Raw genomic sequence first — 144,179 nt, 5'->3', positions numbered from 1 at the left:
TATATATCTATTGCTAACACCACGCTATTCTGTGGAGTGTCTTTACTAGACCGCCACTTCACAGAACACATCTCCAATGTTAAAAACTGTCAAGTAAAAGAACATGCTGTTTACAAGAAAACACGGAAGTCAACCAGAAGCCCAGCACACTAAAAACTAACGTGGAACAAGTAAATTGGCTCTTAGTTCTAGTTACTCAAATCTGCACAAATTGGATATGTTTATCTTTGTAAAAAGTTGTCATTCCTGATGCTTGCCCCTCTGTAAATTACCAGTGTAGCTCTCTTTGCTACTGTGTGAATATTTTACAAGAAAAGCATCTTATGACTTGGTATTATGGTCATCTTTTTGCCCTTGAAAGAAATCTAAATTGAGGGATTAGCAGTGAAATTGGACTTCTTTGGAGTTCAGCTGTAAAGGCCTTTTTAGGGCTGGACCATTGTGAGGCTTACCATGACGACTTCCTACACAGCAATGGATGGTAACACCACATCAAACCACAGGAAAACCACAGGGATTCAGTCAGAAGCTACAAAAATACAAAGAGATGAACACAGGTTGACGCACAAAAAGTAATCCTGTGTGTTCTCCAGCATGTTTTATTTTCTTTTGAGTATTGGTCAGTTTGGGTCAGAAAGTGCAAGGGAATAACTATGTGACATTTTTAGCATTCTGTTGCCGATAGACTGTAAAGGTCGCATAATCTCTGCTCGTCGAAACAGTAGGCCATAGAATTAAATAAAATTATTTAAATCCACACTGCAAATGTCTCACTAGGCCAATTGTGTAAGCAATCATTCTTTAGTAAAATTTAAGGGCCATATTGCTGGAGCCTGTAAATAAACTAAAACAGTCTGCACAGTTCCTGTGATGTGAGGAAAATGATCATTAAAAAAAAGGCAAGTAGAGTAAATGCCCGTTATTGGCGGGGCATAGGGACCAAGCACTGTTGCGAAAAAAAATAAATAAATTAATGCCCCCCACCGTTTTATAATTGCCTTTATTCATATTTTAAGCTGTAAATAAATTACTTATTTGATATCATTTCAAACGTATCTCATACTACCTTTAAAAATTAAGTTGCTTACTGATGATTGGATTTTTTTAAAAATGCAGCACAAAAATGTACGTGACAAAGACTCGGTAACTTCTGCTAACCCAAGCTAAAACTCAGCTCCACCTCACATAAAAAGATCTTAGAACTTGTATTCTTTCAGCAAACTTCCTTGACGCCAATATTTTTCTTATTAGCCAGGGCTTTGGCTCCATCTTGTGTCATTATAGGAGATTACAGAAAGAACCCAGAAATATGCAGAGATTCTGTGAATAGGTTGAGTTTTTCCTCAAATAACTGAGGATAGGTTTCATAGAAAAAAACGTGAATTTGTGAATAGTGAACCGCGACTAGGTGAGGAGATTTGCTGTACTAAGGAAAATGTGTAAAATTTGAAAAATCTGCCTAAAAATGCGTCAAACGGCACCCATGTTTGAATTGAGGCGTCAATATGTCTTGACCTCGAGGGACCTAAAAAACAAGAACCCAGAGAATGTGAGAATTAACACCAGGATTAATGTGACATAAGCTTACTCACATTAAATGCAGTCAGACTCCAGGGTCATTATACATGTCAATCCATCACTTTTAATACTGCTTATCCTGCTTAGGGTCATACATTTATTTTAGATCCCCCAACCACCTTGCTATTGTGATTTTGTCACAGTGAGTATTTCATTGTGAGGAATGCATTGTACACTGCTGTAATAGTGTTTTCACATACAGGACTGGAAGCTATAAGTACCGTTGTATTCTTATATGAGATATAGACAGGTGTGGAAAAATTATCACGTGAGACAAATATGGATTTCAGCTGTTTTTGAGAGGTATTGCTTTCAGAAGTTGATCTTTAATTTTGGATTTTCTTGGAATCAATTATGGCTTTTCAAGTTAGTGTTGCTCAATTTAAGCTTTGAGGTGACTTTACCCCAGTTTATGCAGTCGCTGTATGACGATTCATAAAATACATTTAAAAAGTACTGCTATCCTGTTCAGGTACGTGGAGCCGGAGCCTCTCCCTGCTGACTTTTTGACAAAAGGTGGAAAACACCAAAACACCACAGCACCACGTCGTCACGTTGTTTGGTGAACAGTGCCACCACTTCAAGTAAAACGTTTTTATGGTTGCTTGGGTGTAAGCTTTTTTGTCTGATTAAAATTCAGATTTGGTGCTCAATACAGCTCTAGCCCTGGGCCCTCATTTATCATCAGAGAGAGGGTAAAACAGGTTCAAGGTTCATTCGCAGGACTGAAATTTAGAATTCTATGATTTTAATTGTCATACCATTACACATTTACACATTGTTTGGAACAAGTAACTAAAGGCAACATTTTTTAGCTGTCTTCCAGAAAAATAGGAAAGTAGTGGGCCATTCCTTTATTTTTAGAAACTGTTTTCTGAGTCAACTTGCCGAACTTTGGAGCAAGCCATGCTGCGTCTTCAATCCCGCAAATCTTTTCCGCTAAATAAACTTTTTTACATGAAAAAAAATCTCATCAAATTTGTGATTTGCTGTACATTTGGGCTCTGGCATTTTATATACAAAGTGTTTTGTAATGGTCGTATTATGCCCTCAACAACAGTTATTCTGTTTTGCCAGGCAGAAAAACAACTAGAATAAGCAGGATAACCAAGTTCTAATGTTTATTTGGGATTTTGTGATTTACTTAACCCTTCAAAGCAGTAGTAGCCTCTGAGCTATGTACATATTTTCTCTGTGATTAAAAAGTGAACATTTATTTTTCACCAGGGCACAGGCGAGTAGCTGGCATCATTAGAAAGGTCAGGTCTTGTTTTTTGAATTGCTATGCAAACTAATGGGCTGTAATGAATACTTCATGAGCCAGACAGATAGGAATTTGGACGCCATTCGCATCTGTATGGCACTCAGGGCTAAGAAGTGAGAGTTTTTGGATTATTGCGATGCAGAGGAATTGGAATGGAGATGCTTTACTGGCATACTCGTTATAGAGGGGGCATATAAAGAATATTGTTTTCAAACAAAAGTGCATTAAAAACTGTTCTTTTTCCTTGTAAAAGTTTTTGAAAGCGACATTTATTGTTAACAATGAAAGCCTTTGACTGTAAGAGGATTGCTTCTAATATCGGGGGACCGAGGCACAGTTGTAGCAGTTGTGCTGCTCAAGATAATGACTTGCGCTTCTCCAGCAAAGTGTACATTTGCTACGATTGTCACCAGTGGAGATGCATCACGAACACTTTTTTAAACATGTTTTTATACTAAACAATTGTTTAACACTCAAGGTGAAATTCTACTTCAAATTGTAAATCTCTATCTGGTCTAAAAAAAACTGTATTGGGGGAAATCTGCATTTGAAATAAAACTACCGAAATAACAGGTCATACATACATAACATGTCACGTGTTGAACATAGTGACGTTTGGCGAGTGTGAGTAAAGAATAATTCACTATTACCAAGCAATGCCCTATAGAGCACTGCTAAATATCGAGTTGATTTGACAGGGAGGTCAGTTTGTTACACATACACACACCCTACACTAACGGTTTGAAAATGACAGTGCCATCAATCAACCATAAATGTGAACTAAGCATGAATGTTAAAGAACACATGCATTGACGAAACCAATGGTGACACAAACGCACATTAATAACAACAATGAAAGTATTTTTTACTGTAATAATTCAAATTTTCATGTCGTGATGAATTATGGGAACCACATGCCTTTTCCTTCATCATGCTAGCGGCTACTAGCCCAAAGGGAGCGTCCTTGTTGTTGCCCAACTTCACTGCTTTCCGCTGTTCATGGGTGGAACGCTTATTGTGTGCTATTTTGCTCGTAGGTACCTGCCCCAGGCAGTACCTGGGGCAGGTACCTACGAGCTACAGCTAATGAGGCTAAATACAATGTCGAGCCGCATAGGCGAACGTGCGCTTCACGTCCATTGTCAGTGCAGCATACGTCACTAGTCATTGCCTCCATGACAGTGAATAAACTACCCTTATAGAAAAGTATCATAACAACGAAGGACTGAGTCTAAGACGAGACAGACGGGAACACCATGCTAACCGCTAAGCTACACGATGTCACAAAACACCAAAATAAGTGATTGGGTGATACGGGACACTTAACACATTGGTCTGGTTGGAACCGCGCTATAGTGGATATTAGCCAACATTGAAGAGCAAAATAACAGGCAAATCAGAACGGTACTTTCTATTGTTGTTTATTATCAGTACTGTAAAGTCGAGAAGCAGCAAAACCATACTGAGTGAGTTTTCCCAGTCGTTTTGTGTGTGTTTCGTGTGCATGACATTAAAAAGGACCAAAAACCTGGTTGTTGTTGTCTAAACGTATTCTTGAGACTTGAGGTGTGTGAATAATATACTAAAGAGGCAGAAGGGAGAGGATGTCATCAAGATAAAGGGTAACCACTCTGAAGTCGTCCGTCCGATAACAGCAATGGTAACAAAAGGCAAGCGTTCACCTTTGCGGACCAGATTCAGTGAATTCCTGCATCCTCTATAAGCCAAAGTGTACATCCTTCTTCACCTAATCAGTGACATGCTCATTGATTACCATTGTGACTACTATTTGATTAGTCTCTTGTCATGAATGAGTTGGACCTTGTTTTCCGCTCAGACTCTCTCAGGCGCCCACACCTCAGGATCAATACATTTTTCTGATTTGTTGCTTTCTAATATAAGACAAGATGAAATTCCTGGGAAGAGAAGCTACATATTTATTTATATACACTGTGTGTAGATGTGATGCACTTCTGAGGTTGGTCCCCGTTTTAGCACATTTCCTACAGCTGAAATTGCCTAGTTTTCCACATGGATGCTCGGCTCCACAACACCGTGCGATTTAGTGAAGGCATGCGGCCACTCTGCAGTAGGCAGACAGAATTTGATTAATGAACTAAATCAAAATGGGAGGAAAAAGCACAGACTACTTTTGTGCACATCAAAATGGAAAAATGAAAGCAAATTTAATTACCATTTAAAATCAAACGCAGGCTTAAAATTAGTGCGCAAATGATTATTGGCTAAATCTGCTATTATGTCACTGTATTGTGTATGTTGAAGACATTTTCAGATGACAAGGCTAATTTTTTTTGACTGTAGTGGCACAGCCGCTCTAAATCATATCAAGCATATACCAAGTAAATCCAGTATTGCTCCTTTCATAGGTTTAGGAGAGACTGTCAAGTGTCATTTGGTTTTCCAGACTAGACCTGGCCGAACAAGCTAACTGTGGTCTGTTTGGGTCACCTGTGTGTTTTGTTTGCCTGACACTTCTGTGCATGCTTCACTCAGGACAGCAATATTATGTCCTTATTTTTGCCGTGCTTGTTTATCCACAGTTAACATTTTCTATTTTGTACTGCAGTGTGCAATCTCTTTCCTGTACTGGATGAAGTCCAAGCTGATGATCTTTTGTTCAATGATATCATCACAGATTAATACCTATTTATGGACCCAAAAACTTTGCTGGAGGACGCACTGCTTTAGACATAAGAGGAAGAATCTCAGGGAAGGAAAAGTTTCAAATCAGTCTTCCACACAAGGAGCCCCCCAGCATGGCATTCTACTTCTACAGTGGGTATGGAAAGTATTTAGACCCACTTAAATGCTTCAGTCTTTGTTATATTGCAGCCATTTGCTAAAATCTTTTTTCATTTTTTTCCTCATTAATGTACACACAGCACCCCATATTGACAGAAACAAACTGAATTGTTGAAAATTTTGCAGATTTATTAAAAAAAAAACTGAAATATCACACAGCCATAAGTATTCAGACCCTTTGCTGTGATACTCATATATTTAACTCGGGTGCTGTCCATTTCTTCTGATCATCCTTGAGATGGTTCTACACCTTTATTGGAGTCCAGCTGTGTTTGAGTCTACTGATTGGACTTGATTAGGAAAGCCACACACATGTTTATATGAGACTTTACAGCTCACAGTGCATGTCAGAGCAATTGAGAATCATACAAAGACATTTATGCTGCACTTAAGGTTCCTAAGACCACAGTGGCCTCCATAATCCTGAAATGGAAGACGTTTGGGACGACCAGAACCCTTCCTAGACCTGGCCGTCCGGCCAAACTGAGCAATCAGGGGAGAAGAGCCTTGGTGAGAGAGGTAAAGAAGAACTCAAAGATCGCTGTGGCTCCAGAGATGCAGTCGGGAAATGGGAGAAAGTTCTAGAAAGTCAACCTGTGCCTGTCCCTGGCAGTGGCCGCAGCGTACCATGATGTAGGAGGTCAGGATGAACTCCATGATGGCCATGTAGAACTGCACCAGCATCTTGGTTGGCAGCTTGAATTTTCATGGTTTGCGTAAAGCAGTTTATTTCAAATAAAATGAAGTAATTACCTCCTTATAGTTGAATTGTGTGTAATCTCATAAACCGGTTAAAGAAACGGGAAAGGCCTGTGTGTCCAACCACCAGGTTGTGCTCAGGTGCCTTATAGAGATTGGCTTCCACACCATGTCATCGAATTTAGTTTCTTGATCTCTCGCTGTTCATTTCCTTTTTGTATTGCCAGTTTTCAATTTCTTCTCTTGCTTTCCCTTTCTCCCTGTCATACTGTTCCGCCCTTGCCTGGCTAACACCAATTATACTGTGTCAAATCCATGCATGTCAGCTTCCAGATCCCTAATCATCTCTTCTCTCTTTCATCTGCAAACCCTTTGTTCCCTTCTCACCTCCCCCTTCTCTGTAACCTCGCGCTTCTGCTTTCCACCCGACCTCACCAGTCCGTCAGCTAGGTAGAGCTCTTGCTCCTCATTCTCCTCAGATGTGCTTTCTTTTGATATTTTTTCTTTTATTAATTCACTTTTTCAGTTATGTACTTTGTTCTGCAAATGTGCCGTAAAGTTTCAGTTGTTTCTATGAAGCAGCGTTTTGGAAAGGTCACTAAAATTGAGGTCCAGTCTACAATAGTAGTAGTAGTATCGATAAGTGATCATAAAAGTACAATAGGAATGTAATACAAATACTGGATATCAGTTCATTTTATATTTTGACATCTGTATTTCCAACTGTGGATTGAAGGAGTCTGACTTGGACATAGGATTACCAATTTGGACATAGGTGCCCCTAATACTTAGAAATGAGGAAAAAATAACACTTTTCTTTTTTCTCTCAAGTGTGATTTCAAGAGGTATTTTTTTAATTGTAATTTTTTGGTTTGTTATTTAACTGGATTAGGCAAAACCTTCACAGCCATTGAGATTTTCTGTAAAACGTAAATAAATTTAATTTGAGAGTGGTTTTCTTTTTGCCATTTGAGCCATATTGGAACCAGTTCACCAACCCCAGAATCTAACATGGTACATATGTCTTGTAAAGCATGCTCTATGAATCAAGAAGTGGCCTCTTATAGTCTGAATGGAAAAATACAAATGCGTTGCGCCACGATCACCCTTTTAACATTTCATTGATGTGTGTGCTCATTTTAGTGTGGACGCATAGGTAGGTAAGAAACACTTTTGGGGGGTTTAAAGCACTGTGTGCCATAATTTCCCTTTTTTCTCTGTGCTAAATTTGTATTGATTTGTGAAAGTCTTTCACACTTGACTATTAGTCAACCTGTATGATGTATGTTATAGTGCCCTTTCCATATATGACTTTCTTTTGGCTTCCAATTGGCTGAAGCCTCCCAAGTAGATATTTTATGCTGAGTCAAAACAGACAGAGACGTATTAGAAATCTTCGAGATACATTTTGATGCTCTACCACACCCAAGGCTAATAGTATCAATTCCTTTCTAATTGCTGACAATGCATATTACAATAGTCAACCACAACGGGAGAGCCGTTTGGTTCACACACAGATTAAGCAAGTGATGCTGCAGATTCCCTTGCACAAAGCACATATGGGATGTCGATTATGTTATGACTGTCAGAAGGGAGGCTGGGGGGGAGTGCATGGCTGTGAGGGAGCGCGAGCTGGAGAGACGGTAAGGGAGGTAGGGGGAGGGGTTTGTTTATCTCTGTTGTGTTTCCTGACGGTAACAGCGCCTCCGGAGCCCACGAGGGGGTTGAGACAAAAAGCAGGGAGACGGCGCGTGCGAGGGGGATGATGGGGAGCGATGGAGGACGGTTAGCGATACCAATGACCAAGAGGGACGCGAGGGATGGATGGAGACACAGACGGATAGAGGCAGAGCGTGTGTCAGTCGGCTGCTCCTCGCCTAAACAATGAATGCGCTGTGGTCGCTGCCGGCAACACATCGGCACGGCAACCGGAGCCAGAGGGGTGCGCACTAAGCGGGAATGTGGAAGTAGCAGAGAGCAAGGGGGGATTGAGAGAGCACCTTCTCTCAAGAGATAGATGCTTCCTGTTTGTGTGTGGGTGTGTGTGTGTCTTTGTGTGCGTGTTCTTAGCATGATCACACGCAATTGTGTGTTTGGAACCAGTTCACTGACACCATGATCTTCTGTAACCATCTAGGTGAATACAAGAAGGATGAACTGCTGGAGGCAGCGAGGTGAGTACCAAAGATCTTTTGTTTTTATTTTTACTCCTCCTCCACCTCTTCTTCCCCTCCGCCTCCTCCTGCTTCCTCCAACTTTATGGCATCCATCATGCATCTCCTCTCCTCTCTTTGAGTCTTTGCCGCCCACCCTCAGATCCCTTCATCCGACTCATACTTTCTTCCCCACTGTTCGGTTGTTTGTCCCCCATCTTGTGTCCTCCCTTTTCTCCTTGTTCATCATTAGCTTCTTTTTATGGCTTCCTCTTTTCTCTTATTGCCTTTCTCCACCTTTTCCCCTGTATCCCTTCCTTTGCTACACTGTTCTATTCTCTTCATTCATTACCTTACTCTTATGTGAACGCTTGTTGTTTTAACATTGTCAGAGCGGCATGCTTTCTCTCATACAAAGGATATTTAGAGCCACACTGAAAAGTACAATTGTGTGAAAAGACTAAATTTGGAATGTAACAAAAAATTGTCTTTTAACAAGTTGAGAAAATTTCCACAGTAACGTGAATGCAACAGTCTAGACCAATAGCCTTTGTTCACCCTGGAGACATGCCATATATTTAGCGGTAATATCATTTAATATTTTTTAAAGGTGGTTGATTGGTTAATGATGGAATAAAGCCACCAAAAATGGTGGTTACTGTACATGTAGATCTTTCTCAGCAACAGACACAAACATGTACAATCACATAAAACCTCATATTCATGATAGTGTTGATGTGACAAAACCTGTACTAAAATATAGCATTGCATTTTCAACACAAATATTATTTTCTTTTTATTCTTGTAATATTTCACCTTTTTCTTTTTTTTAGCGTGAACCTAACATTTCTTTATAAGCTATAGTTTCAGATGCTTACATCACATTTAGTCAGAAACAATCAAGTAAATATGAGGAAGAACAATCAATCTTGTTAAATTGATGAGATGAGGGTTTATAATTTTATAATGTTTGATTTACATATTGCGTGCAGCTGACAATGGTCGTCTCACACCGTTGAAGTAAAGGGAGTCGCCCCTTGGCAGGATTCCAGTTGTCACCCATTTGGAAGCAAATGTTGTTTTAGCAAAGAAAAAGGGAGTCCTGCATCAATTTCTAAAAGTAAATAAAAGAAAATCTTCAACAACAAATTTATATTCTGTGGCATGTTGTTGTTACAAACACAGACAAAATTGTTGGTACCCTTCCATTAACAAAGAAAACCCACCATGGACACAGAAAAAAACTTAAAACCATTGAAACTGGAATTTGCCAAAATGCATATTGGCTAGCCGCATAGCTTCTGAGAAAATGAATAATGCAAAGAAAAGACCGCACCTACTGTGAAACATGGAGGAAGCTTTTGTTGTTGTAGGGGTGCTTTGCTACATCCAGCACAGGATGTCTTGAATCTGTGTAGGGTATAAGGCATTCTGGAATGAAATTTCCTGCCCAGTGTCAGAAACCTTGGCCTCAGTGGCAGGTCACTGGTCTTCCAACAGGATAATGACCCAAAACACACAAGAATGGCTCATCAAAACATTCGACTATTCTGAAGGGTAGTTCAGTGAACCCTAATCTAAATGCTATTGATCTTTGGAAGGATCTAAAACATGCAGTCTTGAGAAGGCATACTTGAAACCCAAGGCAGTTCAAGGTGTTATATTGCAGTGATTACATCAAAAGGTTGTTGTACAAAATATTAAGTAAAGGGTATTTCATGTTTGTCAAGGCCAATTTCCTTTTTTTTTCCAGTAATTCTGTTGGGCTACAAAAAGCAATCCCTTTTCACCATTATATCCAGAAGAAGCAAAATGTCAAAATATTTGGATCTTGACAACGCAATGCAGAATTCCTGATTTATTCATTTTTTAACCCTTCTATAGAAAATCCATTTATATTTAGTTACGGCTACCATTTTCATGTTGCTATTGTTGCGGTTAATGCGTGTGGGCTTTAAGTTTATGTGTACGTATGTACATGCTTACATGTTTGTTCAATTTGTACATCTCTATCCCAGTGTGTGTGACTGAGCACTGTATTATGGGGTCCACAGGTTGTTTCAGTGTGTCATTCCAACAGCTGAGCCACTAATTGGCCTCCCTAAATATTTGTGTTTTTCAGAGGAACTCTTTTTTTGGGGGCCCATGTATCATCACTGCACAGAATCTTGGAAGTATAAGTGGCAACCTATAAAATGGTTCGGCTTAATTAACTGACACAGTCAAGTCAGGCTGATTTGTTTCACTTCCTCTGTAATTTATTAGCATACAAGAATGCATAATGGCTCAAACACTTAAAACTTGACCTGAAAAATGTACGTCATATATTTACTTTATAGGAACATTGATAAACGTAACTTTACAATGCGGTATCATTTTAATGCAATAACAGTATAGTGTATTTACTGTATGTACATGAAATATCTCTTCAGGGGTACAATCTGCTATTAAAATCCATACCAAATAGCTGCATTCATTTTCACATTGATGATGTGATCATGTAATATTTGGTTCAATAAAACAAGATGACCAGTATGATAAATTTAGAATAAATGTTGAATCGGATATTCCAGATAAATATAACAGCTCATGTTGTGGGGGCGATAGGATGTTGTAATTTGGCAAAAGAAGGAAGAAGCTAGAATAATAGCTTTCGTCTGGCGAGGATAAGAGGAGAGAGATTGAAAATTACAGCAGATAATGCTGCGTGGAAAGGTGGAGGTAAGCAGGAGGAGGAGTGAGAGTTGGTTTTGAGATTATAAAAACAAAGCCAAGGCAGTAGGGTAAGGGAAAAAAATGATAAGGTTAATAGAGTGAGCCAACAGTTATTTTCTTTCCTTCTGACAGCGTCTTCTTTCATAGCTGTCTCAGTAATCCTAGTTCAGTTGGTCGCTGCCATGGCAACTCTTCTCTCTGGTTATCTAATGCCATGGCAGTAAACCCTCAAACCAGGAAACCCATCAGAAACATGAAGATAATCTTCAATTCTTCTAGGCTTGTCTTCTGGAGCAGGCATTTTTTGCTGTCAGTTTCACACTAAAACACACACGCACACAAATCATGTCAGTCTGCAAATGAAAATTCTTCCCTTCATTCCTTCAGGCTTCTTATCTCATTGTTCCCCCCCACACCCGTCCGTGCTCTCCCGCTAGGGTACAGCACTAATCCGCTATGGTGGCGGATGCTCCCTAATGTGTGCTCATGTACATTCGCAGGAGTGGGAACGAGGAGAAGCTAATGGCTCTGCTTACACCGCTTAACGTCAACTGCCATGCAAGTGATGGCCGCAAGGTAAGAACAAATCTTTGCCACACACAACGAAAACACAGTGAAGCAGCAGAAGGAAAGTCATGACTCGGACAGCCGCTTTATGTACTGTGCTTATTGGTGATTGCTGCAAATGCTCACATTGGCAGCTGCAGGCCTTGGTTGTATCAAATCCTCCAATCACCAATAAACTTTGGCAGCCTTTTTGGTTGCCAGGTATCATCAGAAATGTAGTGACTCATTTTCTACCACTTATCCTGTTGAATGAAGGCGAGCTGGAGCCTATCTCAAATGATTTTGGGCAAAAGGCATGGGACATCCTGGACTGGTCGCCAGCATAACATTTACACCTATGGACAATTTTGAGTCTACAGTAGAGGCTGACAGGAGTTGATCTTGATTTACGTCCCCTCCTACTCCCACAGAGATTGATCCCAATCCTGAGTGAGTCTTTAACCCCTCAGCCCCTTTCCCACAGCGATTGATCCCACTGCCTCACAATTTCGAGTGTTTAAAAAAATAAAATAAAATTCCACTCCCTCTCACTCCCGCAGAGATTGATCCCTCTCCCTCCCAATCTCCAGTGTTAAAAAAAATCTTGCTCCCTCCCACAGCGATGAATCCCATTCTCTCCCCAACATTTTAAAGAATCCCACTCCCCGCCCCCCCCCCCCTTTTTTTTTTTTTTTTTTTTTTATAAAACTTATAAAATATGTAGTACATGAGTCGACCCTTGTGAGGATAAGCGGCTCAGAAAATGGATGGATGGATGGATGGGTCATCTCATGTCTGCCTTTGTCACTCCAGTAAATACATTAAATGACTGGAATGAGCGAGAAACAAAACATAGCCTTATTAAAATTGATTCATCAGCACATTTGAACATGAACACTGTCCAGAACTTTAGTTCAAACAAAAAGAACAACGTAACATTGTGTTACAGAACATGAGTCCAAGAAGCCTGTATGTTGCTATGCAAGAACAACAAATCATGTGGGATGTCCCATTAGGTAGTTTTAATTACAATTTTATACCTGAATCATTTGAATTCTATCTTGATTAATGAATCATATCTGAGAAAGTTAATATATATAGCTGAACTGAAATGAAACAGGTGGCGATGATTGAGGCTAGGCGGGTCACTTTAGGGCAGGGTCAGACAATCACAACTGTGGAACACACACAAACCTAGTCATCATCGGTTTGCTTTCTTTTCAGGCGATAAAACGAACTGTGTGCGTACAACAAACCATATGAAAATGCACAAGGTAGATAGCTAGATAGACAGATAGATAGACAGACAGATAAAGGGACAGTCAGATAGATGGACAGATAGATTTCTCTGTATATGCTGAACTCCTGTTTCGATCCCAGTGTTGTATTGCGCAGAATGATGCCATAGGGAAGTTCTGAGTTGATAAAGTTCAACTTCTCATAGGTGATGTTGTGTTTTTCAGCAGACCACAAGTTAGTTCAGAGTGAATAGGTAGCGCCTTTTCTGGTTGCACTAAAGTTAGTGCCCTTCATTTACCCTTAATTGCTTCAAGGCACGATTAATCAGGAATGAATTCCTCACCATCCATCCATCAATTTTCCATACTGCTTATCCTCCCTAGGGTCGCGGGTGTGCTGGAGCCTATCCCAGCTATCTTCGGGCGAGAGGCGGGTTACACCCTGAACTGGTTGCCAGCCAATCGGCGGGCACATAGAAACAGACCACCATTCGCACTCACATTCACACCGACGGGCAATTTAGAGTCTTCAGTTGACAGAATTCTTAACAATCAATGAATCAGTAAATTTTTGTCAATCCTTAGGTATTTCTTTTTGCACTGCCTGTTACAGTGAGTTCAGTTTTCAAGTTGTTCTGTGGTTATAACATGCATCTTTTTTCCAGTTAGACTGGATATAAGGTGGAGCTTTCTCACCAGAGCTGACCACACTAGAGTTTGTATTTAACAGGGCTGAGACATCCTGGGAATTTGGTCTGCACTTGCGTTTCATTAGTGTGTTCACAACTTCACATCCGACCAGACAAACCACACCAAGTGGGAAAACGAACAAGACTTGGATTAAAACGGACTAAGGACTGCTAATGTGAAAACACCCTTAGTCTGATCTGATTGGTTGCCTTTGCAAAGCCTTCTTGATTTCTTTGCATTGAACCTTGTTGGAAAAACGAAAAGAAACCCCAAGCAGTCAGAGGGGTCGTTTTCTCTTGGTGAATGTCATATTGATGCCATAACAGCCCCAAGGAGCTGTCTCCTATAATTACAGGTACTTTAGAGCTCTTCATAATCCTCGTCTGCAGCCCACTTGCATGATATCACTGTCGTACCCTTAATTGTCATCATCCTTTGGGAAGTGCAGTTATTAGGGCCATAAAATTTCCTCAGAAATTCAAAACACAAACAAAAGGGATCACTAGGTAAGATGAAACTTAATGGTGCTGAAATAGACTACTGCAAACATATCCAGCATGATATCTATCCAGTCCAAGCTTGTTCTAAAATGACCTCGTGCGTCATTTCCATTGCTCTTTAAATTGCTCCGACTAAAAGCAGCCATGCATGCTAGATGGAATATATTTTCCGCCAGTGCAATTTTATCCTTATTATGGTTTTAGGGATAAAATTGTCTTGATGGGGATGACTTTCTACTGCTAACATGGATTAATGGAGAAAATCTTCCTTAATGTCTATAGATACATTGTTGAAAAAAAGATGACACTTGTCATTCTCAGCCCCCCACACATTAGTTGTAGCTAGTACTCTACTGTAGATACACACACATGCTCATGTTTTATTACATATAAATTTGATTTCGGAGAATTAAAAAGTTTGACATAAATTTGGGCAGTGCGTCTTCATCTTCGGTCCAGTGGTGGAATTTTGTCCACTGTTTTTTGAGGTCTTTGTGCTTATATCGAGTGGTGTGTCATTTGGGGCATTTGAGGCTTAAATATCTGTCAGCTGAAAAACAGAAAAAGGAATGACTATGATTTAGATCTTGATAAAAGCCTCCACTGCGGGAGAAATAAAGAGCTAACTTGTATTAAAACTATGTGAAGTTTAATTAAAATTGCACATTTATACTGTAGGTAACAAAATACAATAAGATTATACACAAGCATAACAATTTACAACCTGATCTCACGTTGAACTTTTTAGCCATTATAATTGATAATTGAATTTGTTATGAGGCTTCAAGTCCTGGCTCCAAGTCTCGTCACACTCCTTCAAACACAATCATCTCCATCATGTCGACAAACACACAAATAAGCAGCATTAATGAACCAGAGATATGCCCTGGAAGCTCTTATAGAAAAACTCTTTATGTCCTATTTATGCAATATTATTTATCTCATTCCTGGAAAGGTTAGAGCTGCATTGAGCTATTGTACCATCAATATCATGTACGTGTGTGAATATGTGAGTGTGTGCACACGTGATTGAGGGCCTATAAGTGAGGATATTATTAACACAGCTGAGTAGAGAGCATTATTGAAGTTGCCTCTTGAATTCACAGATACACATGCACTCATTGCTTCTTCTGGAAATATGCTTTTTGACTGAATAGTCACTGGTGTGAACACACACACATTGTCATTAATATTTGTATTTTACAATATTTGTTTTCCTTTTAAAAAACATAACACTGGTAGACTCTTTTCAGATTATATTTTTTTTCAGCAAACACATCCCATGTTTAAAATTAAATATCTCTTGGCAATTCTTGATCTTGTTTTAGCGAAGTGTCTTTGTGCCAGATGATTGACAGCCAGGTAGACAAAGTGAAAAACATGGTGATTGAAGACATGTTTAAATGTTTATTATGAGAGCTTACATTATCTTCCAGAAAGCACCATGCCTACTGACTGTTCTTTTTTTCCTAATCAAAAAGCTCTTTGTCTGTCAATCATTCTATGGAAAAGGGTTTGAAAAATAGATATCGTCCAAACTAGAAGGCTGGAAGTAAGAAAAAAGGGATGCCACAACAACCCAGATATGATTCATTTCTGACATTTTGGTTGAATTGAACCTGAAATTTGGTCTAAGCTAATGTTGTCACAATACCAAAATGTTGACTTCGATACCATACCTGCATAAGTACCTAAATACTGACACTGAAACAATGGCAAAATTCTAAAATATCAGTAAAGGCTGTGGAATCGTAGCTGAACATGAAGCTTCAAATTCTTAATATTTTTAGTCATTTATAATATTGGGCAGTGAAGGATCCTAATTCAAAATCTTATAAATTGATGTATACAGTATAGTTTATTTTCATGCCCCTGTTATACTGTCATATAGCTTATATGCTGTTTAGACACAGGATTTGCACATTCTTAACATTATCATGTGTTTTTTTAATAATTAGATCAAGCTCTGTTATTATACATACATGTATATACATATACATATTAATAAATGGAAAATAAGTCAATGCAGCTCCATTTGTGTAAAAGTAGCAGTTGTTTAAAGGCTTATAATTAAAATCGATGCTAATTTCCATCAGCCCATCAATGTATGGCCTTTTGCATTTTATGTTATCATTAAGTTAGTGTTTTTTCATTCAATGAAATTTTGTGGTTTGGGTAAACATGTTTTTTAAATGTACTCTGCAATATCTAACAGTTCAGGTGGCTGAATATGAGTAATAAACTGTCAGTGACAAATGGAACCTCTCAAGTACAAAACCATTTGGCATGTTGTAATTGAAGGAGAAATTGATGTAACACTGAGGTTTGTCACAAGATGACAAACCTCAGTGTTGTCATGTTTTCGTCCAGCTGTTGGCTGCATTGAGTGTGCAGTGCCATTCACAAAGAGTAGGGGTGGGCCTTAGACTAGTTACTTGATCACTGTGTGTAAACCTTGTTCTAACCAGTGTTGTAGTTTTCGGTTTCTTTTAAAGGGATATCACAGATTATACAATATAAAGTAACAACGTTGGGGTTTATCATACAGTGTGTGTGGAAATATCCAGGTAGTGAAACTCTCTATGACAGTTAGTTTGTTTTCAATAATACATTTATTTTATTTTTATTTTTTTAAATCACTTGCATACATTCCTTTCATGGCAGAAATTTAAATTTGATCGTCTTTATTTACTGGGCAATTTTAGTTTTTCATTCAAGACTATATGTAGTCTAATGGTTTTGTTTCTTTTACTTTGGATAGGTTGCTGTCATCACACGTGATCTATTATACACACACTTAAACGCAAAAAAAATTGTCCCAGTGATTTTTCACCCTCCAATTAACATCATGTTGCATTGTTCTGACAGCTAGCAGTCATTGTTGTCATGGGAACATCTTGACAGGTACATTTAACAGAGCGAATGGCGAGGGAGTGGAAGAACAATGCAGTGGCACAACAAAGCAGGAAGTAACACTGTAATTGTTTGTCATTTATATTTTCGGTAACTGCCATTTTCAGTTGCTCTCTTGGAATTGTTGTACTTCTTTGCTTGTGTGAGTCATCACTATGGCTACATGCACGTTTCTGTAGAGGGACAGCAAATGGATAGTTTTGCGCAGAAAGGCAGAATGAAAAATTAGTCTTTTCAATTTGGCTGAAGCTTATCGTTCCCATCGTTTCCCTGCCGCCTTTATTTCCCCTCACTATATGTGCTTGCCTTCCTTCACCGCTGACTGCTTGCGCGAAAGCTTTTAGATGATTAAGAACAACAAAGTAGCAGGGTTCTTTGTATTGCCTTTGTTCACTTGCAGTCTCATGATGTGTGTATTTGAAATGTAGCCACCAGGTCATTGCAGAGGTGCAGTATGCCATTTAGGGTAGTTGAAGCTTAGCATTTTACTGTACCTCAGACATTTCATTCACCATAGACAATGTAGCATTCCTCCCCGCCACACAACATGCACATAATGCAAGCGCCAGTAGAAAATGTCGTCTGTAAATCTTCAAATATCTATTCAAAAGTAATTTACATTCAGGCTTGTTCTCCCGTATCATCTGCTGTCCACTTGTTCCATAAATCCCTCCCAGGATGTTGTTACATGTTATTGAAGGGTGAGAGCACATTATGTGGTCTCATCATGCAAAGGAATTGTGTTAACAGCTTGAGCTGACCTTAACTTTTCCATCTGCATTGTTGTGGTGGCAGAGATATTGTGCTTATATAAACTAAACACGGCGGAACGGTGGGCGACTGGTTAGAGCGTCTGCCTCACAGTTCTGAGGTCCGGGGTTCAATCCCCGGCCCCGCCTGTGTGGAGTTTGCATGTTCTCCCCGTGCATTTGTGGGTTTTCTCCAGGCACTCCAGTTTCCTCCCACATCCCAAAAACATGCATAGTTGGTTAATTGACAACTCTAAATTGCCCGTAGGTGTGAATGCGAGTGTGAATGGTTGTTTGTTTGTATGTGCCCTGCGATTGGCTGGCAACCAGTTCAGGGTGTACCCCGCCTCCTGCCTGATGATGGCTGGGATAGGCTCCAGCACGCCCGCGACCCTAGTGAGGAGAAGCGGCTCAGGACATGGATGGATGGATGGATAAACTAAACACACACACGGTCACAATGTTGCCTTTCAATTTTCCTTTTTCCTTTATTAAATAACCACTATGAGCACAAGTATGATGAGCTTAAACTAGTCATTCTGACATGGCCATGATCCAACAGTACATGCGTGTTGCTGGTAGCTAATGCGGAAAGATGTACCGGTACTCACTCAGAATCTGATTCAATCTTTACACGCATTTGTACATGGTTAGTGTACCAACAAGGACATGGGCATGAAGGCGTGCGCACAAGCACACGCAATAACACTGCATTTACAGTGAGGATGATGACTAACATGCCCTGCTTCTTCCAAATGCTGCTGTCACATCTCGTACAAAAAGGCCTTTGCCCAGCTCTGCCTTACAGTGTGCAGTCACTAAACATGATGCATGTTTCAAGATTTTGTCTAAATATTGGTCAATATTAAGTCAGCAAAATGTAAAATGTCCGCCTGGACCATGTTCTGACAAAAATGGCCAAGTTCCCATCCAGTGTTGTTGTACATCTTTTTGTGAGTACTTAGATTTGAGTACTTTCCAATACCAAGTTCATAATGCTGGAACTCGCGGGATGGCCACCTCTGTCGCTGCCTGAGCAGAGTTCATCATCCATTTTGCAGAGCATAATTTGCATTTGGCTTTATTGTCGTAATCCGGGTTTACATTTATAAATATCATACATAAATATTAGACAAATATAACTCAAGTAAACTTAAAATGCTGTTTTTAAATGATTATTTCATTTTTTAAGGAAAAAAGCTATTCAAAGTAACCTGGCCCTGTGTGAAAACGTAATGGCCCCCTAAACCTAATAACTGGTTGGGACATCCTTAGCAGCAGCAACTGAAATCAAGCGTTTTCTATAACTGGCAATGAGTCTTTCACATCTCGCCGACTCTTGCTCGCAGAATTGTTTGACTCCAGCAAAAACGAGGGTTTTCGCGCATGAACAGCCTTTTTAAGGTTATGCCAGTGCATTTCAATTGGATTCAATTCTGGAGTTTGACTAGGCCTCTCCAAAAACTTCAGAAGTTGACTTACCGGTGTGAACTCTGCAATGGATGTAATTTTTTGTCCAGTCTCTTCCTTATACACTGACCTTAACTGAGGTAAGGGATGCCTGTAATTCTTTAGAAGTTGAATAGTTTTTTTTCCTTAATAAATGAAATCACCATTTAAAGACAACATTTTAAGTTCACTTGGGTTATATTTGTCTGATTAGTTTGAGCATCTTAAACATTAAAGTGGGGAAACTATGCAGAAATATAAGACTTTGAGAAGGGGGCCAGTACTTTTTCACGGCACGGTAAAGTTTCGGTGACAATACCAATACTCTTATCAGTATTGGTGTATCCCTAATTTTTTATCTTTTTAATTTGAAAGAACACAGGATGGATAGTTACCACAATTTCCATAACTGACATCATGTTCTGCTTTGTCTCGCCAATTAGTGTACTCCATTCTGGTCTCTGTGGTGGCATCATCTATGTGGCTGCGCTGTGGCACCTCTCATACAAACATATTATTTTGTATTTCTATAGCAGAAAATAATCAAACAATAATTACTCTACGTCTACTGAAGAATCCATCTTTTCCCCCCTCCTGCTGTCCTTCAAAACAGAATCATGTTGTAGAATCACACAGCGGGGAGGCAAAAGGCACTAGGCATTCTCTATGTCATGTTAAAGTGACACCTCTGTTGTTATAATGCAGAATTCCAGCCTATGGTGCGACAGAAGCTTCGCACTGCAGCTTTAAAAGTATAACATAAAAACAAAAAGTTGCAATGATGAAGGCATCAAACAAAAATTAGTCACCATTTCAAAAAAATTGAAAATATATTCTCACTGTCACACTAGTATAAAAAAATTAAATAAGAATGTGAAAATGTGAAAACAATGAAACAGTCAACCTCAACTTTACCGTGTTTATTCTTCTCCTTTCACATTTTATATAATACTTGTTGTCGCTGATCCCCAAAAGGCAAAGAACAAGTAAAACAGATATTTCTTGGATGTTTGCTGAACTGAGGTCTCAATGAGGTATGCTGACATTGTGCGTTGGACAGTAGCGACAGGCATGTTGATCAGTTGATTCTGAATTGTACAACTTTAGGGGCGTTTGATTTAAGGTTCCACTGTGTTCCACTATAGAACAATAATCTCAGCTACCTGGAACATTGTGTGTAGGATATTACGGATTAATAGGATTATCAATTTAATAATCGAAGCGAGGTATAATCAATGGTGTAGTGCTTTTAATGTCACCCAGAATTTTAGTCTCAGGGTAGCTGTAAAATTTGTTTTATGTGATTATTTTCATCACTGCCTACTTTGAATGAATCCTGGGATTTTTTTATTTTTTATTTCAGTGTTTCCGGTAGTTGTCCTGCTTTAGGGAAGAATTACTTTTAGTCAAACAATGCACAGCGAGTTGAAGCGTCTCATTTCCATGGCCTCTTCAAGCATTTATTACTGCAGCTTTACTTTTCACTTTTATGACGGAAGTCTATTCTTTCTCGCTGCAGTCTGGTTCAGGTATGGAATAATAACTTCCTGACTGCAGAATTTTGACATGAGAAACACCTGACTGAGTGATACTCCCAAATTCAGGATTCTTAGCCTTCGTGCGGCAATGCACAGATGTCAGTGAACATGAGCAACTTATTTACAAAATATCCTTGTATGTTTCTAACTCCCTCCTCCTGCTCACCTTGCCCTCTCTTTGTGCCTCTCCAGTCCACTCCACTCCACCTGGCAGCAGGATACAACAGGGTGAGGATAGTTCAGCTGTTACTACAGCACGGAGCAGACGTTCACGCCAAGGACAAGGGGTATGTCCAGTACTGTGTATACAAGTCCAAAAAAGCAGCGGAATGAGCTACATTCAAATTGAAGAAACTCAAAAAATATAAAACTTGTTTTTCCTCTGTGCAATTGGTCATACTGAAAGGACAGTATCTACTCCATACATCCATCCATCCATCCATTTTCTGAGCCGCTTCTCCTCACTAGGGTCGCGGGCGTGCTGGAGCCTATCCCAGCTATCATCGGGCAGGAGGCGGGGTACACCCTGAACTGGTTGCCAGCCAATCGCAGGCACATACAAACAAGCAGCCATTCGCACTCACATTCACACCTACGGACAATTTAGAGTTGTCAATTAACTTACCATGCATGTTTTTGGGATGTGGGAGGAAACCGGAGTGCCCGGAGAAAACCCACGCAGGCACGGGGAGAAAATGCAAACTCCACACAGGCGGGGCCGGGGATTGAACCCCAGTCCTCAGAACTGCTACTCCATACAGTCCCCACCAAAAGTACTGGAACGGCAAGGTCAAGTCCTGGGTTTAAACAAAAGGTGCCCTGTCCTGAGTTGTTTAACACATCTAGATGTAAATACCATGGCATAAAAGCTGCAATTCTGAACTTTTGTTTCATATTCATCTTTTGATCTGAAACCCAAATGTCTTCACTATACAACAAAAACAAAGGAATTGACCTTGCTGTTCCAATACTTTTGGAGGGGACTGTATAGGAATAATTCATCACCATCCTCCAAGTTTCTATTTTGAGCGACTGTGGAACAAAAATATTTTAAACAACAATATCTGAGAATGTTACCTTTAGAATATCAGTGTCACAGCCATGCAGATGATAGACAAGCTTAGAATAAAGTGAATGACTTCTCTGTCATTTTAAGAGCAACCTCAAGTTTCCTGTTCTGTAATATTGGTTGACCAGCCATGACACATCTTATGTTGTGTTACCGCTAGTATCGGTCTCAGTGTGACTTCAGCGTTTGCACAAACTTTGCAGCTTTTTAATGATAATGGTCAGATGTTAATTTTAAGACCTGATGTTAGTACACAGACACATTTGGTTAGCTATGCTAAAAGTCATAGAGCCTAAAAGCCCTTAATTCCTTCCTGTTACTCTAATTATTCAACTAATTTTCAATAAATGTTTTGCCCATTGCTATATATAACCGACATTGTCCCAGATGATCGCACTACTCGTCACTTTAAACCGCATTCACTCCTTGAAGTCTCAGCGCCCTTTGCACAATGGTCATTGCACCGGACTATTGCAATATTAGTCGTTCGAACTGCTCTAAGTGCTAGAGGACTCTGCATCTTTTTGCACAATTGTTTTTTGTCAATGTCTTTATGTCCCCAAAGTGTTCTGTAAATTGACTGTTTGTTGTACTAGAGCGGCTCCAACTACCGGAGACAAATTCCTTGTGTGTTTTGGACATACTTGGCAAATAAAGATGATTCTGATTCTGATTTACTTTCCTGAATGATTGATTGTATTACAAATATTAAAAGTACATGCATCATTCACACATTATGCCTTCATGGTGTTTTTCACTTAAATTAATATTGTTATATCTGTAAATTTCAATGTACAGTATGTGTGGCAGAATTGCTGTGTTATGGAACAACATGTTGTCAAACTTCATCATCATCATGGTACAAATACATATAAACAATAAAAGGATGCCTTTTGGAATGCATTAGTGTCCTCGTGTACAACCATTCATTTGTACTTTGTTGAAGCAGTCGTTTTGTGTGTTTCAGTGGTCTGGTGCCACTACATAATGCCTGCTCCTATGGACACTATGAAGTTACAGAGCTGCTGCTAAAGGTGACATGAACACACATTCAAGTAACCATCCTGCAGATGGACACAAAAACCCCCAGATGTACTGTATATTTACAAAATCTCACATTCACACAAGGTCACATTCCTCCACCTGTCTTGCAGCACGGGGCCAGTGTAAACGCCATGGACTTGTGGCAGTTCACCCCGCTGCACGAGGCGGCGTCCAAAAACCGCATTGAGGTTTGCTCCCTGCTGCTGAGCCATGGTGCTGACCCCACCCTGCTCAACTGCCACAGCAAGAGCTCCGTGGACATGGCGCCAACTCCTGAGCTCAAGGAGAGGCTCTCATGTGAGTGTCGAGCTTCATTTACATTTCATGTGCAACTATGTTGTTCTTACAAATATGTACTCAGCACTTTTGCAAAGGATTTACTTATACTAACCATTTTAGGTGAGCACACATGAGCACAGAGACACCTAAAAAAAAAAAGTAATATCTGGTCCTCAATGAATTTAAAAGGTCATGGTCAAGGTGCTTTTACTGTCAATTCTTCAATATGTGTAACGCATACAGAGGATTGAAATTACAGTACTCGAGGGCCCGCGGTGCTACAAAGACAAATAATAACGTCAATATAAAAAGTTAAATAAAACTATGATATATATACAGTATAAAAAGTATTAATTGAACGTGCAATAACAGACTCCAGCTAAATCATTTGAGTTCTTATTTTATTTTTTAAGCCAATCAAATTTTAATCAGTTTAGAGACTAAATGCGAATTTATGTGACATATTTTGTCTTAGTGGGTCAGTTACATTGGTCGGGGGACTAATTGACTAACGTTTTTACATTTCACCATCCCTGTGTATGTATTTGTGACTTGTAGTTTAAGTTAATTTCTGTGCTACATCCTTTTTCTGTTTTTTTTTTTTTTAATTTTAACATGCAGTACTAGTTGCAACAGTCAGACTGAATCTCTAGTCATTTGGACTTAATTTCCTTGTACGACTTGAAATTAATGAATCAGTTATACTTTTACATTTTCTATTAATTTTAGATGGAAGAACATTCAGAAATGTTTTTCAACAGATTATTTATTCTGAAGAATATTTACATTTTTTTCTTTCTTTTTACAAAAATGTAATCAGCCACGTCTCTGCTGATTGCAGCCAAGTGTTGCTCTTGTGATGATGCAATCCATTGACAAGCAATTTTAAACGAAAGAAATCTTTACAATCAAGTAATTGACTCATTGATTCTTATTCTCATCAACCTTATGTTAATATTGTGTTATTAATGTTTCCTTGGCAACAAGCAGCTGTAGCTAATGATTATTTTGATGCATTAACCTGTCAATCATCGCTTCACTTTACTGATCGGTTGTGTGGTTTAACCTTAGCTTAACTCCATTTTATGTCTGTTGGAGTGCTTATGCTCAATAATATATTTGGAATGTTTTAGGCCCGTGGGGATGACGACTCGTTTCTGCTCTTGTTGTTTGCTCTCGCACAAAACTTTGAAGTTATGTTTGTGAAATATTGGTACCCTGCAGGATCATTGCAATCCAAAAATATAGTGTTATGGTTTTGTTTGAACTCATATTTTTTTCTGATGTTCTGTTATGTTGTGGTACACTATTTTGCAGCCCTCTGCAGTCCGCATTGCAAGAAACAATTCAGATGAACTCAAAAGTTGCTCGGAGTTACAAGAAGAAAACCTTCACAATTTTTTTTTCTGCTGACATGTTGACATTTACTTGTGTGTGCGTGCGTGTGTAGATGAGTTTAAGGGCCATTCACTGCTTCAAGCCGCTCGGGAAGCTGACATGGCCAAGGCGAAGAGGAGCCTGGCGCTGGAGATCATCAACTTCAAACACCCTCACACACATGAGACGGCGCTAGTAAGACACGCAACGATTGCACTGCACGAGATGATCTTTACACCACTGCAGGGATGTTAGCGTGTGTGAGTGCTGGTGTGTGTTTTCAGCATTGTGCCGTAGCATCGCCACACCCCAAGAGGAAACAGGTGACAGAATTGTTACTGAGAAAGGGAGCCAATGTCAATGAGAAGAATAAAGAGTGAGTTCTGTACAATTACAAACAAATAATTAATTTGTTGATGTTGCTGTGGATAAAATATAAATATATAGTCAAATGTTATAAGGCTTTATCTACCAGGTCTCTGGTGTTCACTAGATACCTGAACAGTGCCATTCCAACTGTTATGCGTTTATGTGTGTAAAGGAAGTAGAACGAGGAAAATAGCAACCTGCAACACTGGCAAAAACTTGCAATAATACCTTTGGCTCAAAAAACCTCAAGCACCTTAGGTGTGGTACAATTCTTGATCCTTGGGCAGGTCACAGACATTTTATTAAGGCAACTGGGAACTGTTCTAATTTGTGAAAAGAAATGCACGATATATAACTCATTATGTTATTTTGAATATGGGTGTTGCTCCGACAACAGTAAGAAACATTCTTCTTACTTTTCCCCTCTCGTAGTTTCATGACACCTCTCCATGTGGCTGCAGAGCGAGCTCATAATGACATTATGGAGGTGCTACAGAAACATGGCGCCAAGGTACATTTTTATTAATGGATCAGTTTGTTTTATTTCTCTTTTATTCACTTCCCCCTTTTTATTGAGTCGGTAAGACTGACTTCTGCCAATCTGAAGACATTTAAAATGAGTATTAGAATTATTTTTATTTTGTTGTTTAGTTACATTTCTGCAGCATGTGAATTGTTTGGTCGTGGCCGTCAGCTTTGTCATTCACCAACACTGCAGAATGACCTTTATTCAGGGGAGGCCATTAGAAAATGATGGCTGGGGATTGAATGATTCTCAGTGGATAGTGAATCTATACTGCTGTACTAGTTGTACACAGACTCATCTCAAACAAATGCAAGTTTGAGATTGACGACAATATAAGTATAATAACGTAAGATGATAAAATGGTTGCTTACGTGTGTGCTCACTTTTGTGAGATATAGAACATTAAGTCCCCTATGATAATCCTAATGCTTAAATGTACCAGTTTCTAATATCATATTTCTCTTTTTCTCATACAGTTCTACTTATTTAAACACTTATTTTTCTCTATTTAACCCAATTCAGAAGTTTTGTGTGTGTACATTAATGTAATTAAATTCATAGATTCAAATAGGAGCATTCTAATGCTGGTAAATGTAGCACAAAATATCCAACAAATGTTAATTTTGCTTCATTAGTGCTGACTCTTTTGCTAAGATGTCTAAGGATGTTCATAAAGGTTTTACACAAATCATAACACGGAGGTTTTTGCAGGTGAACGCTCTGGACACACTGGGTCAGACGGCATTGCACCGTGCTGCGCTGGCAGGCCATCTGCAGACCTGCCGGCTGTTGCTAGGATACGGGGCAGACGCCTCACTGGTGTCGCTGCAGGGCTTCACCGCTGCTCAGATGGGAAATGAGGCTGTTCAGCAGATACTCAATGGTATGCTGGTGAGGTTGTGCTTTTGTTGACATGCCATACCCAAGTCCAATAGAAGATAAACTGGAAGGTCATTATTGTCACCAGACAAACAAAAACCTCAGGAGATAATAAGTTCTACCTACTAGTCTCCTGCAGATTTTGTGTGTTGGTACAAAAACATGCTGGGTTCATTGTTTTAAATATGAAAATCTGGGCAGCTACATCTCCTAGGCCAACAATTAATTAAGTAGGATTCATGGTAAAAAATAAGTATACAAATACCATCAACATATTCAAACCAATATAGATTTTATAATTGGTTTCAAAACGCTGTACAATCCAATGTTCAATATGCATATGCCGCCTGTGACACGACACCGGGATGCTGGGGGTGGGTTGAGTAAAACATTAAACTAGCATGTAACTTACTTTTGGCTATGTCGTTGAAATTTTAGATCATTTGAAGGACAGTTGTCTGTTCTAACACTAGGAAATTTTGTATTTTTTGGGGAAATATCTTATATATATAGAGGGAAGTTATGCATTTTTGCCATAGATTAATTGTCGGTCAAAAGACAGTTACGTTTTTGTCATGATCGAAACATAATTCTTTTTGTACATCATATACATTTATTCTAAATAATTGGAGGATTCCTCGTGGGATACATTTTGGTTTTGAGAATCTAGTTGTGACCTTTGGTTTCTTTTCAGAATCAGTGTCAACAGACTCAAGAAAAATAGATGCACTCTCCATACCTACATTCTTTATAAGAAAATATGGTGTAGATTTAGTGACATTTTACAAGTGTATGCAAATAATTGTTTTCCGTTCATCTTTGTAGAAAATGTCCCGGTCAGAAACTCAGATGTGGACTACAGACTTCTGGAAGCTGCTAAAGCGGGGGACCTGGACACTGTCAAGGTTACTCAGTTTGTGTTTAGTTGCAGATAGTGTATTTGCAAATTCAATTGAATTAGTTGGCATACATTTTGGTCTGTAAAAGCCCAGGGTTATGATTTTGGCTGAAATCCCAAAATCAATTCAATTCTAACAAAATATCAGTAACATCTTATCACCTTATTTTCAATTTGTGTCTTTCTACTTTACTTTCTTATCATCTGTAAAACCGCTGCCAGCTAGGGTTAGCAATGTCTGATTAATGAATAGGAATATGTGTAAGATGTTTTATTTTCAGATAGAATCGAATGTAATGGTTACAAAAAGGGAATTGTCACAACCACTTACCAAGTTGATATTTAAATCAATCGAAAATATATAAGAAGAAAAAGTGTTATTTTCCATAAACAGCAGGGCGCCGTGCTTTTGATGCCGTCCTTTAATTTACACTTAAAAGCTGAGTATAAAACCTTCTGCCCTCTCACAATGTTTAATTTCATGGACTTAATTTTCCATCTTGATGGTTTGGCTGTGGAACAAAGTAACTCTCTTTTGTGTGCTTGACTTAATTTCCATTTGTACTGTTTGTCTACTTTGATGTTAAATTAGGCACTTCTTTTTTTAGGGAATGAGACAAAAAGTCTAATTTGTAATTGTGTGGCTGGCAACTGGGGTCACAGTGATTAAACCATCAACGTTTCTTGTCTTGGAGACAAGTACTAACTATTCTGGGCAGAAAATAACGACTTGATTTCTCTCCCTCCCACTCCCCATTTTCTATCACATAGATTTGAGCTTGTCACTAGTATTTGCTGTACAGTTGAACTGCAGCATATTTTTTTGTCAATAAATGAGATAAAAAATTATTCCACAACGAAACTCTTAAGTTTAGTATTAAAAAGATTAAATGAGTCTTGTTTTCCTGCTCTCCCTGCAGTCACTGTGCACGGCTCAGAACGTGAACTGCAGAGATCTGGAGGGACGACACTCCACCCCTCTTCACTTTGCTGCTGGCTACAACAGAGTGCAGGTGGTGGAGTACCTGCTGCACCACGGGGCCGACGTGCATGCCAAGGACAAAGGGTCTGACGCTAAGTCATAAAAATAAACGTTACTTTAACAATTGCTACGAATGAGCTCTTAGCTGTAAATTAAGGTAAGCTCAATAATGTCTCTCTTTTTGCCAGCGGTCTAGTTCCCCTCCATAACGCCTGCTCGTACGGTCACTATGAGGTGGCCGAACTGCTGGTCAGGCACGGCGCCTCAGTCAACGTGGCAGACCTGTGGAAGTTCTCACCGCTGCATGAAGCTGCTGCCAAGGGCAAATATGAAATCTGCAAACTGCTGCTTAAGGTAGATACAAACTTCACACACTAAACTCACCTTCAGTTACATGATGATTAGGATTTAAGCCATTTTTCCTACATTTACATTAGATGGCTAGGGTGACCCAATTTCTTTCTCTCATGTGGCCCAGCTTGGATATGAGTTATGGCAGTGTTGGCAGCAAAACACATGGATTTGTCCCATCCCTTCATTTTCATTGCACTTGCTGTCATTAGGGTCGCGGATGAGCTGGAGCTTATCCCAGCTGACTGGGCAAGAGGTAGGGTACACCTTGGACTGGTCACCAGCCAATCACAGAGAATCTATTGACTAAAGAGTAAATGTAAGCACAGAGATGTTGAGTTTGCAGGACTAGATTAAACAGACACAACAAAATTGGATCTAGGCCATCCATCTATCCATCCAATTTCAACCGTTTTTCATGTTTCTGGTCACGGTTGAGCTGTTATCTAAGCTGACTTTGAATGAGAGGTGGGGTTACACTGTCAGTCAAACAAACTGTATTTATAACGTGCTTTCCATACAAATAAAAAACATTGCTTTGAGTCTTGAATTAACCCAACTTCCATTTTTATTATTGTGGGAGGAAAGCGGAGCACCTGGACAAAACCCATATAACTATGGGGAGAACGTCATCAGTTAAATGCATCACAGTTTATTTTGCATTCTGGGGATATATTGTGTGATTTTAAAGATTAATTTGTAGAATGTGTTTGTTTTTCTTTCAAATGGCACACTTTTTGGCTTCTGCTCTCTGATTAAGTTAGGGCCAGCGGTTGTGTAATCCTGGCAGCCATATCAGTCTGAATGAGTAATGCAAACAAGTGTGCAGTTTCTCATCCAAATGTGTTTTTTGTTGTTGCTTTCATAATCACCTCCAGACAAGCTTAAATCACCACTGCAATGTTGCCATATGGAGCTGCATAAATTATTATTAGAGCAAGTGAATTCAAGCAGGGTACACATGGGCAAATAGACTGTGAGCAAATGTTGTGCCTCAAGAGTTGTTGTTTTGGAATTGCTTCATTGTCCTTGAACTTGATGTTCTTGGTGAAATGTAACCACACAAATATAAACCATCCACAACATTAGTTAAAATGACATTCCTATAAAAAAGATTTCCAAATATACAAAGAAAATAAATAATAAATATATTTTTACAAAGGTAATTAATAAAATAAAATACACCTTTGTATGGTATCGCAGGGCACATGTCCTCAGGAATGCGTATAACCTCATGTTAGCTTTGTGGTCCAGTGTGTTGGCACTTTACCACATTAATTCTACTTTCTAAATGACATTCTTACAGACACATCAGCTGCCTCGTTTCCCCGGAGCACCAGGGTACGCACATACTCACGCTACCAGTGCTTGTGTGTTAATCCGTTCTGACTCTGGATGTTCTTTCCTTCTGAGTTCAGCAGTGGGTTTTCCTTTGTCTCTTCTGTTTGTTGTAATTTTCGCATGTTCTTTTTTGTGTAGAGGTTTTTGTCAGAATAAAGCTGCTGCTTCCACTTGCATTACCACAAGTCCACTCTTGGAAAATGCCCAACACATTCGGTGATGTCACAGCTATGAAAAACCTGGAAAAGTCCCAGAATCCTGAAATCTTGTGTTCCATGTCTCGAAATCAAATCACGGAAGCCACCATAACGGACAAGCAGTCAGTAGAGTACAGACCTCCAAGGACAATTTGTGAAAAAAGTGGCGATTAATTGATTGACCGTCAGTCAGCAGTCTCCCTGGTCCACTGAGTCTGATTTGGGGTGTTTTAAACGAATGGATAATCCCAGTTTAATTCTGGGGTCAACAGTATAATTATCATAAATCCTAAACATATCTAGCTATCTATCTAATTCTACATTTGTTGCCATAGTGTCACACAGAAACTGTCCATTAAGAATTATATTGGTTCATGCAGTTCTTTTTTTTTTTTTTTTTTTTTTTTTTCTTCCCTCTCTAAAATGAACCCTGAATGTTTTTCTTCTCAGACACCCTCAATTGTTAAATCCATAGTGGCGTCCCTGACTGCTTTTTAAATGTGCCTCTTCATAGGTTCCCTGGACAGGGAATCAATATTAGTGAGTGTTAAATTAGCATAAAAGAGACCATAGAAAAGTGGGACAAAAACATTGTAACAAATACGAAAATAAAAACGTATTCATCTACTAGCATTTTGCAGCTAGACATGGATCCCAGAAGAAGTAGTCCCATAACATCAGATTTAATGATCAGATTTCAAAGAGTACATATAAATGATACATTAAAAGTGTCACATAGGGGACATTTGAGTGAAAGAAATATCTGCTCACACCATCTACGGATGATGTGGTGCCTTCTGTCCTCTCTATTGTGGATGATCTTCATCCTTATGTTATTGGTTGCCTAATTTAGGCATACATTTTCTCATTTTGCTTTTGTGTTCTGTCCACAGCACGGCGCAGACCCAAGCAAAAAGAATAGAGATGGAAACACTCCCCTGGACCTGGTGAAGGACGGTGACACGGACATCCAGGACCTCCTGAGAGGAGATGCGGCCTTGCTGGATGCAGCCAAGAAGGGCTGCCTGGCCAGAGTGCAGAAGTTATGCAGCCCAGACAACATCAACTGTCGGGACACGCAGGGACGAAACTCCACCCCTCTGCACCTCGCAGGTAACAGACACTTTCGTCAGCCTCCAATGAAGCGTCTTTTAACCTTGATGTTTTGCTCGGTGTTGAGTTGAGCGTAGTTAAGCATGCTCAAAATATTTTGATCTGTGAATATTTGCTTATTGCCATGGTTAAAATCTCTTAAATACTGTATACGCACTGGCCACAACAAAAATTAACCATAATATTAGAAACACCTTACGATTAAGTGCAAACGACAATAAGAAACATATTGTTAAATGAATAGCGCTCTGGCAGTGTCAACATTTAGTGTCTTTGTAATGGCAGATTTTTTTGATACAGCTCTTGTATTGGATCACATTATACATGCGTACATTATACATGTGTACCTAATGTGTGGCTGGTGATTGTGTGCTCTAAGGTAGTGATAGCGATGGTAGTGATAGCGATAAGGTAGTGATAGCGATAGCGATGTCCTTAGGGCTTGCATAAACCTTTTAGCAGAAATATTGCACACTCTGAGAGACACACATAGACAATCAGTGTATAATTTCGAAGTCGTCTTGAGAGGCACCACTTTGCTACAATGCCTGAGAGGCACAAACACTTGTAAATCCATATTTCATGCATGCTGGGCTAATAAAATCAGCAGTGTTCACTAAAACATGCTGCGCTAGAAGCATATGAGGCAACATGGGCGCTGCATTTTCTTGCTCTGTAGTTTCCTAGAAGTTTACGTTGAAATCGGATAGCTGGATTTACTTTTTATCTCTTTGCTTGCTATGTTCTTATCATTTCAAATCTGAAGGTGTTGGCCCGATTAGGTTTTAGCTTATTCGCAATTTCATGTGTGACAAGATCCGTTTTAATTTGGGCGAGTACAGCTGAGCTCAGTCTCCTTCAGCGATGTTTCTCACTATAACCCTTGTAAACCTGTTCTAATTTCACAAATAGCGGTCTAGTATCCATGTTATGCAGAGCTTACATGTGCATTGTTAATTATAGAGGTAGAAAGAACTCCATTGTGTGTAATATTAAATATTAATCTAATGGGATAGGAGAATCTTTTTCTGAATGTTCTAAACACCTATTTCCATCCAGTGTCGTATGGAGCAGAGTAAAAAAGCCTTGAGAAGTGACCATAGTGGAGGTCTGCATGGATGTAGGTCAACTTCCCATAGTTGTTGTCATTATTATTATTACAGTATTATTATCACTGCCTTAATATGACTGAGTAGTCAGAGGTAACACATTTAAATCCGTAAAATATCAGACCGTTGTCCAAATAATCTGTCGGGATCATTCTGTGTTTTGCCTGCCCAGGCAAAACACAGAATTAACTCCTAACAAGGCAAGTTTCAATAAAACAAAGTGAACTCAGCGATTAGGTGTTGGCCATTAAAATTTTAAATAATCCCACATGAGAGGTTGTGGGGAAAGAAGCCTTCAGACAAGCCCCAAGGCTGTAATGCGTTTCTGCTAGAAAAATATGTTTCTACATTTTTTAATGTCTATTAGCACTATACCAGGCAGACAATTTAATTGAACACGTTACGGTACAAATCTTGGCGTAGTAGCATATTATTTTCTGTCTGTTTGTCGTAGTGTTCGTGCCGCAGCAGACAATGTGTTTCTATTGTTTCCACCTTGCTTATGACCTAACTTCATGTTGCTACTTCATGATTCTACTAGAGGTCAAACTCACTGTTTAAATCCTATTCGCAATTGGCATTAACATTGACAAATGAATAATAAATTAGAAAACAGATTCTTACTCCTTGAACTATTCTGAAATAATTGTCCAACAAATGAAACAATTTATTTGATTATTTGAAAACTATCTATAGCCCCCGGTTTAAGCCCTGGTTCCAGATTTTTGGGGTCCCAGATTTAGTCACAACAACGTAAAAGACCGTATTTTTCCTCTGGAAAAAGAAGTTGCCAAAAGCCATGATCCCTCGCCGCTTCGTCTTGGCTTGTTTTGCGCTGGTCTCAGCTCAGTAAAATTAGTAAATCCATGCTGGCTGGCTAGGAACATCTGCTGGCTTCAGCTAGTTAGCTAAACTGCTCGTTAGTAGAAGCTGTTGTCATCTGCCACGGTATGGTTAATGAATCTTGCATAACTTTATCCAATTCATTATGCCGTGGTCGCAGTCTTCCATCAACATTCGTACAGCACCTGCTCATCAGACGTGTTGTTCCGCTGAGATTCTCATCTCGGGGGACAGCTACGTGCCTCCATATGACCGGCCGGCTACAGTGGCTGCTGTACAACTGCGTGTGCACAGTCAGTCAAAATGGCGGTGAAAGTAAGAAGGACATGGCCAGACAACTTCACTTCATTGCAGCCCCTGTCAGAATAAAATACAAAATTTGATCCGTTTCCATTGAAATGTGAAAATTCTGATTCAGGATTCGTTGTTTCATTGGAATTGGAGAATTACTTCAATTAGCGAATACGTTTTTCTTAGCCCGAGTTTCTACTATTTACCAAACTTTCTTTCTCTTACTCCCGCTGTGCCGTCTAGCTGGCTACAACAACCTGGAGGTGGCAGAATATCTATTGGAGCACGGAGCCGACGTGAATGCGCAGGACAAAGGAGGTCTGATACCTTTGCACAATGCTGCTTCATACGGGGTAAGACGCACGACAACACATCTTTAAAACTATTCAAATTCATTACAGCACAGAGCCAAGGAAAGGGAAAAATTTCAATTTCTTCCTGGGGACCTCAACAGTGTTGACCTGATAAAAGAGTCATGAAACACATGTTGGATGAACAGATGGAAATCTCTGTGTTCTGGAAGAGTCACACAAACACTCAATTTAGCATCTCTTGCTGCTTCTTAGAGGCAGGCTACATTGTGTAATTGGCACCAAGACGTCACCGCAGAATTGGGAAAAACAAGATAGAAGAACAATAAAAGGAAAAAATGAGAGGCATGAAAAGAATGATTATGATGAGGTTAATAATTCACAAGATACCTGCTCTGGAGAAAAGGACATTATGTTGCTTTGATTTTATAGCGCCACACGTGCTCTTCTTCACTGACTATATTACAGTGGCACTAGACTTATGAGTGCCTCAATTTACGAGTTTTTGGAACATGGCCAAACTCACTTGGCCAACTTTTTTTTCTTGAGTTATGAGCAAAAATTGGAGTTGGCAAATTCATTTTTTCTAACTATGGGTCCTAAGAAAATGAGTGAGAAGAAGCCAGTGATGGTCATTGAAGTTAAAGCATGAAGTCACAGAGCAATGTGAGCGAGGTGTGCGTGCAGTGGACTTTGCTAACCAGTACGTGTAGCACTTTTACAGTAGGTATTGTACTGAAACAGAAATCAATAAAAACTATCGCTCCAGCCAAGCATGTTAAAATAATTTCTAAGCTGCAGACAGAGGTCCATGAAAAGATGGAGAAGCTGCTGTTTGTGTGGTTGACGGAGAAGCAGCCTCACGGGAGGTACTGTGACGGAGAGTCTAATCTGCGTAAATGGGCCACAAGCCATTTCGCTGATTTGCTAGATCAGACCGCGGGCACTTGAGGTACTGACAATTTGTTTAAAAGCAGTCGTGGCTGGTTTGAGAATAAAAAGGAGGACCAGCATTCACTCAGTCATCTGGCATGGTGAGGCAGCAAGCGCAGATGTGTACCTCAAAACTTTTGCCGAAATGATAGCAGCTAAAGGATACATCCCATAGCAAGTCTTCAACTGTGACGACGAGACAGGGCTCCTCTGCAAGGACGACTTACCTAACGATCGAGGGTCAAAGATGCCTGGCCACAAAATGTTAATATCTAATGTTAATAAAATGTTAAACTTTTAAGTGAAAAACAGTTTTAATTCTTTACATTTAAAGTTATGTTATTCACATTCTCTTGTATTAGAATATTTGTATTTTTTTTTTTAATTCAGTACAATAGTGTTAAGTGACTTGTTTGAAACAGCAATGCATTTCTATTCATTTCAATGGAGAAAGATGATTTGAGATGTCAGTGTTTTTAGATACTTTATTTCCTTCTTTACTCCCCACCCATTGGTTTTATTTCCTGTGCTTCTAATCTTGTCTGTCTTCTCCATCTTTGTCCTTCATCACATGAAGCATGTGGACATAGCTGCCCTTCTCATCAAGTACAACACATGCGTAAATGCCACCGACAAATGGGCATTTACGCCGCTCCACGAGGCGGCGCAGAAAGGCCGGACGCAGCTTTGCGCTCTGCTTTTGGCTCATGGAGCTGATCCCACCATGAAGAACCAGGAGGGACAGACACCGCTGGACTTGGCAACAGTACAAAAAGCTTGCTTAAGCCCTTTTTCCACCCAGCAATACAGTTTTGCTATCTGTACTGTACCACATTTAGCCACTCCTTTGTTGGGTTACTGACTTCAATGATAGGATACATACATACATGTGTCAGAAAAAGAACAGGACTGGTGTCACAAAACATATATTTAAAATCCAAACTTCATCAAAACGAATATTGATGACCCCCTTGAGCCTGCGTAAGAGGAAAAAAATCCCACAGAGCCAAGTCAGGTGAGTAGTGAGGTTGCTCAACAACGGCAATGGCCTTCTCGGCGAGGAACTGTCAGATACTCAGGGCATTGGTAGAAAGTTATCCTGCCACAATTCTCGCCTCTTCTAGCGCACTGAATGAAGGATCTCTTTGTTGCGGTGCTGGTTGATCCTCTGGCCCCACATTGAAGGGAAAATGTGTAGTTTGGGTATGAAGTCCAGTATATCTTTTGTGACACGAGTCCTTTTCTGACGCACCTTGTACATCGCAAACATGGAGACACAGCAATCTTTTCTTAGTTTACAGAAAATTATGCAACAATTTGAATGGAATACAAAGAACGCATGCCCCACGTTTGGTAGATAACCAGCCCAGGATTTAACCTGCCTCTTGCCCAAAGTCAGCTGGCATAAGCTACAGTTTACCCATGTCCCTAGTGAGGACAAGCGAAATAAAAAACTGGCGGATGAACAAAAGGAACACAAATCTCTCTCAGACCTTGTCTTCCTCTTGTAATAAAGAGGCACATGCCAAGAAGAAGGAACACAAAATGCTGGGTATTTTCCATTATTGTCCTTTACTGCATTGGTGGGGTATTTAGATAGCTGAGGAAGCAATCACCATCCCACCTTAACAGGACAATAGGAAAACACAAACCAGATTATGTGTATAATGTGCCAAACTATACCAAAGCGAACTGAACTGTGTCACTTGGTGGAAAAGTGCTATTTTTTTTATGCCTACTGAGATCGTTTACCTTATTTCTGTAAAATTGTGACAAAAAGTACTGGATACCTCCCAAGGAAGGGAAAAAAATATGAGATATAGAAGGATGGATGGGTGGTTGGGTAGGTAGGTAGGTAGGTAGTTAGTGTTCATAGTAAAGATGCCATTTGAATTAAATGAATGTCTGTTACAGGCCGATGACATCAGAGCATTGCTGATAGATGCCATGCCACCAGACGCCCTGCCCAGCTGTCTGAAACCACAGGCCACTGTGGTTAGTGTTATCTTTGATCAGGGGTGAACACTTTCAAATACCAAAGCAAGAACCATATTGATTTTACATTATATTTGACTTGTCATGGCAATCCGGTGGTGCGTGTTCCTTGTCAGCAATCTGCCAGGGTCTTCAAACTGTACTTTAACAAAACACGATTTCTGTTGATTTGATATGATATCTGATCCAGGTTTCATGAGATAGATATGATTTTCTCTTGTTAGCCCGCTAAACCTGAAAAAGTCAACTGATTATCTCCTCTACTGATGAGTGGCTTACACACAGTGTAGGGTTTTGTTCAAGTTCAAAAGAGGTGAAAACGACACACATATTTTCGTCTTTTCTGTCTAACTAATGTTGAATGCACAATGTTGAATACAAAACCTATTGCAGTTACTGTTGATGGAAACTTGTTTATACAAATCAAAAACTATGAAATTTGCTGTCTAGAATTGCATTAAAATAAGTGAAATGTAAATGAATAGCGGAAGCAGCTGAGCAAAGCTGTTTTAGTCTGTATGGAAGTAGGTATGGAAAAATATTATTATTAATTAATATTAATATTATTCTTTTGTCATTTCCTCAACCCAAATCCTGCAATTCCCACTTCCAGGTGAGTGCCAGTGTGGTTACGGCAGGCGCCACAGGGGGCGTGGTCATCTCTCCATCACCGTCGCCGTCGTCTTGCCTGTCAGCCGCCAGCAGCATCGACAACTTGAACACGCCCCTCGGGGACATCACGGTGGGCGGCGCCACTGGGACGGCAGACGGAGCATCTGGCTCGGACAAGAAAGAAGGAGAGAGTATGTATGCAAAAACACACAGGTTCAGTTTGGGGGCTTTTGAATGCATACTCTGTATCGTGTTAAGTCTTGTACACACACACAGATTTTTCCGCTTTTAAAAGATTTTTGCTTCTGCTACAGGCCCCACACATAAAGATAAAAAATCGGCCATTCAAACAGTTTTGTACGTCGTGTGTAGCGTACTCCAAGAATCTCAACACAGCACATCACACACAAAGAGTCTGTTCCGCCGCCTTATAAATCTCGCGTGATCACACGTGATCTCACAAAACCGAAGAAAAAGAAACACTTCCGGATACGCACTTATGTTTCTCCCATGTTCCCAAAGATTGCTGGAGCCGAGAGCCTTGTAAAATGGCCATGTTCTCAAAAAATGTATTACTTTGGAATACTGTCTGCGGAACCCACTTTTTTACATAAAGGGTAAGATATTTTTTTTTTTTTTTTAAAGGGTAAGAAAAAGGGTAAGATAATTTTTTTTTTTTTTAAAGGGTAAGATAATTTTTTCCATTACGTGTTTTTCCGTGTTCTTCAGCCTTGGGTGCTTCTTTGATTGGCTACATCCTGTTCCATTCGTCACCAGAAGTCTGCGTTCCCCACACACATGAAAAGTTTTGTTCGTAAATATTGAAAACTTTCATTATTTAAAATTGTCGGCCCCGACCTGTTTCGGACCTTAAAATCGGGACGAATCCACTCAACATACATCACATCTAAGGACAATCTGATAGGATAATCTTATAAGACATACAGTGCTGTGAAAAAGTATTAGCCCCCTTCTCAAATAATTTTTTTTTGTCCAGTTTCCCCACTTTAATGTTTAAGACCATCAAACAAATGTAAATATCAGCCAAATATAACCCAAGTGAACTTAAAGTGCTGTTTTTAAATTTATTTCATTTATTAAGGAAAGAAAAACCGTGTGTGGAAAAACTATGCAAAAATATTTTTAAAATTCACAGCCCTGAAATGTTTGAGATGCTTAGTTTGGAAGGCGCAGAATCGGCACAAAAATAGGCCGATTGTTTTTGTGTGTACTGACCTTTACTGACACTTCCCCACCTTTTCCAGCTCTACTGGACATGACCATCAACCAGTTCTTAAAGAGTCTGGGACTTGAACACCTCCGAGAGATCTTCCAGAGAGAACAGGTACACACCACTTTTACTTCTCAGAGAAGATCAAGGTGAAAGGAATACGTGAAGAATTGGTCGAGGAAGGGAGTGGCAAAGAGAAGAAAAAAAGTGTGGCATAGTCAACATCCGAAGACAGCAGGGAGATGGCAAGAGAGAGAGAGGAGGAAGCAAACAGACAGAGAGAGGCAGAAAGACAAATTGAAAGTGACAGCTGGCTGAAGTCCAAGCACTGAAGTCAGGAGTGGATGCAATATGCAGCCTGTGTGTTTCTCCTAATTCCCCTAAAGGGAAGCAAGTCTGCATTGATATTCCAAGTGGTGAGCTGGAGGAAAGTGTTGTCTGTGTGTGGAGAGAGAAGAATATTTTGCAACATAAACAACCACTCCATTCGGGAAACAATTTTATAATTTAATTTCATATGCTTTTAAACCACTTGTTGTGGTTGGTTGAAATGGGAAATAAGGAGCTTGTTTACGCTATACAGAAGCAAAGCCTAGGGTTGCATGGCTCTGATTTAATCCAGTGGTTCTCAAGCTTTGTACACTGAGTACCACCTAAAAAAATACTTCTCTCCAAGTACCACCCTCATGACCTACATTAAAATTCAGTTGCATAGTAGTCTTAAGTGTTCATCAAAAACAAGGTAATTGTAATGTTATTGTAAGCCACTGCAACATTAAGCTAAGTTTGTACATTAACATAAATGTATTAAAATAATAAAACTGTACTTCAGTAATGTTTCATTAAAACACAAGTTAGATCAAAATTGTACCTAATTAAATGTTTGAAAACAAACAGTTCTTCAAGATTGAATGCAAATGTGTTATACTTAAATGTTACTGGTAAATACAAGTGAACTATATTTAGCAAATAAACTACTGGATTTAAAAAATGTTTAGGTCACTGGTAACAGTGACCTAAACATTTTAGGTAACATTATGTACATACAGTTTGATCACTTAATTCAGTGATCCTTTCTTATACCATGAGAGAAAGCCCACATACCACACTTTGAGAATCCCTGATTGAATCAATAGAATTCAGGTAAAATCTTGATGCATTTCACGAGGATCCATCCATCCATTTTTACAGCACTCACCCTTTTCAGGGTCGCAGGGAGCTGGAACCCTAACCCCCTATGCCGACAGCCCGCACGGGTCACCAACCAATCACTGGGCACATATACAGTTAGAGACAGACAACCATTCTCATACTTTGTAAGATGCCCTTGGGTGACATGAAAGGCGTCTCTCAATAAAACGTATTATTATTATATTTATTATTCACAGCATAACTGAGTGGGAAGTGAACCCACACTGCCTGCACAGAAATCAAGTGGCCTAACAACTACACCATGAAAGTGAATATCTTACCAAGATACTGTATTTTTTTGGGGATGGTTTTATGGTTCCATCGCCATCAACTATTTCAGCAAACTCTTCTTTTTGCATTGACCATCAAGGCATTCTTGGAAGAGTTTGGTATGGAAGAACTTGAGTGAAGGTCTCAAACCATCACAAAAATCTTCTGAATGAATGGCCCAAAATTCCCACAGACATACTCATGACACAAATCTTGTAAATTGCCTTCCCAGAAGAGTGGAAAAGCCAACTGCATGTTTTCTTCTATTTTTAAGTCCAGTTTGTTGATCAGTATGCTTGTCCTTCTGTTTTTGTGCTTATCACACTTGACTGGGCATGCAACACAACCAGCTGCATTAGACATTCAGTCAGGTCCTCCTCTGTTGAAGACCAAAACTGTTCAATCAAATCAGCAAGTAGCAACAAAGGTCCTCAAACAATATACAAAAACATCTTCTATATATGGCACCTTCTACAATAAAGGTTTACTTGCAGTTAGGTGTCTATCCTGATGAACCAACGATTTGTTTTTCGAAATATGATCCAAACTTCATTTAAAGACTGCTGTCTCTGTATCAGACTGACTTTCTTCTTGGGTTTTTTCTCAACGCATCTTTGTGCATTCAGGCTGCCGCTTTCGGCCCGCAAACATCGATGACAGCAACCCAGACGAGGGTAGATTAGGGTTACAATTTAAATTGGAGAGTTCACTCGTCTCCCCGCCGCTGAACAAACTTGCAAACTTCACCGCTATCGCTTTGATCAGTTGCTCCATGACCGCCGTGCATTCATAGACCTTTTCTGCGCGCCGTGTTGGACTGATTCTCATGAATATTTGTCAGCCGTTGCCTCTGCGGTAGGACTCCAATTACCTAGCCAATTATCTACTGCTCGCTTCAAATGAGTTCTTGTTGTTACGTGCCCACTTGTTTTGAACAAGATAATTTGTTGGCTTGTTCGTTCGCTCATAACTCTCGTCTCGCCCTAACATTAATATGGTTATAGCACATAAAAAAAATACATATGTGACACAAGAACTCTTTGCACTCAGACCTTTCTTTATACCTGACTGTATTGTCGTCCTTTGTCATTTTTTAACTCGAGAAGTTTAAGCATTCCACTTGCATGGTTCTTTTTTTAGCTCTTTTTAGGACCACGTCAAATCCAAGCCATCGTTTACTTTTAGTTTTTGTTGAAAAATGATTTATGAATAAAACACCCAAACTATAATTTTCTACTTTGCCACTAGGCTGAGCAATAATGCCATATTGCTTTCATGAAAATAAAAACATCATGAATGAAGATCTCTGTTGAAATTCTCTGTGGTATTCTAACATACATTTATGTTTTGTTGGTTTTTATATAGCTTTATACATGTGCAAATAAGGTTTATCACAAAAGTGACAGGAGTTATGTTCTGTTGTCCGAGCAGATATCATTGGATGTGCTGGCAGACATGGGCCACGAGGAGCTCAAGGAGATCGGGATCAATGCTTACGGACACAGACACAAACTCATCAAGGGCATCGAGCGGTTGCTGGGAGGTCAGCAAGGTGAGACAATTTGTACAGACGCTCATCTTACTGTCGAGAAGGTTCCTGAAGTGATAAAGGCATGTTCCACATTACCACCTAGGCTAGGACGTTACTTAGTTATTGTTACATGCCGTTCCTACGAAAATTCCTTTCTCCCATTTTGTCTACCGGCCCTGATAAATAACCTTGGAATTGTGTATCCATCCATTTTCTACCACTCATCTTATTCAGGGTCATGGATGAGCTGGAACCTATCCCAGTTGACTCTGGGTGGCCACTCGATCACAGACCTTGGAACTAAATTTAGACACTATTTCCTATGGTCAAAAGTTCCTTGGTCCAAATTAAAATTCCTGCGGTCCAAATAATTCAGTATGCGGTTACTCTATCATTATACTTGGCAAATAAAGATGATTCTGATTCTGATTCTGATAATGGGACCTATGCTGTGTTTGCAGGTGCCAACCCATACTTGACGTTCCACTGCTCCAGCCAAGGCACTGTGCTGATCGACCTGGCCCCTGACGACAAGGAGTTCCAGTCGGTGGAGGAAGAAGTAGGCACACAGACATACCTTGGCACATAAAAATGCAGCTGAACCTACAGTAACGCCAACATTTATGTGCATGTGTGTGCGTTTTTGCGCATGTTCATCCATATAGTCAATCACACTGAACATTTTTTTCAGTATCTGATGACACTTCATATTGTTGTAGCTGCTCAAGTACCTGTCAATGAAAGCATTAATAGAAGCAGACAGCAGATATCAGTGTGAATGATTCTAACACTAATGAGCACAGTCAGACATAAATGAAACCTTAATATTCTGACTGCTGTGAAGTATTTCTGCACTCTCTGATACCAGGCCTCTACCATTGTCAAATCAGTGTTTTATTGAAGAGATCAGTCATATACTTCGTCTCATTTAAATGAGGAAAAAAAAAAACATAGGCTGAAATTTAAATATCTACTCATTCATCCTTTACTCAATTAACGATAACCAATTTTTAAAATGTGACAGAACATACACACATGGTGTGTATGTACTTACTGCTCTTATAGTGTGTGATGTACTTGAGATGACCAGCATAGCACACAGCATTGTATTGCAGTACCAAGACTGACCTTTCCAGATTGCCTGAAAATACAAAGAAGAACAACGAGTAATAATAGTAGTAGAAGGTAGGCTAACTATTAACTGGTGTAATCATTTTTATTGTGGTGATTGACTTGGGAGTTATACAAAATCTTCCAACCATGCCTTTATGGGCCCTGCTTTGTGCATTGGGTCCTAGACTCCCAGTCATGCAGGAACTCGCTCCATATAATATACCACTGTCACATTGCAGTCACTCAAAATCATTTTGCATTCATGTCGCAAAAAAGTAAACATCTTGGATAGTATGGGTAGTAGGAAATATAATTTTTTGATTTTGTTCATTAATACCAGCACCATTAATTGTCAGTCAAGAGTCTTTTGAAATGACTCTTTTAACTTAAGAGTGTTGCCTTTTAATTATAAGTTAAAACTACATTTCACTTGTCTCTAAAGGAAAACACAAGGGTGCTCAGACACAAAGAAAATATTTTGCATTTCATTAGCATGTTTTTTGTCCCACACATCCCCCTTTTTAATATGTAAATAGCTTTGTTGTCTTCTCTTTATTGTGTCGTCAGCTGCAGAGCACCATCAGAGAGCACCGTGATGGCGGCAACGCCGGAGGAGTCTTCAGCCAGTACAACATCATCAAGGTGACACCTCAAAAACACACTCACTTGAGGGACCTCATGAGCAGACAATGATACAACTTTAAAGTACAGGCCTCCAAAATAAAATACATGTAACGTTTCATTTCTGATCATGCTATATGTGCAGATTCAGAAGGTGGTGAACAAGAAGTTACGGGAGAGGTACTCACACAGACAGAAGGAGATTGTTGATGAAAATCACAACCACCACAACGAGCGCATGCTCTTTCATGGTAAAGGAACAAAATTAACTGCAGTGTACCATTTTGTGGCACCCTAGTAGTCACACGGGTATGGTACCTGAAGCTAGACACACTTCAGTCCTTTGATTGGTCAGCAGAAGATGGCCAGATTAGTGCGAGATAAGGAAGAATAACCCACAAGAAGGAAGAACACAAATGGATAATGTCTCCCACATTTTTGTTCTTTGTTTACTCTATGACGTTCCTAATATTTGTTGAACGTCTTTGGTGGATTGCAGTGTGTTATGGTTATTCATGTAGCTATTGACTTATTATCTGACTTATTACCATCCCCCCCACACACCTTGCAGCAAAAACACAACAAAGATCAGGGTTTAGCATTCAAAACTAGCATGGAGAACTAAACTGTACCACATGGTGGAAACATGGAATAGTGAGTCTCTTCTTCACCAATACACTGTATTTAATACTCTTAGTAGAAGTAGTTGTCGATCACATTGTGTTCCAACCAATTAGTCAATTTCAATATAAGTTGATCTACCACCTCTTATCGACTTAGTGAAGGAAGTGTGGTATGACGATGTCAAACTTTTAGCCCCATATCCTAAAGCCTGATCACTTTGAGCTCTCCCGGTTTCAAGATCTGGGGCTTTTCTCTGCCTTTTTCAGGCATTATGGACATATAAGTTGTTTCAATAACAAAACGAGACAGTCAGCCAGGCTCATGAAACTTCTTTTGCCACATGCAACATTTCACCATTATTCTGGTATAATATTGTTCACTTCTCTTACTGTGCTTCTCTTTCAGGCTTTTGTGTAGCACACTGCTATCATGCTTCAGTCACGCTGTCTCTTTGCTTGTCATACAACTGGAGATGGCCAAAAATAGAGCAAACAATCAATTTGAAATTTCCGGTCAAACTTGGGTAAGGCCCAACAGAGTTTCTTAAACTTCGTATAAAAGTGTCAATTTACATTTAAAAACAACACCTTGGTTTTGTCATATGCGTATCGAGAAAAGGCCCCTCTGACAGCTGCTTCTGTTTAACCCAGTTTTGTGTCCGCTTTTTCCATATTTGGCTAAGATCACCTCCTTTCCCCTGATTGGTTCCTCCGTGTAGAAGACCCAACCCTCACTAATTGTGAGAGCACAAATGTTTGTTATGTTGACAGCGCTGGCTCGGGAGCGGATAGGTAGACGGAGAACTTTATTAGTGACGTAGATAAGCTCGAGAAATTCGAATGACCTGATTTCAGGCTTCTTGGCATAAAAATGTCTGCAACTCAGGAATGCGTGGATGATTTTAATTCATATTTCCCGTTTATTGAGGCACCATAGAGACAATATTACATCCCAAATACGAGAACAAGTTGGTTTGGTAAAATATGGGCATTGGCGAGACCCAGCCGGCCGGCTGCCACCGCTGCACCAACAAGCCATAACGTAGCCATAGTATATATAAAATATTTTGCTTTATAGTAAATTTCAAATGTGCCTACACCTGGGAAATTAAAGCGCATAGTCTTTTGCCGAAATGCATGGGTGCAATCAGTGCTTTGGGCGACCGATTATTGCTAACAGTCTCTCCAGTTTTCTGTGCAATCCGTTTCTTCCTTGAAAATTCCACCATGTTTTTGTGGTTTAATAAAAAAATAAATAAATACAGTACAGTGTATTGTGTGTGGAGCCTCAAAACACAATACAGGGTCACGTTTTTTCTGTTGCAGCACGTCAGTAGATGTGCGGGGCTGAGTCGCTTAGTGTGTAGCGAAGAGCCGCCAACTAATTTTTTGCGATGGTCCACTTCAGTCACATTTGGCCACATTGCTCAATGTGGGGCGGGTCTTAATAAGAAAGTTCAAATAGATTCTTTGCTGACGGTCGTTTCACTAACCACACCGGGCAACAACATCCTATTGTTGACCACTGCCAGGGGTCACACCCGCCGAGGCATAAATCGAGGGACAACAGTCCAGTTGCCTTGATTCAACCTTTACGCATTCTTTGGTCCATGTTTGTGCTACACAAAAGCTTGAAAAGGTACCAGAGTAAGAGATGCAAACGCGTCTCGTTTCTTTATAGTCACTGTATCATGACGTCTTTACGTAAGGAAAAGTGTGCCGCAAACAGCTAAGCGCTTGGAAGACAGCCATGCTGTCAAAACTGTTTTAACTTGTGTTGCTTGTACATTGAGGATTTTGTGTGCTGCTAAGTTGTTGTCTTGGGGAGAACATGCTAACTCCACACAGGTAGGCCAGAGCTGAGATTCAAACCCCAAGCTTCAGAACTCTGAGGCAGACACGCTCCACTAGCTAATTGTGCTGCCATCACTGATTGAGTTCACTATAGAATGCCAACCTATAAGACGGATCCTTACAGCATCATCTGAGACTTTTTTGTCACCTGCCAGGTTCTCCCTTCATCAACGCCATCATCCACAAAGGCTTCGACGAGCGCCACGCCTACATCGGTGGCATGTTCGGCGCCGGCATCTACTTCGCAGAGAACTCATCCAAAAGCAACCAGTATGTTTACGGGATAGGCGGAGGCACGGGTTGTCCCACCCACAAAGACCGCTCCTGCTACGTGTGTCACAGGTAAATCTGCGCCTAGTTCCTCCAACACAGGAAGTACTTTTTCCTACATGTACAGTCATTCTGTACTTGGCCTGCGTGTTGCCTTTTAGGCAGATGTTGTTCTGCAGAGTGACGCTGGGTAAGTCCTTTCTTCAGTTTAGTGCCATGAAGATGGCCCACGCGCCCCCCGGACATCACTCAGTGATTGGCCGGCCTAGTGTCAATGGACTAGCTTATGCGGAGTACGTCATCTACAGAGGAGAACAGGTGTGTACATGCATGTAGTTCAGTTCATGTTCTGTCTCTATATGTTCCCTGTGATTGGCTGCTGACAAGTCCAGGCTCGTGTTGTCCCGATACCAACATTCTGACTTCATTACTGCCCCTGCATAGAGTACCTCGATACTGATACTGAAACGATACCATGACCTAAAGCCCATTCTTAACATTAGTCATTCTTAACAGTAGTCATATGTATGTGTGTGCGTGTGTGTATGGATGGATGGATGGATGGATGGATGTGTACACACATACATATATGTGTATATACACACACACACATCCATCCATCCATTTTTTTGTGCTATCTGTCCTCACTGCAGCCATTCGCAAGGCACATATAGACACCTCTATATTCCTATATACTGCATACCTTATTTACAGGCACATGTCCCAGTTAAATTATGTTAAATTGATAATGTTTGTGTTAAAGTAGTAATTGGTTAAAGGTTTATAAATGCTGTAACATCTATGCTAATTTTGATTTTGCATTATATGTTAGCATTAAGCTAGCAGACCTTTGTTTGACGAAAGAAATTTGTTTGGTTGAACATTTTGGTGCTTAAAAATACAGTACAATGTATGCATCTGTATATACATTACAATACAATCTTTATTTAGTAAGACAGCATCTCAGCATTTGTTGTGCTTTGATTATTTGAAGATAAAGAGTCATTGTGTGTTTGTTGTTGTCAGGCTTACCCAGAATACTTGATCACGTATCAGATTGTCAAACCGGAGAGTGTGGCAACGCCCGCCGCCCCAGCCGAGCAGAAGTCCTAACGCACGCTCAGGTCACAGCTTGGATCTGAAGGTCGAGACGCCTCTCGTAAGCACGCCCACCGAGCGAGTGGCCTTTTTGGCAGTCGTAGCCCGAGCGAGTGCGGCGGACCGGCACACCGGCGACATGAGGCGACATTGCCCAAAGTGCTGAGTCCAATGTGGCCATTTGACTTTTACTCGGTTAGTGAGCAGAGGGTAAAAGGTTTTTATGTCACATGAATCATGACTCTTCAGATGAATGACAGACCAGACTACAAAGGACCAAGGCCTGAAACCACAAAACAAACACAAGGACCACAATACACTGCTGCTGCTGACCTGCCACTCGCCCTTGACCTGACACTTCCACATCTGTAGAAACAAGAACACATTGAGACAAAATGAGCATTGGTTTGTTCACAGCAAAACACTTGGAACTGGCAGCACTGGTGCCAGACTTGCACCAACTCTTCGCTGGCTCCTTACGTCAGCAGTTGGTCCCTGGCGCCGACATTTAAGCACCATTTTATAGCAGGAAGCAAACAATCTCTATCTAGTCACATGTTGCTTTCTAAACCGAGATATGGTGATGTATAGGCATTATACTAGTGAAAGCAGTGGCATCAGCTTCATGTGAGAGAAAGCAGGCCCTCATAGACTGCAGTCATCCCCTGCAAATTGCGGGCTGAGCCCTACCGCTAATTGGGGAAAAACTGCGATTAAAAATGTTTATCAAGGACTATATTAATAGTTTAAACTGTAAATATACCACAAGCTATGATCCCCAAACACGTCAATATCATTTCAAACTCATCTAACAGCATTACGCTTGAAAATAAATGGCTTAAAGATTATTTGATTTCAGAAATGCACTGGAAGTGCGTGTTTACATGTACAGGCGGCCACTAACAAAGCAGCCTAAATTTACGAGTTTTGACTCTTCGTCGAGATGCTTAATTTCAACATGCAGTGGTGCCTTCAGATATCAGTTCAATTCGGATCTCAAATTAGCTTGGCTGATTGAAATGAATGGAAATGCCATGAATTCGTTCTATCCTCAAACAAAATTGGAATGGTTTTTAATAAATAAATAATAAATAACAAATCAAATAGCACCCTATAACGTACCGGTACTTTGTGAAAACATACAGTAATAGCAGAACTAAACAGTTTTTTTGCAGTTTTTTAATTCAATTCAGCTAACCTTGTGCTGCTCCTTCTGGGGGCAGTATAATACATACAGATATACATGAAGCGGGTCAAAACTCTTCAGTAAGCCGCAGTAATGTTAGTTAATTACAGAGGATAAAGCATTTACAGTATGCCTGTGAGTATTGTTATATTGCCTCTCTACATGTTGCTCTACCACTTCTGTTCAAATATCTGTTCCCTACAAGGTTGAAACACAGCAACACCCATGCTATTCGTTAGCCCGACTATGGCGTAGTTTGTAGTGGTCATCTGCTGCCAAACTGCCGCTTGTTGTGAAGTGAGTTCATTGACACCGTACAGCTCTTGTATCGCCAATTTTTGTTTTCAAGTCAAAGCACACAAAAAAAAATAATCGGCCGAATGACGGCTTATATTGCGAAAAACTCTTAAGCCGGGTCACTCCTATCGCAAGGCACCATTACTTTCCTATTTAGCCAGGGCGTTGGTGCCATCTTATGGCATCTTAGGGCCTTTAAGAAATGGTACAAAAACCACAAACGGGGTGACTTTTACACCAAATAGCTCGGGATAGCTTCCACATACAAAAAGCAAATAGGTGAGGTTGTGAATTGTGAGCCGTGAATATGCGGGGGATTACTGTACTGTGATGTCAAAGTTCTACGTCGGCGCGAAAGTTTTGTTACATGACGTTCCGACTCTACATTACATTCTGGTCAATTGTGAGAGTTCCCTTGGCCCATCTAGGTTGTTGTTTACGAGTGCTTCCTCATGGCACATTTCACACTTGGCTTCCTTTCACTCACCTTGTCGTGAGTTGAAGAGAGACACTATGCTGAAGTACTGTATTTCACCAGTTTAGTAAGGTTATTTTTTTATTATTATCATTTTTTTTTTTTTTTTTACAATTGTCTACGGAAAGCCCCGAGAGCATAGGTGTCAAACTCAAGGCCCGGGGGCCAGATGCGGCCCGCCACATCATTTTACGTGGCCCGCGAAAGCAAATCATGCTCGTTAACTAACGTGATTTTTGCTAAAATCTGTACCCAAATTCCAAATTGTCATAATAATAAACAATGTTGACGTATTGCATTTTTCTGTTACCAAATTCTTCTTCTACAGTAACTTAAACAATACTTGAACAAACTGTTATCCTTTTCTTCTGATTTCAAAACTAGTTATCCCTCAATTTGTTGTGTAATAGTGATAATATGATTTGGTGATAAAACATTTCACTGTTCTAATGGCCCTCTGAGGGAAATCATAACTACAATGCGGCCCGAGACAAAAATGAGTTTGACACCCCTGTGCCTAGGGCATTCAATATTTTTGATATCCAGCTTAAGTTTGTACTAGTAGGCCAAAAGTGGCACTAGTCGTCGAAAAACATTACCAGGAAGACACAGTCGAGGGACTGTGTTAACTAGTGCACCCTAGTGTGCTGAATTGTCTTACAAGTGAAGACAAAGAGTGTACTAGTACATTAAAATCAAGGACCCAGTGCTGGAAATCAAGGATTTTGAATCAGTGGCGTTCCTTTTTCATGACACTGTTCCAACACATTGGACTACACATCAGGTTCAAGTCCAGATTCTTTGTGTTACGCATTTACTAAATCCAGTGACAAGCAAGCAGATAAAATACTAAACATTTGCATCTGTAAATGAAAAGAACTCACCATAATAGAAAATGCTAACACCGTTAGCACATTTGAAAACATTGTTACATGTGAATTTATACAATTCCTGTGAAATAGGCAGCTAAAAAAAAGATCAAATACAAATATTTGTGCCTCATGTTGTTGTTGTTTTTTTACCTTTTTCGACATTTTTCAAGCTGTGCGTCTGAATTTTCTGTACTTTCTAAACACCTGACTGCAACGTACATATATTCCTAAATCATCTAAATGTGGCAGACTATGTTGCCATATAAGAAGAAGTGAGTGTCTAAAATGGCCGCTATCAGACAGTGGAACCCTGCCAGAGAAATAATTGTACAAATCCAAAGAAATCGAATAAATATCCTGAAGTATACTGACAGTAATACACATTTAAAATTGCTCACAGAATTAAAAAGAAAAATGTTCAGAACGTCCAACTTAAAGGTGTGTCTCAATAAATTACAATGTCAATCCAATATTTCAGTAGTTCAAACTCGTATTTTATATAAATTCACTACACACAGAGTGAAATATGATTTAATTATCTTGATGATTATGGCTTAAAGGTAATGCCCCCAAATTAACCATCACAATAAATCAGAAATGACAAGAAACTTTTTTAGGTAGGAATAGGCCTGAACCTCTGAAATAAATGAATTTCAATTTTGGAGTTGAACTACTGAAATATTCTAACTTTTGTATGATATTCAAATTGATTGAGACACGCCTGTATATCGAGTTCCCTATAAAGGAATGAAAAGTAATATTCCTGTTCAGTTGTAATAGAACTTCTTTAATCATATCTCCTCTGCTGAATGTAGCCACCTAGATGAGACATTTCAAAAGTTACTCAGAATTGGTGTTCAAATGTATTCTTGATGTTTTGATTGGTCTGTCGTTCAAGTGCCAGAAGGAGCCAAATGTTATACATGCACAAAATTGTGTCTTTCTTAGGGATGCACCGATACCACTCCTTTTTCTTTAAGACAGAGTACAACTACTTAGATTTGAGTACTCGCTGATACCAAGTAGTGATACTTGATAATGCCATTCAATCTTGCAGTTTAGATTTGTTTTTTTTAACAACATTTTGTTCCAAAACACAAACTTCTCCTGAACATGGATGCCATAGGTGTCACTCAAATACAAAATAATTTAGCATAGCAACTTAACAGATCATATTTTCCAGTCTGCTAAAAGTGTTTACCTGAAAGTATCGCATACACACATGGCTGCTACCTGGAAGATATATTTCAGGCTGGGAAGTGGTATCGGTGTTGTAGTATCGGTGCATTTTTACGAGTACAAGTACAGACGTACAGTATCGACACCGATACTGGTATCGGGGCATCCCCAGTCTTTCTGCAGCAGGTCAAGGAAATGACGGCTACAGTGGAGAATGTACGACTTTAAATCGACTCGCTAGATTTTTAGTCTTGTCCTTTTCTCCTCATGGAACACTTTTCGAAAACATTTTGATATACAATATATATTCAGTAAATATATTTGTGTTATGTTTGAGCCGGTATGCTTGGAGGGCCGGTCAGCTTTCTTGTAAATAACTTGGAACACTGTTCAATTTTGAATTGCTTCATTGAAAGAAAAAAAGACATGAAAAATGAAGTGATTTCCTCATTGGTTGTGTTTGTTTGACTTCTTGTTGTAGAACTGTTTATACATAACTGCTATCCACACACGTTGTACAGAAAACAAAACATGGAATTAAAGAACTCCATTAAGCCTCTGTTGGTTTTGTATTGCAAGTCAAATCCTCAAATATTTTCAGTAAATCCATCCATCCATTTTCTGCGCCGCTTCTCCTCACTCGGGTCGCGGGCGTGCTGGAGCCTATCCCAGCTGTCATCGGGCAGGAGGCGGGGTACACCCTCAACTGGTTGCCAGCCAATCGCAGGGCACATGGAAACAAACAACCATTTGCACTCACAGTCACACCTACGGGCAATTTTTTAGAGTCTCCAATTAATGCATGTTTTTGGGATGTGGGAGGAAACCGGAGTGCCCGGAGAAACCCCACGCAGGCACGGGGAGAACATGCAAACTCCACACAGGCGGGGCCGGGGATTGAACCCGGGTCCTCAGAACTGTGAGGCTCACGCTCTAACCAGTCGGCCACCGTGCCGCATTTTCAGTAAATTTTACGGTTATTTCTTTTCTTCCACACACTAGTGTGACAAATTTGGCAAACTAGTATGACAACTACGTGTTACTACTGAGGCAAAACTATTAAGTGTGCATTTTGTTGCTGCTAGAACTCTCACTGAGGCTACTAGTGCATGACACATGCCTAGAATAACACTACTTGGCCCGATTACCTATAGTAGTGTTACAAGCCCAACACAGTAGTTTACTAGTAAGATTTGTATACAATCACATAATAATTGTACTACACAATGTTTAAACCAGTCGTGTAACTGCACCTCTTTTAAATCCTGTAAAGTTAAATCTAAGGGCGCGCTGACTTGAACGGGTGTAATGTACAAGACCTCCACTGGAGGACGCTCACTACACATATACAAATGGAACCTACGCAAGTGCGATTATTGTTTCTACGATTATAAATGCTGTTACTGAAACCGAAACACCTATAATATACATATAGTAGTAAATGTAACAATGTGAATATAGAGCAATATTGGAGGTAAGTAATAACGTTTAGCAGTGGCTAATAACTGAAAACAGACCACTGGGAGGTGCTGTAAACCTACAATTCTAGTCTGGTCTTTTCATAGTCGCAACCAGTGTTATACTCATTTTATTATTATTATTATTTTTTTATGTAACGATAAAACATTTCAATCTAATTATTGAGTAACATTTATTTGATCTGAAACGCAGTTCTGAAAAAATAGACGGAAAATGTTTTTTTTTGTCTTTCTGTTTTGTTTTTTTAGTATTTTGATCATTTTTCCATTTTCTGCAAATGCATGCTTTAAATGGTAATATTTTATTTAGTTAATATTTGGGAGATATGTTGTCAAGAGAACAAAAATTTTCATTTTACTCGATCATAAACCTAATAACAGCAAAATATGAGCTTTGCTAGACCTATAAATATATGTCAATATTCACTAAGGAATAAGTCTCTACTTTTATAGTTGTTCATTGATTATGGCAATATATTCATTTATTCAAAAAATTATTTAAAAAAAATCATATGAATGCACATTTTAAAACTTATTTCATGTAGTTTTATGCACTTCTGACACATATTCTATTACCATAGCCAATAAATAAGCATGCAAATTGTTTACTACAAATGTACAGATTCAGGAGGAGATCAAATAATCATTTCATCCCACTGTATTATAATCATTATGACTACAATAAATATTAAGTTTTGTTTTAGCCACCATAGTGCAGAAAAAAAAGTCAGTTTAATTAAGAACAAGCTTTATTCAACAGTGGTTTTTCCACAATAAATAAATGCACAGTTCATTCATTCTACACAATAAGATTGAAGGGAAGTAGATTTTTTATTATTATTATATATACACACATGTATAAGTGAATGTTTTCTATTGCCGTATAATGGGTCAACTGCATTGAGCAGACAGAGTAGAAAGAGATGAACTCAGACAAAAGTATTGCAGTTTTTTTTCTCAACTGATTGGTTCTCGCTCTTCATCCCTCCTCTCCACGTTAGACAAGAAAAAGTCAGTCTACTGTTACCGTGATGAGCAGCTCAACCATCAATTACAAATACAGTATTGCATCACTTCAAAGTGCTACAGAAATAGGTGTCGACAATCTTTGAAAAACAGGAAAATGTACTTTGCCACCCTTTCTCTGTGTATGTGTGTAGCAGAGTTAGAGAGTGTAGTTCAGTCTAAAAACACACCATTGTGACATTAAGAACTGAAAACTCACTTCTATTGTTGCCATCTTGAAAGGATTAAAAGTTCAGTAGCAGGGCTCGTGTGCCTGAGTGTGAAGTGAAAACAGGCCTTCCTCATGAGTAACAGCAGCAGTGTTAAAAAAAGATAAAGAAATGAACAAAGTACCCTGAGTTTATATCCTTGTTAATTTACTGAATATTCTGTCCAGGAAAAGTAAATGAAGTAATTTTTGTGAGACCATTGGTAATTGAAACAAAATGTACAAATATTGCATGTAGCGAATAGGCAGGGGAACACTTCCATAAAAAGAGCAGCAATTGCTCATTTAAATGTCGCCGTGCTCTAAACAAGGAGACCTGATGAGTGTTTCCTGGGCTCTTGTCGGTGTCTTATTATTTTTATTTTGTTTTCTCATGCCACCTCCAAGGAAAGAGATGAACATCTGAGAAGAGGAGGAGGTGGCAAAGATGAGAAGAAGAGATTAAGAGGGGGAACATGAAAGTAGATGAGAGAGGCCTGTTTGTGTAAGCGCGTGTGAGGAAGAGGTTAGACAGGAAACTCTGGTCGGCCTGGCAGCAGAGCACCTGTCACTGAGGAGGGCCTGCTTTCGATCCCCCCCCCATGCACACACATCCACATCTTTTGTGTTGCAGCAGGATGAGCACCAAAGGAGGAAGGAGCGGGTGCTTTGAATTCCAGATTCCTTCCTGTGTCCATCTCAGCTTAAAGAGCTGTCATCTCCATGGCAACTCGGGCAGCAAAATTCCGGGTAATTTTTAAAGATGGAAACTTTCTATGGGAATTGATGCGAAATTGATTGGGGATTGTTTTTTTATTTGCATACTGAATGGAACTTTTTCCTAGGGAGAGCGGCCCTTTTAGTCAACATTTTCAAAGGGACATTTTGGATCTGGGGTGCATTTTTGTAATTTTTTTAAAAGCGTTCGAAATAATTGTTTAATTGATTAAGTTCTACTTACAAATAATTTTACTGTTATATCTGTTGCCATGTCATGCTTTTTAATTTTATCATTTTGGATTTATGTCTTCTTATGACAAAAAGACATTTATATTTATGCTTTAATATCATACCATCCATCCACTTCTCATACCGCTCAACCATGTGCTGGAGCCTATCTCAGCTGACCTATGGAAAAAAGACACCTTGGACTGGTCGCGAGCCAATCACTGATGGCTATCCAGTCTGTCCATATTTTCGGTGGTATTCCTCAAGGGTCAATCTTGGAACCTATGGTATTACCCCTTTCACAAGGTAACCAAAACCAGTAAGTTGCAATTTTTATTTTTTTAACTATTTGTACTCTTATTTGTCAGTTTTTGGTTTTCCTCTTCTCTAAACCAGACTATCTTAAATTTGTTTATTGTTAATAAAAAAAACTCCACTGGAAACTGAATATGATCTTCCCATTTAATTCACCTTAATTCCCATAAATCCCATGAAAAATATTTTCAAAACTCCCCATCTTAACTGCTCACGGTAAATTTTCAACCCCTTTGCAAACCTAATGGCAATAGAACCATCTTCACACCAAGCATCCTCACTTGTTATTCGTGCATGTGTTGTCAGTGTGTATGTCAACCGCAAGTCCAACACACAAACCTGGTTGAAAGTCTTTTTTTTGGTCACTTATTGGAAGAAGCTGGTTTGTGAGCCAGGAAGCGTTCAGAGCGTCACTGCGGGCCATCAGCAGCCTGGCGACGTGGTGAGGGGGCTGTGGTGCAGGTAGGCGGAGTTCACCACTGACACGGGGAAGTTGAAGATGAAGGGCGAGGTGGGCGTGGCCACGGCCGAGGCCACTCCCGATGACGTCTTGGGCGCCAGCAGTGGGCTGGCAGTGGCGGCGGCCTCGGCTGAGCATGAGGTGGCGAGCAGCTGGGACTCGAACTGCAGCAGCTGGCCCATGAAGCTGAAGTTGGGTGAGATTATGGAGCGGCGCCGCCGCACGAACTCGAACGCCTCGTCCAGACGCACACGCTTCCTCTTCATCAGGTAGGCCAGGCAGATGGTGGCCGAACGGGAAATGCCCGCCTGGCAGTGGACCAGGACGCGACCGCTCGAGTCGCGAACGGAGTCTAAACACGCACACAAAGAAAAATAGCACTGCAGTGAATGAAAACACAATACAGTACAAGAGAATGTAAATAAATAAATTGGTTTTATAAAGTGGAATTACTGTATATTTGGACCAGCCGAAAGTCACAACTCCTCTAGTGTACGTGTATCTCTAAGGGGCGTGGCCTAGTGAGTGAGGTAAGGAGCTCAAGTCCAGTTGGCCCAACTTGGCCCTCCGCGTATGAGCATCTGAGTTGTAGCCTGCAGCAGCTCCTTACAAGTGTTTTCATTTTATATTTGTGTGTTGGACTGTTTCTCCTGTTCAGTTAACAGCTGAAAATGCATCAGCAACTGTTGCTCTTTTTTTTTTAAATTCATGCAGCGGTGTAGCTGAAGCTCGTAACTTAAATGTGATCTTGCAACACAAAGAAAAAAAGGGGAAAAAACACACCCGTATGTCAAGGTACCACTGTACAGTGTTTCCTCACTATATGATTTTTGTATGTTTTTAAAATCGGCTTTTATATTGCACCTACTATAATGCCTTCACCAATGGGAAAGGAGAGCTACAGTGGCCAATGCACTTTTCAGCCTTTTATTGAACACCTGGAGAACAGTAAAACACACACAATGAGCGCACTCACACCGGAGCTGCTGTCGGCCACAGCTAACGCCCAGACTCTCACATACAGACTCGCCGATGTCACAAGCCACCCCACGAGGCCTGACTTCTATAAGGCATATATCTTACAGACACTACAATACGTACAGTATTTTCTGTACATTTTATGCTTGTAATCTGTTTTTGTGTTCAAATGCATTTACAATGTGTTTAAAAAGCCACTTGAGGGGGTAAAACTATATTTTAAAAAGTGTTTTCATACGGCCTCTCTCGAGCGGCATATTGCAGGTGGGTAAGGAATGTACTCCCTGCAATAAATGGGGGACCACTGTAGGTCTTTTTCTGTGTATGTTGCCTCTATTAGTCAGTCTGTCCCCATTTTCAGTGGTATTCCTCAAGGGTCAATCTTAGAGCCCATCCTTTTTGCACTCTACATGCTTCCTCTCAGAGCTGTACTGAATCATATTGATACTGTTGCCCCATAGTAAGATGAAGTAGTGGGTTCTACGCCAATGTAACCAATATTAAAAAAAAAAAAAAAAAAAAATTAATTCTGTTCTCTGAGTCAGAATAGATTGTTAGTTGTTAATATAAACGACAACAATTTGATGTAGAAAGATACAAATTAGTCTAAAGTGGTGAGCTAAATGCTAAAAATCCCATAGAATGCCTTTGTAACATCAGTTTTTAGAAATTTCATGTACCGGATAGTTACACGCAATACCATCCACCACTTTTGGTTTAAAATAAAAAACAAGCAAAAACACTAAACTAAGAAAGAAAAATAGCAGGTAGCAAATGTCTTTTTGGGGTTGGGATATTCTGTATTTGTACAAAACATGAACTCACCCCCTAACTAACTAATAATAATGTCGTTTTGTTTGTATGGACCTAGGTTTACAGGCAGAAGACAACCGTTTGCTTATATTTGCTATGCTATTGAGGCATTATTTTTTGGCCGAGCTTATGTTGTTGTTTATTGGGCAAACCAGAAGCGACAAACATAGTAAATGGACATATTTGAGTGTTTCTTCATACTTCCTTCCTCATCTCTCCTTCTTTCCGTGTGCATGCTTGCTCTTACTCAGTTAACGCCAATAACCCAATTTGAATAATAGCCTGATTAAAGTGTTTACACAAAATTTAATTTGCCCCGACAGCGTCACTGCTTGGACGGTCACGTTAAATATCCTGCAGCACGTGAGGCCGCCTGCACCAAATTAAAAGCCACAAATTAAATAATGTGCTTTACTTACCTCTGCTGATTAATTGTGTCCCAATTTTTAACAACATTCATGTGGAGGAACATTAATTAATTTATTTTTTATTGGCATTATTAGTATGCTGTGTATTATTTATAATTGAATATTATTTTGTTACTATTTATTATATTATTATTGCATATTATTTTACAGCTATGAGTGCATTCAGGTCATTTCTTTATTTATTATTTTATTTTTCATTTCCAAAACAATGAGAAGACATTTCATTGTGATTGTTCACTCTCGACTCTAGCACTGATGTCAGGTAACAGAGTGTCTGTTCACCCGGTAACAGTGTGGATGAGTCACGATCTGCTCCCACAGCAGCTATGACACATACCAGCACCTACACACACAGCACAGCGCATCACGCAAACCCGCAAAGCACCACCGCGTAGAAAATGTATGCAAAGCTCAATCAGAGAAATAATTGTGAAGATATTTCTTCTAGTGCTTTTTGATTTTTTTTTTTTTTTTTTTTTTTTTTTTTTTTTTAAGGCAGAGAAGGAAGAGGGGCTGCGGAAGCGTGACTGCGACACATTGCTACAAATAGATGTTTGATCTGACATCATCTCACAGCAGTAAATACAACTTGTACTTTCTATCCCAAAATATTGATACATTGCATCCCACTCACTGATGATCACGTGAGAATCCACAGTGAGACTGATGTTTAGACAATATCTTGCAAAACATTAAAATTATGTTTTAACCCAGTAATTTGTGAGTGATCATCATTATTATTTATTTACAACAAATAATGTCTTTGTTCATCCATCTATGCTAGTGACATACAGTGAAGATGTAGAACAATTAAAGGCTCTCATTAGATGGTGGAGGATACAATCCGCCTGTGTATCCATTTTTTGTGAGATTTTTCAAATGTAAAATATGTGCCTTGGCTCAATACATTTTGGGAAACCCTGTTGTAACCCATTACATTTGGTACAGAGCCGGGAAAAGGTGCAGATAAGAAAATCTATTTTCACGTCATATCAGAGTCTGGTTTTTTCCCCAGGTAGTTTGGCTTCCTCCCAGATTCCAAAAACATGCATATAAGGTTCACTCAAGACTAAATTGTCTATGAGTGTAAATGTTTCATTGTCTAAAAAATTAAGCCGCAACTGGCTCTTTGGACTTAACTATGACCTATTTAAAAAAATAATAATAATAATTTTAAACTCACCGATGAACTCAATGGCCTCCAGAAACCAGCAGCTGATGTCCTCTTTGTGGTTGTCCTCCACAGGGATACATTTGTACTGGTACGCACCCTCGAAGTGGTTGGGACAGTCGGACGACACGTTGAGCAGCGCCGAGATGCCGGTGGCGTCCAGGACTTCCTTTTTGGAGGCGTGTAGAGCACTGCCCAGGTAGAGGAACGGGAGTATCTCAACGGGCCCACCCTGGAATAAAGGTTCATTAGGTTAATCCATTAATCCATCCATTGTCTGTATCGGTTTATCCTCACAAGGGTGGCGGGCGTGCTGGAGCCCATCCCAGCTATCTTCGGGCGAGAGGTGGGGTACACACCAAACTGGTCGCCAGCCAATTGCAGGGCACATATAAACAAACAACCATTTGCACACACATTCACACCTACGGGCAATTTAGAGTCTTCAATCAACCTACCACGCATGTTTTTGGGATGTGGGAGGAAACCGGAGTACCTGGAGAAATCCCACGCAGGCACAGGGAGAACATGCAAACTCCACACAGGCGGGGCGGGGATTTGACCCCCGATCCTCAGAACTGTGAGGCAGATGTGCTAACCAGTCGCCCACCGTGCCGCTCATTAGGTTAATTGAAGACTAATTGTCCATAGATGTGAATAAGCGTGTGAATGATTGTTTGTCTCTATATGCCCTGCGATTGGCTGGTGACTATAGTGCTATAGAAAATGAATGGATAGATTACTATAATAAACACAAAAAAACTGCAATACTACTGTCTATGGTTTTCACTGAGCAGTGAGAAATTGAGACTGGATGCCCCCTACAGTTTTTTTGTGGCACTAACTTTTAAGCCACTGTGGTTAGTTAATACAGCATTAGTGAACCAACAATGACATGGTGAGAAATTGAACAAGCCAAGCCAACACAAGCTCTGATGCTAGCGATACAACACCATGTGAGGTGTCCTGGCTGGTTCACCAACACACACAAACGTACACACTCCATTAAAGTACGCAATCCATGACCGCCACAACAACGACAGAGATTGCTGCCATCATATGCAAGTGTACCCAAGTGAATTTCAACATGGTATTTCAAGATTAAATTTGTACATAGAGAATCTTTAACCCTAAGGAACACGCCATCTTGGAGGGGGGGGGGGGGGGGGGTGGCCTCAGTGCTAAGACAAAGAATTCTCTGTGTGTAACTTTGGCCATCTCACTGCAGATGACTCGAGTACAAGGGTGACTCCACTTAATGTATTGGGGTAATCAAATTAGTCCCAGCACTTGAACAACTCATGGTAAGGGTCACTGGGTGTGTGCGATAGATTGCTGTGAAGGAACATAGAGGAAATGTGAGTGGGCTTATCAATGATGCATTTGAGGAAAATGTGAAATTATATGGGTAGGACACGTGAAGGTCAGTTCTATTAATTATGGATATGTGTGCCACTCCAATTATGCAATATTAACTGTTAAACTCAGTTATGATTTTTCTTTTAAAAGTCAGAAAAATGACAGATTATTTTAGATTTGCTGGCTTTTTCATTTCATTCATTACATTATACAGGATGTGCATGCTTTTAATGGGTTTCCGACTAAACGTACTACTGCTCGTAGTACCCTAAGGGCAATGAACAACATTTGGTAACATCAGCTTGAGTCAAAATGGACACTCCAACCTCACACAAAACCATGTGATTTTGCCAGCCAATTTGCTCAAAGAGGCAATCATAATAATTAAAATATTATATCATACTGGTATTATTAAAACTGTTAAAAACTGATTTTAAAAAAAAACTCATAGAAATAAAAATATAGATTGAGATATATGTATATAGATAGATAGATAGATAGATAGATAGATAGATAGATAGATAGATAGATAGATAGATAGATAGATAGATAGATAGATAGATAGATAGATTACACAGAGTGAAATATATGAATTTAATTTGTAGCTAAAGAAAACGCCAATCTTCTTCTCAAGCAATTTCAATATTACACAAGAAACAATCAAACATGATTTTTGATGTAAAAATGGGTAATTTCCTGTGCTTGATGAATACTGTATGTATAATGCATGGGTTTCACTTTTTGCTTTGGCCAACTGAAAAAATACTCTAATTCAGTGGTTAAACTGTTTACAACAAGTACCACCTTGAAAGATTTGTGTACCACAATAGTCACCAAAATGTAAATACAGTGGCATAGTAGGCCTAAGTGTTCATCAATACCAAGGCACAGGTTTGATTCCTAAGAAGTATATGTAATTATTTTTGTTAGCCACTAACATTATTCATTAACACTCCGCTTACTGTAAACATAGGAAAATACAGTAGTATTTAAATAATGATTCAATTAAAAAGGTATTATGTATATAAAGGTTACATTTTAAAAAACCATAATACTTGGCTCTCCGCATACCGCCATGAATTTTTTTTTTGAAAACAAACATTTTAAATGATTATTTGCAAATGTATTGTACTAAAGGGTTAAATACAACTCAACTGTATTTAAGAAATGCACAGTACTCTACTTGATTTTGAAAATGTTGAATCTAATGTAACTTTATGGATACTTTGAACATTTTATTCAGTGATTATTTGACGTGCCACTAGAGGGCGCCCACGTACGATAAGTGGTACTCGTACCACACTTTTGAGAATCACAGCTCTAATTTATTGAGATGCACCTGTATTTTAATGCTGTACAAAAGATTAATATTATGGATTATGGCACAGTGTTTCCCAACCAAGTATCTTAAAAAAAAAAAAGTATTCTGCTGTGTAATGTGACGTCAATAGAAATTCAATAGCAATTGTGGTTAGAGTTTTAAAACTACTGTGTGAGAGCGGAAGAGTCCCCCCCATTTAGCAGTGGATCGGTGGTTCCTATTGACGAGGCTTGTGTTGATTTATGTGACCGCTGTCAGAGTCAGGAAGTAATCAATACTGTTAAGAGATGTAACGTGAGGAAGAGGATGATGGTGGGGTGCCGGGAGGGGGACGCTAAATTAGCTTATCCTGTCCGCGGTTTGTTCCGAGACGCCTTCCAGTGTCCACCTGACAGCGTGGCCATGACTATCTCTTTTCTTCAAAATGGCACAGAGGCCCGATTGTCTCCGCTCGATGCGCTTGTGTTCCAGGGGAAAAGAAGCCGAGCCGCATGTGACTGCGAGAGTCGCATGGAATCGACACAGAAAAACAAAACAAGCCCACGGGAAGTGACGGCGGCGAGGAGAATAAGTGGTCGAGTGTGACCGGGCCCACGTTGTCATCAGACAAATACCTCCGCGCCCCGAAAACAAGGAGCTTCACAACGCCTTTCTACAGCACCGAGGCTCTGCGCCACACAGCTGGGGCAAATTAACTTGGAATAAATGTGGGAAATGAAATAGCGGTTGAGATCCCCTTGAGCAAGGCAAATAGACAACAGCTGCTGCTGTGTTTGAATTCAACTGCCACTGAAATGGAGTGTTTGTCTAAGTACTGGTCGGTGCTATTAATGTTGTTAGCACAGAGGTTTTTTTATTAATTTTTTTTTACCCTTAGGTCATACAGCAGCGGCGAAATGAATCATCTTTGTGTACAACCAGAAAAGGGCGTGGATCTTTTTGCCACTGGGGCCAATTGAGCAGTAAAAGTCAAAAGTTAAAACTGCAGTGAAATCAATATTCCCCATTGAAATGAACAACAATTCCATTAATCCGTTCCATCACCCAGAAATGACCCAAATTTTTGTTATGTTTTTAATAGCCACATTGTGGCCCTCAACAGGAATGTAGTGGAAAATGAGTTACTAAAGTTACTATTATTACGGTTTTTTTAGTCTCGGGCTCTTACCTGGTCATGGTGCGGCGTCCCGCAGGACGAGCAGGACGAGTCCATACTGGACTGGCTCGTGAGCGGGGGCAAGGATTTTGTCTTCAAACAGAACTCGGGGTACTCGGAGAAGAACCTGTCGTAGCCACCTGAAAACAAGAAAAGAGCGATAACATTAGATTGAAGATTAGGACTAAACGTGGGTACTTGGCAGAGTAAACACAATACGACAACACTATATTTTCGTATTATATAATTTGTTTTATACATCTGATATAAAAACCTCTAAATTAGGGGTCACCAAAATTAATAGGCCATATGCTGGTTCTAAAGATAGTTCACCAGTGATGGGACATTGGGATTTTCCAGGAATGTTGTTTAAGTGATCATTTGAACATATAAATTGACAGAGATTTACAGAAATAAAGCTTGGCATATTGCTATTTATCTGTTTTCTACCTTATTAAATAATTGTCAATAACTATTGTGAGAAACCATTAACATGATTGGTGTCATCACATTGATGAATAACATTAACTTCAAGATTTGTTATTTCAGAAGTGTGTGTGACACTGGTAGCACTGGCATTAAACAGTTCCCAAGAATTATCTCTCAGTTTGACAAAGTGTGGTGACCCCTGCTCAAAACGATCCGAAGAGACTGTTTTTACTGCCGTAGTGTATCTGAAACAATTTCATCATCCATTTGTTTTTCATCATCCATCATCTTTAGAAGCCACACACACATTTGCAGCATATACCCGCCTGTGCTTTAAGGCATCTGTGTCATTGACACACACACACACACCGAATGCATCACAGTCTAAACATAGCAGTGTAGAGTGGACATTTAAATCTTGATTTTACATGTTAGCGCTTCCCTTCTGTCATTTACCCAAAGGATCCTGTCTCGGAAGTGATCCAGTGAGTGTGCTGGAAGTCCCTCTGGCTTTGTGTAGCATTAACGCAAGAGCATTACCTCATGCACTCAGATGTCGCCATTACAATGTGTGTGCGTGTGTTTAGAAGAATAGTGAAACCCCATATAGCAGAGGCACAGCCAGTAGCTTCATTGTGTATGAGCAATATTGCTTATCTTCAAGAAGCGTGTAAATTTTTTTTATCAAATTACATTTAAATAAAACCCCGTGGGCTGTTATTTTGCACAAATCAAATTAAGGAAGTCGATGATATAAAACGAAAATGTGTGTTGTTCATAAATTCTGTGGGAAAAAAAAAACATAGAATCGCATTTTATCTTTCTCAGTACCTATCAGTGTATATTAACAATTCAGACCCATCATACGAAAATAATGCATTTTATATGTATTGACAGCAATATAATAAGGAACGTGTAGCCTATTTGCTCATCAGTTCAGATTAATTTTAAAGTTATACATTTCGCTTGTACTTTTATAACTCAAATACAAGTGCCAATCTTAACTTATAAATATACAAATCCGACTGAGGGATATGTTTTGAATAGTCAATAATGTAAAACGATCAGCTAAATTATCACAACAGAATGAGATCAAATCGAGCTGTACCAAAAAAAAGGTAGCAGTACCAAAAACAAGCCCGTTGTCTGTTTCTCTGTGAACGTTCTTTTTCAAATGTTAATATTTGGTGACCCTTTTATCAATTATAGCCCTTCATAACTGCATTCACACAGTGAGTGCAGTACTACTCAGAACGGTACTAATGATAATAGAGCAGTAAACTCGAGTTGTAGCAAGGCCTTGTGTTGTTTCAGGAGGAAGAGGATTTGAGAGAAAGGCTGCAGCAGCAGCTGTGCTTTCACCTTTGAGAAAGTAGATGCGCGTGGCCGTGGAGTCCCCGCACAGCGCGTGGAGCACCAGGCTGACGGTGCTGTCCTCCTTCACCGTGTCCGCGTCGGGCGTCCTCTCGTCGTACAGCACGACGGCCGAGTACATCCCGGAGCGCAGGCGGGCCCGTACCTCCTCGTCCCCGGCTAGTACCTGGTCCAGGCTCAGCACGGAACCCTTGGCTCTGCGGCGCACGATGGTGTTGCAGCGGGCGTTGACGGCCCCGCGGATGTGCCCCGAGCTGTAGGCGAGAAAGGAGCGGCAGTCGAGCAGCAGGCACCGGGCGTCGTCCTCTTTCAAAAGCCGCTTGAGCACCGGGCAGTCCATCTCGCACACGTCCTCCATAGCGGCTCGCTCGCTCGCTCGCTCGTCTCGGGGCTGCTGTGAAACTGGTCTGAGGACTTGGCTGCGGCTGCACGGCTCGCCTCTGGATCAGGATCCCGCGTGGATTGCCGCCCACCCCCAGCACCGCAGCGCCGCTCCTCTATGCGCGCATCTCGCCTCCCGTGGAGCTCATTGTTACCGCTCTCACTCTGGCGTTCTCTTCACGATTGTTTCCGCTCGTTTCCTTTTTTTTTCTTCCTATGAATGAGGAGTATGGCGTCACGGCGGAGGTGACGTCGTCGGCTTCGGCCAATCACTGGCCAGGCAGTCTCGCGCCCCTTACCTCCCCTGCTGTCCATTCATAAAAAAGCAACACATCAATGGAAGCGCACTCGATGGCTAAGATTGGACTTCGACGTTTGTCACGTCAACAACACTTGTACTGTAAAAAACAAAAAAACAAACACATAATAATGCTCATTTCCGATTGGCACTGCTTTTCATTTAACAATTACAGTAAGTTAAATATTGTGGTAAGGGGCGTTTCTACACCCCCCGGGGATCCCCAGGCAAGAAGGTATCCCTCCCCCAACAAAAACATAAGTAAATATCCATCCATCCATCCCTCCATCCATTTCCTTTACCGCTTATCCTCACTGGGGTCGTGGGGATGAGTAAATAATCAACATTTAAAAAATGAATAACGAATAACTACCAACATTAAAAGCAAACTTAAGATATATTGTAGAAAAAATCAATATGCAACATCAGAATGATACAAGCACAATCAAGTAAAAAAAAGAAATGGAAAGCAACATGCTTGTAAGTAGGGAGCTCCATTAGAAAGAACCCTGAATCCCGGTGTGTCATTGCAGTGTGTCCAGGGATTCCAGTGGGTCCCTGATATGGACCAATATCACAGTTGTTGTTTTTTTCCCCCCTTTCCTATATATTGTGGCAGTGGTTAAAAATAACTTTGGCTTTTATGCTATTAGGATGACGATATGCAAGAAGCAAAGACACTATTTACAACTAAAATACTAACAATGTTTTTCTTCATAAAGATAGTGAGCAAAAATTGTTTCTTCCTTTTTATGCAATCCAGGGACAGATCTATTTTAGTTGGTTACAGGGCTGTGGGCCACCCCAAAATTTGCTTTATCACCTTTAACAGAAATCTGTGATTTTGTAGTTTTTGAAAATGACTAGCAGCACGGTGGACGACTGGTTAGAGCGTCAGCCTCACAGTTCTGAGGACCCGGGTTCAATCCCTGGCCCCGACTGTGTGGAGTTTGCATGTTCTCCCCGTGCCTGCGTGGGTTTTCTCCGGGCACTCCGGTTTCCTCCCACATCCCAAAAACATGCATAAATTGGAGACTCTAAATTGCCCGTAGGTGTGCATGTGAGTGCGAATGGTTGTCTGTTTGTATGTGCCCTGTGATTGGCTGGCAACCAGTTCAGGGTGTACCCCGCCTCCTGCCCGATGACAGCTGGGATAGGCTCCAGCACGCCGGCGACCCTAGTGAGGAGAAGCGGCTCAGAAAATGGATGGATGGATGGATGAAAATGACTACAATTTAAAAGAAATATATAATTGCTTGGTAGATTGGTTTTACCATTTTTAATACATTAAAGGTAAAGAAGGCGGCACGGTGGCCGACTGGTTTGAGCGTCAGCCTCACAGTTCTGAGGACCCGGGTTCAATCCCCGGTACCGCCTGTGTGGAGTTTGCATGTTCTCCCCGTGCCTGCGTGGGTTTTCTCCGGGCACTCCGGTTTCCTCCCACATCCCAAAAACATGCATTAATTGGAGACTCTAAATTGCCAGTAGGCATGACTGTGAGTGTGAATGGTTGTTTGTTTCTATGTGCCCTGCGATTGGCTAGCAACCAGTTCAGGGTGTACCCCGCCTCCTGCCCGATCATAGCTGGGATGGGCTCCAGCACGCCCGCGACCCTAGTGAGGAGAAGCGGCTCAGAAAATGGATGGATGGATGGATTAAAGGTAAAGAATTTCAAAGTGGCCCTTGCATCCTTGGATTTTGCTGTATCTGGCAGTTTGGATAACTCTGTGCTAAGCCTACCAAAATATTACAAACATCTCCATATAATGCAGTGTAGTGCAGTGTAGTTGTACACCACAATAATGAATATATTGTTAAATTAACACTTCAATAATGTGTTCATCAAGAGTATTAATTTTTATTTTTGTTAAGGGCATATTTTTCATTCCGCTCTTGTATTGGCTCTCATTAGATCATGCAGTTGCACCTATTAGTGTGTGTACATGACATTACAATATCATTATCTAGATTATGATACAGTAGATCATTATATAAATGTAAACAAAAACTTCCAGAATTAGACTGCTTATACGTCCATTTTCTTTTACCCACATCCCTACAAAAATAATAATAATCAATGCCAAAGTATCTCACAAGAAAAAAAAACAGTACTCTAGCATTAAAAGTATGAGTTCAACAACACATCAGTGTGGTTGTGTGCAGTATCGAAGCTAGGAGTGCTTTTGCATGTGGACACGTTTGTGTTTGCGTGCGTGCGCGCTCGTATGTGTGTGTTTCTACAAGCAGAAAGGCAATTTGCATCTTCTATCACGCAGCCTTAGTTGAGTATGCTCAGTTATTTGCATGTTGTGCTCATTTCCATGGTTACAAGACCAAATAGCACAGCAGATGAGAGAAAAATGGCAGACTTAAGGCTGTTTGTACACAACGGGCATTCATGCTTATCACACAAACACTACTGAAATGACAAGATAGTGGATATAAAAAGTTTACACACCCCTGTTCAAATGCCAGGTTTATTTTATATTTAAAAAATGAGACCAAGATAAATTACGGAACTTTTTTAACTTTTCCAACATTACTGTGACCTATAATCCGTACTACTCAATTGAATAAAAAAAAAGAAAGAAAAAAAAAAAAGAAAATAAATAGTCTTGAACCAGATCTGACAGTGTGGAATTTTGAGTATTTGGGAAAAAACTTTATTGGTACTGTAATTTGTTTTGAATAAAACTTGTTCTTAAACAATTGTTGTGTCAAACAGTTACCATCACAAAGCTTTTAAATGTGTAGAAAATATTTATATAGGAAACATTTTATCATTCTTAACTATCTTGTAAACAGTCTGTTACATGTTGTCATTATGCATGACAGCTGTTTAAACTCGGAAGGCATGTTTGTTTTGTTTTTTTACAACCTCACGGACGTTCGACTTGAGCGGTTCAACTGTGGATAGTTTTGGATTTGCAGTGAAAAGAATATAAGATGTCCTCGGTGAAATTGTTCTTGGGGGTACATCATTGTTTTAACATTTTGACGATGCTTTTGGAGGCCACCGTTTAATTCTGTGGCTGACTTGTGGTGCTTTCAAATCCCCTACAGCATTGACCCTGGAGATGATGCGAGATGCTTACGTCAGGCAGCATCAGTCACTTTTAAAGCCCTGAGAAACTGTCACTCTGATTGCCCATAAACTCTTCCTGAAATCCTGTTTATGCAGCCCAATTGGATTTTGATTGACCTTGTATAGCACATTAACTGTATATGCAGTTTACGGTTATGGAAAAGACTGGGTGAGGGATGACAGATGATGAGGAGCGGGCAGGCGGGGGGAAGATAACATAGTAAGCGGCGATCACGTGTGCTGGATTTGTAGCTTCCATTAACACATGAACGCACCACGGCGTATTACTACCGACCCCAAACAATGGGCCGCAAAGGCGGGATGATGCAGCTGCCGTAGCAACAAGAGAGAGGTGAGGGGGGGCGGAGACAGCGGGTAGCCAGATTCGAGCCAATTGGTCCGGGGGAGACTCTGTGCTGATGTCATCCTTCCCTCTGCCCTCCCCGTCCATTCATTCATCCCTTCACGTCTGTAGCCTGCATGCATGCCATCATCCGTCAATACAGCCGTTAAGTGGGGAGGAGTTCATTTCGTATGGACACACGTCACTATTGATAAATATCTCTTTCACTCCCTCACCTTTGTCTTTCTGTGCACTACACCAGCATGTTGCATGGTGTAATGGGAGTCTTCCAATCGGCCAATTTACAGAGGACTTACTGTCTGTCTACTTTACCAAAATGTAACCGTTAACGCGGTCACTTGCAAAATATGCAAGTCTATCCTCAAATACAAAAAAAACAAAACACAAGTGAGATAGAAACAGTGAAACAGAGAAATGCTTTTAATTGTTTGACTATGATGTCCCGTCTTACAACAAGCTATGCTGTCGAACATAAGATGAGACAGGACGGCTCGTTGAAGGTAACAACTACATTCAGCGTAATGGTGAGTTGTACTGTACTTTTAATCATTTAATTTGTTTCTATGCCGGTCCACCGAAATGTGTCTTTATGTGAAACCGGTCCAAAGGCGCAAAAAAGGTTGGGGACCGCTGTATTGAGGTAAAAAAAAAAAAATACGACTTAGACTTGACTTTCATAACATTATGGTCAACTACAAAATATCTTTAGTCGTTTAAATCCTACTTGGTGCCATTCGCCCCGCACCAGAATGAAAATAGTAGCATTGCAGCCATCAAATACATACATAGGGTTTCACTTGTATTGCATTTTTTAACCTTCAGTTTTACATTTTTCGATTTTCAGTTGTGCCAGGAGTTAATTGGCTATTAGCAGGATTGTATTTATTCTCGAGAAATAAAGTTGAGTTGAGATCTTATGTTGCTAATTTCACAAATTATCACTCGCCACAATGTGATCAGAAAAACAAGCACTAATAAGGTGTTACACATTATTTTCTTCACTTTTGTTAACAGTTCAATTTTGGTGGACGTCTGCACTCTACTCAGTGGTATTGTAATTGGTTTAGAGTTTTTAGTAGTTGTTTTTTTTTTTTTTTTTTTTTTAGATCGAAGATAAGATATTTACTTACACTTAAAACATTTTTAATGTGTAAAGACCATGCAAGCCCCCATAAGCACAGCATTCATGGAGTCAGCGCTTCTTTACCAAGCACCAAATTATACTTTTAATTAGTATCTATTTGGATCTGTTTAAGTAAATACCCCCGTTTCCCCACCCAAAAGCTCTATCAAAAAGTCATCCTTCTCAATGATAATTTTCAGTCTTAATTACTGTCAGAGAGGTACTGTACTGCATCATACTAAGCGTTGCTTCTAATACTTTAATTACCTATAAGAGAGTGACAAATATAATCTTAAGCACTTTTCTCTCTTCTCTCTTCATTAAACTCAAATGTCTCTGGGCTTCAGCTTCTTTCACAAAGAACTGGGAATGCGGCCAACTTTTGTTATATAATTGTTACATAATCGTCCATATTGTTAGACAAGCAACAGCCCACATTTTACAAGTGAGTTGCTTGTTGGTGGTTTGCCGTGAAAAGATGATAATGGGCCTCATCCTGTGCTGGTGTTACAACAGACACCATGAAGGTCATGCCATAATGTATGGTGCTGGTTTGTACAGTGATTTTTAATCAACTGTTAGTAATGAACATAATTATACATTAAACCTCTATCCTGGGTGCTTCGTGCAATATGACTAAGTCGACAATTGTAATAAAAGAACGGAATGTACACTAAAAAGTGAACAAACGCTATTTAGTCTTTATGGGGCGTGAGTCACTTTCCAAGCACAAACAGTAATTTTCCTCCTCTGCATATTCACTACCTCAACTGGCAATCGCCAACAAAGTTAATCTTGTGTATACAATTAATTGTGAATTGTTATTGTTAAGTTTTAAATTAGAGGGTTTTTACACTTGCATGAATGTTAAACTGTTCCTTAAAATATTGCCTGTACAATTAATATCAGTGTCACATAACAGATTTAGTTTCACTTGAGAGGTTTCACAAAAGAGCAAGACGAAATATAATACATTTTTAAACACTATAATGTGTGCACAGATTGGGCATACAAAATGCAATCTATATAAAACACAACAATCTTATTTTGACAGCCTTGTACAAACCGTATACGCTGGATTCTATTATTAAACTGTGCATTATTTATATGGAGAAGTCAAAACTTTGGAGGTGAAGAGTTTCTATACATGTACTGTACAACATATACAGTATCATCAAAAACAAAACAGATTTGTATGATGGTGCATGTGCATATAGGCACTAAATCTGTGTTACCCGCTAATCCCATAATCCAATGATTAAACCCTGAGTGAGTACCGCTGCGATTTCAGCACTTTTGTTGCGTTCTTGTCAACATATGCAATAGTGTACTGAATACACAGACTACTGTATGTAACAGGGAGAGGAACATTATGTGTTTGTTGCAAGAGCGTAATAGAGAGGGAGGGTGAGGGCGAGAGGGCAAATTGAGTAGCGGAAATGAACAGGAGCCATAGTGAGGACAGATCCATATTTTCTCTGTGATGACTTGTCATCTGCGCTTTATGGTGGAATAAGAAGAGCAATAAAGCACATTAGTAACAGCCACCCGGCATGGTGATCAAAATGACGGAAAACACCAAGTTGTCAAGCTTTATCATCAGAACGAAAACGTACTAAACTATTGGTGGCTTCGCAATGATGACTCAAGCCTGCGTGCGCTGGTTATTTTACGCCCTATACTGTATTGTGCTTGTCTCTGCTGTGTGGTTTAATAAGTAATATATAGCCGAAAACAGGTAATCAATGGAGCCACACAACAAAAACCCGTGCAAGGTCATTGCACTGATACCCTTCTTGTCTGGTCTAAGTCGACTAAACGCACACACACACACGCGGGCAAACGCACACTCACACGCGCACACACACACGCACACACGCGCACACACATCCACGCACACACTAAACTTACTCTCAAGCTAGTGTGAATTGTCAGCCTCATATTTTGTGTCACCTGCTTCCTCACCTATATAAATTGGAAATCTATAATGTCATCATACACAAAACATATTTATTACAGGTGCATTGCTAGAAATGGAAATTTGTTGGATTTGAAGAGAAATAAGTGAGAAATAAAAATTAGTAATGTAACAAACTGGATGTTAATGTGTAATGAGAAAGGTGATTTTTTGTTTTAATAATACATTTCTTTAGAATATGTATGCTTGATATGTCTCTTTATATTTTTTTGGACCTAATTCACATAGAGCCATCGTGATCTATCATAGTTGGGTTTCTTCAAAATATGTTGAACATTAAATAATTGGTGAATCGGGACATTATCCTTATTGTTGTAATATTGCAGTAATATGGTGTCGCAAGTTTAGCTGTAAATCACATTAAAGAAATACAAATCGACCCCTTGCACGTCTGTCAAGATTTGGTGGTATTTGCTGTAAAAGGTTATAATTATGATATTACATGTCTATGTCACTTACAGTTAATGTTCATGTTTTATTAATATTAACATTGGGAGCTAACCACTAGCCTAATCCTTTATTTAAAAACAGTCTTAAGCCTTTTTTTTTTCATTTTACATAACTACATGCAGAGAGAATATTTCTAAGATTCAAATAAATCAATTTCCTGGCTCTATGGTGAGCAACATCAAAATTTTAATTGCAAATACTTTAATGTTTGTCAGACTTTGCATCATTGAAAACAAGATGCATTTCATTGTAAATTTAAAAATGCAGGGTGTACCAAAAGTTACTATATACTTCTTTTATTTCTATTTTCTTTCAGGTTTCACCGAGACAGACGTGAGGCCACCAGCATTTGACAGCTTAGGCTTTGCAGTGTTTGTAAGCATGCTCATGGCTCGCCAATTGACATTTAAGCAGTGTTGAAAAATTGCTGCCTGGCAAGAAGTTGTCAGCACCAATTTGAGAAGCTTTATGGCAATCACAATGCTCTAACGCGAAGTACAATTGACACTATCCTTTGCAGGTTCCTCAAAACAGTATTTGTTCTTGACAGACCACGCAGCGGAAAGCCTGCTACTTGCTACCACTGATGAAAACACCAAACTCTTAGACCAGGCGTTCGCGTAAAGCCAAGGAAAGTCTATCCATAAGGATGCACTGGAATCCCGTATCAACAAAAGCTCAATTCAGCGGATGCTTCAGAGGTACAGGTAAAGCTTTATCACCATCAGCTACTCAAACTGGAGCTGAACTGCAGTTGGGGACAGAGACATTTCTTGCCAGGCGGCAATTTTGCAATGCTGCTCCAATGCCAATTGGCGAGCCATGGGCTAGGAATGATGTGCTTACGAAAACTAAAAAGCCTAAACCAGTGGTTCTCAAACTTTAAACACCAACTACCACCTCAAAAAATACTTGGCTCTCCGAGTACCACCATGAATAAATGTTTAAAAAAACAGGTATAAAAGATAAATGCATATTATTGTACTTAAAAGTTGTACTCAATAAATGTACTGGACTGGATTAAAAAAAAAAGTTTACGCCACTGTCACATTACACAGTTTGAACATTTAATTCAGTAATTCTTTCGCGTACCACGAGAGAGAGCTTGTACCGCTCGTGGTACTAGTACCACACGTTGAGAATCACTGCACTAAGCTGTGAAAAGATGATGGCCTCACTACTGTTTATATGTAAACTGAAACAAAATAGAAAAAAAAGGAATTGTATACAGACTTTTGGGAGACCCTGTACAGTCACACAAAACTGGGCCCACAGTTACTTACGCAAAGCAGTGAATGCACAGTATACATTCATAACCTCACACTGCTCTCTCAACTATCAGGAATTCACACGTTGACAAACACACACGCGCGCATGCACACACACACACACACACACACACACACGGCATCACTGTCTTGTTCAGTCAGACATCTAGCCAGAAACTGTTAAAGTGGTTACTAAAACACAGCATTAATGGCTAATTTCACAACAGACATACAACACAAGCACATGTGCACACACTTGCTCCAAAACAACAAACAGGTTTGAACTCAAACTGACCTTTCTCTCGTCTGTTCTTACCCCTTAGGAAAAAATAAATAAATAATTAAACGACCTGTGATGAAGTGTATGAGTAGGGGTATGGGGGCATGAGTGAAAACTATGATGGAGGGTGCTGGGGGGCAAGAGGAAGCGGAGTGTCCTTGTTAATGAGACACGGTCACATTTAAGTGATTGGATTTCCTCCGTGTAGTGTGTCGCTATTAGTCAATTGTTCAATAGCCTGACAAGCCACAAGAATTTACACAACACTAAAGTGAAAAATCTGCTTGCTTCCTCGCCCAACCCCCACCACTCCCCCGCCCTTCACTGGGTGCTCACACAACAACACACAAGCCTTCAAGTATTACTACAATCTGCCACATTTTCAACACTTCTCAAAAATATAATGAAATGTGCTGGAACATTCATCTTCCTCACACACTTCCTGCTTACAAGTCACGCTGCATTGTTAAAGTGACAAGTCGGAAGCGTTCTTTCAAACCTGATTAAAAACAAACTATCTCAAATTACTGTGTATGCTGCTTTGGAGTTAAATCAATATAGCTAACATGAAAGGAGGCAGTAGCCACTCTGAATTAGGAGAAAGTAAAAAAGGTGGCAGTGCTCCACCAAATGCCGCTGCTTTGATTTCTTTCCAATTAATGTCATATTTAATACAGAGAAGTTGTTCTATTGTTAAATTAATGAATATAAACAGTAATTCATTTTACTTTCCTTCAATTCTATTTTTTGCCTTTTTTTTTTTTTTTTAACCATTCTAACATTCCAGTGAGCATAAATGGAAAACATTTTGTGGAAAAATATTCCTAAAAGTTTCACCAAAAGTTAAAATTTCAACAGTCATTACAGTGGATATTAATAGTCTTAACTCAAATGATTAACCCCAAATAATTTCAACTGTTCTAGTAGGCTTTTCTATACAAGAGGCCGACCGCAACAGGAGCTGAAGGAATTTCAGGCAAGTACTGACTGTTTAGTACATGCAACAACAATCAGCCGACTTCACCATATGCCTGGGCTGCGGGGTTGGGTGGCAAGACGGTAGCCTTATGTTACAAGGAAAAACATCCAATCCTGGCTATATTTTGCAAAAATACACTTGAAAGTGCATGTGGGAAAAAATGTTATGATCTGATTAAACCAAAATTGAACTTTAATTTTTTTCCAAACAATAATATAGTGCTTAACTTTTTGTAAGATTTCACTGCTTTAGCTCATTCTTCCTCTTTTCTGCTGCAGTACACAGACTGTTAAATGTCATTATTTCTCAACATTAATGGGTCAAGTTTGTGGACCTCTCATTGCATCATGGCTGATATGATGTGATGTCTTGCTCTTTTAAAGCTTGTTGCTTCATCCAAATCGACTTTGCCACGTATACTCATCATGTTAGTCCTAAAGCAATCCAGACTGCGCCCTTTGCCGTTTATCCTCATTAGGGTTTCGGGTGAGCTGGAGCCTTTGGGCGCGAGAGGAAGGGTACAACCTGAATTGGTCATACTTCAGTTCAATATTTATTAATCCTTTATTCATAAACTGAGATGTTGAAAGATTATCTGTTAAAGAAAGAGTGTTACTTTGCAGTTTAAAGGTTGGATCCTACTTTGTAAGACTGAAAGCCATTAAAAATGCAAAATCCCAGGCTCATCTATATTAGATGTGTCCGACTAACCAGCACTTGGTGTGTATGGGCTAGACCTCCTCATTCACAGTAATTATTCTGAGAGCCTGTCACATAATTGCGCCGGTAAAACTTGCCAAAAATCAACTAGAACAGCACACAGACGATTGCAGACTGTTAACAAAGCTGATTTGTGTCCATCTGTATGTTAGCGCGTACTTCCTAGCAGGGGCCCCGAAAGGGAGGAAAATGTGATGGCAATTCTAAGGGGGATCTAAAGACTTATTTGCGGCTTTGACGTGCATTAACATAGAGGGACCCTGACTTTGTTTTCCCAAAACGAGACAAATTCAGTCCAAATCAGAGACTTGGGCTAGGATTTACAGCGTTTTGGAAAAGAGCTCCTGCTCATCCTTATAACAAACAACTAAACTCCTATTAGGGTATATTAGACTGCTCCACAAATATAGTATCATGATCGCTCGATAGATAGCTAGATAGAGTTGAATTTGCAGCCCAACTCCTACTTACCCTATTATGGTTGTGGCAGTAGCTTATCCATACAGAATTGAAGGGCTTTGGAGCCTGTGGGTCACTGTTTGAGTTCATCTTGCATCTCTCCTGCAAGTGTGTGGTGTGGTTCTCCATGTAGTGTGCTCCAAAAATACACAAGATGGTGTAAATTGAATTTGCCTTCAGGATGCAAATTAGTATAGAAAAAGACATAACCAAAAACACTTTTAAATTATATTTAAGTTAAAGTTACAAAATTATATTTTGTAACTTTGGTGGGATCTTACTGTAAGAGGAAATGGGCAAAGGATGGTGAATTGACTTGTAAAAGTTGGCTTGTACTTATAATTGTTTTGAAGATATCAATTAAGCCAGTTTTATTTCATGTTTACGTTTTAAAAGCATCATTAGTTTTAAAGACAGCATCCTCAACCTTGTAGCCTATTACATCGGATGGCTATACTCACTCACTCTCACTTTTCTTATTACTGTATCTGGTCCACCTCCCTATGCGTGAGTCATAGTTTCAATAAAGGTCACCTGGGCATTACAAATTTGTGAGCATGAACAAAGCTATGGAGAAACAGCTCAGAATATTAGGTACACTTTTTCGGTTTAAAGAGATACAATACAAAAGCTGTATCAAAACTTCCTGCCTTCACAAAGATAATGCTCAGTTTTAATTGACACTGTCAAAGACGTATTCATTTAACAAAATGTTTCGTTGTATTGTTGTTGTTTTCAGTGGTATAGACTGTACGGCATCATACTGAGAGCTGTTTCTGATATTTTCTGACATTAACTATTATATTTTATATTCAGTTACATAAGAAGGGTATGATGTGATCCAGTTCCAGACTTAAAATAATGTGCAATATTACCTGTAAGCACACAAAACAGCACAGATTTACTGTAGGCTAAGTTAACAACGGGTTGTAGGAGCACTGATTCAACGGATGATCTTTTCATGACAGCCTATAGGCCAGATCTCAAGATGCTAACATACATACCAGGTCTTTCCTTGAGTAACTTTTGCCCCACAGTTTTCATCTTTCTTCCCGCGCCGACCTCTCATCTTCTCATCCGCTCCGTGAGCAGACGTCACTGGAGCGGCATGAGCTGGCAGTGTGGAAGGATGGCAGCAGCAAACTTTATAACAAGCAGCAGATCACTAGCTAGTTAACAATTGCTTCAAGCTGTTTATTGTCACTCCTAGTTGCAGTTTACAGGAAATCTAAACATAAAACAAAGACAATTACACTTTCTGTATTTACCAAACACCACATAACTTTCTCTGACAAAAGTCCACTAGCTTAATTCTAACACACAATATAAAACGCCATCGTCGGGCTACGGACCTAGCATCAATGTTGCGGTGTAATAATCCTTTAAGAAACAGATAGGTGCATCACTACATGCAGACAGACAATATAACAATACTTACAGACATATATCGTCTATCCTCTGCCAAAAACGACCATTATTACTGCAGCTTACTGAGAAGTTGTGACCCTCTTCTTGTGCATATATATGTACGATATTGCCTCCTAGTGGCCAAGGCACAAGCACTAGAAGGTGTCACACAATGAATGCATGAAATCATGATGCACAAATTGTTTAATTCTTTACACTCTATTTCATTTTGTTATTATTACATCCATCCATCCATTTTCTGAGCCGCTTTTCAGTCGCGGGCGTGCTGGAGCCTATCCCAGCTATCGTTTTTACAAAATACAGTACTGTATAGTGCTATTTTTCTCAATAAAAATAAACACTTTTGGGGCTGTTTTATAGGGGGGCTGAAATAGATAGTGGCATTTCCATTCATGACAATGGGGAAAGATGATTTGAGAAACGAGTGCTTTAGGTTATGAACATGGTTTCGAAACAAATGAAACTCTTCAGTCAAGGCCCTACTGTATATTTAAAATTTATTTGCACCCCTAAAGGCTCTTGAGATGGCATCATCCGGTAATGGACAACCCGTGTACATAATCAGATCTATTTTTACCTTGTAAATGAATGAAGGTGAGAAGGCAGTTTGACAGTCAAATGAATGTCAAGAGCTAACCGCAGTAGGCCTAGTAGAGCAATGCAGGAGAGTGTGGTTGTGCAGCACAGGAAGATAAATGAGACAGTTAAACAAAACTTGATGGCACCTCAGTGACTAATGATGTTTCCTTCCTCCCTGTCTGAGGACACACAAACACACTTGCTAGTAAGTAAGCACTGAGGAGTCTGTGCTTGCAAGCCTTTTCAGGGGGTTTAGAGTTGTTTCATGGCTTCAATTGCTATAAAGACAAATGGTCTGAGGCATCTATACAATAAGCCTGATAGTGTGGATGACAAATATACGTTGTGTTATCCACTTTCTCAATAGTAAGTGATGAAGTTAATGTCATTCATTAATAGTTTATGTATTCATTGTTTATTATAGGTTAAATGAAGATGCTAAATTGCCCGTATGTGAATGTGAGTGCGAACGATTGTTTGTATATATGCCCTGCGATTAGCTGGCGACCAGTCCAGGGTGTACCCCGCCTCTTGGACTAGGCTCCAGCACGCCAGGATAACCATCCATCCATTTTCTGAGCCGCTTATCCTCACAAGGGTCGCGGGAGTGCTGGAGCCTATCCAAGCTATCTTTGGGCAGGAGGCGGGGTACACCCTGAACTTGTTGCCAGCCAATCGCAGGGCACATACAAACAAACAACCATCCGCACTCACATTCACAAAGGACAATTTAGAGTCTTCAATTAACCTACCATGCATGTTTTTGGGATGTGGGAGGAAACCGGAGTGCCCGGAGAAAACCCACGCAGGCACGGGTAGAACATGCAAACTCCACACAGGCGGGGCCGGGGATTGAACCCAGGTCATCAGAACTGTGAGGCAGGCGCTCTAACCAGTCACCACCATGCCGCCGCCAGGATAACCTCCTACTGTATTTCATCGAAGAAAAAAAACACATGCATATTAAGGTAACTATTACTCATTCCCCCGAGCCATTCAGAAATCCTCTTTAGGGGATCACAAACGAACGAATCACTCCAGTTCTTCAGTTTCTCAGTTCCTCACTACACAAATTCACTGACCGAATCACTCAGTTCACTTGATCCCTCCCCCGCCTGCATGGCGCTGCCTGACGCTGGCTGCTCATTGGTCATTCGCCAAAGTGAGTGACAACACTGGCAAATTACAAATCACATGGCAATACGTTTAATGAAGTCCCGCCCCCGCCTGCACGCTGGCTGCTCAATGGTCATTCGCCGAAGAATCAAAAGTGAGTGACAGAACGCTTCAGCAGTTCCGTTTCCGCTCCCAGCAGACTCGCTTGCCTCACGGCGGCGACCAAACTAAAAGAACGTATCATTTCATAAACTGATTCAGTTCAGTTCGCTCACTAAAAAGATTTGTTTTTCTGAACGACACGTTCGCGAACTAAACAACACTAGCTGAGAGTGCAGTGTTCAGAGAGGCAGAGCGCGCTCCATTTTCTATGAATGTACGAACGAGCGTTTGACCATTGGCAGGGATACGTAAGTGCGTCCGCCATCAGTTGTGCCTGTAAACATCTTGTCCTGCCTGACGCTCCGGCCGCTCTGTCTCCTCAGTCGGAGCTGCAGGAGTGCCCTCCGGCACTCCCAGTGTGGCACTGCATAACCGAACGGCACACTCCAACAACGAGTTTCAGGACGTTCCGGAGTGTAGAGAACGCCCGCGGAGTGAATTACCTGTGTACGTTAAGGATGTCCCGATCTTATCACGTGATTTTCAGCTGCTCAAGATCGGGTGAAAAGGATTTCTGACATTTTAAATGTCACAAAGTGACAAAATAATCAAAAGGTACAAAGATCTTGCCAAACTAATAGCTTCGTTTTATATTAAACGGGGTATCGTTATTACATGTATAATATCAGTGACTGAAAGTGAAACGCAGACAGTTTGTGTGTGTGGGCATGACTCTCACACAAACATAGTCTCTTCCCTCCCTGAGTGTGCTTTAAACTGTTTAATGACCTCCAAACAACAAAACACGCAACAAAATGCTAGAATTAGCATTGGATCACAGGGGGGATTTACCTTCAAATAAAGAGTATTTATACACTAACTCCGTACTTACACATACAAAAAGGTAATACGTATAATACTCACAGGCATATATTCTTCCTAATCTGTGAACAAATTAAATTAATGCTTTATCGTTACCTTCTTCTATTTTTTTTCTTTTACTGCAAACGTGTAGCTTCATGCAGGCATCACAACACACTGCCCCCAAGAGGCCAAAGTGGGCAAGTGCATTTTCCTCCATCTGACATGAAATCAGACTGAAAATTTCCTGTTTTAGGTCAATTAGGATTACCATAATTACTTTTATTTGCTAAATATATTGTGTTTTAATTGTATTATTATTATTATTTTACTTGTTACTAATTTAGTTTTGGGTTCTATTAAATATTAAAAGTTGAGTTTTTGTAGTTATATGTATCAGATTGAGACTCGGTATCGGCAGATATTTAAAATCCAAGACTCGGACTCGGGTGCAAAAAAATGTGATTGGGACATCCCGAGTATATGTGTTTGTAGAGCACTGACCGTATACAAATGTACACTTACTACGTCTTCGCAGGTACGCACACTACACAAATGTTGCGCACATTATGTGTTAGCTATGCGTTTTTCTAACTTCCTGTTGTGTTTAAGGTGGGACGGAAAGCCCATGTGTTAATTAGCTTCCATCATTAAAATGGACGTTGGGCTTTGTTGTGCCATCTGGAGCCACTGTCCTACCTCCTGTTGACTCTCCTCGTCCTTGTTCCTGAACACCACACGTTTATATCAGCATACATATCTATGGGTGTGTGTGTGTGTTGCCAAGTACCAGAAAAACTGGATGTCCCAAGCTGGCACAAAAATAGACTTTAAATTCCTGTCTTTTAAACCTGCCGTTATTACACAAAAATGTCAATTTAGTGATAATTCATACCTTTTGGACAATGTTAATGTTTAACACAGTACATAGAAATAACTTTCAACTATCCACAGTAATGTATTTAATGAATGAATGTGTGAATGCATGATTATGTGCACACAAACGAAAACTTGAGCTTCCGCTTGCTTTTCAATGAGTTGCACTGTGTTGCTGTAATTCATGCACGTGCACGTTAAATATGACTTAAACCACCTCTGCTCGCCACATTCTTTGCAAAGTTGCATTGATTGTATTGTATGCTGGTCACAAGCAGGCTCACGCGTAAATAAGGATTTGTACAAACGAATGAATGCTGATGTTGATCACATGCCTTGAGGATTTTGGGTTAAGTGCAAGACATGCTGGGACCACCATTGCAACAATACTTTATTTTCCAAGTAGTTTTTATTTTAGGTTTTTGGATTTTCAAATGTAATTATGAATTTAAAGATTATGCTGATTTTTCTTGTCGTTCAAAAATTTATGTCACAACCACCGATGTGCGACACGTGGTGGTAAGATTTATTGAGCTATATTCAATAAATCCAAGAAAAAGATCACAGGTGGCAGCTTATAATTGTGTGTGAAGATGAAGGAAACATCTAACTGCCTGGATGTGCCCACGCTGCGTGCTGAGGTTCAGAAGCAAAACTCACATTAACTAGGTAAAGTAAATATTGTAGTTGGCTATTATTTTACAAATCTATTTTTAAATCGTTTTATAACAGAAATTGTCAGTTTTCTAGAAAGATTGAGTTTAAAAAAATCTATTCAATCTTACAGGTGTGATAAAAAGCACACTTAAGTGTATATAAATAATAATTATACTGTACTACTACGTTTTCCTAAAAAAAAAAGTATTTTGCTATAAAAACAAACATAGTTTCATAGTAGGAAAGAAAGTACAAACAAATGGAAATCACGTTTTGTGTCTACATTCATGCACATACAATGTTTTATTTCTCCATCAAATTAGCAAATTATTCAGTCAGATGGATTTGTATTGTTAAAGAAATAATAACCATCCACACTTCATTGTAAATTCACACACTTTTCAAACAAATGGCAAAAAAAATGTTTTCCATCAATGGCTATGATTCACACAAGTCAAAACTTTACTGAGAATGCAGTGACGTTTCCTTTCCAACACTTATGACAGTGTGTTGAATGTTTTGTCTGCCATTGTGCTCACCCTCTTTTAAATTGATCCAGCGGAATAAAATAAACAAAGGAAAAAGGCATCATAAAAAGGAAGGAGGCAGGAGGAAGAGTGGTTGTGGCCTGTTGTCCTTAATTGCTGTTGGGAGATGTTGCTGGAGGATGAAGGGCAGTGAGTCATCCTACTCTTAACAAGCACCCCATTCTGAGCCAGATGCAGTGTGCTGTCCGTCGTCTGCAAGGACGTGTCCGTGTGTATATGTGAAGTCTTCATGTCTGTAGTAATATGATTCAGTGTGTGCATGTGTTCATGCAAAGCACAGTATGGTCTGTTAAGTGGCAAAGCGCAAGACAAAATCATATATCTGAGCATGTAAGATGTTTAATATTGCTGTTAATTTCCATTCTTCCAGTGATAAAAAATCTTGATACATTTAACTAATTTACCACTACTTTTGTACTACTAATTTTACCATGCTTTCATTTTTTATCTATGCTAATAGAACGGCAGTGGAATATATTTAAGGATCCAAATCCCAAATAAAAACAACCTGACAAATTCAGTGATATTTAAATAACTAAACACAATACAAAAAAAATAAATAATCAATACAAAAATAATTCCACATTATATAATTACGAAACATCTTGTAGGACGTGACCTTTGACAGTGCTAGATTTTGTGGGTGAAAGACATGTAACATGACCCAAAAATTTAACGTTAATTCTTGATTCTTAATTCCTAACTGATGGACCATATACACAACAACACTAAGCATTTCCGGTGGAAAGGTTCGGAGTCTATGAGTTTCCTGTGTCTATATTGTTCAAGCTATTGGAACGCCATCTGATGGAAACATAACCTTATTCTTTAAAGTGTGTGATAACGTGGGTTTGTGTTATAGGTATACATACGCAATAGTTCAAGAAACTCTTGAGCCGTGACAAGAGTGATCCTGCGAGTTTTATATGCTGAATATTTTTTTTAAATAATTGTTTGAGTTTTGTTTGCATAAACCCAATTTTGTTGTATCTGCACCAAACAATTACAATAAAGGCAATTCTAGGTTGAATCGTTTATGTACAGCGCTGTTACAGGTGTAGTTGTTTTTCAAAGTGAAGTGCTCTGTAAAGAAAGTTGAGTTGAGTGTCTCACAGATAAAGCCGTGCAAGTCTAAGTCCACACGGACCTGCATGTACTCTGAAACTGCGATTGACTCGATAAATTAGATAAGGATCCTTTGATTGACACTTGGGATAAAAGGTATTTAACATTTATAAAGGTAATACCTGTACGTCCTACACTGTAAATAATCATTTTTTTTCTTCCAGGTCATTTCTTTTGGAACTGTGTAACACATTCTGGCATCTTTAACATGTGATTCACAAGAAAAGCCACCTGAATCCTTTAAAAAATAACCAGGTTAGTGTGTGTGTGTGTGAGCATACTAAAAGGAAGCAAGTCAGTGTCGGTATGACGAACTGTTGCTAAGCAGCGCTGGTTGGTAGGAGGTGAAGCGTGGAGAAAAGGAGGGGCTATTGGGGGGACACTTTTGCAGTCACTGATGGAATCTCAGGGCTTACCCTCAATGTGCATGTGTGTGTGTGTGTTTTGATGGACTACTACACTACTGCAAAAGGGTAGGTGTAACAGGGAATTGTGTTCCACAAAAGCTATGGTGACAATCTCATGGCGGCAACTATAGTTTTGTTTATTTTTGTAACCTTGTTATTAAATAGTGATATAGTCAACAATGTATTTATCTTATTGCACACCGTTCAGAGGATCACAGCGAGCAAAAACAGTCTTTCCCATGATGCTTCATGTGCAATGAGCAGCAGGGGAAAGCTCTTTGGGTTTGCTTTCGTCCCCTATTGTGCATTTGAATTTTTACTACCCAGTTCTGTATGTTTTTTTCTCTATGTGGTGTTGTTCCCCCCAGTTCTGGCCGGGTCCATTCGAGTGTAGGAGACAGTGGGGGGGTTCGCGGGCCGAGACACAGGCAGCCATTTGTAGTCCAGGTTTTGTGATGGAGGGTCCAGACACCAGTCATAGTGCGTTAAGAGGAACGTGCATGCTTCCTACACCAAAACACACAACAACACGTTACGTTTGTTCACATATCTTATCTGCTTTTCTGCCTGGAGAAAAATATTCCAAGCTGTGTCTTGAGCACCTGGTGCAGGTTGAGCCTCCACCACGCCAGGAACATCTCCTCAATTCTTAAGATAGAAATGCATTTCAACACATTTTCTGACAGGACTTTTCTCCAATGTATGTTCCCTTTTTGACAATGATGTCATGTCTACGCTCCACATCACAAGAACCCACTTGATCTAGTTTTATTTTTTGCACAAAGTGCATGCTGAGTATCATGCCTGCTGATATCAAAGCCACTATTCCCTACTGGCTAATATTCAACCACATCACCAAGATGCCACAATGTACAGACATACACAGTTGGGCCACCACCCTCTGATTTATGAATGAAGATTATCCCGATAGAGGGGGAGGGGCAGGATGGACATGCCAGGGGAATACGAAGGGGGCGAAAGAAGTGATGGAATGGAAGATGAGGATGAGGGAGGTGGATGGGGGAAGGCGATGAGTCACATCCATGACCTAGATCCCTGCGGTCTACTTTTCATACTGGTCACGCCCTTGCGCGCACGCGCCTCAGTGTGTGTGTGTGTTTCTGTTTTATAGCCACAACCTAACAGTGAGAAACAAGTGCTGCATTAGTGGGACACAAGCTTAAACGGAGTACACACATATCAAACAATCTGGCCAAATTTGAGAATGCCCCCTTGCAATTACAATCAGCAAAGGATGTCTCAAAGATTATCATAAACTATTATCCTGTGGTGTAGGGTGTGCTAAGAGTGATTTTTCCTTCCCAATCTGCTTGGAAAATGGTTAGGATTGACAATCGTAAGTTTTAAACCTGTTCAACCACAATTAAAATGACAAGGACAAGAGTGTGCAACAGCAGTTACCAGAGAAAGCTAACAGTTCAGTTTTTTCCCCCTCCTCATGTGTGGGGTTAAGTTAAATTTGTTAAGATGTTAAAATATATATTTATATCTCCATCCATCCATCCATTTTCTGTACTGCTTATCCTCACCAGGGTTGCAGGCATGCTGGAGCCTATCCCAGCTATCTTCGGGCGGTAGGCGAGGTACACCCTGAACTGGTCACCACCCAATCGCAGGGCACATACAAACAAACAACCATTCGCACCTACGGGCAATTTAGAGTCTTCCATTAACCTACCACGCATGTTTTGGGGATGTGGGAGGAAATATATATTTATATAAACACCATTCTAAATGAAAGAAAATTATTCTTTTACGACTTCATTCTTTGGAGCTTGCCTGCTTGACTTTAGCCATACTGCTGCATCCCAGAGGTGTCATTGCAACTAGTAAAGAGAACACTAAAAGGCAATAAAAGGAGTTGACTCCCAGAACCTTTTCAATCATATAATATTTACAAATGCTTTTGTTAGAAAGCAAAAATGGCAATTGCATTGCCACAGGGTAATGGAATGTGGTAGTAGAACAGTTTTATGTAAGTATAAATGTTCCAAACATTTGGTTAATTGAGCATACATAACAGTTGGTTGACCAAGTGGTGCAAATTAAGTATGCACAAGTAGTGAAGTGTAAGCACCTAAGTTTCAGTAGATACAGCACCTCTTCCATTTTTAGGGGCTAAAAAGTCCTGATGATTAAACACTAGTATTTGAGTGCAAGTACTATATCACTATGTGAGTAGTTCGTACAAACAGTTGAAGGTAAATATAGATGGAAGAGTGCAAGTACAAAGTTAAATGTACGTAACAGCAAGCATAAACATTTGGTTTTAAGTACTACTTGGTAGTTAAGCTTAAGTACTTTTTAAAGTGTATTGCTTGAACTGTACCAATACCGTAATACAATTCAATTCTGATAAAAATTTTCTCAAATAACACATTATGTTATCAACCTCGAGTTTCCTGGTGTTATGGCTATAAAGTGAAATAGCCCCACCACACGGAGGGCAAATCTCTATATGTGGTTCTTCTGTTAAACACCTGTCTTATTCAGGTGTCTTCCAATAGATATACAGTACATGTTTGCGTAATATTGTGTCCATGTTGCTGTATCTCCTGAGTATGTAGTCACTGTGGCTATGGTGAATGCTACCTTTGGGATGGGTTGGTGATTTCAACAGGAAATTCTACACCTGGGAATTCAGGCTTGCCGTCTGATATTGATGACACACACACACACACAATTTCATCAGTCCCATTAACTAAACGGTAAATCATTCTTGGCTTCACATGAGCCTCACAATAAAACGTCAATTTGTTTTTCAGTCCACATAATCAAATTAAGAAATGGAATTTGGTGTATTTTTGGTTCTTGCTCACCTTAAGGAAGACATTCGTAAGTTTAATACCAATGCAGTTTCGAGATCCACTGCCAAAGGAACAAAGGAAGTGCTTGTGGTCTGCATTCCTATGGAAAAAAACATAGTTAAATGGTTGCACAAAAATGCAGAATATGCTCAGAGAGGGTTAAAGGACAAAGAATTCAATGGTTTTCGAGACACGAGTGCCCACGTCAGAATTGTGTTCATGGCAATGGGCAGAACAATGATCGCTTCATGCTGTGAGACCATTCGTAACAAAATGATTACTATATAACATACATAATGTGATGTTTCAAGTATGACTGGACAAAGACTCATCAGATACCATAACCATATTGGGTACCACATCTGAAATACAACTTTATACTGCAACATTTTTGTAAAGATACATTTAAAATGAACAGCCGTGAAGAGCAGGTTTGTCAACAACGTGCTGATGCAGACCACACCCCCCACCCCGAACGCTACTAATGCATCCTGAAACCTGAGCTCTGATTAAAGGAAAACAGGAAGCATTAGTGGGTCCTGTGTGTGTGTGAGACAGCGTGAGTGTTCATTGCTGCAACCCTCAATAATAGTTTAATGCACCAGAAGGCTGATCATGAAGCAGCAGCATGCGTAGCCGACAATTCTGGGAGCCTGAGAAGAAACGATCAAACACGCCGAAAGGGTAGGAAGTGATAGAGAGACGTATATTCTATTGTAAATTATAAATAACCTTAACACTGACAAGTGTACAATATATGAACAATACCATGACTGTGCAAGGTCCATAAACTAAGGCATTATTTGACATGCTTTGTGGAACTTGAGAGCCATCAAAAATCTGTGGGTTGAACTAGGACAAAACTAGTGGGCCAGGCAGGAGTGTCAGGGTTGTCCAAACTTATGCTCCCAAGGGCCGCATACAGCAAAATTAAAGGATGCAAGGGTCACTTTGACATTCTTCACCTTTCATTTACAGTATTTAACATGCTAAAACGCAATCCATCAGTATTGGTAAAGATATTCATATTATATAGTATATTGTTTTTATATGCAATTTATTTTAAAATTCCACAGACCTCTTTTCAAACTCCAGGTTTGTGTGATATAAAAACATGAGACCAAGGTAAATAATTTTAAATATTTTTCCCCCATTAATGCAAATTATAACCTCAATTGAAGAAAAAAAACATATTTTTGAGAAGGGACGTAAAAATAATTATATTATATATATTATAAAATATATTTCTTGTAGAAGCCTGAAAGTTTTGTGCTTACATTGACTGGTATTTAAAACTGTTCATGAATTCTACCACCTTAAGTCTAAGGCCCCAGTTCCGGCTGAAGCAAAACAGTCCCAAAGAATAATGATGCCACCATTTGGTTTGTTGTCGGTATGATGTTCTTTTGGTGAGTAGTGTTGCGTTCATTCATTCATTCATTTCCCGCTCCACTTATCCTCACTAGGGTCGCGGGCGTGCTAGAGCCCATCCCAGCCATCTCCGGGCGAGAGGTGGGCCACACCCTGAACTGGTCGCCAGCCAATCACAGGGCACACAAACAAACAACCAATCGCACTCACATTCATACCTATGGGCAATTTAGAGTCTTCAATTAACCTACCACGCATGCTTTTCAGATGTGGGAGGAAACCGGAGTAAACCCACGTAGGCACGGGGAGAACATGCAAACTCCACACTGGCGGGGCCGGGATTTGAACCCCGGTCCTTCGAACTGTGAGGCAGATGTGCTAACTAGTCGGTCACCATGCCGCCTGCACCAAACATACCTTTGGAAATTTTTATGGACAAAAAGTTCAACCTTGGTTTCATCGGACGAGAACAAAATCTCACCAAACACGCGAGAAAACATGTTATGCTGAAACCGATGGTGAACTTATTGTCCATCATTCCAAAAGGTATGTTTGGCGTAAACACAACATATATTTCAGTTGTTTATTTTCACTAAACCCTCTCAAAAAAAAAAAAAAAAATTAAAAAATCCATTGTGTTGTACAAGTTTTAGGTCACAGTAATGGTGGAAAAAGTTTTGGCGTCTTTTTTTTTTATATATATATCACAAAAAGCTAGCATTTGAACAGAGGTGAGCAGACTTTTTATATCCACTTTATGTATATGAGGTGTTCTTCTTAATATCCTCTTTAAATTAAAGGGAGACATGTCACTACCTGTTTAGAGGAAACTTCCTGTTCTAAGATCTAAAGTAGATTACCAGCTGGAGTAGCTTGATTTCTTATCTGCGTATGGCAGCATTTCCAACTCGTGTATCTACGTCCACAGTCTGTGTGACCGTCCGCCTGATAGGACGATAATGCAGTGACTCTACTATTTTCTTGAGACTGGAAAAGCACATATCCACAAGCTGATGATGCATACAAGGACACACAATATGCACATCCATCTTACTAAACACAAAATGCGGATTCTGTTAGTTATAGTAGATGGGCTTGTTATGTAAGACAACTGCAGTCATTCAAGCAAACAGGCAGGTGGCAAGAAAAGGAGCCTGGCAACTATCAGGGCAGACAGGCAAACAGTCTCCCAGGACGACTGACAGATGGACAAGCAGAGACAGTGCACAGTGGGAGGAGGAGAGCAAACTAGACCGCAAGAACAATGGGAGGATAACTACATCAGTCATGCTGTTTTGAGTGAATTAATATGAATATCTCTCTGTTATTGTCAATCATCATCTTGCAAAGGCAGAATTTGTTCATTGCAGGGGCCTTGATGTGCAATTGTGTGAGTTTCGTTCAGTCTTGCTTTTGATGGGCTTTAAAGTATATGATGTGATGAATAGCGTCACCAGATATGAATCTCTTAGCACTCACAACCATCATCCATCATCAATCACAGGTGTCTCAGACGTTGACAAAATAATAATGCAAAAAGGATACATTTTCTGGCATAATACACACTGAAATCCCCATTGGTAAAAGCTGGCATGAAGTGGCCAGTTACTATGGAAGCTGTATTCATTCCGTTTTTCCTTCCTGTGGAGGAAGCTATTATTGAAAAATATGTCATTCAAAATATGAAATTAACTTAAATTTGTTTTACCTCACAATTACAAATAAGTACATTAAATATAAAACATATAAAAGTACATTAAATATAAAACCTCAAAAAGATCATGATGAATTGTCTAAACAAAAATGGTTTGGATCTTGGAATATTCACATTAGGATGGGACTGTTAAATGGGGGTTTATTAACAGATAAGGGAAATCCCAAATTAGTGGAGGACATTTTACAGGAATTACCCTATTTTCATTCTAAGCCGTGCTCACAAAAGGGAAAAAAATGAGACAAGATCTGCTCTGACTCATTTTTCTGTATCCCATCCCATTCCACAAGGCATTATGGGAGAGAAAATGTGAAAACGGCTTCTCCCCCACTCTGTGAGCACACACACCCACACACCCACCCACCCACCCACCCACGCACACACACACACACACTGGGGTATCCCTATTGGAGGACACCGTCAGGTGATCTGCTACCATGGCAGCAGGTTCCAGCATAGACACATTCATAGCTTTTGCCCCTTCGCTGCGGCTGAATGAAGGAGTATGAATGAAAATAAACAGGTGAATGGTGCCAGAGAATGAATGGAAGCACTGTAGACGGAGAGACCGATGGGCTAAACGAAGCAGATCAGGTTCAGATGGATGCCGCTGTCTCCTTGTGTGTCTTGGTTTGTTCAGCATGCGAGTGCATTATTGTGTGGCAATCTAATTTTAAGTCGGTCTGTCTGCACAGATGATGACTGGGTCAGATTTGTGTGCTCTGGCGATGTTAATCTATCTGCATTGGTTCCCATGGAAACATTGTAGTTTAAATGGCTTTTAAAAAAATTGCTTGCAGTCAGTTTAAGACATTGAACATGGAACAACCACAAAACTTTGATTACTGCCAGAGAGGCATAAATTTAACAATTATTATAGTTGTTTTAAAGAACTGCAATGAATCATACTGATTTTTTTTGTTTACCTTATTTAACCATATAGAGTGGCCTATGAGAAACACAAATCATAATGGGCCCCACTTTCATTTGTCACTTGCAAAAAAATAGCTTTAGGGATTCAAATAACCATTTGAACCTTATTCACATATATTCCCGGCTTCAATGCCCGCATGTGCCTTGTAATAAAATACTAATGTAGTCTATTAGACCAAAATATGAATGTAGTCTATTAGACCAAACTAGTACTACTACTACTAATACTAACCTTCCGCTCCATCTCTCTGGCAGGAAGCTGTCAGGCTGCTCAAACACCTGCGGGTCCCGGTGGATGGCATGACTGATATAGATTGCACCATATCCCTTTGGGACATGAAAACCTGCGAGGGTAGTGTCCTGCACACACACACGCACAATCACACTGAAAGTGACATTTGGCTTTATCATTTATAGAAGAATTTATCGAGAAACATAGGATGGCTCTATAAATCAAATATACTATGTTGAATATCGTACACTGTAAAGGTGATACTTCATATTTCTAATTGATATCCAAGAGCACATGATTAGACAAGTCCACATTTATCTGATCGGACTAATATATTCATCTGATCAAGTTCAGGATTGTCTTTAATAACATAACACGAAAAGAGAAAATGCAGTTGACACACGTCAAATTCTATAACAGGAATGAGAGACTTTTTAATACAATTGAACTCCCATTTTTCAACAAACTTTCCTGAGGCCTTTTTTTCCCACTGGGCTCTATTGAAGAGTCACCCTGAGGCAAAAAGTCCCCTCACCCGGTTGTTGGCCTCCATATTCACCTTTTCACAGCATCCATTAGTCGCTTCACTAATGGACTGCCACCCAACATAATCACTGTTCTTTTTTTCTTATAGCCCCTTTCTCATTTCTACCCCAGCAGCTCTCTGCTGGAGTGGAAAATCGCCTACAAATCTCTTTCTTTCTCCTTGTTCTCGCTGTGACATGACTGCCCTTGTGGAGTTCATTCACTTTCTCTCCACACACATATTCTTTCAAGTTTGTATAAACTGTCGCATATTTTAGTTCCAGCTGACGGTGCTTCTACTTTTTCCACGTGATAGTGAATACTAATTGTCACTTAGCCACCTGTGCCCACACATGACACAAGCTCATCATTTCACTCCTGGTGCGTTTATGAGTTTATGAGACACTTCCCCGAGGTACTGTAGTGAGAGGACTTGATTGTTATAAATTATGAATTGCCAGTTACTGTAGCTAACAAATTTAATGGTTGTGTTTTTTTTAAATGTATTTAATCCTCAACTCCCTAAAGCATCACTGTGGTGATGAATACATTTTTGACATAGCAACCTACAGTATGAAAAGATGTGAAGTGGATTTGGTTGCACGTTAAAAGAAAAGGCCAAACTCAACTGTAAATCCTTTAACACAAATTATGTCTTTTTTTTTTAGGACCCAGCAAAAAAATCCATTCTGCGTTAGTGTGATTGGCTTAAAGTTTCCTAAAGCTTGATAACATGTAGTACATACTTGTGCAAGTTCCTCCTCTCTCCAAAATGAACCCAAACCCCTTACGTCACAAGTCCGTGTTCCACGGAGGTTGCCAGCAATCAAAGAGTGCTGAAGCCTTTCCTAGAAGTGACAAATGACTTTCCACTCGGCTTCACAGCATCACTAGCGCACATCAGCCCCACCAGCAACCGCTCTGACTTCCATCCAGGGGAGCGTGCCCGATCAATCACAAGGATGGATCAATGCCTCGGATTGTACTGTTGCGTAAACCCGCTTGATGAGGTCGCCAAAATCAAAATACAGCTGGTGCATGTACAGGAGATGTACATGCACGTGACTTCGACTAAAATGCAATCTCTTTATAGAATTATGCCGGCTGAGTGCTAATGTCAATTAGCATATAGAATGTAATAATGTACCTATGCAGTATGCACATTATAGAACAATATACAATACAGGCTGAGGTTACAAAGAGAAAATAAATAGATTTTCAGGAAAACTACACCTTCCAAAGTCACAAAATAAAACTCGATCGCTTGAACCACACATCAAGCATTTCATTACACAAGATGCCAGCATATTGTGTGAGTTAAGTAAAGTAAGCTGAATTCAGCATCACCATACATGTGGTCACTTTTTTATAGGTAGAATGTTAAATTGCTTTTATGCTTTACTATACACTGGTTAATTTATGCTTGTGTGACATTAACATTTGAAGTCCCACCTTTTTATTGCAAATGTCATTATAGCTTTTATGGTGTTTACATCTTCAAATTAGCAGTGTTTAATGTATGTATACACGTGTATGAACATTACAGTAGTGAGAAGTGTATGACCACCATAAAATGGGTTATTTCTATTTGCATTAATTTCAAATCCGAACAAATCACAGGTTGGTCATAACTTGGACCTTAGAAGATCCACTATACTGTACATTGACTTACAATAAAATACATCTATCCAAACAGTGAATCACTTAACAAAACAATATAAACTAAGTATTAACTAATCAAGCCTTCACAGTTTTTAAAAAAGTAGTCATGCAACATTCCTGTATATTACCTAAATAAAATCCCAAAACATAAATGTGGACAAACTAAAAGCTAACACAGTGCTATTGATCAAATGTACTATAAGTTATTTTAAATTACTAGTACGAGTACTCTTCCTTCTTTGCTTTTTTAAATATTTTAATTATTATTACAAGGCGGCACGGTGGACGACTGGTTGGCACATCTGCCTCATAGTTCTGAGGACCGGGGTTCAAATCCCGGCCTCGCCTGCGTGGAGTTTACACGTTCTCCCCATGCCTGTGCGGGTTTTCTCGGGGTACTCCAGTTTCCTCAGACATCCCAAAAACATGCGTGGTTGGTTGATTGAAGACTCTACGTGGCCCTGCGATTGGCTGGCGACCAGTTCAGGGTGTACCCCGCCTCTCGCCTGAAGATAGCTGGGATAAGGTCCAGCATGCCCGCGACCCTCGTGAGGATAACCGGTATAAAAAATGGATGGATGGATATTATTACAAGTACTCCCCCTCATATTTTGTCAGCTCTTGTCGGTGAAGAGACTTGCTACTGCATGTACTGCAGTAGGTCGCCATCTACAGGAAAGTAATGCAACAACACTGTAAGGAGGAAAAATAATTCATCCATCCATCCGCTTATCCTCACAAGGGTCGCGGGAGTGCTGGAGCCATCCATCCATTTTCTGAGCCGCTTTTCCTCACTAGGGTCGCGGGCGTGCTGGAGCCTATCCCAGCTATCATCGGGCAGGAGGCGGGGTACACCCTGAACTGGTTGCCAGCCAATTGCAGGGCACAGACAAACAAACAACCATTCGCAATCACATTCACACCTATGGGGAATTTAGAGTTGTCAATTAATCTACCATGCATGTTTTTGGGATGTGGGAGGAAACCAGAGTGCCCGGAGAAAACCCACGCAGGTACAGGGAGAACATGCAAACTCCACACAGGTGGGGCCGGGATTTGAATCCCAGTCCCCAGAACTGTGAGGTAGACGCTCTAACCAGTCGGCCACCGTGCCGGATAAATAATTGGTACATATTATGGGAAACATACTTTTTAATTGCTTGTCTACAAGACTCCCTGCCCACCCTTCAAGTTTGGAATAATACAACTATCAAAATCATTTTGTGAGCTGCCTAGTTTAATTATGAGCATTACATATGGGTCTTCAAAGTTGTTGCAACTTTCGGCTTGTCCCACCAGGGGTCACAACAGCGACTTACTGGTTAGGTACAGTTTTTACACTAGATGCCCTTTCTTATACAGAACTCAGATGCTCTCAGCTGTTCATTGAACATGTAGCAAACGCTACCTCCCACTGATCCGTGTAGTAGTCAGAGCACCTTGCCGTCACCTACTAGGCCAATCCCCTAAAGGGATTGTTCATGGTTCATATATTAAAATGTTACAGGGTTGGAATTAATTAATTGACTGGAAATTAAAAGCTTGTGTTTTACACATTTACACACATTTGTTCCCTAAAATAATCAACACACAACCTATCACAGATTAGATGTCTGACATGTTTTTTTCAGCAACCTGTTCAGACCGACCATGTGTTCAGGCTCGATGACATGAAAATATTAGTACTGGTTGATTGGGACACGCAGATCTAATACAATCCATCCAATTCCCCAATAGTTTTGCAAACAGGAGGCACTCCTATTTTCCATACCTTAAAATACATTTAAAAAACAATATTTCCCTGATAAGAGTCAGTAACTGGGTGAGTCTTACCTTTTCTGCTATCCTGCGCCCACCAATGAAAGGAGGCCAGAGTCTCTGAACTTCCAGCAGGACTCCTTGCAGATAATCAGCATCCATCAACGCTCGTCGACGGGTTTCCTCCTGAAAGAGTGACGGTTTCTGGTAGTATTTCGAAAGAGGAATTTAAATAAAGGTGTTTTTGTGTCAGCACTTTACAAAGACCATTTGGCTGTGGTTTGGATTTCCACTGTGTGAAAATGGCAATAGCTGACTTAATAGCCTTACCTTGTAGCACTGCAACACAGTACAAGAATGATGCACTAAACAACGAATAACAATGACAGACATCCAGAATTGTGTATTCGTTCTTCTTGATATGTGGCTGTTCATGGCTTTTGTCCCCCCCTCCCCCAATTCCATCCTGCACCCAAGACCAAATTATCTGTTGACTACTCAATAGACACAATAGATAATGTAGTTGATACCCTGTAGTAATGTAGTTGATACCCTTCACAAAATGAAAACAAAATGAAAACACCAAAAATTGTGTAACTTATTGAACTGAATCAAACTACCAATTGGCAGAAACAGTCTTCATGATAGAATTTTAAATACTGTACTTAAATAGCTAAAAAAACAAAAACAAAAATCACAACATGCACAAATTGTAAGCCCTAAGCATAGCACGATCAACCTTTTGGAAACTATGCACACTATCTCCATCTCTAGTACCTGTTCTTTTCCACTGAGAGCCACAGTGAACGAGGTGAGTAGTGATGCCAGAGCTTTGGGGATGAGGGCTGAGATGAACAGAAGGAGATGCTGGGAAGCACAGCCCGAGCCGGGCAGCGGCAGAGACCTCAGGGAGCCCACAAAACTAAAGACGGAGAGGTGAGAGCAACTATGACGAGCAACATTCAGGCAAAAGTCACTTGTCTTGACTTGTTTTTGATGCGTCCCACACACCCCTCTGCGTCATTCTCCAGTTTCTCTTTGATGATTTCCATCAACTGGTCTCTGGCCTCCAAGGCCATGGAAAAACCAGATGACCACAAAGGGACCTTTACATTTACTGGAGCAGAGATGAGACCTGCAGGAGCAAACATCTAGTAAGTTTTTTGTAATCGACATTAAATAGGATGTAAATTCCGCAATACCATAAAGTCATGGCCAACGAAAGTGATGGACTAAATATGTCAGCAGGCGAATGCAATTTTTAAAGACAGTAATTCTGTTGAGCTGAGTTATTCTTCAAATATAGTTTTTCTTTAAACGCCACAGACAGAAAATCTATGTGATTCATGATCAAACTGAAGTCACACTTTAGCCTTGTGGATTAACAGAATTATACTATATTGCCTTTTCTTGGTCACATCACACTTGTTGGCAGAATTCAGCCCAATTAAAAAAAGCTTACACATACAGTAAACTGTACTAGGGCTCCACTGTCCCATACATACGGAAAGAAGTAGGAAATGACTCCAAAAACAGCACTGTTATATGTTTATTTCTACAATTATGCAAAATAATCTGTATGTAAATAGAAATAGGAAAAGTAACAATCTTATTTCACCACAATGCATTCTGCTGGCTGTAGTAGAGTGTTTTTCATTTACCCCCTGAACAACAGCACAGAAAAGACTTGGAATATAATGCATTGAATCAACATTTAGTGGGTCAACTAAGACTCAGGATCAATTTGTATTCATGCCCAGCTTGATGCAAAAACTTTATGGCTTGAACTGAACAAAATGAGTGAGTCACCCATGTCAATACAGCGTTTAGTGGTAAAAACAAATCTAGTAATATTGTTCTTACCATGCCAGTGCTGAGTGCAGAGCTGTGTGATTTTCTTGAAAAGTTCTGGCTGCTCGTCAGCATGTACGTTGAGAAAAAGACCTAAAACCAACTCTGTCCCAAGCTGCTTAAATTCAGTGTACACACACCTTGGCTCACCACTGTACACGGAAATCACGCATGTCTGTCATGAATGTGTTCTTTTTAAAAAAAAAAGTAACATGAAATTATCAAAACGTTTCTAATCTGACAAAGGCAACAAATAAACACTAATAAGTACAATGAGTTAAAATATGTGGTGCTGTTTTGTCTTTTGTGATCTCACAATTCAAAACATCTATAAAGCTTAGAAGAATACACACCAATGTTATATTACTAGATTGTGGGGCAAACTAACCATTACGTACAATTCCTCTATTCTCGTTGATCCTGACTTCTTAGTGCCATAAATTATGCTTTTCCATCCATACATCCATTCTCTGAGCCGCTTATCCTCACAAGGGTCGCGGGGTTGCTGGTGCCTATCCCAGCTATCATCGGGCAGGAGGCGGGGTACACCCTGAACTGGTTGCCAGCCAATCGCAGGGCACATATAAACAAACAACCATTAACACTCACATTCACATTCACACCTACGGACAATTTAGAGTCTTCAATTAACCTACCATGCATGTTTTTGGGATGTGGGAGGAAACCCAATTATGCTTTTATTATTTCCATTTAACATGGCTCTAAATTGCCCGTAGGTGTGAATGTGAGTGTGAATAGTTGTTTGTTTGTATGTGCCCTGCGATTGGCTGGCGACCAGTTCGGGGTGTACCCCGCCTCTCGCCCGAACATAGCTTGGATAGGCTCCAGCATGCCCGCGACCCTAGTGAGGATAAGCGGAATGGAAGATGAATGAATGAATTTCACATGCATGATGCAAAGGCAACTCCATACATTGAAACTAATCAGCTGATAGTCTTGAGCTGTGCACATCAAAGCAAGAAGATATGCAGGTGAAGTGATTAATTCCAAGTGCCTTAAATGAAAGGCTGTGTGTAGTGTTATCAGGGGCTGTTTCAGGTTCAGCTATATTATGTGTGCCCAATCAATAGTTTGTATTCCCTGATTGGCTGTGCAGCATTTAGTATATATTTAAATTACAAATATGTATTACCTGTGGACGAGATCCTTGAGACACTGTTCACACACACTGGAAAAAAGGGGGAGAAAATGCATCTCAAACATGATCAAATACCTTCTCCTGTATACACTTGCACTCAAAATGTGTAAATTACATGTATTTGCAAAATAATTTGATTGAAAGTGACCGCTTGTAATATTAGTTGTTTGAACTGTTGGGAGTTTTTTTTTTTTTTTTTTGACTCACTACAGTACGCTTGTATTTTTTGGATATGTATCATTGACAAGGAGGGCTTAAACATTTTGAATACAACTGTATTTTGCAACATTTTTCACATACACTATTTACATATTAAGTTCCTGTTTTTGAAAGCCTTCATTTCACCGTAAGTCCAAAAGAGGAAGACTTATGTTGCAAAATTCTGTCTTTTATGGACTGAATTCATCATTTCACACTGCATTATTAATGTCCTCATTTGTTGACACTGGAGCAGACTTTCACCATAAACCTTTGACTTGAATGACAACTAAATGCACTTTAGCCTTTTTTTCTTTCACCCCAAATCAGCTGTTCCCCAACCCTCTAAAAGCAATAAATATAAAACTGCAGTTTGGGTCTAGACATACTACTTTACCTACCTGGTGATGTAATCACTTGACGATTCTAAACAACTTCCTCTAAACAAGCTGGTGAGAGACAGACGGAGAAGACACGCTTCTTCACCTGAAAGATGCAAATATTTATGTATCAATCGACTTTATTAAACCACTGTTGTTCAGTTAGAGTCATAAAACAATGTCATAAAGTCAAAACTACATCATTAAAAAAACAGTGACTCATTTGAGCTTTCAAGGGAATGGGGAGCTGTTACTTGATACAAGGTAAGTGTTTGGGTATGTGTGTGTGTGTGTGTGCAGAAATGTTTACCGTTAGTGGTAACAATGGTGTCACCGTACATATTGGTCATCACATCAGTCGGGTCCTTCAGAAACACATTGGACTTCTCTGAAACGGACCACAAATAATTATTGCAGACATGTATAGGCAAGGTCCAGCGCCTATGGAATTAACTGTGACAAAGTCCAGTGACCTTAATTGACTTGATTCATCATGACCTTTCTATGAGCTGATGTAAATATATACTTGCAGGACACTATATTCGGTGCAGCCATACAATGTAACGAAATCCAATTTAGTACTTTTGATTGTCATTGTCTGAGAGCTAATTTAAAAACAACTGTATTATTATTGAGGCAGTACGGTTACCTAGTGGTAAGCAGTTCTGAGGTTGGGGCCTTCCTGCGTGGAGTTTGAATGTTCTACCCGCATTGCATGTTAGGTTGAGGTTAATTTTCCAACTGTGAATGTGAATGTAAACGCTTGTTTGTCTACATGTGCTCTGCAATTGACTGGCGACAGGTCAAGGATGTACACACCTAGCCAAAATCAGCTTGGATAGACTACTGTATACATGCAATAGAAAATGGATGGAAAGTGATGTGTGAGGTGCATCTGCCACACGATTTTCATTGTGCCTATTTTAAAGTTAATAGAGTGATTTATTGTTTTCATGTTTTGGATATTAACAGTGACATATTTTGAAACTTGCGTGTTCAATAATTCAACAACTCTTACTTAAAAAACATTTGACTGGAAATCATGTCTTGCCCAACGTCTGCTGATATCATCCACAAGTCGCCCTTAACAGAATACCCGTCGGGTGGGAAAATTTGGTTTGGAATCTGAATAACCTGAAGGTCGACTGGCACCCGAGAACAACTGGAATTACTAATGATGTCACGTACGTGGTTAGGGCGAGGGCGAGTAACGCAAGGCGAGAACATGGTGGACCCAATTGCAGGGAAGCAGGGAGGCAAGGCAGGAGTGCGGGAGTCTCAAAATCATATTTAATCTTAGAAAAGGGAAAACTGAACAAATTCCCACAACAGATACCAATCAAATCAAAGTAACAAAGAAACACTCGAATATCTAAAACTGGAAACAAACTATGACCTGTGAGTAAGACGTGGAATAGAAAGGGAAAATGACACCTGACAATGACATACCACAATGATAAGACAACTGACGACTATGACATGGCAAAGACATGTGACGACGACAATGAACCGACAAGAACTGAAAGAAACCAGGGAACTAAATACAAACAGATAGACGAGACAACGAGGAACACCTGGACAAGACATGAGTGGCTGGAGAGAGCTGATTGGTCGACACAAAGCAGACGAGAACAGGTGGACACAACAACTTAATGAGCACACGACAAACATGGAACACAAGAAAACATGGAACAAAACTAAACACAACCCAAACCAAAACACAGAGCATGACAAATGACTGTATTCTAAGTTCAGTAACGCAACATTGGGAAGCACGCTGGATGAGTGGGTAGCATGTTTGTCACATAGTTTTGAGGTTCAGGGTTCTCCGGTCTTCCTGTGTGGCGTTTGCATGTTCTCCCCGTGCTTGCATGGGTTTTCTCCCACATTCCAGGATCATACTTCTTAGGTTAATTGAAGCCAACGAATTGTCCATAGGTATGAATGTAAATGGTTGTTTGTCTATATGTAGCCTTCGTCTGGCCTTGCACCCAAAGTCAGCTGGGATGAACTCCAGCTCATGAGAACAAAGCAGGACATAAAATGGATTAATGGACAATGTAAATCTGTCTCTATGTCTCTAACTTCTGTAATAGTGATGATATATGTCAGAAACATTACACGACTGATGCCACAAAAGATATACAGTGTTTCAAACTCAACTACAACGTGACAGGTAAAACTCGTATTACCTTTCAATTTGGGTCAGATGAAGAGACAATGTTTGCTTTGTTCAGTGTATGAGAGGAGGTGAAGAGTTGTGACAGGACAACTCGGGTCATTGTGATAACGCACCTACAATCCCCTCATCCGACAGTTCCTGGCTGAGAAGAACATTGCCGTGCTGGACCAACCTCCCTACTCAACCAACATGCCTCTCTGGGATTTTTTCCTCTTTTCCCAAACACAAGGGGGTCATCAAGGGGCCCGTTTTGAAGACATGGACGACATCAAGCTGTTGAGGAGCTCAGAAGACTCCTTCCAGGAGTGTATGTAGTTGTGGCAGAGAGGGCTGGGGAAGTGCACTAGACTCCAAGGGGATTACTTCGAAGGGGAAAAAGTTGTTGTTTCCAGTTTCGATTTGGAATACATCTTTTGTGACACAGGCCTGAACCTTTTCAGACACGCACCATCCATCAAATTGTATCAAACCTTTACAATAGTGCTTCAGTTTGTGACACTTTTTAGAGCATAGGTGTCAAACTCAAGGCCCGGGGCCCAGATGCAGCCCGCCACATCATTTTATGTGGCCCGCGAAAGCAAATCATGCTCGTCAACTTCCGGGATTTTTGCTCAAATCTGTACCCACATTCCAAATTGTCATAATAACAAACAATAATGTTGAAGATATTGCATTTTTTTGTTACCAAACCCTTCTTCTACAGTAACTTAAACAATACTTGAACAAACTATTATCCTTGTCTTCTGATTTCAAAACTAGTTATCCCTCAGTTTGTTGAGTAATTGTAATATGATTTGGTGATTAAACATTTCACTGTTCTAACGTCCCTCTGAGGGAAATCATAACTACAATGCGGCCCGAGACAAGAATGAGTTTGACACCCCTGTTTTAGAGTAAGTTTGACTCAATATATGGGGAGTACCATCAGTCCCAGTAACATCCCCTTCCCCTTGCAGCACCATCACGAGTCTCTCCCATGACGGATCACGCTAATATGTGGGTGCAATTGTACTTAGAAGATTATTAATGCTTTTTTTTTCACCTGAGAACGCCAAGATAGATGTGGCGAGGAACGACACAAGGTCACTACGGACGCCTTCAAGTTCACGTGGCTCCCGGAGCACGTGTTAGATTGTAATACAGCTTTAATACACGAAATTAACCCTAACCCTACCCTGTTAAATTCCATTAGAGTGGCGCATAGGTAACACATACCGCACAGCAGCTCCTTCATCCCCTGCGCCGAGCACACGAAGGCGGTGGGTCTGTTCATCAAGCGGCTTTGAAACACCCTGCTACCGTGTTTATCCATCTTCTCCCGGCAGAAGAGCACCGGGTCCCGGTAGAAGTCCAGCGACTTGTCCCCGAGCAGCGACACACCTGCGTTGCCTGGTAGTTTTGACATAATGCAGACAACGGTGAACGCTCTCTTGCCCAGGTGCTTTCTTTTTTTCGCCGCTCAGCCAGGAGGTGGCAAGGTCCCCTCGCTCGAACCAGCGACTCTAAACTTCGAAGTTGTCACCGTTAAAAAGTCATTTTTACCAGTGACCTGAGTGTCAAATTACCAGTGGCACTATTTACTCGCCAGTGCCAGCCAGCCAACCGTTGTACGCAAGACTGCTACATTCAAGCGCCCTCGGTAAATTACCCGAACAGTTCATGACGTTGTTCTTTCACAACCACTTCCGCAATATACTTGTCTCACGCATTTTACAATATTGAGGTTTTAATACGCGCGTCACAAATGACAACAAAAAATACTTTTATTGGAAGACGTCACAGCGGGCCATATTTTTTTTTCATTTATATTTATACATTTATTTTATTTTTAAAGACAAGTGGGGGTTTTGGGGGGCTTTTTTAAAAATTTATTGAGGCAAGGGAATTTCTAGATGACGTTTGTAACTCAACATCTACAAGGCATAACTGACAAGCTTTCATTAAAACGCAAATGTTTCTCTGAAGGCCAAGCTCCCCATACAGTTGGATAAGGAGTGTACTTAACTTAGTTGAGCTCACCTGTCATCCGCTGCAGAGAAAGAGTACTATAATCTGTGGAAAAAAAATAAAAAATATCCAAAAAATCAGCCGTCTCTGGACACATCCTGTGCCTCTAATTTGATACAAAAGAAACCACCATGCCTGAGGAAAAACAACCAATCATAGACAAAAGGCGTGACTTACAAGGTGTCAGTCATTTGACACGCACTCATGGGCGCACAAGAGGGTCACATGTGACCTGCATCTTATATCAGTTGACTTTGGGCGAGAAGTGGGGTACACGCTGAAATGGTTGCCACTCAATTGCAAAGCACATAGAGTATAGACAAATACAAATTTACACTCACATTCACACCTATTTACAATTTAGAGTCTTCAATTAACCTAAGAAGCATGTTTTGGTAATATGGGAGGACCTGAGCTCTCTCTGAGCCAGACCTGCCAACCACTAGTTCACTGTGCAACAGTCCTGCTCACTATTATTAGCACCCTTCATTTTATGCATAACCTGGATAATATGTCAGAAATAAATGGAAATGTACCAAACTTATATCATCAGGATCTATTAATTGGAGGTCCAAAGTAATTTAACGGTTTTTTTTTTCACTTATATATTGCAATTTAAAAAAAAGCATGTGCAGCAATATTGGCACCCCTCTTTAATATTTGGTTGCAAACCCTTTGGCAGCGATGCATGCCATTGGTTGCCATAGTGTTCCTGTGCCATACTTTACATTACGCTAATATTACAATGTAATATGAATAACAATGGGCCCATTTTGAGCATATATCTGATCGGTAGATAGATAGATAGATAGATAGATAGATAGATAGATAGATAGATATGTTCCTGATGTAACGTGTGCCCCCCCCCCTCCGTTATTTCCGTGTCTTGTCCAAACTTGTAGCAGGCTCCGCCCCCCAGTGCTTCTACGTGTTGGGACTTGGTGTCTTTAACTTTACAAGCATCTCGGAGAGTGGAAGGGGGGGAAGAGAGAAAGACGAGAGGGACCTTTTTTTTTTTTTTCCGGGGGTCGTACGGTGAAATAAAGCTGCTCCACAGCCACCGCAGGTCTGTCAAGCTTCTTTTGAAAAGTCAATCGGATGTCTGTGAGGTTTTTTTCCCACTGTTCGCCGTGTGGATGAAGTTGTGCGTGGAAAACGAATGATTTTTGAAGCAAGAGTTCCGAGAGAGGGGAGGAGGTAGCTGTTGGATATCTGATAAGGTTTCTGCCCTGCTTTTCCTTTGTTTTTCTTTTGTTAACACGTTTTACGCACAGATTACACGGACAGAAAAGTTTGGGTCTACGTCGCGAACTCGATTGAGTTTCCCCAAAGTGCTTTATGTCGGGAATGTGTTGTTGAGCAGTTGACGAGAGAGAAGTAATCTTGGTGCGAGAATGGCGCTGCAGGCCAGGGTGTTGTACGACTTCCACTCGGAGAACCCAGGGGAGATCTCCATTAGTGAGAACGAGCTGGTGAGCCTGTTCAGCGAGGAGGAGCTAGAGGGCTGGTTGGAGGGGAAGAACAGCAGAGGGGACGTTGGCCTCATCCCAGCCTCCTACGTGGAGATCATCAGGGACCACAAAACCTCCAAGAACAACAACGGTTTGTCCTCTTCCAAAGTTGGGACCCCCACCCACGCCACCTATTCTCAGCGAGGACCCGAGGCGGGGAGTGTTGGGAGCGGCGGGGGCAGCTTCCACACCAGCCAGGGCAGCGATGACGACTGGGACGACGACTGGGATGACAGTTCCCCGGCCACCGAGGCCCCACGGGGTCTGGGCACCTCGCCCTCTTCCTTGTACCCGGTGACCACCTCCCTACCGGCCAGGCGCAGTAGCTCCTTGCAACCTCAGGCCAAGAGCTCGGCCACTGTGGGGAGGAACCTGAACAGGTTCTCCACTTTCGTCAAATCTGGAGGAGAGGCCTTCCTCCTTGGAGAGGCGGCTGCTTTTGTCAAAGACGGGGACAGGATCTGTGTGGTGACGGGCAAGCATGGACCCGAATGGCAGGACGACCCGTACCCCTTCACGTGCACCATTGACGACCCAACCAAGCAGACTAAGTTCAAAGGCATGAAGAGCTACATGTCCTATGGCCTGACCCCCACTCACACCAACGTTCAAGTCAACCGCAGGTAGGAAACTCTCCTTTTTCCTCATCTCTCCGCTTCCTCTCACCATTGAACGGTTGATGGTTCTGTGGCTTGTGGCCTGTTCCCACTGTTGTTCCCAGCAAATGGCTAAAGCAGAGCCAAGTGTAGCCTTTTGGCCTCAGGAATAGCCTGTTTCCTCTGGAATTCCTGTACGCTTTTCTCATTCTTTCTTTGTCTTTATTTTTTTTCACCCAAAACATTTTCCCACATAATAGTCTGTTACTGGTTGTGTAGTAGTACATTTGCCTGACTTCAATGCAGGCAGGATGGGTTCAATTCCCACTCAGTGATGGTGTGAATGTAAGAGTGAATTGAGATTTGTATGAAGATATTTAATAGATATTTGCTTCATGCGGTATCTGTAACTATATGTCCCACTATTTACTGTCTTACTATGTTAAAATGGACTGCTGTAAAAAAAAATAATTAATAGCAAAGCTAAGACACAGAACTGTTTTCATCTGCTTTGAATGAACTTTATTCGTATAGCAACCAGGCTTTTTGTTATTGTAGGGATTCATCAACAGATGTTTCTAATGAATTTTGGTGGAACTGCACACATGAATGGCATCATCAAAAACATTCCATAATATCTCTGTCATTTGCAAAACGTTAGAAAATCATAACTCGTGAGTCGAGTCGTGTCCACTTTGAGTGAATAGTGTACACAGTTTGGTCCAGAAGTACGGCCTTTAGACAATGACAGAGGGTAAGTTTTATACAGTATATACTGCCACAATGGATTTGAAATGAAACAATAAAGATGGGTGGTTAGCATGTCAAGGGGTCCTGGGTTTGAATCTTGCCTCAGGCTTTCTTGTGTGTGAGTGCAGGTATTGTTTTATCCATGCTTGCATGGGTTTTCACAGGTTACTCTACCGTCCCCCTACATTAAAAAGTGTTTAATAATAAATAAATTGTACATATTAGAGCGTCTGCCTCACAGTTCTGAGGACCGGGGTTCAATCCCTGGCCCCGCCTGTGGGGAGTTTGCATGTTCTCCCCGTGCCTGCGTGGGTTTTCTCCGGGTCCTCCGGCTTCCTCCCACATCCCAAAAGCATGCATGGTAGGTTATTTGAAGTCTCTAAATTGCCCTTAGGTGTGACTGTGAGTGCGAATGGTTGTTTGTTTATGTGTGCACTGCAATTGGCTGGCAACCAGTTCAGGGTGTACCCTGCCTCCTGCCCGAAGATAGCTGGGATAGGCTCCAGCACTCCCGCGACCCTTGTGAGGATAAGCGGCTTGGAAAATGGATCGATGGAAACTGTACATAGGAGTCAGACATGTGCACAGACATTTTGGGGGGCAGGTGCTCAAGCCACCCCAAAAATAGGGCACCCATCGGCAAAATTATTCATACAATTAAAAAAAAAAACCACAGTAGTATAATTATTATGTATTTATTTCTTTTAACACAATCAACACTTTCAAAGGTGAGGGGAAGCTACAGCTCATAAAGTCTACACACCCCTGTTTAAATGCCAGGTTTTTGTGATATACTGTACAAAATGAGACCATCATTAAAAAAAAATTGGTTGGAGGGGAAGAACAGCAGAGGGGACGTTGGCCTCATCCCAGCCTCCTACGTGGAGATTATCAGGGACCACATAACCTCCAACAACAAGTTAAGTTATTAAAACTAGTTAAGTCATTTTTTTAAAATTCCACTACTAGTTAATCCATCTCATCCATCCATCTATCCATTTTCTGTACCGCTTATCCTCACAAGGGTCGCGGGTGTGCTGGAGCCAAGCCCAGCTATCTTCAGGCAGGAGGTAAAGTACACCCTGTGCTGGTCGCCAGCCAATCGCAGTAATCGTCTATATCCTGTACAACTCAATTGAAAAATATACAATATTTGATATAGGGGCAGTAAAAATAAACAAATGAAATAACATGGTTGCACAAGTGCACAAGCCTTCTTATAAATGGGGGATGTGGCTGTGTTCAGAATTTAGCAATCACATTCAAACTCATGTTAAATGGGAGTCTCCACACAATTGCCACCATTTAAAGTGCCTCTGATTAACCCCAAATAAATCTCCGCTGTTCTAGGAGGCTTTTCCTGACATTTTTGTTGTCACCTCTTACAACACAAGCCATGTTCCACAGAGAGCTTCTGCAAATCCTTATTCAATGGTATTAGTGTGAAGTACAAAAGAATTCCAACGCATCAATCATACATCATATCATAAATCTCCCAAGGACTCAAATAATTGCTTAGTAGATATAAAAACACTTTGGGTGGAACTGATGACAAAAGAGTAATAAATTTTTTTTTTTTAATATTGATGAGTGAAGAAAAAAATGGGCTGTAGAAAAAAGGGCACTTTTTTTCATCCAGGCTGAAAGGGTAGGTGCTTGAGCACCACTTGGAGTCTATGTGTACATGTGCCTGATAGGAGTGAATGTAACTGAGAACGATCTGTCGACCAGTACCCTGCCTCTAACCGAAAGTTAGCTGCGATGGCTCCAGGTCATTCGTAACCCTCCTGCGGACAAGCACTATAGAAAATCATAGTAATCATACAATCATGCTGTGATTAATTTAATGTAATTATTTAAAGAGGTTTCATTCGACATTTACCATTTACAATTTATAGCCATTTTATGCAAAGTACCTCAGTGGCGCAAAAGTATATGAACAAAGTAAGCCGTGTGAGAAAATCCACCAAATTCAGATAAGCACACAGTCTGTATGCCCTTATGATTCCTCACACCATAATTTCCTCATCCCCTTCAGGTACAAACACTTCGACTGGCTGTACGCTCGGCTGGTGGAGCGTTTCCCGGTAATCTCGGTTCCACATCTGCCGGAGAAGCAGGCCACTGGCCGCTTTGAGGAGGACTTCATCTCCAAGCGAAGGAAAGGCCTTATTTGGTGGATGAACCATATGACCAGCCACCCTGTGCTGGCCCGCTGTGACGTCTTCCAACATTTCCTCACGTGTGGGGCGGACGAGAAGGCCTGGAAACAGGGCAAGAGGAAGGCAGAGAGGGATGAGCTGGTTGGGGCTAATTTCTTTCTCACAATCAGGTATGAAGAGCTCGTTGTTGATTTGACATAGAACCCTTGTCTTGCCAACTCGTAGTTGTAATTTATTATTGGCAATTCACAACAACTTGTCTTGCGGATAGTGTGTCCGAATGTACACTTGCAGTGTTGTATTTTGTGATGGTTTAGTAACAGATGTTACTTACGGTACTTACTCACTTCAAGTTACTTACATTCTAATTTCAGTGGATGGTTATTGCCCTTCAGCAAGGTAATTTGAGCTGTTTTCCTTGAGTAAATGTGCTGAATCGAAGGTTTTGTCATGAGGTGAGGCAGATGTGAGAGAGATCAGCATGTTTGTGAAGTAAAGATGATGTCATGTTTGAAGTATTTTCCAACTGAAGCTGCAAGGTTTCTGCTCAAAGATGTTTGCAAGAATATGGCATCGTTCCTAAAAAATGTCTCTCCTCCATTAAGCACACCCACCGTCCCGCTTGACCTTCAGGAAGTGGAGAGCAAGATCGAAGGCTTTAAGTCCTTCACGAAAAGGATGGACGAGAACATCGTTGTCGTAAACACCACCATCAATGACTTTGCACGCAAGCAGATGTCAGGATTCAAGAAGGAGTACCACAAAGTCGGACAGTCCTTCAAACTTCTCTCGCAGGCGTTTGAGCTGGACCAGCAGGCCTACTCAGGAGGTCTGAACAAGGCCATCTCTTATACTGGTGATGCCTATGAGGCCATAGGAGATTATTTTGCAGATCAGCCACGCCAGGACCTGGATCCCATTTCTGATCTGCTGGATCTCTACAGAGGACACCTGGCCAACTTTCCTGACATCATCCATGTGCAGAAAGGTCAGGAAATGCATGTTTTTTATGTGAGATCTGAGTAACACCTTTGCGGTTCAATTTAGTTTGGTTCGTCACTTGCTTCTCCACCGTAAAATGAGCAGGCAGCCTCTATATAAGACAAACAGTGTACATTTCTTTCTCCTTTGTGATCAACCGTATTTGTTCAATGACACTTTGTTTCCTGCCACTCTTCAACATTCTATAGTAACACATTATTCTTTGTCAACCAATCAACGGATAGCAGCATGTCTAACTGCACTCTAAACAAGCAAATCATACCATATGACTGGTACCCCAAAGAACGAGTGCTAAAAAGTGACAGTAGGGTCAGATATGTTCAGACCCTACAATAATGCACACACAATTGAACAAAACTAAACTGTACCTTACCAGAAACAATATTGCTAAGAAAAGTCATACTCTTATATGTGGTTTGCTGAAATCTGAACACTTTAGTGAACCCACAAATACTAGCATGTTACAATTAACAAGGATTTGAAAAAGTTGGCTTCCAGTGGGATCTCTAGAGGCTCAGCTATCAGGTCTTTGGAACGATTTGAACGTAGGCGTGCCTAATCTTACATTTAAAAATGTTTTAAAAAAATTTTTTTTACCCGTCCTGTTCAGCTGCATGGCCATGCAGAATGGTGGATCTGTATGCCGCAGTTTTGCTGTGCAATGGGGGAGTTTTAAATGCTCCCTCTGCTTATTTTTAAATTTTTAAATCATCTGATGTTTATTGAAAATAAACAGACTGAGGGACAGAATGGACAAGAGAATAGGGGAATAGGGAGTGTGGAAGTTTATAAAAAGCACACCTATGAGTCTTTAAGTCAACCAACAGGCTCAATATAAATATATATACCTCTGAAATTCATTGTTGCGTTCTCATTTTTGCAACATTACAACATTAAAGGATTTTTTGGGGCGATCGTGTATGCCATAGAAAATATTGAAACTGAAAGTTTCCTAAAAAATCTGTAAGAGTATGCTCTTTTATGTTGAGCAATGTAATTGTGTCAAACGGTTACCTGTGACTAAAATTGCTCGGGACCAAGCAGTCAGCCCCAATTCTTGTTCAACGTAGGAGTCAGTAAAATGATGATGAGACAATTTAGTCTTTTAACCGAACCTAAGAGAAATTAATGATACAGAGCTGTGCACCGTCTGGCTCATAGCATCTATTATTCATCTATGAAAAAAATTATAGGCAACACTCACAAACCCTGCGACCCCGAACGCTTCATCTGTTTTCACTTACGGAATTGCGAAGTCAGTGTGAGGAGAAAACCGATACCCACATTGAGAAAAGTTTTTTATACCCTTGGTACTGACAGAGCCTGAAGTGAGTCACTTGAAAACACACTACAAACACAACAAACAGGAGTTAGCTTGTTGTTTCCCTGCAGCATGGGAGGAGGGAGACACTGCTGGCATGAAAAAATCCTGACGTTTGCCAAACCTGGAGGCACTGTTTCTATAGTGCACTGAGCTCTGTTCGCTAGATACAATTGCAGCCTGAATGCCAATAGTCTCTGTAACTGACAGCTCTTTTTACCCTGTGTGGCAAATAACACATTTTCTTATGCTTTCTGCAAAAATCTTGAAAACCTTAATACATGACAACACAGATATTGACCTCATTTAAGTCCAGGAATTTGGTCTCTGTCATTTCTGCTGTCTAAGCTGCCAAGTAGTGTACATTTGTCTAACCAGACAATGCAGACGGAAGACTACTCAGAAGAGTGCAGACCTTTGCCAAGGTCAGACAGAAATCGGCAGAATAATGCAAACTAGATAAAGGGAGCAGCATAGATCTGAGTATGACTGTTTCAAACTTTGAGAGTTTGGTTGTAAATTAAAACAGTTGTAAGTTGTAGTCAATAAACTACCATTCCTGTCTTGTGGGTTGTGGTAATCCCCAAGACAAGACAACTAAAGGAGCAGACACATGTTAGCGAAATTCAAAAATAAATGGTCCTCGGGTTTACGATGGTCCCGACAACATTTCACGGCTGTGGTGTAAGAATACATCATCACGTGGTCCCAGAAGGCACAAACAGTTACCGTAGTACTGAATGTGTTTTTGATTGATTTGATTGATTGATTTTTAAATTCATGGCCGAGAAGTGTTTTTCATTCAAATATTTACTGTAATTATGAATTTACTGGCGGCACTGTAGCCGACTGCTTCTGCCTCACAGTTCTGAAGACCCGGGTTAAAATCCGGCCTCCCCTGTGTGGAGTTTGCATGTTCTCCCTGTGCTTGCGTGGGTTTTCACCGAGTACCCTGGTTTCATCCCACATCCTAAAAATATGCACAGTAGATTAATTGAAGACTCTAAATTGTCCTTAGGTATGAATGTGAGTGCGAATGGTATTTTGTCTTCAGTATATGTGCTCTGCGATTGGCTGGCGACCAGTTCAGGGTGTACCCTGTCTCTCGCTCAGAGTCCGCTCGGATAGGCTCCCGCACGCCCGCGACCCTCGTGAGGATTAGTGGTACGGAAAATGGATGGATGGATAGAACTTTATTCCTACATTAACGTAGGTTACTGATAGACTACTATAGTGTGTTCCGACTTGCAAACAAATTCAGGTTACATCGTACGTATGTATTACTTTCCTGTTTTTAGTTGATACAATAGCAGTCTCCCATAACCTAAGATTCTTTTATATTCCATTTAGCATTTGCGTATTTAGTTGCACGAAGCGGAAAGAAACAGAGTCCCTTCATTTTTAAATGAACTTTTTGCATTGCCCTATTTGAACATCTAACACCAGATGTGTTAAGCTTCATGGGACCTTAAAACCTTTAGTTAACTTAATTTCAGTTATTATATTCTGTTACATCACATTAGTAATGCTAACATATAGTCACTGTAGTGGAATTTCTGTGGATAAATAATTACATGAGAGAAGAGCTTATCTTTTGTTATTTTAAGAGCAAAGCAAAAAAACAAAAACAAAACAAAAAAACGGTCAAAACCATACAACTACTACTCTCCTGTGTGAGACGCTGTTCTGGTTCCTATTCCTAGGCCACAACTTATACAGACGTCCATATTGTCTATGTATGCGATGTCAAGGCTATGTGTGACGTATTAAAGATACAGTATGTCTGCTGTATTAGGACCATGTGAAATATATTCATTTATGTGAGCCAAAACAATCCTTTTTAAAGCTATGTGATAGAAAAACATCTAGTCACCTGGGTATGTGGTCTTGTGGGTCTTGCAGCTAGAACTCAGGACAGTTAAGTGTCTACGTAATCTTGTGAACCAACGAGAATATTAAAACGACATAAAAGGGAAATTGTAATATAGTAAATAAAGTAATATATTTCACATTACAGTCACCTTGCATCATGACCTAACTTTAAGGCTGCCCTTACCAGGAATTCTCCGTTCTCCGTTATCTATCCTTACCAGGGAGTTCCTGGTAAGGTTAGCATGATTGATGTTGCGTTTAGAGGTGCCTCCAAAGGCATTGTTCCTTGACATCTGGACACAGCTAATGATTATTGAATACATTCCCAAGTGTACAATTTTGGATCCCCTCTAAATTCACCCTTAGCCAGTAACACAACTACAACAAAGATAAATTCAGTTAAGAGATTTTGTAGTTTTGCTCTTCACAATCAAGCAGTCAAACCTGTAACCCATCTAACATTTTCTTTCTCCAACTTTTCCAGTAATGCACATTGTTCGTTTCTTTCAGAGGCATACCTTAAAGTAATGAAAGCCTCAGATTTGTAGCCCCAAGCATAATAGGTCAATTAAGGAAAGTCTCGTGTTTTTGTGAAGCATCTGCTGAGTTACACTGATGAGCTCGTCTGCACATTGCAAAGTCTGCACTTTTTACTACCTCCAAATAATGATAGATGGGTTTAGTCATGATAAAAGAAATTGTAAAATGTTTGCATTTCAACATATCTGTGATAGTAGCATCTCCATCCCTCAGTATTTGATGCTGAGCAATTTTGTGAAAACATCAAAACCGATGTAAAACCTTGTTGACCTAAATATAGCTGTGCAGTATCAACCCATAGGTCCAAAGCCTAACATCTGATTTGAATGAGGACAGATTCCTGGGCCTCTTGTCCAATGTTACCCTGGGACTGCAGGAATGCAAAATAGAGCAGTCCCTGGATTAGTTTTCCCCTCCTCCTCCCACTCTTTTATCCTCCCTCTTTCCCTGTTCCTCATGGTTCTGTAATTTGAAGAGAAGAGATACAGACATTTCTCACCGGTCAACAGTACAAAGAACGCAGTTCAGCTTACAGGCTGCTAATCGCTTCGGCAGCCAGGGGTGCAAAGTCCAGGTTTATTTCATTTACTTGGTATAGATAAAGTAATTTGTGTGTGGGGAAAAAAGATCATCCACTCTTTCTCTCACATCACCAGGTCACAAAGGTCAGCATGCCAATGAGCCCGCTTGTAATGTCTCTTTAGTTAGCACTTCACTTCACAGTTCCTCTTATGTTTTCCATCCTTCATGTCTGCCAAAAATGTTGTACTTCCCTCCTTAGAAGTTGAGTCACTAGACATTTTAAGGCATTACTCAGCATAGGGTAAGGAAGGACGTCTGGGGTGTAACGTTTATTTGTTGTAAAAACAGCTGTGTCTACAAACAGCTCTTTTCTTTCTATAATATACCTGCTTCATGGCCAGCGGATGCTCAGCTAGCTGCTGGAGCGGAGAGAGCTAATTTCTTTTGATAATAGAGCTACTTCATGGATAGCTGGTGGTAAGCTTGCTGCATAACTGATAGTTAATTACTTCATATGACAATAACAGAGATTCCATTAGCTCTTGCTAGCTATCCAATGGACTAGCATCAGGTCTGTCAGTGCAATATTTGCGGTGCCTGCACAATCTGTGGTACGCATGCGCAACTAACTAACTTCGACAACAACACTAACACAAAATGTTTTTTATTTTTTTTATTACTATAACAACTCGTTCATTTACAGTGATGACACATTTCACTGGGACCTTGATTTGTGGCTAACTGTTACAAAGCCAGCTGCTGGAACAGAAACAGCTAGCTAATTGTTTTCCTTAAACAACACTACTTCATGCTATTGGCTGGCGACCAGTTGAGGGTGTACCCCGCCTCTCGCCCGAAGATAGCTGGGATAGGCTCGAGCACGCCCACGACCCTAGTGAGGATAAAGCGGTACAGAAAACGGATGGATGGAAAACTACTTCATGGCTAGCTGGTGTTACAGCTAATTTCTTCCTTTAAGTCAAATTAAATGTAATTTAGTTTACATTGGGGCGGCACGGTGAACGACTGGTTAGAGCATATGCCTCACAGTTCTGAGGACCGAGGTTCAATCCACGGCCCCGCCTGTGTGGAGTTTTCATGTTCTCCCCGTGCCTGCGTGGGTTTTCTCCGGGCACTCCGGTTTCCTCCCACATCCCAAAAACATACATGGTAGGTTTATTGACAACTCTAAATTGCCCGTAGGTGTGAATGTGAGTGTGAATGGTTGTCAGTTTGTATGTGCCCTGCGATTGGCTGGCAACCAGTTCAGGGTGTACCCCGCCTCCTGCCCGATGATAGCTGGGATGGGCTCCAGCAGGACCGCGACCCTAGTGAGGAGAAGCGGCTCAGAAAATGGATGGATGGATGGATAGTTTACATAGGTGAAACTTGTTCGTTAAACAAAATTCAACCTCAAGTTTAGTCAGTTGTTCTTATATCAGTCTTGTTGAATTAGGTATGTGCATAAAAGTTTAACTGATTTACAGGAGACCAGAATTATCCAACAGCTTCTAACGACGATTCCAGTAATATATGTACTCTTTTTCTGTGACAAATATTAAAAAAGCGGCACGGTGGACGACTGGTTAGCACTTCCGTCTCACAGTTCTGAGGACCCGGGTTCAAATACGATTGATTGGTACACATGATTTTTGATGACAATTACGCAGTCACACAAGTAATGATATCACAGTGGTTTGGTTGGACAATTAGTAACAGCATTATTAAAATGACATTTATTTTCTGTCCATGAGCTCACCATTCATTTACTTGCAGAAAAAAACCCAACTGCGGATTGGCAAAAGTAATTGCCATTTTTCTGCTTTGATTGAATCAGGTAACCAATGTGATGATGGTAATAGTAATATGTAAAAAAAACAAAAAAACAATGTAATTATGTTCTGTTGTTACGGTAATTGTTAGGTTTCTATTCAATTCACATTTCCACTATTGTTTGAAATGCCAGTTTGAATGAGTTTTTCATTAAAATGTATCTTTCTGTCTCTCTTCTAGAGCCAAGCACACATTTTTCATTTCCTCATCGATTCAGCCCATATGAAACCTCACATTGATGTCAATTAATTTCCTATCCAAATCAAAAAATAATTTTCTTTGCCTTTGCAACAAAGTAACACCCTTCTCCTTCGTCTTGTCCAAGGTGCGCTGACCAAGGTTAAGGACTGTCCCGCGGAGGAGGGAGAACTCCACGACCGCTGCAACATTATCTCGTGTGCCACGCTGTCCGAGATCCAGCACTTTCACCGCACACGTGTACGAGACTTCCGAGCACAGATGCAGCAACATCTCCGAGAGCAGATTGGCTTCTTCCAGAAAATCACAGCCAAGCTGGAGGACGCGCTCCAGAGGTATGACAGTGAGCAGTAGGATAAAAACAAAATTCTGGGTGGGCTAAAAAAAAAAGAGAGGCTGAATTTAGATTAGACTGAAAAGCTGATGAATGACTGATAAAGCTTCCGTAATGGAGCATATATCATCAAACACATGACATGACTCCCGGACCATAATGTTCAACTGGATGCTTTAAGCAGTTAAAGACTCAATAATTGTTTTTTCTATGGGGTGTTACCGTCACCAGGTGAAAAAGCACAAAGGGCACAGTATTGGATTACGCTACCAAATGGCACATGGATAAAAGTGCAGATAGATACGTATTTTCTGTTTTCACAAACTGATAAGTTTTAAAAAAAACTTTTGTTAGGAGAATTCCATTTTTGTTTTTGACATTTGAGTCATTATGGAACTGCTCCACCTGCCTGAAGATAAGATGCTTCTCTTAAACCAAGGGTCGGCAGCCCATGGCTCCGGAGCCATGTGGCTCTTTCATCCTTCTGCTGTGGCTCTCTGGTGACTTTGAAATGAAATACTGTGACACTGCTAAGTTGTACAAGAAAACAGAAGTCCCAGAAGTAGAATCGCCAGGTAACGCTTAGCTCAACATTATGTAGCTTACTGCGGAAATGACCGGGATGTCATTCTTTTGCAACATTATTGTAACCCGACAGTTAAATAACACACACATTCAACGAACTACTGGTTACATAAACATACATGGATGTAAAGGATTAACATCCTTAGTACAGCAAATGTTCAGCATTGCATGGCGCAAGAGAACCATGCAGAGAACCACATGACTTTACCTTCGCAACAATACTCATTATTTATTTTCCAACTTGTTTTTATTTTACTTTGTTCATTTTCCAGTTGTAATTCTAAATTTGAAGATTATGGAGATCTTGTAACATTAAATATATAATTTTTACTTGTTTATTGTTGCTCAAATGCGTCACATCTGCCGATGTGTAACACATGGCGCCAAGATTTATTGAGCTATATTTGATAAATCCAAGAAAATAAGAGTTTATGAAGAAAACAGAACATTTAATGCTACATGCTACATGAACTATATTAAAAACAAACCTCTCACATAGCGTCACAGATGACAGCTTACAGCGGCCTGTCAAGATGAATGTAACGTCTTGCTGCCCTGAGGTTCAGGAGCAAAAATCACATTAACCTGGTAAAGTAAATATTTTAATTGGCTATTATCTAACAAGTATGTAGTTTACAGTTTTAAGTGAAATAGTCCTTTTTAATTCAATTTGACTGCATTCTCCAAATTAGATAAAATGATGACGGAACACAAAAGCAGACGGCAGTTTTGGTTCGCCGCAGGTGGATAATTTAAGTTTGGCAGCACACTATATATAAATATTTATATGCAGTGTTATCCCCACTTTAGATGTCAAAAGGGTCTTGTGGCTCCTGGTGGTTTTCTTCTGTGCTAGTCAAAATGGAGTATTTAAGGTTGCCGACCCCTGCCTTAACCAGCCTTCTTGAATCAAATATGGTATGGTGGAAATCATCTACAGTCACTAGTGGTGTAGTAGTTTCCCTCGCCTGACTTCTGTGCAAGAAGTGTGGGTTCAAATCCCACTCAGTAACTGTGTGCATATGAGAGTGAAAGGTTGTCTAGCTATTACTCCAGAGTGACAGAGCCCTGGGATGTATGTCAGCTCCCCATGGCTCTGGACTGGATAAGCGGTGTAAAAAAATGGATGGATGGAAATGATCTAAAGTGACTGTCATTATACAAATTACCTTTGCATATCATTGCCAACCAATGAAAAACATATTATTCATAATACAACTATAAGGGTTTTTCCTGAAGGAAAAAATAAAGACATTTTGGAGATGCGTACTTCTTATTGGCCAGTTATGTCATTTTACTTCCATTGACTGAGCAGAGCATGCTTAGACTGACTTCTTGTTTTAGAAAGCACATCTACAATGTGGGGTTAAGATCATATGATATCGTTTTGCTTTTACTCACACCAGTAAGGTCAGGGTAGGAGGAATAGTTTAAACAAAGAATGTTTGAAACTATGTCTGCCACTTTGTTTTATCATTCCACTGGAATTTTCCGGTTAAACATTCAATATGTTACTCTAAATAACTGGTATCATTGTTGTTGCTTCTTAATTTTTTTTTGTTGGATACTGTATTGTCATTTCAGGCTTGTTTTTACATTCCTGGGAATTAACTCAGTGATGTTTGTTAAAGGGCAATTGTAGTTGTTCATAGGGTGCATATGTGTTCAATGTATTACAACAGGACAGTATTTCCATAAATAAATGGATATAGAACATAGTTCAATCGTGTCTTTGTCTCTACACTTGACACACAGCTTTGTACTTTACTCTTTGTCACTTTCTCTGTGTCAGTCTTTCTAAATTATTATTTTAATAAACTATTATACAAATACTGTACTTTATGTCGTTCTTATAATTGTGTTCTAAATTCTCCATGGTAAAAATCGAAAATTGTGGGTCTAGTTGCTTGTAAGTGGCACCAGCATTCAGAAAGTTGCCCTTTATTATTTAGCCTTGCTTCTTCCCCCTCCCTGCTTCCTTTTCATTTTCCTGTGTTGAATAATAAGCCATTCTTTAATCAGGCTACTGCTCATACTCATTTTCTTCTACTGTATTGTTTTTCTGACTAATTTGAAACATTTACACAACCAAACAGAACCCTGTAGAACCAGGTCAAATGTACACTCGTTGATTTATTTGTAACAAATGAATGCTGTTTAACAGCCCTGCAGTAAAACCTAATGTTTTTCTAAGCAGAAAAAAAAAACCAGGCAAACAAACCTAAAACCCCCACCCCCATACTGAATCTCTTTTACAGAGGGTGACTCTGCAAAGGGGTGCAAATTCCCCATGCAAATGCCAATTACTGACATATCATGCCATTACAAAAGAGAAAACCATTTTACATAGCAATTTCTTTTAATTTTGGGGCACACAGCTTCTTAGCCTAAATCAGCTGGGATAGGGTCCAGCTCACAATGGACGGATGGATGAAAAACATTAATAAAACTCTTAAGTATGATGCAGTGCAGTTCTACAAACCTGTAAATTAGTGGGTTATTGTTGGTCTATTTACATATATAAGTATATACATTTTTAAACAAAATAAAATTAATAAAGGAACCAATTCTTCTAAGCATGCACAATAAATAAGGTGTGTCTCCTTCAGCAATGCATATTGTACACCTATAAGGCACAGTTTGCATTTGAGTTATAGTACAGCGTTACCTTGCTATTCACGTGGGGTAGAAATCGAGCCTAGTCACGAATACCAAAAATCTGCGGGTAATTGACCCCCCTCTAAAGAGGTTTATAATTGCCTGTAGATGCCATACGATGGTGGAAAAGCACTACTTTTCTATTAAACAAGGCTATGGCCTGACAAAATGAAGCTCCTTCCCTTACTTCAACATAGTTGGCAGGGCAGAGTTATTAAACACAGAAACACACAACAAAAATCTATAAACAGGTGAATTTGCAAATGGCGAATTGTGAGTATATGTGGGAATACTGTACTTCAATCAAACCCAATACAGGTTGTCTTTAAGCGTTGGTGTGGGGGATTTAGATCTACGAGTGGTCTTGAAATCTACAAAGATGGCTGGTAATGAATTTCTACTAGCAACTTTCTCTCTTGTATTACTTTCACAACCTCTCACATTCTCATCACTGCTTGTAGCTTCAGCATCAAATGGTCCCCAGAAAGTCATTCCAGGGGCCAGACTCCGCCTCCTGGGGCCTTCCGGTGCCCTTGGTGAGGCAGGACAGCTAGCTGCACCAAGCGGGGTGACCACCACGGAGGGCATGGCCACGCTTCGCTCCGGCCGGCCCAAGTACGGGCTGCCCTCGGTGGGTAAGTGCACCGCGGCGAGCTCCTGGAGGAGACGCATCCTGGCCTGCTTCTCCTTTCGGTGTCGGAACACCAGGATCAACACCACCAGGATGACGATGAGGAGCAAACAGGCCAAAAGGGGCAGGATGATGAGTAGGGGGTCCGAGGCTGGCCTTGGCAGAACCTCCACGTGAAATGGACGGGTGTCAGGAGGCTTTGCCGGACTGTGTTCTGGCTCGGAGGGAGGGCGAGGCTGTGGGAGTGATCCACGCCCCCATCTAGTTGCCTCCCCACCACTCCCTGACCGGCTGCTGTGACTCCCACCGCGTGTATGGTTGGCCGTGCGGTGGTGAGGTCTCTGCTTATGGTGTGTCTTATTGTGGTTCTTATGTGTCAGGATGTGAGGGTGCAAATCCATTTCCACCCTGCTTGACGTGGGGGCTCCTTTTCGCCACCCTTCTCTTCCCCCTCCAGTGGTGGTCTTGTTCCGTGGCGGCAGGCGCGTCATCTCATGTTCATTACTCGCACCATCCGCTTTTTTCGAGCCAAGCAGCCCATGACGCATTTGGTGGTGAGGTAAAATGGTGAAGTGAAGCTCACCTTTGGCCGGTTGGACGTTGCCGGCCTTCAGCATGAAGATAAAGGAATCATTGAGAGGCCTGGCGGGGGTGTGGCCTCGAGTTGTCGCGAGCACAGATTTGTTACTCGGGAGTTGACTGTCGCTGTCGCTCAGTGTCTCCTCGATGGCAACGCGTCCTTGCACCACGTCACGGAAAGTAAACGACTTCAAGACCTCTGGGTCTCCATTGGGATCATATGTCATCTGCATACATGAAGGCACAGCAAAGACAGTTGCTCTTATTACAGTGTCAAATAAATGCAATAGTTGAACTAACTGTTTTCCTTGACTTCTGATTTTAAAATTTGATATCCATCAATTTATTTTGTATATCTAATATGTATATGTAATGAGGCGATTATACATTTATTACACAGTTATAATGACCCTCTGAAGGAAACCACTAATGTGACCTGTGCCGAAACCCCTCCCAAAAAATTTGACACTGCCACTCTAATCTCTTAATTTCCCGCATGGGATTAATAAAATCCTGTGATGGTCCAGCAACCAGTCCAGGGTGTACCCCACCTCTCACCCAAAGTCAGATGGGATGGACTTCAGCCCACCCACGACCCTAATGCGGTTAAGCAGTATACACGATTGATGGTTTAATAAAGTCGGTTTTACACAACACCAATTCACAACAGTTCTCCAAAGGCACATTACATATCACTTGGGCTAAAACCTATTTCCAAAATCGGTCAATTTTAATATTTTTTCACAAACCCTTCTATCCACTCTTAGTCAGTCCTCACATGGGTCTGTTGTTTTTACAACTGTTTGACTAATTTAAGTGTTCAAAATGGCTTGCTCTCTTTGATGATGCAACGTTAATGCCTCAGCAAAGATGCTTTTTATTTTTTAGTTTTTGGTTCCCTGAAAAGGGATGATTTTAGAGATGCGAGGATTCCGCCCGACGCCAGCGATATTGCTGCCGTTTGCCCTCCAGCGGCTGGATGGAGGTGGAGATGCAGAAATAGAGAGAGGCAATAGGAGAGAGGGATTGGCAAAAGGCTTAGAAGACTGCGTATATCAATAATTGTATCAATAACTAATAATGTTATTATAATTATCAATACTGATGGGGTAAATTTTTAAATCTAACTATTAATGATATTACTACAACTAGAATAATTAGCAGAGGTCATGGCGCTGTTGTATTTTGCACAGTAAGTACTGTATATCAAAATACATTAAATACTGTACAGTACTTTGACTGTTTTACAGTACTTAGCTGCTTTTGCTGACCTCTAGTGGTTAACGCCCCCTTATATTGATTACATTTGTGAAGAGGGGAAACACAAGCCTGATCAACAACATGAATCTTGCTTTGACATCATCAAATCATTGAGACCTGAAAATTCAACGAATGATAATCTGGCCATCTGTAGATATTTACTTCAGAATACTTTTGCAATCTTATGCCAAATACCATTCGAAACCCTAGGCTCTTTGCTCTGGCGTAGAAAAACAATCATTGAACACATGAAGACTAGTTCATAATAGTGACTGATAGAGAGGTGTCATCTGCAAATTTCTGACGTTGCTTATCCTATGTCAAATAGAGTTCTTAATTTCACACTGACCAATAATTACAGACAATTTTGCGTGTCATTGATACAGACACTTTACTTCATCTACTTTGTTTTATTATGTAAGATATCTTGATAAAAGCAGGAGGATTGTTGCTTTTGTTAGGGTACTTTGAGATGAACAGAAACAGAAGATGTAGATTTGTTTGGTGATGTAATCGGTGACTAAAGGAGAGTACACACATAGTACTGTACAATAATCGGGCAGAATTATTCCTCCCTAATCTGCGCAAAAAATTGTCAGGGCAGACAACTGCAAATCTTTTTCTCATTTTTGTTTTTTGTGCTCTTGTTTATACAGCCACTTTGAGCAATTATGAAATGAGAAATTGACAACAAGATGAACAGAAGGATCCATACCTTGACTAGTTTTCCATGTTTTGGTGGAGACAGAACCTCAAAGACCGGATTGACTCTGCTGATTCTCGCCAGCTCGGAGGCGTCCATCATGGCTTTCCCCAGTTTCACAGCGATGCCACTGGGGACTTTCACTGGTTCTCGCAGATAGATGAGAGGTCGCACTACCACCTTCACCGTCTGTGCAGTCACATTTCCATATTCAACACCTGGCGCCGAGGCTGACACTGAGATTTGAAAGCTGTCCTCCGATTCGCTAAGATCAGTCATGTGATAAACAACACGGCCATACTGGAGATCCTCGTGGAAGAAGGTCATGACCTCCTGGTCATTTATGGCAATACGTCCATGATGAGGGTGTGTGGTGACCGTGTAGGTGATCTTGGCCTGGCTGCGACTGTTTGTTTGAGCTGCGAGCTGGTTGGTTGTCAGGATCACTGCTGTCCTGCCTTGCACCAATGATAGGCCAGTGTTGTTCACAATGAAGACAGAGGGCTTTATCACCTCCAAACTGAACAGTTTGTAGAGTGGACGATGATGTCCATCAGTGATGTTAAAGTAGAAAACGCCAGTTGAAGGCTCGCCCTGGTGAATCCAAACCAAAGAGGAGAGAAAATAAAAGACAGAAATTAATGAAAAGTATAGAAAGAAACAAATTAAGTTAAATAGTATGTTTTATGCAAAATGTACTTTTTAATTTCTTGGATGCAAAAAGTTTGGCCTCTGTAAGGGGCTGCCCACCCATTAAATTTGAATGCTATCTGCCTACTAAAACAAAAATAAAAATGCTTTTTTGAACAAGCCGTTCTTCACTTCTGCCTGCCTGCTGCGTAACACTGGGGCTAATTTACAAAATAATTACCCCCACACAAAGCTTCTCCATCAATGACTTGGCAGATAAACTGGACAAAGATCCAGAGCAACTTTCAAGAAACAGCCAGAGTCCGGCCGTGAGAATACACTGTGAAACACTATCATCCAAAGGCGAATCTAAAAGGTGAGCAGAGCTGCACTGAATTTTGTTGGATGTACAGATTATCATCAGCTAACAGCGTTAACTTCTGTTAATCCGCACATACTTACATTTTTAAATGCTGCCTCAGCGAGTGAAATTTTTTTTTTTCTCTTTACAGGCGCTTTTTCCATTTCCGCAAGTAGAGCCGTTTGCCTCTTCAACTGCCTTACCTCGCTCCACCGTCGGCCATCATGGTAATGAAAGCCATACTCGGCATCGGTTGCTCATTAGACAGTTCTGAGAGTCTTAAAAAAATGCTTTATTCAGTGATCTGTAAGTCTCGATCCTTGGGGTATTTTGACAGAATAATTTCACAAAAAATTGTCAAAACACCTGGGAAAAGTGTTTTTTTTATTGAAAAAAAAATGCAGGTCTCCTTTGAATCCTGCTATTGGCTAACCGAGGACAAATGATTTACAGATAATGACTCAAGCGCATGCACATGTTCTGCTTTCTAAAGCACACAAATGGGCAAACATCATTAAAGATGGAAAGTCTCTGACTTTTTCACCTGTTGGATAAAATGCAGCCGGCCGTGATTGACATCGTACTGGGTGAACGACGTCACTGGTTCTGGTCTTTCGCCAAGAGTCAAGTAGCCGTTGTTGGGCTTACTGATCACAAGGTAATGCAGCTCCTCCGGAGGGGTGTCATGATCTTCTACCTGTTCTTGTAGATGAAAACAGATTGTTAGCAAAAGCAACACATTTTATTTTGTATCAAGCAGTGCAAAAATGTGCCCACCCACCTGCAGTTTGTCTGGTCCAATTATTACTCGCTCCCCAACTACAACCTTCATACTGGGGGATCTGTTCCTTAGCAGTGGTGGTTGGTCGTTGACTGGCATCACTGTAATGTTGAAAGTCTCTGTCACCGTCAGGCTGTCCTCGACGTGGTGATAAGACTCCAAGTCTACTGATGAAAGGGAAGACGAGGCCGAATAGAATGACGACAAGGAGGAATCCGAGGAAAAAGCGGACATGTGAGACGGAGATGAAGACGAGGAGGCATCCAGAGGAGCCACCCAGGCCTGGAAAGTGAAGCTGTCACTTGTGGTCTCAGAGTCATCATGTATGTATGTGATGCCAAACTTGTTCAGAGTGATCTGAGAGAAATCTGGTTGGTCCCTTGAAGAAAAAACAAACCATATATAAAGAATTGTCTGCACCCAACCTACGCAATTAAAACAGATGCCTTAAAGCTGAGGGTGGAAGGAATTAAGAGACCTGGTGAGGTTAAATCCTTGGATTGACAAAGCTCCATGGTGTGGCAGGGAAATAACACGGTAAACAACCTGGTGGTCTTTCTGGAGGGGCTTGGGCACTTTCCACAGGAGATTAGAGGCATCAAGTTTAGATTGGTCAATTGTAACCTTGCCACCCTCTGACACCACAGCACCTGAGACACAAAAAGTAAAGTTTACCTGTCTAAAATGAAAAAAATTGTTTTAGAGTACTTCTGGACCTTTACAATTCTGCTTGCCACATTTCTACCAAGCAGTACAAACGGCATTGGATGTGATAGCTGTGTCAATTATACAACCCGCTTGACATTGTATAAACCGCCAAAGATTTCAACAAAGATGTAAGTCACATAACCCAGATGACCAAGGACAACAATGGTAGATTTCCAGCATTTCGTGATTGAGCTTTTTGGCATATGCATGTTGTCGCGTGATCTTCTTCCTATTCTGTTCCCGGTGTCGCACCACTTTTCGTGCTGATTTTCTGTCAACCAATCAATCAACAGCATAGTGTTTGGCTCCACCTCTTTAGATACCTTCAACTGTATTTGGTATCCTGATGGCAGTTTGACAAAAATGATAAGGACTTTAGAGGAAATGAAAGATTGTGAACTGTACTGAAGGTGGAAATTGGCTAAAAGTAGTGCATGTATACCTTTAACAGTTTGACTTGTTTGGAAGATACCTGTGACTTTTTAAATATGACACGTATAGCTTCATACCGACGTACGCAGTTTCAAGAGCGCAACAATGCACACTTAGGTACCACTGCATTGATACTCATTTTATTGTTTTATATTTATGGGTTAGAAGTTATTTTCATTCAAATGTTTACATTTATATACTGAGTAAACCAAGGACCCCCTGAATAAACAATTACATTAACAGTTGAATAATTAGCTAGATTATACCTTGAGAAACATACAGTATATAGGCCCTTATTTTTGACAGCGTATACCTGCGTTGTTGGAGAGTCTGGTGTGATGTTGATGATCATGATGTTTGTTTGCCTGGTAGGAGATCAAGATGGTGAAGGTGGTTGGCGGAAGGAAGGCAGGAGGAGAAGACACAGTGAAAGAAAACGTATCTCCAGCCAACCATCCCACCGACTCTGGCTTGTTCTGATCATACAAAATAACCCCTGAATTCACCTAAGGCATAAATAAGAACTGAAATTTACCAGATTTCTACATTAAAATGAAATACTGTTATGCATTCAGAGACATAAATGGTGACCACCATGGTCTGTGTGAATGTAGAAACGTCCTGAGTTGAGTTGTCAGGCATGTGACGGACCAAGCGGCCAAGTTTTGGAGGAACAGTCACTATAAACTCCACAGTGTGGTTTCTTCCATTGGCAGTGGGGTCGTTGGTCACTACCTGAAGCTCCTTCTCCGAAATTGGCGTCACTGAACCTTTAAAGTGAAAACAACAGACACAGTGAGCTTCAGACCAGGTCTAAAGAAAATAAAATTAAAACAATATTCAAAAGGCTGTAGTACTCTTGCTTAGACATAGAAATAATATTGATTTGTTCTTTGTCTTCGGCTACTTCAAATTCTTGTACTGAATTCTTGATTAGAAATAGGATGAAAAGTTTAAGATGTTTGGATGAGAATTGTAACTGATAGAGCACAGACAAGGAACATTTAAAGACATGATGGACTCCATCATTCATTGATGTTTAATCTGTTAATATGTAGGTTAAAACCACTGAATTTGTGAATCTAACAATGAATCTTATCTAACAAATATAATCTTAAATCAGTCTAACAGGCTCAGGTCCTTTTCTCGTGTGTAATAGATTTCAATCGCTGTAGTGTAATTAAAAGTTTGTATACCTGGGTAGACCTCAATTGGATGGTTTCTCTGTAGTGTAAGAACAAGAGAATGAGCTGTTGTGCTGAAGATCTGGCGAGGGGCAAAGTTCACGCCATCATTAACTTGAAAGTGGAAACCACCAGACAAAGCACCTAAAACAGAGAAAAGAGAGTGCCAGCATCAATCCAATAATATTCATTAACCACCTCTTGAATTTTTTATGTCTCACCACTGTGCGCAAAGACCAGCTGGCCATTTTCAATGTGACTTTGCGTGAAGTTCAGGATGTGTCTGGAAGGGGAACTCCTCAGAGCTAGGTAACCATTACTGGGTGGTGTGACGATGAACTCGAGCGACTCGGGTGGAGTATCTGAGTCCTCTGCGCATAGATCGTCCACAGAGATTTCTGTCACTGAACCCACCCAAACCTGAGAGGAACAATGATTGGATTTAGAAGAGGAAATAATTTGGGATTTCCGGGGAGTACAGCAAACCCTTAGAACTCAGGCCCAATCTGTTTTCCGGGGTACCGAGCCTCACCTTTGACGGGGTTCCACTTTCAAATATTTCCATTCTTACTTCTATCATTTTCTTATTTTGGCCGGCTTTGGACAAAAGGCGGACTACACCCTCTCACAATCACATTCACACCGTCACCAAGTGGGGACTGAACCCATGCACTTGCACCGAAGTCAGACGAATGTACCAATTCACTATCAATGACGTGAAAGGGTATATACACAGAAAAAATCTTCCCTCATGAATGCAAAAAAACTCTTTGAAAAGAAAGATCAGTTGATGCATGATGGTATGTACCATCTAACCCGATATTGTCTGGGTTTTGATTTCTTGTTGGAATCGCAACCAGAGTTCAAAAGGGACCACTGCAATTATATTGGGCAAGATCTTCTACTCATTTCCAAAAATATTTTTTTTGTGGTTGTTACGTCCTACCTTCAGCCCCTTGTTGTTTGTAACAACGGGCGTCTCATCATTGACAGGCGTGACATTGATGTGGACAATACATGGCAGACTGTGCTTCTGGTTCTCTGTCTGATTAGCTATGATGGTGAAGTTGTCTCTCACTGTGTCACTGCCGTCATGGATATAGGAAATGTATTCCCGTTCCACCTGGAAAATCCAAATTCTTTATGTTCGACAAAAATAACCCTAAAACGGTGTACACACTTACTGATAAGCTGTCAGGAATTTGAGAATTTATTATGCCCTTCCGTTTAAGGTTAGCAAAGATCCTATTATCGGACGTCTCTAAAATATTAACCGGATGAACTATCTGGTAGTGTGGTGTGTGTTAAGAGCAGTTTTTCCTTCCTGATTTGCTCAGAAAACGGTCGTGATTGACAATCGTAAATGCTAAATCTGTTCAATATTTATGATCACTACGATTACCATAAATCCTGATGTGCCTGGTCAAGACCAAGCTTCTTCTATTTCTTCTTGTACTTCTACTTACTGTGTATTGTCCAGCAGTCTGTATACTGTGGCGCTGTGTGCTATGTCACTAACCTTTGGTACTATGACAGACATCATTATGTGTATGGTGTGTTGCGTTTGTCATCTGAAACACGCCACACACTTTTAGAGCGGTACACGACAGATGCAGGTTTTCTCTCACATTTTAAATATCGGTTATGTGTGTACCCCATTTAAATGAAACAAGATGCGTTCAGAAAATTCAATTTAGAGGAGACTTGCATGCACCTCAGTGTGCGTGAATGCAGTGATGGGCATCCCCGGGATCCGGCTGTGCTCCAAGTGACCGTGTCGTGGAGGAACAACAATCTGATAGAGGAAATTCATCCCTGAAAAGTGATGACTATCAAACGTGATGATGTCAAGTGTGAGCAGCAGTGACGACCCCTCATCCAAGTTCAAGTCAGACACCTACAGAATTAAACATGACTTGAATATTTTGCAGTTTCATCAAGACCTGGCTCTTCTTCCATTTGGTTTAACCTTTAGAGGCAGCAGTGTTGGAATTATGTCAATCTCCAGTCTGATGGGTCCAACCTTGGTGAACCCATTGGTGGCCTCCAAAAGAGCAGAGTCATTGGTCCTGCTTCCTGTAGCCCTCTGATGGTAGATGATAAAACCCTTGTTGATGTCCTCCTGGGTGAAAGAGTTTGTTGGCTGCCATCTGAATTCCTATAAATTCCAGAAGGACAAGTCTAATTAGAGAGCTTTAATTTACCAACCCCATTATCTGCTGGAAAATGTTGGACATTTTTGAAGTGCAAATTTCAAGTGCCTATTGATCACCAAATTTAAGACAAAGTTTGGTAGTAGCTGGTAAGTATAGTTCATGTAAGGTTAATTGTAAAAGCTTTGATTAAGGTTAGTTGTAAAATTTTATGCACCCGGAAGAGACGCCTCTGACCCCCATTTTTTGTTCGACGCTTTTTCTCAGGGGAAAACATCTCGATCAAGCCCAGGGTCGGAGGATTTTGGATGGTGAAGACTATCTCTGAAGGCTGGCTGTCCTCATGAACCACCTGTAGGTAAGTAGTTATATGACAATATGAAAAATATTAGGTTTTCTTTCAATCCCAAAATCTACTGGTTTACCTCTAAATGGTCCTTGTTTAAGGAGACATTGTGCCCCTCCGCCACCACCACTGGATGGTTACTTATGACTGTTGGTGGCCTCTGATGACTCTCGAGGTAGATTTTTATATGCAGTCCAATGTCCAGACGCACCTCCCTCCTCCTATCGTCTGGCCGTCCCTCTCTGGTTCTTTCCCTTGCTCTTGCCGTTATATTAAACACATCGGACAATACATGGCTGCCGTCATGGTGATAGACTAATCGCTCCATCTCCAGATCCTCCTGGGTGAACAACGAAACAGCACCTGGCACTGCTGCAGCTTCACCTTCATTAAAGCGGAGGACGCCATGTTTGGGCGGAAGGAAGACCTCAAACGTGACTTGCTGTGGCTCTCGGATGTCCAGGTTGCTGAAGACACTGAGGTTATATGAGGTCAGAGTTGTTATCCCACCCCGCTGGGCCATAAGGCCTGTGTTGGTGCTCACTTCAAGGTAAGGATCTTGTGCCTTCACCTGCATCAAAGAAAGAGATTTATCGCACAAAAGAAATATTATGGACCCATTAAAGTGGCCTGTCCCAAATTTAGAATTTGTAGATCAATTGTCAGATTAAAATGTGATTTAACTGATTAATATCATCGTCATCATCATCATCATCAACATCATCATCATCTAGGAAGCAAAGACTTTCTTTTTTGGATTCATGTTTGTTGTAATTCTGGTGTCCTGTGTTCTTGATGATATGACATTAAATTCAGGTCCACAGAACAACCAAATTACTGATTTGGGTGTTGAGTTTCAAAATTGGGAAAACAATACTTTTAGCATGGATAAAAGAAAATATTTTACCTCCATTAAGGTAGAAACGTAATGTTTCCCATCAGACACAAAAAAAACGAAACGACCAAAGCTGACTCCCCTGTGTACAAACAGTACATTTTTCTGTGGGACAAAGTGAAAATTGAGACAGTTGAAGGGAAAAAAAAGCAAATGCATTCCAATTAAATTACGTTTTATGAATTGTTATATAAGTTAAGTCTAGGACCAGACTTCTAATATCTAGACAGAACCAGAAAATGCCCTTTGATTAATAAAACACTATACACACTACCAGTCCAACGTTTGGACACAGTTTCTCACTCAATACCATGATAAAGTGTGTCCAAACTTTTGAGTGAGAGCGCATATAATATTCTTCGATCTTCTGTTATTCAGAAAACCCATATATTGGTACGTATGAACATGCTGTATTAAAAAATGTTAAAAAAACCTGCTTGAGATCTCGCTGGGTGAACTCGTAGAGTTTGTGATTGGGCGCACTAGCCAGGACCAGCTCCCCCATTGGAATTCCCCTCCGTGTGTACACCAACCAGTCATCCTCAAAGTCTGAGTCATCGTCCCGGTAACAAAGGTCATTCAAAGTCACTAACCTCTGGCCATCTCGGGCCACGTGGAAAACTTTATCGACGACCCTGACAGGTCGCTGATCGTTGATGAGTTGGATGGCGATGTTTACGATGTGTTCCACTGTGTTTCTTTCCTCCTTTCTGCCATTGAGTTTGGTTGGGTTGTACACCACAGTTTGAAAAGCGAACAAATCCTGCTTGGTTTCGCTGTCATCATGAACATACACCACCCTTTCTTCAATGATATCCTGATTGGTGAAGGCTACAATGTTGTCGTTTATGGAGGTCGAATTGGAGAGGTTGATCCTCCTTAATTGACCGTGCCTCGGCTGCACCGTAATCCTGTAGTGGACCTCGCGGTTGCTCGTTGTGTGAGTGAAGAGAATACTTTTCGTAATGATTTTACTTCCTCCTTCAATGACTGAAAGGCCTTTGTTTACTATGGTGAAGTCGGTTGACTCAGGTCTGATATGGATTCTGAAATTGTGACTTGTTGAGTTGGCGAGGGTGGAAAACGCCTGAAAGCTACAAATGTCTCTTGTGTCGTCAGGCAGTTTCTCGAACAGCTCATATGTCACTAAGCCATCTGTGATATTCTTCTGGCTGAAAGTGGAGTCTCTTTTTAGAACTGTATCAATGAGTAATAGCTGACCTTTCTTGGGCTCAGTTAGAAGTCTGAAATAGCGGTCACTGTCATTGAGTTTAACACCCTTGGTGATGACATGAAGGTCTTTAGGAGTGACAACAACTTTCAGAACACCGTTGACCTCCATCTTGCTTCTTGTGACCTTAAAATGAATCCATCGTACCACAATGGAAAACACAAACTTCTCTGTTGCAAAAGAACCGATGCTGACTTTGCATTCTAACTGCTCAGTGACATTCTGAGTCTGGATGCCACGGTAAGTGCTCAGGTACCTGATCTGTTCTTTTTCTAAAAGTTTCTGAGAGAAGACCGTTGTCAGTTTCCATTTGCCACTTGAGTGTAAACATTGGAGTTCACCGTACTGAGGCCGCTCTGTGACATTATAGAGAATTTCCAGGGGCTGATCAACCACGTTAACTTGTACTGCAAGATGATTGGTGGTGATGAGTGACGCTCCGCCCTGGTTCACCTCCAGTCCAGTGTTGTTCACCAGTTTGTGCTCAAGCTCCACTGCAAGAATCCCCAAAATGACTGTGGTGCTGAACTGAAAAGGAAAAGAAACAGATCAACTGCAAAGTATATTTATTAGAAAAGCATCCAATCTCAATTAGTGTGTGTTTTAGTGACTGCAAGACTTACCTTCTGACCATCGCTGACCCTGAGTGCCATTCTGGAGGTAGAGACTCCTGTGTGGACAAAGCTAATCTTACCCTCCTCCAGATCATACAGGGAGAACACTTTAACGGCCCTGGAGAAAAGATGCAATTATGTCATTCAATGCTTTGATATTTTTTGTGTTAGACTGGCAATCTGGAATTGAAAGCCTCACTAGCCATCCAACCAACCTGTCAGGGTAATCTTTGTGTTCAAGATGTCCGGCCTCGTCGAAGTTTCCCATGGAGCTGACGATCAAATCAGCATGACTGCTATCAGGGTCTGATACGTTCAGCACATCTCTTGTCAGCTGGTGACATTGTCGATGTATACTTCAGTCTTTCATGTTTGATAACTCACTGGAATGTAGTTTTTAGACATTGCATTTCTTGTCCATGAAATCATTAATACCTACCTTCCGTTTGGAATTTTGGAGGAGCGTAAAAACATTTCCCTGTTGCAGGCTGAGCATTGGTGCATCATTAACAGGACTGATACTGATGTCAAACCGGTACAGGTGGTGCTCCTTCAGATACACAGGAAGCTCCTTGTTGTAGTTTGAGAAGATGGAGAACATGAAGTAATCATGCAGATCCTCTGAGCCGCTGTGAACGTACATCACTCGGCCCTGCCAGAGGTCAAGCATACTAAAAACCAGGTCTGTTTCCTCTCCCGGTACTGGGATAATTCCCCCTTTGGGATCTTCAGGACCAGGGTCAAGCTGCAGGTGTCCGTGAACTGCCTGTTCCTCAATGCGGAACATTAACTCAGATGGCTGCAAGCCCAACTTTATGAAATCAAGATTCACCTAGAAGATTAGACATTGTCTTACTAAAAGATGATAGTATCTAGTGTATTAGTGAAAGCCAGAACTTAAGTACCTTTATATGTTTAGGCTCCAATGGCGTCCAGCTTCCTTCTTCTACCTCGAGGCTCCTCAGCAAAAGGATGTTGGAGACGTTTCTATCACTTATCTCTTGTGCGGTCGTCGCATCAAACTCAGGAATATACATTGGGCTGGAAGTGGAAACGGTATCTAGCGTTTGGCCTATCTTACAGCCCACAGTAATGTCCTTGGAGATGATCACATGAGGGAGGCCAGTTCTTTGAGTGTTTACTTTAATTTCTCTGAGGCAGCCTCTAAAAGAATATCCACTTTCAGTCGCCTTCCACTGGGCCTTGGGAGACACAAGTCCAGCTTCTTTTGCGTCATTCCAGGTTTGTTCTTCTAAACCCCCCAGAAAGAGAGGTCCTCTGAGTTGCATGAGCTGCAATCCTGGACTCAGACTGGCCTGTAGCAACTCTTCACCTACCTTCAACTGTACATTGTGGGGTAGTATTTGCAGCCGGATGGGATACCAGATGTGGTTGCTGTGGAGTTGTGTATCTGAATACAACTCAGTCTTACTCCCCTCTATGGTTACAACTCTTGCGACCAATTGACCGTTTCTGATCTCTAATATAACACCACCTCCCTGATGAACGGCGCTATACAGCACTATACCGTCATTCTCTGTCCCAGATGGGTGCAGGTCACATTCAAACACACCTTCTTGTTGCGACTCCCAGGGTGGCAGAGAGATGAATGCTTCAGAGCTGTGAAAATGGATAGAATCATCTTCTGTTGCTGAAAACAGCTTACTACACCCCAGAGACACCTCATGGACAGTCTCGTAGCCATTATAAGGCCTCAAACTGGACAGCAGATTGAGTTCATTGAAAACAGCTTCATCTAAACAACCTCTAAAACCATTGGAGACATTCACAAAGTGAGGATGATTGAGCCCCGATGCACTGCCAACAAAAAGGGAGTCTACGCTGAGCTCCAGATCCGGTCCTGGCATATGGACTCGAATGTGAGAACTTCTGTCCGCGGTCATGGAGACACGATGATGGTTGTGAGTGACCTCGACAGAGTGCCACAACAGATCACTGAGGCTAGCGTTGCTTTCTGAGCGCAGAGTCCGCTCACCCGAGCCAAGGTCCACACGTACCTTAACGGAGAGGTAGTGGCAAAAAAAAGCTTGTGTGAGAGAGGAAAAACTTCCATTTCTACGTCCAAACTGTTTTGGGATTAAGACATTTGTCTTAATCCCAAAGAAATTGACTTTACATGACATGGCAACAACATATTGAGTTCAAACACATGCAAACATATATGGAGAGATTCGTCTCAAAATTATTTACACAAATATATCCGTGATTTACACGTGTTTTTCAAATCCACAAATATACCCGTGATCTACAGGTGTTTTTCAGATCCAGAAATCTAGCCGCGATTTACAGGTGTTTTTCAGATCCACAAATATATCTGTTCCGAAAAGAAGTGAGTGAGGCTATTTTGCAGCTCCTTGCGAGCAATCTGACACTAAGTCGAGTTCAACTCTTCTTTTTTCGCCTGGCTTCGGGATAGTAAATGTAAACACATACTGTATGAATCATAACCACGCAGTAACTCACCTGTAGGCACCCAGAGGTCAACTCCAACAGCAAGAAGTCTCTGGGCCCCATTGCCAAAAATAACAGGCCTTGCTGACTAGAAGTTCTAAACTGTAAGCGGAGCAATGTTTGAAAGGAGGCTTCCACTGTCTGCAGCTGGATGGAGCTGTTGCCATAGAATGACACTGGAATGATGTGAAAAGAGACAGATGGTCCAGTCTTGAATTAATCTCATTGTGTCATTTGGGGTTTTATGGATCATAATTCTTACAGTGTAGTTAAAAAAACAACTATTATGTAATAAGATCAATTCATAAAACTTTTCGACTGACAAATCTTAGGGGAAATAAAGCTAAATTAATGCAACAAATCAAAGAATGTAGTGTCCCCTACTTTGCCTATCCCTAGTGTATAGCTTTCTTACAACCGACTGTGAGATCTGCCAACACATCATTTTTAGTTATTTTAGCACCAAGTAATAAACCCCCCACAAAACTGTGTGCTAATGCCCTCAGCCTACTGCTGACACAATCCTCTATTGACTGGCCTGTCAACGCGGTGTGTACTCTGCACTTTACACCTGCAATCGAAATTCAATAATGGCAGCTAATGCACTCTGGAGCTGGCCATCCAAATATTTTCTGATGCTAATTAGACTTCGTTGTTGACCCTAATGACACAGGTTGGGCTTTTAGCAGATAGAGGTTGTGGCCTCAATTGGACTCATTAATTGTTTTAAAGTTGAGAGGGAGAAGCTGTGACAGTTGAACTTGAATACTAAATACACTATTAACAATGTGTTACTTTTGTGGTTGTAGTGTAGAAATGCACTGCATCATACTGAGAGTTATTTCTTGAGGTAACCAAAATATTAGAAACACATCTCTGAATGACGAAGTGAAGTTTTACACGAATGCAATGTACAACCCCAATAAAACAGAATGTTGAAAAGAGGTAATAATGATGTACAGTATTTGGATCCTGCCCCTACTGCTGACATTCAGTACATACTGTTGGTATGTGCCTTGCAATGGAACATAAACATGTAACAACTAAAATATACATATCTCTTTTGGGTTGCCACTGCGTTCAACAATAACACATTTGTAAACACTAATGCAGTCTTGGGTTAAATTGATTTGACCTAAAAAGCATCAGCATTGGAGCGTTGCCGTCCATTAGACACAGAATGCAGGTCAGGGAAGTATGAGTGTGTGAGTGGATTTAGAAATACCAAATGTCAAAGCATGGAGAAACTAACTTTCCATCCATCCATTTTCTATAGTGCTTGTCCTCATTAGTGTCTCGTTTTAGCTGGAGCCTATCCCATCTGACTTTGAGCAAGATGCATCCTGCACTGGGCACCAGTCAAACGCGGGGCACAATTTAGTCTTCATTGAATGTGAGAATTCATGTTTTTCAAATATGCGAGAAATCTGAAGTATCAAGGGAAAACCCATGCAAGTACTGAGAGAACAAGCAAACTCCACACAGGTAAACCAAGAATCATACCTAGGACGTCCGAACTGCGTGACAAACATGCCAACCACTCATTTATAGTGCTAACTATCAATCAACCCGTTATTGGACATGACACTATGCTTGTAACATAAAGCGGTGTTCAAAATGGATCATTCCTAATTTTGAGACAGAAAAACAACATCATTTCAAAAACGATTATCTGTGATGGAGGCAGCAGTACAGAAACACTCAGTCAGCAGACCGAGCCAGTGTGCTCGTCATCATTAAGATTATAAAGATCCTGTCTGTCCATCTATGGCTAATCTGCTTCATTTTATGGATTACCCTATTAGTAATCTGCCAACACTCACACACTTCCAGTGCATCCAGTTTTTTTCTACCATGAGTAAAATAAATGAAAACATAGGCAACGTGTTCAATGCATTATCTGTTACAGTATCACAATGGCATCAGATTTGTACAAGTGTTGCACTTGGATTTGTTAAATAAACCTAGACTGACTGATATGCTTGGATTTAAAGACTATATGAGTCATAGGAAAATCAAGTCAAATTAACTTATTTCTAAAAAATAGGGATGGAACAAATAGTCACGTTTAAAATTGTAATCAAATGTGTAGAAAATAAAGACACCATTTGTGCATCATATTTCTATGCGTACATGGTGGTGTGACAAAATTACTTATAAACACAACAAATAATTAAAATTGCCATTTGCCATTTTTTTTCTTCATTGCAAGGGTGGTAAAAGGGTACTACAAATAGCCACTCCAAAACACGGGAACTTCTCTTACACACACTTTACCTGCATAAACTTGTCCTGTAGAAATGAGCAGGATCAGAAGCAGCTCAGCCACTAATCTTCCCATTGTTACTTATTGGGCCTTGAAAATCCCGCTTACTTTTTAAATAAGAGCAACATCTGCCTTCTTTGTAGTAAGGTCCATCACTGATGTCTCTTCATGTTATTTACAGCATGTGACAGCCTTTTCTTGGTCTACTGGATTTGGATTACTGTCTTTGAAAAAAAAAATAAAAATGTACCTGTGCTTGTGGGTGTCACCCTGCTGCTCCACTGATCCTCCTTCTTCTAAGCAGCTGTAGCGCCAGATGTAACCACACGAGGGCAGTGTCATCCCAAATACTGAATAGAGCTATAAAATCCCAACAAAAAGTAAGAATTATTTCTGCGTCGTTTATATTTCTCGTAGTTTTCCCTTGTTGATTTATTTTAAAATTTCATTTTACGATAAACTGGTAATTAATATATATATTGACATATATACACTTAGACCTCAACTGAGCCTCACCTGAAAGTTTAAATAAAAAAAGGGGTCCTCGGTTTACAACGGATTTCAGCGTAGTCAATCACTAACGCAAGTAGAAAAGTCATAACTGTAAATATGTCTGAAAAACACTTCTTGGCTATAAATATAAAACAATGAAATAGTATGGTGGTAAATAAGCGTGTCTTCTTGTGCTACCCATACAGATGTGGGTAAAGTAGCCAAATAATAAATAATAATAAACAAAATGAAAAACTCGAGTACTGAGTAAGGAGTAATTTCTAATTTGTTAATTTTTTTAAATAGCACATTAATGTCAAATACACAAAAATATAAAATAGGAATTAAATTGTGGCCCAACGATATAACTTGATTTTTTTTAAAAATAGAATAACAGAGACAAATTCAGCCACAATAAATGGTCTTTAATTAAGTGTCTTTGTTTACGTGAAACAGCACAATAGGCTCATGAGGCAGAGATGACTAATTTTGTATATGATTTGATTATATTGAACCCCAACAGGTGGATTTACCCACATTTATCAGCTGTGCTGACATCTGTTTCATTACTCAAAAGGTTCTGCCAACTTACATCTTTATCTTCAGTGCTGTGTGTACATTGCGGATTGATTTTCTCAAGCTGCTCCTTTTGAACGCCTACAATCCTTTCTACAGCGAGGAACAGAGCTCAAACCGGTCTGAGTGGGTCGACCAAACTGCAATTTGCATGCACGTGATGTGCTTGAAGTGCTGGTTTTATTCCACAGAGCATTACATTTTGCAAACACAGTTTGAGACAGCCTCTTCTGTCTTTCTCAAGTTCCAAGTTGTTGTAGGCTGAAATGTTGACATTTTAGGTGGCCGCATGATAGCGCGTGACATTTGACAGTTCCCCCCCCACCATATTCCATTCACCCATTTTCCTTACTGCATATCCTCACTTGTGTGTGAGCTCGAGCCTATCTGTAAGGTAAATATAGATTTATGCCATGTTTCATGTAAAGAAGTCACTTTGTATACTGCGTTTGTGAGAGGTTGTGCGGAGACTGGTCATGTGCTCCGTTTGATTGGTCAGAAGGAGTCAAATATTACTAGTTGTGACGTTGCATTGGTGAAACAGAGTCATGAATTGTTTTTCATACAAATATTTACTGTAATTCTGACTTTACTTCTGCGGTAGTGTTGTTTAGTGAGATAATATGTACAATTACGTGCAAATGTAGGTTACCTAGAGGAACAGAACTCCGTCATATACTGAGGACTGGCCTGTATTGTTAGATGTTTTTAGCCCATGCATTGGTTCTGCCAGTTATTTGGATCTGTGTTTTATACGACGATGTTAAACAGTCTAAGTCTTTGATCATGGTCCAAAATGCTGAATCCATTTTATTTATGTTTACTAAATATATTTGGAAAAATTTACATTTCATGTTACATTTCTCCAATGGTAAAAAACTAAACCTCTTCCTCTTCCTTTGCTTTTTGAAGAGAAATGAGTAATACTTAGATTAAGCAGAAAAATCTGCAGTTGGCCTGCTATGGACCAGTCCCACCCATTGTTAACTGGGAGAGCCTCCAACCACCTCACTATTCGGCCAAAGAACTGGGAGTATAAATAAACCCTCTCAGGATGTATTTGTGTTGTAATTAATAACTCTGCTCTGGCCACAACATTAGTTACACTTGCAAAATCTAACAAGAGCCCATCAGAGAAGAATTCAATTAACAATATGTTTGTTATTGTGGTTTTCCTTTGCTGGTACAAAACAAATTATTATTTTATATTTATAAACATAAATGTAGAAATATTTTTTTATACGACTGTGAGAATCGCACACTGAATGTCCTGAACGTCTTGTCCCATGCAATTGTTGTATTGAGGAAAATAATGCTGCCCAGAGGAGGTCCGCCACGCCGGATTCTTAAAGGAGACATACAGCATTATGCATATTCTTGTTTTAGGCCAGGGATTGAACAGGCAGGAGCAGGGCCTCGAGTGTGTGTGTGTGTGTATGTGTGGGGGGGTGGGGTGGGTGGGGGTTAGTGGTCGTAAAGACAATACACTACAGCATTTACACTCGAGATTATAGGTTTATGTAGAGAATGGAGAAGAAACACGCATGCTAGCTTAATTGAAGACTCTAAATTGCCCGTAGGTATGAATGTGAGTGCGGATGGTTGTTTGTTTATATGTGCCCTGCGATTGGCTGGCGACCAGTTCAGGGTGTACCCTGCCTCTCCCCCAGAGTCAGCTGGGATAGGCTCAAGCACACACGCGGCCATAGTGAGAATTAGCAGTACGGATGATGAATGAATGAATGAGTCGTCACTTTTGCTTTGACTTGTGAGAAAAATTTGAGACACGAGCGTGAGACGGCGGCAGCGAACGTCACAACAAGCAGCAGTTTGGCAGTGAACGGTTCTTTAAAAAAGAGGCCAGGTGCTTGCTTTAAGCTGTTTTTTGCCACTCCCAGTTGAAGTTTGTTGTCAAAATAATAATAAAAAAAACAACAACAAAGAGAATTACACAATGTGCATTTAACCTCACTTTGCAATGTGAAAGTCTGCTAGCTCGCTGCTACCACATAATGGGAAACACCATCGACAGGTAATGAAATTAGCATTGATATTGCTGTTGTTATGAACCTTTAAACAACTAATATTTGAATATAAATGGCGGCAACCCATACCAACAAACATATTATACTGTGCCCTGGTGGCCATGGCACACAAAACCAGACACAATGCTCATTAAATAATGCATGAAATCATAATGTACACACTGTGTAATTCTTTACATTCTCTTTACGTATGTTATTTTGTTTGTTTAATAAAGTACAATGCTGTAAACTGCTATATTTCATAACCTTTTATGAGTTGTTATGTAGATTAGCCCCACTGTTATGTAACAGTAGGTTGAAGTTCAGAATGGCTCGCTTCCAGACACATAAAGGAAATGGCCAGAAAACAAAAGATTTATTTGGTTGTTTAATTTCATACTTTATGGGTGTGCAGGCACTCCAGAGGGCCCACTATTTGTATACAAGAAAAACGTTTTCATCCTATGGCTACCCATTCTGACACTGGCCACAAGTGGCTCATCACCTTACTTAAGGCGTGATGAGTCGAAAGAATCAACAATTTTACCATGTCAGCTAATAGTCTTTGTTTAGCCCAAAACAGCCTCCAACTGAAATGAGTAAAATGCAATGAACTGGGCAGGTGGATTGACATGGATAAAAACTGTTTCTAAAAAACAAAATAGCCAATATAGCTGATCAATTGAAAGTTGAAAGGAGAGCCCTCCAACACCTGACCTACAACTACACACACTGTTATGTTTCAGCCTGAAGGAGTAGGCTATGTCCCATTAAAAGCTCTGAAAGAACACTTTTCTTCTTCTTCACATTCCACTCGGCTCGCGCATGAGAGGAGAGTTTTTTTCCACCCTCTCCTAGCTTGAGTTCCCATGATGTTGAATAATAGAGGGTGCCGCCTGGCAGATGTGCTAACCAGTTGGCCGCTGTGCCGGCTCTTTTCATTTCCATTTTACCTTTTTCATAAAGCCTTTTCCCAGCATAGAAACCCATTTTTAAGGGAAATTCTGAAGCGGAAGGGCAATTCTTCTTCTTCTCTAGCGATAAACATAAATGAACCATCTATTAAAAGGTGTTAAAAGTAGCAACAGCCTCTTGTAGTCATTATTTTAATAGGTGCTGTGAGATTAAACCGATGTTTTAATATTTAACTTTTTGAAGGGTCTTTCCTTTATTTGAGACAAGTTAGTAAACGACAAATGAACTTTATATTTGAAGGAAAGTTATTGTCTGCCTTTTATCTATGTAAAAAGGGGAATTGTTGGATTTATTTCCACTCCTAAACTATCTCTGATTATTTGAGTTGAAGTCATTCAGCAGTTGAAATATTCTGCTGCATTGGAGGGAGTTGTGTCAAAATTCACAATAATAGCAGGTAGCAAATACAGGAAGCACCGGGCTGAGGATGAGACCAAGCGGATGACGCACCAAGACCGATTTTAATGCAGCAGCAGCTAAAGCATCAAAACAATACACAGCTGGAAGGACAAAGCTGCTTGTTAAAGTGCTTGAAATACAAAGCGTACCTGACTGCGAGGAACAGACAACCGCCCTCTTGGAAAAATAATGCATTGCTTCCTTTCCTCTTCACACTTCCCATCCTTCCTTCCTCACCTTTGAAGAGGGGTCATTTGAGGACCCCCGTTTGAGGGACTCAGCTCCTGAATTCCGAGTCAAGTATGCCGCACATTCCAGTGAACAAAAACACTGTGATCCACTTTGATACACTCTGATATCTTGATTCGATTACCGTGGAACCTTGGTTTTTGTGGTTAATCCATTCCAAAAAGTCTGACTAAAACTGAATCGTATGAAAACTGAAGCATTAATGTTAACACAATTAATCAGTAGAAGACACACAATAATATTAACAAAAAATCCATTTGATAGAGAATAACTATAGTTTGGTGCACAGAAAATCAATGTGAAATACAGTGGCGCCTTGAGATATGAGTTTAATTCATTTTGTGGAAAAAAAAACGTATTTTCATAATAATGAAAAAGCCAAATAAAATGCAAAACACAGTTGTGTTGTTCATAATTTAGATGCTATCTGAGCTAAAGTCTCACAAAGTATGCTGAAGTGCTGTGAAATATCTCGTGTGATATGATGTCATTTTTATGCAATTTAAAGTTGTACGACACGGCATTTGGCACTGTTGGTTCCATTGCAGTTAAACAACATCATTAGAAAAATATTAATAAAATGCATCATCACCACGATGACATTTTCGAAACACAAGCCTTTGAGGGCGGCACGGTGTTACATTGGTTTGCCCTTCTGCCTCACAGTTCCAAGGTTCTGGGTTTGAATCTCACCTCCAGCCTTTCTGTGATGGAGTTTGCATGTTTTCCCCGTGCTTACTTGGGTTTTTCTGCAGGTAATCTGGCTTCCTCCCACATTCCAAAAACATGCATGTTTAAATTGTGTGAATGTGAGAGTGAAAGGTTGTTTGTCTATATCCGTCCTGCGATTGGCTGGCAACCACTCCAGGTTGTACCCGACTTCCTGCCAAAAATCACCTGGGATAGACTAGACAACCTATAACCCTAATGAGGGCAAGGGCTATAGAAAATGGATAAACCTTTTAATCCCACACGTTGGCCCATTTGACCAAACCTCTGCAGAGTTTTTGCTGAGCTGCTAAACAAAAAATAAATAGAAACAAGAACAAGCCCACCTGTGCTGCAGAAATGAATGAGTCACTCCGGAGAGAGATAGAGAGAGAGAAAAAGTAATGGAATATGGATAAAATCATGCGTGGGCTCTTGCGTAAACCTTGGCCTGAGCATGTAATCCATTTCCAGCATAAATACTGTAATTGAGTGACACAACCATTTTCTATTTATGAAGTGGTTGCATAAGAGCGGAAAGAGAGAAAAGGCCCATATTTCAGACGGGGGAAAAAAAGAAGAGCAGAAGGAGGTCAGAAAGAGGCAGCAGAGTGAGCAGATAGTATTCCCATACTGTGCGTGTGCTTGCTTGCATGAAGTGCCATGTTTCGGGGAACTTTTCAGATATTTGATATAGTTCTCTCCTGCAACGTGATGCTAGAAGCGGCTGCTACCTTTTGCTTGAGGCTTGCCTTTGTTGAGAGTGTTCCTGTGCATATTTGTGTTTATGTGTGATTTTATTTTGTAGTTTCACACTTTTAACAAAAGGAATGAGGAATGTACTTGTTAAATACATAAGAATAGTATCAAAGTCAGTTCTGATCCATCGCGGGTCTCGAATCTGTCGTGTTTCGGTCCATAATAAATAATGTGAAAATGCACTTTTTAATTTCTTATATACAAATAGTTTGTTCTTTGGAATGCCTGCCCACTCATCAAGTACGAAATTAAATAACCAAGTAAATATTTTGGCATCTGCTTATTTCTGTAAATGTGTCTGTGACTTCAGAATTTTACCAAATTATGATAAAACAACTCCACTAATTTACACAATAACCACCTCTGCACCGATCGTTTCTGCCCATGACTTGGCAGCTAGGGTGAGCAGGGATGGAGTCGTGTTGCATGCCCAGATTAGCGTTAGCTTCTGATAATCGTCACATACTTGATTGTTCAGTGAAGTTACGCAATGGCGGTGGGAGGTTATTTGGGAGAAAGATGTGTCCACTGCGCCACATACACACAGTTTAGTGGATGAAGTGCTACTTCCATTGGTGAAAATGCTTTTGTCTTTAAAGGTGCTCCCCCCATACTATGATTCTCGAAGTAAAGGCCACGTTGCCCAAGTGCCGTTGTCATGGTAGCAAAGCCCATTGGCCCAGCAGTATATAGAGCAGGGTATAAAGTAGCTCACTTGTTTTAGTCAGGGCCAGTGCCTAAAATGGGTTAATTTCAGCAAGGTAGGACATTAGTAGGGTGTGTAAAGTGTACTATAATTGCTGGTTTGAAATCGTGAAAAGAAATGCATCATGTCTCCTTTAACAACTAATAGCCAATGACACCTACTGTGAGTCATTTGGTTTAGGAAAACATTTCATCTACTGGAGGCTGCTCTCGCCAAATGTTGAAAGATGATTTCTCTATTTGCAAAAACAAAAACAAAAACAAAAAAAACAAAAAAATCAGTAAATCTGCAGAGTCAGCGTTCCTAGTGACAGTAAGGGAGCATGCAGCGTAGGAACGATGGGAAGGCAGGGAAGGAAACCACTGGTGATTGTGTTCTTGTGTTTTCATTCTCCAAATGGAAAGATTGAGAAATACAAGAGGGCCTAGACACAAGCCAGGGGGTCTTCCACATTATAAATACAATATAGTGGTGTTTTGGGATCACATTCTGGTCAGAGCATGCAGTCACACACAGACACACAATTCTACAAGAAGACACATGCAAATGTTCGGTGATATAAGTACAGAATGGTTTCTGTGTGCATTAATTTGGGAGTTTCTTTGGAAAGCATTACAATCACACAATGCATTCAGACTCTCAATCACTTTAAATTGGCCTTTAAATTTGATGCATCCATTTTCTATACATGTGTCCTCATTATGGTTGCGGGTGAGCTGGAGCCTATCCCAACTGACTTTGGACGAATGGCAGGGTACACCTTGGACGAGTTGCCAGTCAAACAAAAAAAAAAACAAAAAAAAACACACACGCATATTCACACCTATAGAAAATTTGGAGCTTTCACTTAACCTGACAACAAACCCACATAAGCACAGGGAGAACTTGCAAACACCACACAGGCCAAAGCCACCAATTCGAACAATGAACCTCAGCACTTTGAAGTAGTTGTGCTAACCACTACATAGCATGGTTTTCAATATATATTTTTTTAACAATACTTTAAGTGAAATAAACCATACAAATTATGCGCACTCTCCCTTGTTGTCCCGTCACCCTTTCAGGACTTGTAGGATTCTTTTGGTCTCCTGTACATGCCTCTCACTCACCCCTCCATCCCTGAGGTCAGTTCCTAAACACAATGTTTGGCACCAGCTGCTGTCCTGACTCAACAGCAGACCATCTGACCCGCCGTTCTCTACTTTAGTTAATGTCGCTAAAGCAAAACTTTGTCTGAATCACCACGTCTGTCTGTAGTCATAACAAGAGCTCAATAACAAAACAGAAAGGACATGCATGGTGCATCACATTGGCTTTCACTCTAGGCAGGTTTTTCCACTGTTCCATTTTTGCATCAAAAAGGTGACCTTCGAGTTGACCGTCCGTTCTGTCAGGACCCCAAAAGCCACTTGTTTGTGAATTTAGAAACAGGAATGCATTAAAAATCACATCCTTCTACCCAAAGCAAATGTCTGGGCTACCGTCGCAGAAGCTCTCCTCTGTTTTTTTCCCCATGCAGCATCTAACTGGATTATGAACGCTGATACAATTTCCAGCATACGATTCACTCACTAAAAGCTATTTTTATAGACTGGGTGGCCCTTTTGTATTCCTGGGACAAAACCGCTTCGAGCTGTGGTCGGACAAAA

General features: G+C 40.4%; 5 protein-coding genes across 10 annotated transcripts in view; 2 read left to right on the top strand and 3 right to left on the bottom strand.

Annotated features, from left to right (window-relative positions):
- Positions 1-51,744, top strand: part of tnksa (tankyrase, TRF1-interacting ankyrin-related ADP-ribose polymerase a) — a 74,317-nt gene extending 22,573 nt beyond the window's left edge. The window contains exons 1-26 of one of the 2 annotated variants that reach the window (XM_061697686.1): positions 8,078-8,306; positions 8,502-8,538; positions 11,733-11,808; positions 21,048-21,142; positions 22,892-22,958; positions 23,079-23,265; positions 24,698-24,819; positions 24,909-25,000; positions 25,426-25,504; positions 26,231-26,402; positions 27,224-27,303; positions 28,217-28,362; positions 28,467-28,632; positions 31,061-31,280; positions 33,767-33,876; positions 35,345-35,533; positions 36,682-36,762; positions 37,376-37,565; positions 38,640-38,719; positions 41,498-41,618; positions 42,059-42,156; positions 43,278-43,352; positions 43,477-43,582; positions 45,964-46,150; positions 46,240-46,396; positions 47,105-51,744. In XM_061697686.1, coding sequence (XP_061553670.1) covers positions 8,249-8,306; positions 8,502-8,538; positions 11,733-11,808; positions 21,048-21,142; positions 22,892-22,958; positions 23,079-23,265; positions 24,698-24,819; positions 24,909-25,000; positions 25,426-25,504; positions 26,231-26,402; positions 27,224-27,303; positions 28,217-28,362; positions 28,467-28,632; positions 31,061-31,280; positions 33,767-33,876; positions 35,345-35,533; positions 36,682-36,762; positions 37,376-37,565; positions 38,640-38,719; positions 41,498-41,618; positions 42,059-42,156; positions 43,278-43,352; positions 43,477-43,582; positions 45,964-46,150; positions 46,240-46,396; positions 47,105-47,191 — 3,078 coding nt within the window. In that variant the 5' untranslated portion in view covers positions 8,078-8,248 and the 3' untranslated portion in view covers positions 47,192-51,744. Of the gene's footprint in view, positions 1-8,077; positions 8,307-8,501; positions 8,539-11,732; positions 11,809-21,047; positions 21,143-22,891; positions 22,959-23,078; positions 23,266-24,697; positions 24,820-24,908; positions 25,001-25,425; positions 25,505-26,230; positions 26,403-27,223; positions 27,304-28,216; positions 28,363-28,466; positions 28,633-31,060; positions 31,281-33,766; positions 33,877-35,344; positions 35,534-36,681; positions 36,763-37,375; positions 37,566-38,639; positions 38,720-41,497; positions 41,619-42,058; positions 42,157-43,277; positions 43,353-43,476; positions 43,583-45,963; positions 46,151-46,239; positions 46,397-47,104 lie in introns of those variants that run through there. The other variant, XM_061697685.1, reaches the window with a different exon arrangement.
- Positions 51,745-53,475: 1,731 nt separating this feature from the next.
- dusp4 (dual specificity phosphatase 4) lies at positions 53,476-65,215 on the bottom strand. The gene is made up of 4 exons (XM_061699349.1): positions 64,617-65,215; positions 62,838-62,965; positions 59,002-59,221; positions 53,476-55,951 (listed from the first exon to the last, which is right to left on the bottom strand). The coding sequence occupies exons 1-4, from the start codon at positions 64,984-64,986 to the stop codon at positions 55,563-55,565; spliced, it is 1,107 nt and encodes a 368-aa protein (XP_061555333.1). The 5' UTR covers positions 64,987-65,215; the 3' UTR covers positions 53,476-55,562.
- A 16,690-nt stretch (positions 65,216-81,905) lies between these two features.
- On the bottom strand, positions 81,906-102,178 carry LOC133413347 (putative cytochrome P450 120). 2 transcript variants are annotated; one of them, XM_061697602.1, is made up of 11 exons: positions 101,721-102,178; positions 98,634-98,711; positions 98,345-98,429; positions 97,740-97,775; positions 96,599-96,738; positions 95,747-95,870; positions 95,513-95,657; positions 94,811-94,921; positions 90,791-90,918; positions 86,553-86,640; positions 81,906-84,219 (listed from the first exon to the last, which is right to left on the bottom strand). In XM_061697602.1, exons 1-11 carry the CDS (start codon positions 101,908-101,910, stop codon positions 84,058-84,060), a joined length of 1,287 nt encoding a protein of 428 aa, XP_061553586.1. In that variant the 5' UTR covers positions 101,911-102,178; the 3' UTR covers positions 81,906-84,057. The 2 variants fall into 2 exon arrangements, with proteins under 2 accessions (XP_061553586.1, XP_061553587.1); XM_061697603.1 differs by lacking the exon at positions 81,906-84,219 and adding an exon at positions 84,237-86,386.
- A 1,325-nt stretch (positions 102,179-103,503) lies between these two features.
- On the top strand, positions 103,504-117,555 carry LOC133413346 (sorting nexin-18-like). Its single transcript, XM_061697601.1, has 4 exons — positions 103,504-104,646; positions 107,408-107,701; positions 108,137-108,519; positions 114,947-117,555. The coding sequence occupies exons 1-4, from the start codon at positions 103,907-103,909 to the stop codon at positions 115,171-115,173; spliced, it is 1,644 nt and encodes a 547-aa protein (XP_061553585.1). The 5' UTR covers positions 103,504-103,906; the 3' UTR covers positions 115,174-117,555.
- A 395-nt stretch (positions 117,556-117,950) lies between these two features.
- Positions 117,951-135,853, bottom strand: LOC133413857 (chondroitin sulfate proteoglycan 4-like). 4 transcript variants are annotated; one of them, XM_061698720.1, is made up of 22 exons: positions 135,654-135,853; positions 133,389-133,552; positions 131,810-132,922; positions 131,344-131,736; positions 131,120-131,238; positions 130,914-131,022; positions 129,493-130,818; positions 129,072-129,164; positions 128,244-128,735; positions 128,036-128,170; positions 127,635-127,823; positions 127,380-127,562; positions 126,612-126,788; positions 125,887-126,085; positions 125,678-125,809; positions 125,076-125,251; positions 124,795-124,987; positions 123,820-123,991; positions 123,342-123,720; positions 123,105-123,257; positions 121,582-122,163; positions 117,951-119,833 (listed from the first exon to the last, which is right to left on the bottom strand). In XM_061698720.1, exons 1-22 carry the CDS (start codon positions 135,715-135,717, stop codon positions 118,700-118,702), a joined length of 7,677 nt encoding a protein of 2,558 aa, XP_061554704.1. In that variant the 5' UTR covers positions 135,718-135,853; the 3' UTR covers positions 117,951-118,699. The 4 variants fall into 4 exon arrangements, with proteins under 4 accessions (XP_061554704.1, XP_061554705.1, XP_061554706.1 ...); XM_061698721.1 differs by having other exon boundaries at positions 124,795-124,957; XM_061698722.1 differs by lacking the exon at positions 129,072-129,164.
- Positions 135,854-144,179: the final 8,326 nt, after the last annotated feature.

The sequence above is a fragment of the Phycodurus eques genome, chromosome 15, assembly GCF_024500275.1.
Source record: "Phycodurus eques isolate BA_2022a chromosome 15, UOR_Pequ_1.1, whole genome shotgun sequence".
NCBI classification, from domain to species: Eukaryota; Metazoa; Chordata; class Actinopteri; order Syngnathiformes; family Syngnathidae; genus Phycodurus; species Phycodurus eques.
Note: the sequence above shows the minus strand (reverse complement) of the source record. Positions and strands in the feature narration are given on the sequence as shown.

Bases quoted from the DNA above. Each gene is read 5' to 3' on its own strand.
- dusp4 (XM_061699349.1), bottom strand. From the start codon at position 64,986: ATGGAGGACGTGTGCGAGATGGACTGCCCGGTGCTCAAGCGGCTTTTG. The intron at 62,966-64,616 runs GTGAAAGCACAG...TCTTGTTTTCAG, and splicing joins GCGCATCTACTTTCTCAAAG to GTGGCTACGACAGGTTCTTC. The intron at 55,952-59,001 runs GTGAGTTTAAAA...GTGCGTGTTTAG, and splicing joins GGAGGCCATTGAGTTCATCG to ACTCCGTTCGCGACTCGAGC.
- LOC133413346 (XM_061697601.1), top strand. From the start codon at position 103,907: ATGGCGCTGCAGGCCAGGGTGTTGTACGACTTCCACTCGGAGAACCCA. The intron at 107,702-108,136 runs GTATGAAGAGCT...TCCTCCATTAAG, and splicing joins AATTTCTTTCTCACAATCAG to CACACCCACCGTCCCGCTTG. The intron at 108,520-114,946 runs GTCAGGAAATGC...GTCTTGTCCAAG, and splicing joins CATCATCCATGTGCAGAAAG to GTGCGCTGACCAAGGTTAAG.
- LOC133413347 (XM_061697602.1), bottom strand. From the start codon at position 101,910: ATGTCAAAACTACCAGGCAACGCAGGTGTGTCGCTGCTCGGGGACAAG. The intron at 98,712-101,720 runs GTATGTGTTACC...GGTCCGTTTCAG, and splicing joins GATGAAGGAGCTGCTGTGCG to AGAAGTCCAATGTGTTTCTG. The intron at 95,658-95,746 runs GTGTGTGGGACG...CTCCGTCTTTAG, and splicing joins CTGGAGAATGACGCAGAGGG to TTTTGTGGGCTCCCTGAGGT.
- LOC133413857 (XM_061698720.1), bottom strand. From the start codon at position 135,717: ATGGGAAGATTAGTGGCTGAGCTGCTTCTGATCCTGCTCATTTCTACA. The intron at 131,023-131,119 runs GTTGGTTGGATG...TCTTTTCTCCAG, and splicing joins CACAAAGATTACCCTGACAG to GGCCGTTAAAGTGTTCTCCC. The intron at 123,992-124,794 runs GTATACGCTGTC...TTTGTGTCTCAG, and splicing joins CAGACTCTCCAACAACGCAG to GTGCTGTGGTGTCAGAGGGT.